Source organism: Lipophrys pholis (assembly GCF_963383615.2).
Source record: "Lipophrys pholis genome assembly, chromosome: 11".
Taxonomy (NCBI): domain Eukaryota; kingdom Metazoa; phylum Chordata; class Actinopteri; order Blenniiformes; family Blenniidae; genus Lipophrys; species Lipophrys pholis.
Genome location: NC_137631.1, coordinates 7,688,001 through 7,832,179, shown reverse-complemented (window position 1 = coordinate 7,832,179; position 144,179 = coordinate 7,688,001). Strand labels below are relative to the sequence as shown.

Sequence of the window (144,179 nt, the reverse complement as noted above, 5' to 3'; positions counted from 1 at the left end):
TTTCTTCACTCCTTCCTGAAAGGAAGAAGACATCCTTGGAGAGCTAAACTCAAACATCTTTATACTGACCACACCAGGGTAGACGTATAGGGAGGCTGGGAGCAGACTCTGTGTCTGCAGTCTGTTGGCTGGTTTTGCCCCCTCTCCTTCTGACTTACACAAGTTTCTCTGCCTGAGGCTCAGTCTGCCTCACTTCATGTTCTTCTTATTTCTCACTTCCTCTCGCTCACTCTCAGAATGTTTTGTGTCCCTCTAAACACCTCTCCAAGATAATTCTCCGAAGCATCTTTTGAGAAGACAATCTGCTGCTTTATTGGAATTGAAATGCAGATGCCTTGTTCCTAAATATCGGTCTGTTTCAATGTGTTCAAATGCCCATCTAGAATGGATTAGTTTTAATCCACACCTAGCCCAGGAGAACACAAGCTGTTTAATGTTAAAGACGCCTATTTTATAGGTATAGAAACGGGAAAGATGTACCCTCGCTTTTACCTCTCGCGTGGAAAAATAAGCTGCTGAGTCTACACCTGCACCTCGAGAATGAGGGCATGGGAGGGGTGAATGGCTATGTGCGTGTGTGTGTGTGTGTGTGTGTGCGTGTGTGCGTGCACAAAGAAGCAGGGGGTAGTTAGGAAAGTCTTCAAACTTGACCTTTTGAAAAGCAAGGAAAGAAAATAAGTCATGCAGTGAGTAAATAAAATAGAAAGGGTTGAAGTATTGTGTTTTACAAAATGGAATAATGCATGTAAATTTAAGTGAAATGGCAGAGGAACGAGACCAGGTTGTAATTTTAGTTGTTGATCGTCCTGAGTCGGTGTTAGTGGGTGACAAATGAGATGGAGCAGGTTAATGGAAGTCAGCCTTGGAAAGTTGCACGACGCTGTCAGTTTAAGTGAATATGTCTAAGCTGAGGGTCAGGCTGTATACAAAGTAAAGATAAAATGCTGCACAGTGGCTGAACAGAGATTCAGGATTGACTGAAACCTGGACTCAATGGAGGATGTTTCCGGTCACAGAGTGGATGGAAGTTACGGAACATCACTAAAGCCTCGGTCCCACTGCACTGAGCGTGCCAGATCAGGTCGGGCTGGAACGGTACGGTTTGGTAAGGAGAAGTGCACCCAGACCCAACTGTGTTGCGCTGTCCCACCACAGAGAGTACCGCGAAAATGTTGGCGGAGCTGTGAATGGCGTAGGTATGTGACATCATTACGCAACAGTAGTCGTGCAAACAACGCGGCCGCATGAGTAATGCCTTGGGCAAAACAACCAGTGTGCGCAAAGCGGTGTATGTAAGCCACAACAGGAGGGTTTACAGCCGATGAAATATTTAGATATTGTTGCTTGTCTACAGTGACGATCATCACTACCAATCAGCAGACGGCTGCGTTGTCGGTCCTCTTTATGAGACCCGTTCTTCAGTGCTCGGAACCTCATGAAAACCCGTCCCGCCCTATTCCATCCCGAATAGCGGTTGGACCGCGGCTTAAAAGACTGGGATTTAATGGCGAAATGATTTTTCTCATCATACTCGACTTAAGAATTCTCGCAGCGATTTACATGATTTGCCACAGATATCCATTCACTCACATGATGTATTACACACAAGGGACATTTAATTACATTTCGATGGCGAGATGGTCAATCGAACAACAAACCTTGGGATTGGAAGATGACAATTTATCCACAACTACACCAGGATTAAGTGGAGGTGACTTGAGAGGTGCATTGCCTGCAAGTAATAATGATTAATAATGAGGTGACATTAACATTCAGCCTCATGTTCAACCAAACAGAGCAGCGATGTACTTAAAACACATGCAATATCAGAATGTCAATATCAAAATGTATCATTTGTCATGATGTACATTAGAAAATACAATCTGCATTATGAAGGAAATACACAGATTGTAAACATCTAGGGAAACATGTCATGTAACTACAATATGAGAGAAATTTCAGAATGAGTTTCTAATTCTAATCTCTCCTCTTAATCAGAATCACACACAATTAATGGGTGTGGCTTCCCAATTAAATGAAAGATTAAATGAAAATATTATTTGTAAAGTCATGCAATAAAATACTGTGAGTCTGACCTACATATGTCTCATAAGTGCTTTCAGGGCATGTGCATTATTGGGAAAACCATGACAACCTCTTATTATTTCTTTTTTTCCAAAGGCACCTGGCATTGTGAAGGAAAGCTGAAAGGTTTTTTAGTCTATCAGTATACAATCTTTGGTTGCCAGCTGTTAGCCATGTCATCATCTACACACACATTTTCAAAAATAGAACATTGTAGATAACTTACACATGAAAATTCATATGGACTTTGCGCTACACACTACTTTCTCCAGTGGTGTGCAGTAAGGGCTTTCAAATACATGTATTTATGCAGTTTATACAATTGTCTTATATGTCCAAAGAAGGAAACATTGATTGTTCATTTTACTTCCTCGACATGCTAGAAAGGACTGAAGCATAGTTTGTGTCAGATCTCTAACAGTTTAGTAAGTGTGCTGGATTTGTAGACCATTATTGTCACCTACTGCACTATAAAGAGCACTTACCCACACCCAGATAAGCCTTTGAAAAAGATAAAAGCAGTATCAAAGAGAAAAGGCCAGAATGCAACATGCATAAAACAAATATAGAAAAAATAAGGTATTTTGAAAAATATATAGAAAATAGCATGCAAGTCTATAACAAATGGTTCGCAACGCAATTTTTCTGAAACACTGCTACTGTACATGCGCACCACAGCTGTGGTAAATAGTTCTTCTGCACACGTGCGAGTAGATTGACATCAACAACAATGGCGACCTCCAGCGTGTCAGGACTGACAGTCCATATCCTCCTGGGACTTGGTAGTGTTATGGTTGAGCGTCACCGTAATAACAATCCAGCTTTGTCGTCTGTCCGAAGGTCTGAAGACAGCACAGGACATACTGTGGAACCAGTGTATTCATGCCAATTCTCAGTGCGCTAAATCTTCAGTTGAGATCGGAGGATTGGATTTCTGTTCATATCGAGCAATGAGACAATGACAAGGCCGGATGTGATGGGGTTTTAGCAGTCGTCAAAAGCATTGAGTCAACCACAAAATTGTAGAAGTATGATAGATAGGATTTAAAATCTGGAGACTAATGAATATAGATTTCACAGCATTTTTAAGTATGGATGTTGACCATGCTCGTCCCTCCATTGTTACTGTTTAATAAAAAAGAATTCTCTATTAACCACGTTAAATTGTAAAAAGTCGTTATAAATGGTATCAATGAGTGCTGAGCAAGTCCTCCTCCGCAAACTGCAGCAGAGCACCTGAAGGATAGGAGACTCATTTCCAAAAGTTTGCATGTTCTCCCTGTGTATGTGTGTGGGTTTTCTGTGGGTTTCTGCCCAAAGTCCAAAAACATCCTTCATCCCATTTTATATTCTACTCTCAAGCACAACAAGACCTAGGAAACTGTTTCAATCTGATAATGCAAACGGTTGAATAACGTCCAGTGAATCTGTTTGCTCTCCACTGGCCGAGTGACGAGTTTCCCTACCTTATGTCCACTGACAGCTATAGGATCAACTCCGGGGGGAAAAGAAGATGGATGGATGGATTTGCATCACTGATATGAAGCAGACAACCCTGCAGAATTTAAACATTGTACACAGATCAGCCATGACATAACCTCTGGTTAAATACCCTATTGAGGCGTGGACTCCGCTGACCTCTAATGGTGTGCTGTGAGGTCTGGCAACCAGTGCACACATGTCAGCAATTTGCAGATGCTTTCCATGTCGCTCGGTTCACCACTTTTACTTCTTTAAACCACTTTTGATCGATGCTGACCATTGCAAACCAGGAACATCCCAGAAGAACTCCCGGTTTTCAGAGACACTCTAACCCAGTTTTTGATTTTCCATGTTTTAAACATGTCAATTTGGAGGACAAGTTGTCCACTTGCTGCCCATTATGTCCCACTCACTAGCAGGCCCTATAATGAAGAGATAATCAGATTCACTTCCCCTGTCCCGCGGTCATATTGTTATGGCTGAGTCGTGCATGATGTAACAATGTTCCAAAAATGGGAAATTTTTGCCATCATGAACTGAGGCTGCCATCCTCTTATGGGCAGAATTGACATGGAGGAGCATGCCATCTGGTTTAGAACATCCAGCTTGTTGCTGCTTGGCCTTCTCGTGACCCCCATGTGAGTTTCCCATATTAGATGAACTGACTTTGAAAAGGCTTCTCTTGTCTGGTTTAGTTTTTATATATATATATATATATCTCCTCGCATATATATATGCGAGGAGAGAGGAGAAAGTTAGACTACAGTTCAGACAGAGGGTCTCAGTCTTACTTCTGTCGGCTGCTGTTGATTCGTAATAAAATATGATCAAGCATTTTTTGGCAGAGCTGGTCTGGCGGTTGGAGAAGCAATTTTGAAAATGGCCATTTGCTGGTTTGAATCCCACTGCCAACAGGCCACCGCTGTGTGTCCCTGAGCAAGGCCCTGAAACCCCCCAAAATGCTCAATTTGCTTTTGGAAGGGTATCCAGCATAGGATGGGTGCCAAATCAAACATGCAGATGTTCATGTGTGATACAGTCTGTAGCAGTGAGCAGCCGAAAAATTTGTTTTCTTCATGATAACTTAGAAAATTAGAAGTAAATCTCAAACAAAGCTGAGACGTCGTGGCATGTCTTGTAAAGACACTGTTAATTCAGTTATATTTTGATGGCAGGTCATGTTTCAATATAGTCTTTCTAATTCTCTGTCAGGAGTTTATGTTCTGATTGTGTCCGGTTATATATACTGTTCTAACACTATAGCATGGTTTAAACTTTTTGACAACACTCGGGCTCCTTTTCATGATGGAAATGTTTCTATTGTTCATGTGCACCACGGCCATAGTACATACATCTTCTGCACATGCGTGAGTAGAAGGACAATAACAACAATGTCTGCCTCCAGAGTGTCATGACTCCCAGTCCACATTGTCCTGGGACTTGGTAGTTTTATAGTTGACAGTCACCGTAAATAACCGTCCAACTTGGTTTTCTGTCCATACCAATGTCTGTGTACTCACTATTGTCAATGTTTATAGTGAATTACTCGCTGCAAGCATGTGTGTGTGGTTTCATTACAAAAACAACCAATAGCACCTACTTGCGAACATAAAAACTACAATGCTTTCTGCTTTTCTGCCGCTGCCGTGTATACAGACATGATTTTCAAAACGCTGCCGTGGAAACGTGAAAATCCTCTGAAAAGAAATCGCAAAAACGACGCATTTTCACTTGAAACATCGTCGTGTACGTGGGGTCTATTTGTGGCGGTTGTGTCAGGATTTACTGTAGGTCTCGCTCATGTTGTTGCTGTGGTGAGTATCTCATTCTCATCACCTCACAGGTGTGGAGTCGCCGCGCCCTTCTGTGTCTGCATGCTGGCGTTCATGATTGTGTGCAGCTGTGCGTCATTAACCTCCCCCCGTCCTTGGTGTATGGATGTGCTCTCTGCTGTGTTGTTTGCTGCCAGTTCATCGTGTGGCGTCTACTTCGTCCTTCATCAAGTAAGGACTCCAACTGACTTGACAGATGTGACGACCGCTATGACATACTTCAATATACAAGAATAAGGTTATCTTGCACATCATCGACATACACTACCAATGAGCTGAGTGACTTCATAAATAAATGAAGCAAACCAAGAATGAACCTCACATTCTGTCTTAGTTTTGGATCATTCCCTCTATTATCAGGGTTGGGGAGTAACGGACTACATGTAGCGCCGTTACGTAATTAGGATTCAAAAATGCGTTAACTGTAATCCGTTACAGTACATAAAAAAATGTGTAATCTCGTTACAGGTATATTAGATAAAAGATGGGATTACTTAGCGGGATTACAATAGAAAATCAGATCGAATAAACTAGAAATGCAGCTGACACATGCGCCGTCCACTGGCACTGCGACACTTCCCGACGCTTTCAGGCAGACTGCAACAACACACCCACGTCTGAAACGACGCGTTGCCATGGATATTGCCGGCAGCTGCTCTGGTCATGGCTGCTCCCGGGGAAAGAAGCGCATTTTCTGGCTTGAAACTCCGACATCATTTTGTTTTGAAGTCGGAGAAAGCTCTCAACCTCTCTGCACAATGCAAATTGTGCCTCCCAGCTGACAAAGTGTCAATGTCTAACCTGAAGAAACATCTCCAGGTAGGAAACAAACCGCTCACTTTTACTGACACACACCTGGACTCTGTCAACTAGTTTTATTAGCTCGCTAACCTGTCAGTAACCTGCCAATACCATTACTTGTATGGATGGTAGTAAGCCATTCTCAATACGTTTACAGGATCTCATGTTTTAGGTATTAATTGGGGCTAAACGCGCCATAACTTCTTTCTTTTAAGCCTGCTCATTGACTCAGTAGCGGGTCCAGCGGGTTGTTCAGTTATGATCAATCAGTGATCTATGCTGCCAGATACAGCCTCTCAAACCCATCAAACATTTCTGTTTAGTCCGGAAAAACAACAACAACAACATTAAAAGCAAAGAGAGATAGAGCGAGAGAGAGAGAGAGAGAGGGAGAGAGAGAGAGAGAGGGAGAGAGAGAGAGAGAGAGCAATCTTACACACAGCAATTTGTGTATGCTGTGTATAAGATTTGTCAATACACTGAGCAGATGACACATTCTATTCTTTCTTGTCTGTATTTTTTATGTTTGCTGGTGAAGTAATCCAAAAGTAACTAAAAGTACTCTGGGACGTTACTTTTTTATTTTAGTACTTAGAGTAAGTTACTGATTCCTTTTTTTGACAGGTAATTTGTAATTGTAACGGGTTACAGTTTTCAAGTAACCTTCTACAACCCTGTCTACTATATATCGCCTCAGATCGAACTGTATGGTACATTTGCTTTTTTTTGGACTGCTCATCTGTGTACTTGACCTATTCTTTGCCAATGTAATTAACTGAGCCTATCGCACCTAGAGTTTATTCCTGTCGATTTCACAGCTCATGATCATATGTGTGGCTGCAATCTTGTTTCATTGTTTCCATTTGAGTAATTTGTGTATTTGTGGTACGCTGTTTTTTGTCCAGTTCTGATCAGGTCTGTTCTTCCTCTGTGTGTCATCTTTCCAGGCTTTTCCAGGTACTCCAGTAAGGTCACAGCTGTTTGGTTTATGAAGGCTTTGAGGCTTGTCTGGTTTTTGCTTTTTGTCTAATTCTCCTGTGCATTTGCCTTTTGGCTTGATCAATGGTGTATTGACCCTTGCCAGAATAAATGTGAATAAAATATCCAAACCTCAGCATGAACTGTAAGTGATGTTGGAAACAGAAGAATCAGTCCCAGAGTATATTTGTCTGTATTTGTAACATTTCCCTTCTTCACTATAAGTACTATGTTTCACTGTTTGTTTCACAGATTTAAGCTGATTTCTGGTTCAATCTGTCATGACGGCGTTTCTCCAAAAATATTGCAACATGAGAGCAAAGTCCAAGTGGCTCCTTCCTTGCCTGCGCACTGCTATTTGTGACTTGCTGATCGATTTCCATGGATCAGGGAAAAAAAACAAAAGCATCTTTTTCAGCAAAGAACAAAAGTGTAAAATTTCAAAGAAAACTATTAATAAACAGATTTTGAGGACAGATTAATTTCACTGAGAGCATTTAAGAGGAGTGAGGAGATAGCAGCCGAGTAAAAAGCCCTGAATAATTTTATAACTATCTTTGTTTTCATTCCTCTGTCGGATATGCTGACATTCAAATGCTGAAATAAAGTCTATGGACTGTTCCCATTCTTCTCTGAATGGCATACCACCACGCAGACACACACAACACCCATACCTGGAGTTTTTATTTTTTTTAATCTCCATCTGCTGTGGAGGGATAAAGTCAATATAGTGGCACTTAAGGAAAAATGAAGCAGTCAATACTATTTTGCGGTTGTTAGAAAGTAAAATAACTTCTCTGCGGTAGCTCACAGCCTGTGGATAAATACTGAAACACTGGACCTTTGCAGGACGGCTGGATGTTTGACGTGGTTACAGTGGATACAAATGCCTGGTAAATCACATTCCGAATAAAAGAAAACCACAAAGCAGCCGTGGTGAGCAATTTTGTTTGTCTGTTCGAGAGACAAATAACGATCCACCTTTTTCCCCTCTCCGTCTCCTCGTAAACATCTTTCAAGTCCTTCTTTCGAGATCTCAAAGCAAGAGAGAGGATTAACAGAGGAATTATTGACTCGTTTTGCTTTGAGTAGAAGCCACGGAGGCTGGCCATTTGTATCTGGCTTAGTATGTTTCTCCCTTCTTCTTCTTTTTTTTTTTTTTTTTACCATCAAGTGCAAAAGTCCAGCAATTACTTTTCAACTGACCTTAGGGAGATCAGGAAAGCGGGCTTCTGTAATCCTCTGCCATTGTTCGATGGAAGTGGTGTCTTGTTACATTTGGACCAGCTTACATTAGAATTCATTGCTCGTGTTGATGGAGGCCAGTAAGATCAATCCATTCCAAAAGCCTCGGCATGGAAAATCTCGGGCACTGTGTTGCTGTTATTTAGCCTTCAAGGGCTACATTTAATTAACTGGCACTGTGTCAATTCCCCAGAGTCTGAAGGATTTAGCGTCTGTCCACATCAGTGGTGCTGTTGAACTTGTGTTTCACTCCAACTTTGTTATCAACGTTCATTTACTCATTCTTCCTCCATATTGAATGTCACTTCTTTGTATTAACTCGCCGAAATGTTGGCTTCAGTTGACTGTTCACAACTGTGCTCCAAAACGCAGATCATTTCGCCGCCCCTTTATTGGGAGGCCAGGAGGCCAGCATGATGATGAGGGGGCAATTGCTGTTTGAGGCACTTGGCAAACTGTCAAGTCTGATGGAGTTTCACAAGTCACATTCCATTAACGCGAAGGCATTAATGGTATCCAACTTCTATAAAGAGCTAATGCTGGACAGTCTTGTTGCGGCTGATTTGCATAGAGAAGGCTGCGGCGTCAAAAACACCACAGAGAGCCATCTGGAACTGCAGCCCAATGGCAGTTGCCTGGATATGCCATTAGCAATGACTATTGCTACTGTACCTAAGCCAATCAACATCACACAAGCAGCCCACTGTGTGCAGGCAGCTGACAGGGACTTTGGCTCAGTCTCAGCTTTAGTTGCTCTATATTGTGCCCCGTGTCATATCTGTGTTTGTCTGTTACAGACTTCTGATTAAAATGCATGTCTTATTCTGCTGCATGCCGATCTGTTAGGCCAATCATATTTATTATACAACAGAATTGTGCACCGCTCTATAGTTAACAAAAGTTCGATTCATACTCAGCCTCCTGGTGCTCCTAAGAAAGCATCTGTGATTGTTGCTATACATGGTGAGCGTTTCTCGCCTATTACACCTGAGAAAAAATAAATGTACAAGCTTGATTTGAACGTTTCTGTTATATTCTTAGAGCTTTCACAATAGCACCACTGTCACCTGGCTCCCACTGTGCTTTGATTGGCTGTGTATCTCCCAGTTATCAATGGCATTGGTTCTCTCTGATTATGTCCCCCATTGTGTGTGACATGAAGCTGGTCGGGATTCTGTTCAATGGACCACTAATTGGTTAGAGGAATGAGATGTGGAAGAGAACAATGCAACCAAAGAGCCATGTCCAAGCTAATCATAATGTTGTTAGTGAAAAATGTTGAACTTTTATGCACTTTTCCAACAAAAGAAGATAAAGAAACGAACGTGCTGCAAGCTTGAGTCATTGAGATCCTGTATGAAGCTCGTTACGTTGCATACTCGTGTTTTTAAAAGTACAGTTTGTTGACATCACATGCATGTTTTTGGACTGTGGGAAGAAACACATGGGGAGAACATGTAAACGCCAAACACAAAAGCCCCTGGCAGTATTTAAACCCAAGACGTTCTCACAGTAAGGCAAGAGCGCCAACCACTGCTCCACCGTGTGGCCTGTCAACACATTATGTATGTATTGTTCATTTGTCTATTTTGCACAATCTTGTACACGTGTTGGATATTCCATATTCAAGTCAAGTCAGCTTAATTGGCAATCAATATGTATGGTGCATACAAAGAATATAAATTGCTCTCTTGCTTCAGACCCCTAGTGCAACAAGATAAAATAAGAAAATTTACATTTCCTTAGTATAAGCAACAAGCTACAAAAGAAAGAAACAATAAGGGAGACAAAATAAAAATGTATTGGTTTAGATCCAAAAGGTGAGCTTATGCTAGTGAAGCGTGGAGTGCAACACGTGTAGGAACATGAAGGAAAACATGCTAAATGGATAATGTGCCGACCAGCTTCCACAAGGGTTTTCACACAATATCAAGCTTTTATATCTCTTTCAGATCAGGTCCCACCTTAACAATTGAACCCCCCTCCCCACCCACCTCATTAGTCTGTGAAATAGTAAAATAAAAAGATATATTTTTGAGGCAAATTCAGACTGTGTAAAACGTTACAGACATGTTTCAGTGTAGTACAGCGTGAAAATAGCTTGTCATCGATAACACTAACACGAGGAAAAATTGGAATTGGGTATGAAATGTGCCAGACAGTTGCAGCAAACCATGGTAGACTGTCTGAAAGGCTGTCCATACATTTCGCATCTTTCAACTGGACCTGGAATCCTCTGGAAGTGTTGGAGAGTGACAGTCCCATCAGAAACCTCTACCCTAAGCTGACAGTGTAAACAACCAATCACAGCGTTAACAGAAGCAGAGTTCGCCGATGTGTACAGGTCCACGGTGCTCGCAGGATTGTGTCACGTTACAGTGTATGACATCTGAAGCCAACTAAAGTGGGTTTGGTAACAGTCGAAAACCAAATTAGCCAATGGTCCTCAACCATCAGCCCTGCAACCCACTTGTGCCAACACAAGGTTCAGAAAGCAACAAGGAAATCAAAGAAGCTCATGCACTTCTGTCCTCCAGAGATTCTCTCAGCTACTCCTGGGCAACAACAAGCCATTCAAATGTGTCCTAGTTGGCCATGAATCTGTACCATGCAAGAAAAATGTCTCATAACAGCATAACAATGCTACTTTGATCAATGTACTTGTCAAGCATTCTCATTTTGTTACGGGTCGAGTTCTGAGCCTCATGTGCAGAAAGCAAACCAGGAAACAGATGTTAAAGTTCAAGGGTGTTTATTAAACTTAACCAGCTGAAGTCTTCGAGTGGAGTGGAGCAGAGCCAAGTGGGGTGATTCTCAGGTTCAATCCAAATCTGAGTGATGAGTGATCCACGGAGCTGAGTGGGGGCGGAGCTGAGCAGGAACTGAGTCAGGTTGGCGGGGGTCCATGGAGCAGAGCTGGTGCCAGTGGGCCAACGGCTGAGGTGGTATCAAGACGCAAGGAGCGTATTAGCGGCTGACTGGTGGGAGATGAGGCTGAGCTGGTGACATGGCCGGAGCAGAGGTCTTTAATAAACTTAACCAGCTGAAGTCTTCAAGTGGTTTGGAGCAGAGCCAAGTGGAATGATTCTCAGATTGCTTCCAAAACTGAAATGAGTGATCCACGGAGCTGAGTGGGGGCGGAGCTGAGCAGGAGTTGTATCTGCAGTTGCACCAAATCTCCCTGATTAGAACCAGCCAGAATCTATGCTTCCTCATACACACCACCTGGCCACGCCCACCTGGAAGACAGCAGTAGAAAAGAAACAGCAGCGAGGCAACAGGGCCCTATGTGGACACTGCTGTGCAGCGTGTGACACATTTCTTTATTCAATTTCTCACCCATTTCTGGCTTTGTTCTTATTTCACAAACAAAAACATGTCCATTCCCTCCCACAAGGACCGATATACATCTTCTGCTAACAAACATCCATAAAAGGAAATAACTTTTTTTGTACCATTTACCAGCTATATTTGCTAAGTACCTGGTGCGTTAAGCTGAAATTGTCCCTCAATGTGCACACTGTGTGTTGCAGTCATTGTTCCTCAGTATGAAAGAAAACAAAATGTATGCCTGAAACTACAGCTATCAGCAGAAATGTCTGTCTCTGCTTGCTCAGCTGTCTGTCAAGACACTTCAGAAGCTGTTGGACCAAACCCTCAAAGGGTTTTTTGGGTTTAACTGTAATCACCCTTTCTTTTTGGTTCAAATCTCTTTCATGAAGAAAAGTATATTAAGAACAAGCAAAATGTTGAGTACTCTGATATAAATCCAAAATACTTATATTGAGCCTTAAAGCACAAATTCAATAAAGAATCTCTCTCTGTTAATATTCCATCCCGGCGGTCTTCTAAAGAGTATGGATATTGTTGCTCTTACTCTTCACTCCACTTGTTGTATCCAAATATCTGATGCCAATCAGGTGCAGAGCCTTCAACTATGAGGCTGCTGTTGTTGTGGTGTGGCACTTTTCATCACATAGTTTTGTTTGGAGACTTTATAACAGGGGTGTCCAGACATAAGACCCATATGGGCCAAAACCCGGCCTGCAAGAGGCTCCTATCAGGCCAAACCGCAAAGCAAATTGTGAAAATGTAAAAAAAGAACAATGATTAAAAAAAAATATTTATATAAAATATTCGTTAAGATAGAGGACACAACACAACACTGAGACCACGGCTGAAATATCGGTGATGCTGACATGAAAGCTAGCAAACTAGCATTCGCCTGAATGCCATGCTGTCAGGGTAAGTTTGTAAAAACACCCACAATGCAACAGCTTTTAGACATTTCACTGTACTTTGCACCAGAAGGTTTTGTTGAAATTACCTTGTGTTGAGAACTGTAGTTATTTTCAGTAATTACTGTTTGGTTTTTGCAAAAATATAGATATTTCGATCATATATACTCTGCGTCACAACAAAGATAAAACTTTAAAGTTTGAATTTAAAGGTTATTATAGCGCTGTTTTACTGGTCCAACCCACTCGATGAACGTGGGCCCTGAACTGAAATGTCTTTGATACCTCTGCTTTGTAATAACAAATTTTAAGGATCATCTCTCAATTGTGTTTTTCTGCCTTTTGTTTTTTGCCAAATTTACATGTATGTGCTGTAATGTTCATATGTGTTTGAGAACAACATTCCATCCAATCACTGAAGTGATACAACTCCCAGCAAATTACCAGGTCCATAGCATGCAAAACTCTTTTCTGAATATTCCTCTTTGAATGTGATATCACTCATTGAGTGATTCAAATCATCTGCAAAACAAATGCAAACTAAAAGCTCAGCTGAGCATACAATGCAGCATGATCTCTCATATATGCGTAGTAAGAACCCCATACATCAAACATTACCATCAGATACGTGTTTATCAGTGTGGCACAGTGTTTTGTTTGCATCATGTTGATGCTGTGAACTCTGCAGGTTTCATCAATTAGGCCGAGAACACCTACTGCGCCTCTCTGGTAGTAAAATGTAAATTTTACTTCTTGGAAACTTTCCCCTTCTGTCCCCACTTCCTGCCTCTCTCCCTCCACGCCGGCTATCTTTTTTGGCTTCGGAATTTGCTTCCCTTTTATTGCATCTGGCTTGCTTTTGGTTTCCGATCCGACCTATTGGCACTCGGCTGGGAGTGCTGAGTGAGTAATAAAGCAGCTCATGAAGACCGACGTGGGAAACATATGCATCTTTCCTGGAGCACTTTTCGCTGGCTGCAAAGCTGCCGCTGGCCTTTATGTACTGTATATAAAATATGTGGACATCATCGCGTTAATGAGCACTAGTGTCAGTATGTGGGAGGAAATCTTTGGAGCAATACACACAGTTTGCATCTGTTTACTTCAGGTGTTTTACCTGTGATAGGAAAACATAGTTCATGAATAAGACACATGCGAAATAGCCTGTCTCTACTGTAATGTGGAGCACGGTTATAGGCAGAAATTCATGTTTTGGGTGTCCACTTGTACCTGTACCTGCCTCACCTCACTCCAAACTTTACTACATGTACTTGTTTATGCCCCCTGTAGTTGACACATTACTTCTGTCTGCACCCCTAAACTGAGCACCTGTAGACTTTGAACTCTGAAATATGTTCTATTATTCTCTTATTAGTTTTTTAATTGAATATTGGATCTTATTTGTTATCTGCCGGCCACCTATAGTGAGGTCCCAAGGCCTTTGAATGTCACAGTCACACATAATCAAATTGGTAAGGGAACAAGCATGATTGTCAATACTTGTATCAAAATCAAAATGTTCATAACAAAAAATATAAAAAAAATTTATGAAAAACATGAATTATGTACAGATATCCAAACATTTTGGAAATGAACAATTAGATCATAGCTCCATAGAAATAGTCCCACCTGTGTGGATTCCGCAGATATAATTCCTCGGCATCTTGGAAAGAAAATTCCTGCCCTCTGCCCCAGCATTTGAACGCACCAGGGTGAGTCAGCGCATAGACATAATATACGGAGACGCCTCATTGACTGATGCTGCCTATCAGAGCTTACGTCACAGACGAAAAGTACTTGGGCTTTCATGCCCAAATAATGTATATTATGCTTCTTCACAAGGACTGACATATGATATAGCAAATTAGTAAATACTCTCTCTCTAAAACCATGATTTGTAGTTAAACTAATATTCAAGCTTTTTATTTTGCTATGTACAGGTTTGTGCAATAGTAATTGAGTTAATTAATATATTTTTTCCCAGGTTAAGTAAATACTTACTCTTGTTATTGGGGCAAGTTACATTTTGGACTTGCTAAAGTAGACCAGTCTTAACTTTGGCACAAACTGTCGCTCTGTTACTGTAGTGCTGCTGTGAAGCATTATGTGTAGTTCAGAAGGTTAGAAGTTAGAAAACGTTCTATTATCTAAGTGTGTGCATTTTGTTTTCAATAAGAAATGAATGAACTGATGACAATGTAAAGAAGCACAAACAGCAACAGACGGCAATGGTTAGATAACATTAACGCAAAGCTGCTAATGCATCACAAGTTTATTGATTTAGTTGAACTCCAGTAAGCATAATTTCAGGGAAATCCTACCAAAGCTGATCTTGGAACCTGGTAGTTGAGCTAGCCAGAGAGAGACAGCAGCTCTAAAACTGTTGGCAGGGATGATAAAACCAGCGACTAACTGTTTTTTCTAATGACATAACAAGAACACTTTGTTGGCAGCACTGATTATAAGATTTTTTTACATAGATATTAAACCTCTAATATAATTGCTGGTTATTGCAATACAGTACAAGGCCAAATAAGATCAAATGATGAGGGACAAAATGTGGCGATGCATAGCATCTACAGTAGAAGCAGTACTGAGCTTTACTGCAGTATTTTCTTTTGGCAGTGTGTGAGGCCTTATTATTGCAACAGAAGCCAGGATTCCTTAATCCACCGGGGTCTCAGTGGGAAGGAAAAGCTTCTTGAACAATCCCCGTTCTGGGAGCCTGTGGTGAAATCCAGCGATCAGTCAACCCTGAGCCTCTGAGCCTCCTGAGGGCCTGGGACCCAGGCCAGTGTTTTACAATGGCTCTGGTGCACCGAGGAGAAAGAGAGGAAGAGATGGGGAGAGGGAGTGAGGAGCGGGGAGGGGAGGGGAGATGCACCGGGAGAGAGAGAGAGAGCGAGAGAGCGAGAGAGCGGAGAGAGAGAGAGAGAGAGAGAGAGAGAGAGAGAGAGAGAGAGAGAGAGAGAGAGAGAGAGAGAGAGAGAGAGTCAAGGTCTGCTGGGGAAAGAAAACACCATAACTCACAAACATAAAAAAAAAAAAAAAATAGGCTCAGCATCGGTGTATTCATGGAGCTGAGTTACAGGGCTGGCAGGACACAGGAGTGGGCGTTCATTTCACATGAAGCCCACATACCTACACACATCTCCACAGTGTGTATACCTTCTTGTGTCACCACATTTGTGTCTTGATGGAGGTCTTTACACAGGGGACCCTTCTCTTCTTTATTTTTGTTTTGAACAAAACCGCCTTTGAAAATCCACCGGCGATAACACTCAATTCATCAGGGTCCGACAGGAGCCCACAGGAGGCCATCTTGTTCATTTTAAAACAGTGATTTAGAAGCCATTCATGCTGTATTGTGCATAATCTGAGCTGTGGTACTCACTAGAACCTCCTCTATCACTCCGGGATGTTGCATTGTCGAGATGTGAATGGACTGCCACATGTTTTTTCTTGCACAGCTCGCAGAATGAGTAAGGCGGCTCTTTGAAAATTGAGAAATCTTTTTGCAGATTGATAGTTAGCATGAACATATAATTTGCAGTTGGATGTCAGTGAAATTATGGGCTGTGGATAGATTTTATTAATAAAACTGAGCTGTATTTTATGGATGGAGGCATCCTGGGAAATCATGAGGGATTAAAATCTGCCAAAAACACTATTAATGGTGAGTTCCTGATTAACTGGGTGGCGGGAACAATCTGATGTGGGCAATCTGGGAGCTTCCAAGTGGGAAAATGGGGGGGTCTTGGACAATTCTCAGAAGCAGGTCTAGTTTGATTTTGGTGAAACTTAAGAAATGAACTGACTTCTCTGCCATATTGTTGATCTCCATTTCATAAATCACCACACTCCTATGAAACAGACCTACTATGGTCTATGATCAAATGGTGTATTTACCATCAGAAAACAAGCAAATGTGCGTAAATATAGTGTGAAAATAAAATGTTTTGCCTCGTTTGTGATAATGTTTCTCTCTGTTTGTGCTCTGACAACCTTAGTAAAGCATCCTTGTTGGAGGCGGCCATGTTTCTTGTTTGTTATGATCATATGAATGCTGTAAACTATCCCCAACTCGAGAGCCATGCCAGTTCCCAGCTGAATGAGCACAACATTACCAAACTTTAGCAGTCTCCTTGGACATGTGACACAAAAAACGCATTATTTGTTATGATGTTAACCTTTGACGGCAACTGACTGATGACATTAAACTAAAGCATGCTTGTTCCCAGAGATGGATCATGTGTTTCCAACCACCTCATCCCAGCCGGCCGGAAACAGGCAGTTTATTCGCCACTCTGTTTGTTTACACAGATGATTCATTCCACGAGTATTTGACGTCACCCCGACGACACCAAAGTACCCACACTGTGAATGTGAAGCATTTTATCGGAGGATTTTCCCATGGAAAGAAGGCTTATTCTGGAGATTAACGCATCCATCGTGTTCCCTCTGCGATCTGGTTGTCATAAAGGTCGCAATTTCACATTTGAGAGGGCGTACATGTGATGGCAAATGAGCCTGATGGGTGCTTATTAAAGCTCATTTGATCCTCCACCAGAGGGCAGTGCTAAGTGCTCTCTTGACCTCACAGCTCAGTTCATTGAGCATATGCAGCAGTTGCATCTCATCCCACCTACGGCTGCACCTCAGAGCTGTGCACGCATCATAATCTCCTGATTGCTCAGTCAGTAAATTAGGAGTATTCCTTGGATTCCTTCAGTTTGCCGCACTGTTTAGTAAGCAGCGTGTACCTCTCCAGCTGAGAGATGAAACATTTCCAACTCTCCACAAAGCGATGACGGGAGGTGCTTTGGATCTCACCCAGCACCTCTCAAAAAGCAATACAAGAAAAGAAGATGCACAGAAAATCACTGAGAGTACTGAAATTGAGCTTTTTTTTTTTTTTTTAATAATCGCCTTGTTGCACTGTGCTTAGCTCAGCATCTGAGCATATCTTTAGTGTCTGCACAAGCTCCGACCACAACTCGAAGAGACAGTCAAACATTTTCTCAGGCTCCCAGCGGGTTTCCTTAAATGTTTAAAAAAATGAAAGATGCTCCGACTCCACGTGGCATCCTCAGTCGGCGTTACAGAGGCGGAGGGAGTAAAGTCATTCCAGTCTCCAGTGTGCCACAGTCAAGTGTACTCCGCCGGAAAGAGTTACAGCATGCACCTGTGGCCTTCAGCCTCCACCATAAACACTTTGCATCACTGTAAAAAAAAACAAAAAAACCCCAGGTAATACAATTCAGCTGCATGTTGAGCCGAGGATGTTCCCTGACCTCTTTGGATGTGTCACCACCCACAGCCTGGCATGCACATTATATGATATAAATACACGTGCTTCCATTTCAGGAGTGGATATTGTGCACCTCTGAGGTGAGAACGACATCCTGGTCCATCAGAGTGACGTGACAGACATGCAATATGTTTAGTCTGGGTGAGTGACAGCACAGCCATGGATACATCATGGATACATCATGGATAAATAGCAGCAGGGCAATCTGTGTACTGCGGGGGAACAGATTTAAAAAATAAAAAAAAAAGAGACCATCTTTTAATAGACATTTGAGTGAATGCTCAAATCTTAGAGGATCAAAGATGTGTAGGACTGTCAGTCAGTGTACAATTTTCTCTTTTTTGTCTGACAAGCATGAATTCTGCTATCAGCACAAAACATTTTCATTTTTTTTATATCCTTTGTCAAATTTTGTTCATAACTTTAGGATTTTGTTTCTCTTCCCTTGTCAAATTCTTCCGCAGTGCTTGAATATAATTAATCTATTCCGTACAGTCGAAAGCATCTTGATTACTTTTCAAAATGATTATTTCATGCTGCTTGATCAACTTAAGGCCGGACTAACAGGGCCCGGCTTTGACTCTAATTGTTTGAACAACTCCAAAAAAAAGAATGTTTCTCTCAGAAAGAGATGCAAAGGCGCAAAGGTGTGAAACTCTGTTGACGGAATGTGTCACAGAATCGCTGCAAAGAGTCTCCTAATTACAACAATGTGACACTATGACTTGAATTAATTCAGAATGATCCATTTGAGACACAAAACAACTGCTAATGGCCAAAGGGAGCTCAAACACACGACTCAAAACTCACAGAGATGCAAAACAACCAAATTTAAGCCACAAAATAACCAGGAAAAGAAGTAGACTGGATACACTGAGTCATAGAATTATTTAAATAAGTCAGAAATCAGTATTACAAGTCAGAACATTGTGCAAAATGAGAAATAAAATAGACACACGCTGTCTTGTCATGTTGTGTGTTCTTCCATTGTGTCATTCATACATTGTTGTATTTAAGAGCAACATCAAGACCTCGTTCACACGACGTTTCACGTGAAAAACCAACATTTTAGTATTTTAGAAAAGTTGTTTATCAGGAAATCTTTTCGAAATGATGACTATTTCCATGGACATGATGTAGTTTTCCTGTAGGGCCACTAGTGGGGGTTGTCGTTATAGTTTTTTTTCTAAATAAAACCACACAAACACATGCACAGAAACCTCAAGAATGAGGAGTTCAGGGACATTCGTATGGACAAGCAACAAAGTTGGATCGTTATGATGGTGACTCTCAACTATAAAACTACCAAGTCCCAGGATAATATGGACTGGGAGTCATGACACACTCTGGAGTCCACCATTGTTGATCTTCTCACGCATGTGCAAAAGAAGTATTTACGACTGCTGTGGGGCGCGTGTGCAGTATCAGCGTTTCCGGAGACAGAGTCAGAGCATTTTCAAACAATTTCACCTTCTCAAAAATCTGTGCTCTCATTGTCTCTGTCAACTATTGCCTTGTAAAGACACCCAAGATGCAATGAAAGTTTTCTGTTTTCACTTGAAAACATTGTCGTGTGCACGGGGCCTAATGGACGAACGATACATTTTAATCCACCTTATAAGGTTGCAACAGAGCTATTCCCCCAAAGCGATTTAGCTCATTGATGTGGGTGCAATGTGGTGAGCAGAGATGAAAAACAGGAAGTGACGGAATAGATTGTAGTCCAGTCTGATCATTTAAAATACAATCCGCAGTCTCTTAGCTTTTGTTAGCATTGCTTGAATGAATGAATGAAAATGGACAGAGAACTGCTATCTTAGCTCATTCCAAATGTTTTGAGCCTTTTATGGTATCAACCTGAGCCTATTTTCTGCTAAACTCCAACAAAAAAGTAAAGAATTGGCATGTTTGAATTTAGTTTCATTAGATTGTTTAGCAGGAACAAGTAAGTACAACTGATATCATTTACTGAGAACAAAAAAAAACCAAACAAAATAAAATTATAAATGCAAGAGTAAAGCTTAAATTTAGAATAATTTTCTAATGTAATGGTGACACAAGTTGTTCTCAAAGAGCTTTCGCTGCAAGCATCAGGAAAATTCCTGAGGTGACTAGATGCCTTTTAAAATGACAATTTCCATGATTTAAAATCCAATTCAGTGATTTTTTTATTTTCCCTTTAGTTTTTAACAGGGAATGTTGTAGGGGAAAACAAAAAAAACGATATCAATTAAAGAACATATGCACCAACACGTTTGAGAAGAGTTTACTGATTAACAAAAGCTTGTTTTTTGTGCAGTCTCGTTACGCTCTCACAGGATGAATGGACGGGTGGATCGTTGGATATTAAGACCAAGCGTGTGTGTGTGTGCGTGCATGAGTGCGTGTGTGTAAGCTCCTTGCAAACTTATGGACTGCAAGACACTGTCTGGACACACTTTTCATTCCAGAGTCGACCATAACAAGAGTATCGCACTTTACTTTTGGTTTTTCTTCCCATGTGGAACATCGGCTCCCATTGAATACCACGTTGAGTCGCCATGGCGTCTTTCTGCCTTCATTGATCGTCTCGTCATCTGCAAAAATTTCTCAGAACTGTTAACTTATACTCCCACACTGTGGGGTATATTTTTTGAAATACTCCCAAAAATGTAAATTCAGTTTTCTATTACGGAGGATCTCCTGCAGAGCGTCCAGTCCGCTCGTGTTTCAGCGAGATGGCGCGGTGCATTACTTATTGATTTAAGGTGTGAAATCAAAGGATGCTTTCTTTAACATCAAATAAAATCAAAAAAGGAATCCTCCATTTCTCTTCTTATTTTCCTGAGTTGGCTGACTCCACGCAGAAAAAAAACGCGCGGCTTCTTACAGTCACTTCTGTCTACTTGGGGATGCATATTTGCAGCTTGAAAGCACCGTGACGCTCAGAGTATCACCGTGTTCACAGCAGGGGGGACTCAGTGTTACAGAAACACTGCTTTGCCACCCGCCCAGCTTCTTCTCCCGCTTAGCAAGTTCATTTGTGAGCAGCACCAACAGCCGACGCTCTCCCCTCTTCATCGAGTCAAACGCGGCGTGAAATGCCGAATTTAGCGGCCTGTGCATGTGCTGACTCCGCCACACGATTGATTGTTTGAGAGATTTCTGTGCCACTCTGTCACACTGATGATCTGTTGGCTTTGATGGAGGGTAAATCCAGTCTGAGACAATCACCAGGGTTTTTTTACGCTTCACAGCGCCGGGCGTGTGCGGAAAAATATCATTGTATAGGTTGTTTGGTTTATTTTGCTCTTGCAACAAATGGAGAATGCTTTATTCTCACAAATATTTCAATTGAAATTTTTTGCAATTATACAAAGGATGGGTGAGACATTGCTTTAACTTCTTGTATCTCTTCCATATTTGTATGCACGGGGTGAAAGGATGTGTCAACTAATCAAAGCTTTAAGTAAAAAAAAGAACGTAATTATTCTTATGATTAAAATTACAAAAAAAATACAATACCTACAATAGCTTTTATTTTAACTAGCACTCGTCGACAAACAGCTACTGCCTATCACTCTACAGCTGATAACAATGGTTCTGATTGATCAAGATCCTGTATAAAGGGAGCTAAATTGCATGCTGTCAGGAATAGATTGTGTTTTTAGTTTGCATGTGTTTTGAGCGTAATCAGAATTAACACCATGGGTAGCGTCACACCTACACAGCAGCATTCAAATGGACAAGAGGGCCCATTCACATGTGCAACAAATGTAGGGAGTTTGATGAGATATAGTACATATAAATCTCTTTCTATATGTGGAGATGACCTGTCACAAAGTCAAAACTGTGGGAAAAACAATAATCTGAGATTTGAGAATGACTGCAGGCTTAAGTTAAGGTGCATCCATCCATCCCTTGGGGGAGGGGGGTGCTGGAGCCACTCCCAGCTCACTATGGGCAGGACACAGCTGGACAAGTCACCAGTCCATCGCAGGACAAACACAAAGGGACAGACAAGCACACACACACACTCACATTCACACCCCGGGGCGATTTAGGGTCACCAATTAACCTCACATCCCATTTTTGGGACCTTAGGAGAAAACTAGATACCCGGAGGAAACACAGCTACACATGGCGAGAACTCTAAAAACCACCTCACTTTGAATCAAATGTTTTCAGACAGTTGCATTTTATATATGATATATATATATCTGTTAGTATAAACGCCTCACAGTAATAATGACATACCTGCCAATATAATATAAAAGACAAATAGCGTGATAATTCTGTCCATTATAATAATAATAGAGCCAATCATTTAATAACTTGGTAATAATTTACTAAAACAGGAATGGTTTACCCATAATTGAGAGAGAAAGCTGCATATTATAGAGCCTCAGTGAACAAATACGACACCTATCCCATCCACTATATCTATTTTTGATCAGGAAACGCCACAAAACTGCAAAAAATTAAGAAATAATTCCTTTTTCACATGTTATTCAGTTATTAAATTTGGAAACAATATTTTAGCGCTACCATAAAAATGAAATAACCATTAAATAATATAATAACTTGTGAAATTATTGTCCAAATGTTTTTACACTGTTGGCAAGTTATGACATTATTAGCTTTATTACTTACTTATTAAGTGTCAAATGGCCCAAAAACATAAAAAATACAATCTTTTGCAAATATTACATTATTGGCCATTATTATATTATCAGTTGCTACACAATATTTAATATAAAAGACAAATGCAATAAATCAATTGTGTGTGTGTGTGTGTGTGTGTGTGTGTGTGTGTGTGTGTGTGTGTGTGTGTGTGTGTGTGTGTGTGTGTGTGTGTGTGTGTGTGTGTGTGTGTGTGTGTGTGTGTGTGCGTGTGTGCGTGTGTGCGTGTGTGTGTGTGTGTCCTGTTGGTCGATCAGCTTCCATTTGAGTGATATCATGTTTTGCAAACCCTTTGTGGCTCAGGAAACAAATCTTTGTGTTGGCGTAAATGAATGTTGTGCATTGAACAGCCGATCGCAGCGGTTTAGCTCAGTGTGTGAGGCGATGGCTTTGATTTACTTCGATTTTAATATATCAGATGTGGGCCGGTCCGATCTGCTGGTTAAGTAGCTTTAATAACTCAGTGTAAAAATAATGAACCAGAAGGGGTATGATGCATAGATCAGAGAGCTATATCCCCGCCACCCCCCCTCCTACAGATATGTATACCTGAGAATCCCCCCCATCTGTCTCCTGACAGTGCATCCCAAGCGTCGCATTAGGGACGATCACAAAGCTGTCAGGGAGGAGATAAACAAACTGGATGCACTGAGTGCTTAGCCTGGGAGCCCTGCACTGAAAAAAATAAAGAAATAAATAAAAAAAAAGCTACACACTAATGGAGATTAAAACCCTGAAACTAAGTTTTACTGTAAATTCCCGAGCACGGCTGAGGCTGCAGCCGCTTTACGATCAAGTGACATCGCTTGATTGGCGCGTTTAATCCTCGCCGCTCCTTTACCGAACATCTCAGAGCTCGTGGAAAAACTAGACAAAAAAAAAAAAAAACCTGAAGGTGACACAAAAATGATCATAGGCATTACCATCTTTAATAAACGCGGCAGAGAAAATTACATGCGCATCGGCCTGAGTGAGCCAGCCGCCTCTTTTCCGGCGGTGTCGTGCGTTCGCTGAGGTGAGGAAGCCAAATTAAGTTGACACTGTCGAAGGATTGTCAAAAGAGGGAGAGTAATAGGCTTACAGTGGGAAGAAAGTAACTCTGACAACGAGCGGCTGCTAATGTCGCAGAACAAAATAGGAGCCTGAAAAATTGTATTTGGCATGCTTTTTTTTTTCTCTCTTTTTTTTTTTTATGTTATCTACAAATGTTGGCCGTTGGTCATTGAGAATCCTTTGAAAGTTGAAAATCTGTCCTGTGAGTGAACTGACGTTATCAGCGGCTGCCAGTCAGGGGAGAAAACCACGGCGAGTGCCGACTGTGCAGCTCGGATCTCTTATTGATTAACCCCCCCCCCAGGAATTCTCCGAGCTTCACTCGCCCGGCTTTTCACAGAAACATCAGCCTTCAATCTCCAAATCCGGGATCAATCAGCACCTCTCCGACGGCGTGAGGTGCGTTAATCACGCCCTAACGCCTCAGCCTTTGAGCTTTGGGTGGACATGGATTCAGCCTGCTTAAAATAAACATATCTAATTTGATATTCGCTTAGAATCCATCCATATAAGCCCCTGCTCCATCTTCCAGTGCAGGACATATTTAGCAATTTGGCACTGGGCCCATGTTACACAATGATACGCAGACTCTGGCATGCTAATCTTATCTTAATACTCGATGTGACGAATTCCTCCCTCGGCTTCAGAGTTTGTCGCGCCACAGAGAAGCTTTAAAATTCGGAAATTCTCGTACGCGCATCTTACTACAAGTTGCAGGGTAGAAGGTTCTTGCGCAGGTGCATGTATGGAGTATTAAAGTACACACCGTTGATCGGAAATGTTGATGATGTTTGAGAGTGCTTACACCAAAGAGCAGTGGCGCCGAGTCGTGTAAGAAAGAAGTGTCTCAAACTCCATGTCAACATTTAAGCCTCAAAAGTGTGTGAGAACTGGAAACCAAAGAAAATACGCACACGCACAAGCTGAACATGCAAACTCTACACCCACAGTTATGAAAATTGTGGGTTCAAATACGGGGGCCTTTCTGCGTGGAGTTTGAATGTTCTCCTTGTGTGCGTGTGGGTTTCCCCCCCCCGGGTACTCCAGTTTCACTTTAAAAATCACAATGTGGTTCTCCTGGCTAATTATAAATAAATCAAGCATTTATTATCCAACCTTGTAAACAAATACAAGCAGATGCTTAATTAGATCATTTTAGAAAATGAATGTGTTTTGGGTTCTGGTTTACTTGAAATGAGAGTCTCAGTTTAGGAAAAACAAAAGGTATATCAGGTATATTTTCAGACAACACATCAAATTCATCTTTCAAAGCATTTTAGAATGCTTTGCAAGAAACCTTAAAAAAAAAAAAAGAAGTGCAAAATAAACTCTTAGATTTTCAGTTATTAATAGATACGAGCATATCTAAACATTTATATACATTAACAAACCTGTAGACATTTGCAAAATTGTGAATGCATTTCTGTTTTTGTGCATTTCAAAATAAATCTAATGGAGAAAGTTGAACCTGACCTGCAGCTTTTCAGCCAAATGTCTCCTTTCAAACCGGTAAATTAGAGGACACGTGACAGAGTTAATCATAATCGGAGACTCACGCTTGTTGTCTTCATCTCAGCATCTTGTAGAAACACGTGAGAACAAAGCAGAGCTGACTTGAAGCCAATCATTACTAAGCCCCGCCTCCCCGGGGCGGCTTTCTGCAGTGCCCCAGGCAGCTCACACACACGCACACACACACCCACACACACACACACACACACAAGAGAGAGAAATCACAAAATCCTCAGGGCCAATTGTTACTTTGTTGGCATAAGCATATTTCGACAGAATTACAGTATATTAATATATTTTATTAAAAAATAAATAAATAAATCCTTCTCGATCGCAGGGAGGGTGGCGCCCTCTACTGGCCAGCCGCCACTGATCGTTACTGTGGATACAGTCAAATGGTGAAGATAATTATGGTAAGACAAATTCCGTGTTACTGTCAGAGGATATTCAGTGACAGAGCTCCTCTTTACTAATTACTCCTAATTACTTTTACTCTGCAGACCGAAAGCTGTCGACAAAGTAATAATCTCTCGGGAATTCCATGGGACGTATTACTTTCCGAAATGCACTATTCATAACACCGCTGACGGTTGACATTAATTTCCATAATTACAACAGCAACACGGTGCAGTGGTAAGCGAGTAAACTTGAACTAAACCAAAATATTTATGAAACAATCCAGATTAATCAGACAGATTGACTGGAAATTGTATCCAATCACACCAGATTGTGTAACAGTATGGAGAAAAGTCTGCTGCAAGTTTGTTTCCTCTTCAAAAAAAAAAAAAAAAAAAAAAAAAAAAGCTCCAAATTACATCACAATTACATCGCTTCTTCTTTTTTTTTCCTGCTTTAATGGCAAAATAAACAAATGGGCCAAACATCTCGTGAGGGCTGCGTAATGTGATGTTGCAGTGTTGGCCTAATTGAAATAAGTGGCTGTGCTCACCTCTTCCTGGTCGTCTCCTCAGCAGGGCGTGGGGGCAGCAGAGTGAGACCAGACAAATTGCTTGCTTAAGAAATCCCAGACCAAACAGCTGTAATGAGCAGGGGAAGCACAGGCGGAGGATTGCTCACTGTCGAGATTATATAGGGAAGGAAAGTATTATTGAGGGTTGTAGTGTGAACTCATATTCTTTTTTTTTTTTTTTTTTTTTTTTTTTTTTTTTTTTTTTTTTTTTTTTTTTTTTTTTTTTTTTTTTTTTTTTTTTTTTTTTTGCCCTTGTCCTGTTCGGCAGCTTGGGCCAACAATATGATGTGATTGAGAGCCTTCGGAGTCAGAACAGTTTTTGGTCTTGCAACAGGGAGAGACCTGGAGTCTCCTCCTGTTGCCTTCTCCGTCAGAAGCTGGCATGGCTGCCGTACACGACCGGGGGGGAACGCACAAAGAGAGAGAGAAGAGAAGAGAGAGAAGAAAGTCGAGGGGGGAGGGGGGAGGGGGGTGGGGGGAAGGGGATAACATACAATGTCCTTGTTGTGCTACATATATTATTTGCAATAATCACACTCATCCAAATACTTTCCAACTGTTATTAGATTGAACCAGCCTGAGCAGCTCTATCTAGACAGTAAGATGATTTCCTAGATTTAACCAGCCTGAGCAGCTCTATCTAGACAGTAACGTGAAGCAGGAACATGAAATAACAAAGAGGCAACAACAAAAGAGGAACATGATTTTTAAAGTTTGAGCAAATGATGACAGACAACAAGCAACTTCAGAAGCACCTTTCGTGAGGAGTGAAAGTGTGTGTGTGTGTGTGTGCGTGTATGTGAGTGTGTGTGGCTTGTCCACTGGGTGTGGCCGGAACTGTTGTGGGGGGACCCGTGGTGACACCCCGGGGTCCGAGGCCACCGCGCCCGGACACCGCCACCCCGGCAGACAGAAGCCCCCCAGGCCCGGGGAGACCCCAGCGAACCACCCCAGAGAGCCCCGCCCCCGCCCAAAAAGCACCCGACGGAGAATGCAGAGAGGAATCCCCCCCAGGCAAGAGGGGCCCACAAGAGAAGGACAAAGGGCACAGGGCCCCAGGCCCCGACCCAAGCCGCCAAGCCGAGAAAAGGCCGGAGCAGGGCCCCCGGGCCGAGCGGGCCGAGAGCCCCCCCAACCCCGGCGGCGAGTCCCACCGCACCCCCGGGAACAGGCCCACCCACCGCCCCCCCCAACCCGGTAAGGCAGAGACGGCCCCAGCCGCCGCGCCCCGGACCAGCCCCGCCCCCAGACCCAGGAAAGCGAAGCCCGGCGCAGGCCCCGGTCGGAGAACAGTCAACTCTACACCCCCAGGAGCCTCATAATCCACCCGCCCCATAACCCCTCCCCCCGGGTCTTGATTGGGAAACTTGTGTGAACTCATATTCATGTAAATATTTATTCATTGTGTTGTTGTTGTTTTTGTTTAATCGGTCGGTGGTGTTAATCATATGCACATAAATAGGCCTTTAAATGGTTTTCCTCCCAGTGGAGGAGCCTCTTCTAGCTAAAGACTCTACATGTTTAAACACCGCGTGCAATCTGGATGCAAGAAGGCGCATCTCGATAATCAGCAGGTCGTGTATGAGGCTTCAGTTTGATTCTGCTCATGTCTATCGTATCAGGAACCGTCAATTTAACTGTTAATATCTAATAAAATCTGCTTTTTATACACATTTATGGGGGTAAAATGATTAAATCAGTAAGCTTTTGAGGCTTTGTCACTTTGTGTGTGTGTGTGTGTGTGTGTGTGTGTGTGTGTGTGTGTGTGTGTGTGTGTGTGTGTGTGTGTGTGTGTGTGTGTGTGTGTGTGTGTGTGTGTGTGTGTGTGTGTGTGTGTGTGTGTGTGTGCAACAAAAGTTCAGATTAATACCCATCACCATGGTAATGGCAGGAGGACCACAAGTTGCCACTGTCGTTATAAAATCACACACACAGAGAAAACAATACGCTATAAACATAAACAACTTTGAGTATAAGGACATTCGTATGGACAGAAAACAACGTTGGATTGCCATTACAGGTGACCCTCACCTATAAAACTATCAAGTCCCAAGAGAACATAAACTGGGAATCATGATACTGGTGGCAAACAATGTAGTTATTGTCCATCTACTCACGCATTTGATAAACAACTGTTCACTATGGCTGTGGTGCACATGCACAGTGGCAGCGCTTCAGGAAAGTTGCGCTCTCTCCCGTTTCCACAGGGACAAATTTGGAGTGTTTTTGAAAAGTTCAACCTTTTTTATTGTCTTTGAGCAAAGTTGTCGTGTAAACGGACACTCAAAACACGTCGAAAGCACATTTCCAGATGAAATCATCACGTAAAAGGGGCCTTATTCAACCGTATGTTTGATAGGTAAAGAGAAAATAACAAACAAGTAAAAAAATTCACCCAAAAAAATCGCAAATTGCGAGAAAAAGGTAAAACAGCTTCAATCGTTAAAGAGATCATTAAAGTACAATTCACTTTGTTGGTCACTTAGTTACACAGATACTTAGTTTTGTTACAGCTAACAACAGCTTGAAAAGGTGAAAGGACCTGAATCGAAGTGGCTGACGTTCTAAAACTCCATAAATGCAGCAAAAGATGCATTTTCTATCTCGCCAGCTTGTTCCCAGAGCATGACTTCACAGGACATTAAATCTCAGCACTGCAGATTTTACAACAATTACAGTTCTTGATCAAATGATCTCAGTTGTGATGCAGCAAATCAGCAAATAAACATTTTTTGGGGGGGCTGTTTAATTTGGCTTTTCTGCTGCATACAACAAAACATAAGGAACCATCTTTGCTGAGGTGCATAAATATCGCTGCGCTCCAAGAGAAAAGTGACAGTAATTACAGAAACGTATGAGGATGCTGCTTTCTCTCACAGCTTCACATCAAAGTTTTGACCCCGTGCCATTCTGGGTCAGGGTTTGCAACCTACAACCTTCCTCAGGAGAAAAACTTTTCCACTCAGAAATCCCTGCACAGACTCAGGACGCGCACCCCCGCGGCGGCCCGTGATGCTACGCAGATGGTTACGGTTTAGTCTCAATTCCAAGCGACCACAGAGAGAGGGGGGGGGGGGGGGGGTGTAGTACAGAAGTAATACTGCACGCCTACTTTGAGGATGACTTTTTTTTTCATGCGCTTCCACTTTGACTGGTGCCTCAAAGCACCGGCGGGACAAAGACAAACGAGAGGAAACGTGAACATTAGTCACACAATTAGGCTAATGAAAAGTGAGCGATTACACTGTGGAGGCAGGCAGTGAAAGGGCTCATATCTGCCAAAAACGGCAGAGAGAAGTTTAATCTCACACAAAGTTATGAATCTCTTAAGGAAACCGACTGTCCCGGCTTTTCGACCGCTCCGGCCAGTGAAACCTCAGTAGTCACTTGATTATTACACAGTGTTTTAAAAGCAGCAAATCATAGTGATCCAAACAGACCACTGTCATTATCTGACATTTGGCAGCAGTTTCTATCCCGACAGTGGAAAAAAAAAATAAAAAAAAGGTTTCCAATAACACTGACATGCTTTCTTTGGTTTAATCAAGTCTGGAGGGTGTGTTTTTTTTTTTTTGGTTTTGTTTTTTCAGAGTGTGGTGACAGTTCTGACCAGACGGCTGCTGCGACGCACCGAGGTGATATTTGAAACTCGGTGGTGAAAGCCGAGCTTCTTCTCTGGGCCTAAAATGGTTTGGGAGATGATATTTCAGCACAATGTCCCCGGTCGCCCCGCCTGAAGATTACATCAACACGGGGAGAGAAATGAGATCAGATAAAAGCTGCTGAACCGACTCCAACCTCGGGAAAGTTAGTGAGATATACCCGTCGTATAATGTGCCGAGATGAGAATCTAATATGTTATATTGTTGCGGGAGGTACGAGAATGTTTCTATTTAAAGGGCAGTTTCAGAATTTGTTTCACAAAGCGATGCTGTACGAGCAAAGAGGACCAAGCCCGTGATCCACATTCAGGTGAAAAATGGATTTCAAAACTTGTTCAAACATAATAATGAGGCTTTATCTGGGCGATGTCACTGATTTACTGTGGACACCTTCGGATGTGTAGTGGCTGTGTTTATAAGGCTCCCTAGAATCCACTTGGAGAACATGTTTACACGTGCGAAGTACAAGCAGACCGTTTGGAACAAAATAGTTTGTAATTGATAGAGAAAAGACATTTTTTGCCGGCAGTGTTGGAACTGGTGTGTTGTAAAAGTCATCATGCAGTGATTGCCAACATGTGAGGTGAATTACAAGGAGTTTATAAGAAAAGTTTACAATATTCTTGTTTGTAACTGAGAAATAGTGTGAAATGTGTAAAAATACACATTTTGATTAAAAAGTTATCCCCTCCCAAAAATGATCATAGTTTATTTAACTGATTTTTCTTGAAGTTGCTTTCCCATTGAAATGTGTTCCACCCAGTGACCTTAAACTACACCATGTGCATGAGTGGGAAAGAGACTTCAACAATAAAGTGGAACATAGATTCTGTTTCTTTTGAAGTTTTACGACCCACTTTAATTAACTGTAATAACAAGGTAATGATTTCTTGAAACATATTAGTTTTGTTCCCCTATTTTCTATTAATACTTATTTAAAGCCATTCGCTCCTATTGAATTATTCTGTTTTTGTATCAAATGTTTGAGGGAAATTCCTCTCCGTCTCATACTTTAATCATATTGTGGACACTAGGGTTGGCTGGGCCGCAGAAGATTTGATCATTTTCAAGCAGATCGGGATATTTTGGAGTCTAAAAATGAGAGACACAATGTAATTCTGCCACTTTTGGAAAGTGTGCTGATATGTTATGATCATAAAAGAGTAGCACAGTGATTGAAGTTTCCGTGTGTTTGTTATCCTGCAGATTGTACCAATTTTTCAGCATATTCATAGTGTTACTATTCCACTGAACTCCTTGTCAGGACGTTACTTTCAGCAACACAATTACTCGTGATCCGTTAACAATAACTTCAGTTTGCCGGTTTAATAGGTCTGCTCTTGTTTGTATCTTATCTTTGTTTATTTGTGGCTGCTGACATGATCGAGCATCTTCCTCCGACTAAATGATGCAACTTCAGCTGAATTTGATGAGTGAATTTCGACCCACACAGGACAAGAATACAACTGCGTGCTCATTATTGAGACAGGCCTGTAACACCGCATTATGTATGTGTCGCATTATATAAGAACTCGAGGCTCGCGGCTCTCGCTTAATATCCTTTTTTTTGTTTTTAAAAAGGCACGATTGATTGGAGACTTTCCCATGTCTGCACACGTGTGTGGAGCTGAGAGCGCTATCTGTTCACGCTGACGTTGGTAATACCTATCAAAATGAGCATATTTCATTTTATTTTCATCACAAGAAGAGAGAGGACTGTGGAACAAGAGTGAACACCAAGGTAATATGAATCATTTTTGGATTTGAAAAAAACAAAACAAAAGCCCACTTATCTAATATAGAATAAAAAGTATAGATATATATATCTGTTATATTGTAAAAACCTGCCTGTTGACTGCCATGCTGATTTCACTTCTGATTCCATCGCTCCGTATTTTGTGGCGAACTGAGAGCAGTGGAAAATACTCTCCATCCTCTCACATCGACTGACACATACAGTAGATCTCAGACAGACAGTATGGCAGCTCCAGCCTGTTAGCAGGGGCAAGTAGGCATCATCTCAAGTGTGAAACTTAACATGATGCAGCCGTCGCACAGCCTGTGTTCATGGACTAAATGTGCAAAAACACGATTCGGGAAACAGCTGAGGATTTTCTGCAGGAATCCAGTAGCACGAAGACAACCGGCGCACAAACTTTTTTCTGCTTCCTCTCTTGAATTAACATTCAAAATCCCCCGGCCTGGATTGCATAGAAAATGTGGTTGAAGTGTATTATTAGAAACAAGGAGCCGTGTGTCTTTGCTCGCATGCACTCTTCTGTTTCTTTCCTTTTTTTGCTGGTAATCGATAAATGTCTTGCTGCACCGCTGCCACTTTATCCATTAGGGCTATGATGTGAAACATATTGTCCGTGAGTTCATTCTTCTTGTGGGCAGAAAAATGACTCCAAATGAATGCTAATGCTGCTCCATATCTGTTTGATGTGTTAATAGACAAATGATTGCTCGCAGGCCCGCCTCAAGATCCTGCACCCTGGTGGCCAAGAATAAAGCTTTTCTTTTTTTTTTTTTTAAACAATGAATCCCATTTTTCAAACTCACTTTATGATGTTTAGAACCGGTGCTTCTCCTTTAGCATTTTTATATGTTTCACCATAATGAAGATTCACTGGCATGCCATGCGTGCAGGGTCCAGAACACATAAATTTCTCTATAAAATGCAGCGGTTCTGCTTTAAAAATAGACATGAAAAACACACAGTGATGTAAACAAAAGATTAAAAAATAGTTAGCAGATGCTTGACGAGGTGGGAAATACGATCAGGATGTCTTTGACTAAACAAAGAATCCATTTTGGGTGTTGCTGGATGTAAACAAAAAGCCTGTTTGTTTGCAAGTTTCCACAGGACACCTTTAATCAAAGCGTGTCTGTGCGACATTAAGAGAAAGGAAATCTCATGAATAGCGTCAAGTTCTTTTGAAAAAAAAAAGGCGGGGGGGGGGGGGGGGGGGGGGGGCTTCACGCATATCTACTTGCGTCATCTGGTGTGCCTATGCTAAAGGAGGGCCGCCGGTGTTGCGGATTACATCAGCTTGGCCTCACATACCGTAGGAGCCCACTCATATCAGTGGGTGTCATCCCTCCAGGGAAAGTTATGCATCCCCGGGGAGGCGAGAGCATGTCACCGGCGCAAATGCGCTGGCTGAGGCTCAGAAGGAGCATTTTAATTGTGACTCGTGTCATGCTGGAATAATCAGACAGGCTGCCGTGTCAGGAAAGGTTGCCGGCAATAAATAGTGTCGCGTTACAGGTGCCATGTGTTATTTTACAGGTCTGCTTACAGCCAGGGTCGCTCACACTCCGCAGTGGTGGGGAGAGATGAGAGGTCTGTTTCATCTTCAGCGTGTCTGCTGTTGTTTTCCAGCAAATGAAAACCACCTGAGTGGGGTGGAGGGGTGTTGTTTGCCATAGGAGGGACTGTTGAACCAATGAGGAGACATGCTTGAAGGGGAGCTTGTTAGTTGCCGCACAGATGTGAGAAAAGCCTGATGAAAGCTTACAAAAGAACAAAAGTTTGTTCGGAAAGTGTCGAAGTCAGTCTGTTTGAAGAAGCACAACTTTGGGAAGAAGAAATGATGCCGTTTGTATCTGATGAGAGATGCTGCACAGCAGCTATTAGCCTACCTGCACCCGCACACCCGCACAACCTGACCCAATCAAATGAATTAAAAGCTCAAATCATTGGTAATAAAGCAGTAATAAATCTGTGTTCTCTGTTTGTCACATAACCGATAATTGTGCTTTTAATTACCCACCAAAGGTTGAGTGAATAAAAGAATTGACAGAGGTGTAAAATCTCTAAATCCTGAAGGAGTGAACCATATGGACTGATCTCAGACGCTCCAGGCGTTTCAACAAACAATGCTAAAAGTCGGCAGTGCAAAAGTGTAACATCTCAAATGTCAACAACTAACCGCGGAGAAATTTGAATCAAAGCAGTAAAGCGTCCCGGAGCAGGTATACCTGCTGTGGATGTCAAAACTCATAGGACCTGATTTACTAAGATCCTAGGCTAAATTGGATGGTCTTGCACTTTTGGTTTTCTGTACATCTTGCTGGAGATCAGAGAAGAACGACACGTTGAGTGCCGTAACGTGGAAAACAAAACAGGTAGGACTCAGTTGGGACAGCGGAGTGTCTTTCAATTGGAAGGTTGCAGGTTTCAATCTGTCCACATTGCGGAGTGGCCTTGCGCAAGAGACTGAAGCCCAATTTGCTCCCAACTGAAGGACTGAGCGCCTCACATGTGAGCCTCCTTCACTAGTGGGAGTGTGACTGACATAGTAAAGTGCTTTGGAACCTGTGAAATCAGTGGAAAGGTCCCGATTACACGACAACAAACACGAGTCTATCCGCAAAACTTTCTTCACTTTTGGGGGTCCGTTTACCGGTATGAGGATCCACTGTGTCCACAAAGTTTTAATACCGGCTCCCAAGGTGGAAAGATTCTTTTATGGTTGCTATTCCCTCATGATCACTCCCGGTCGGGTCGCCTGGGTGAGGGTATCTGAAGTCGAAAGCCCCGAAACACCCGATGACCCCAGGTACTATCACTGATGATGTGCATCGAGCGATGTATCCCACTATCATGTAAACGGGGCCTAAGTGAACTCCACTGCACGTATTAAGATTAGTTCTTCCTTAGACCCTATTTAGATCTTCTTTTTTATGCTGGAAATGGTTTCATTGAGGTCATGGAGCGATTGGATGGACCACGGAGCCCCCCAACTCTAAAGTGAAGGGTTACACTAGAGTAGGACACGTTGATGGAGAAAGTTGTCAGAACACATCGGGGCAAGACAGCGATTAAATCTTTGACTTTGACAAAAACATTAACCCAATTTAGCAGAATATCTGTCATTGATTCAAAGAGGATTAACAAACGAACAAATTCAGATATGATTAACATAACAATGATTAACATATCTATGATAATGATTTTATCATGACGTCTGCAAATAAAAGTTGTTCGGCGCCAGCTGAGGAAATGCCTTAATAACTGCAGCATTTCTGTTCCAGACTGAGCTGGTTTGCATCAAAGGCAATAAAAACATCATAAATGTTTGGAGGCGTTTTAACGGTAACAAACACATTGAGTGTTGTACTTTATTCAGTTAGCATTAGTTCCTGTCAGTATTTTGCATGATCTGGTCCAATGTTTCATATTCATGAAGGCAAAGGCAGTGACCTGAGTGTGTACTGTTTGTGCCTCACTGCATGTTGCTGATTGTTACATTTTTACACGTGTATTTGCATAATGTCAGGTATACACACTTTTTTTCTTATGATGAAAGTTTGAGGAGTTCAGTCTCTTGGCCTTCATATATGTTTTGAAATCCAACCCGCATGATTCTTGATGTGTCCGCAATCTGGTGGACACGCTTGACATTTCATATTTATGACAGCAAATGTCCTAAATGCATTGTTATTTGGACTATTTGACACACGTGCGTGAGAAATGTAAAGTTTGCAGAATTGTATACGTCGAGCATATCAGACCCATATGAACTCTCGTCTATTGTCATTTGTGTTAGAACAAAGAAGCACACAATAACTCACAGTAAATGATGGCGTCCTACTTCCAAGCGCAATAACAGATGTCTCGGTGGGTGAAAGTGGACAAGTGAGCAGTTTTGTGATTTCCTGTACTCTCTAATGAAAGATAGTAAAACCAGCTGAAGTAATGTCTGCAGAGGCAGACGTAACTTTTTATCTGCAGCTCTCCGTCATTGTGGCTCTCTCAAAACTTTTGCGCTGATTTATCTCAACAGCTACAGGAAATGTTCGCGAGCAGGAAGCTGATTGAACGGATCCATAAATCCCAGGCATCCATGGCTGATCTGATCCAGGCAGTGTTGTTACATGTCAGAGTGTTCAACGCAATGAGAGCGGAAATGAGGCTAAAACACCTTTAGTGGCTACTAGTTTGACCATAAATGTTTAAAAGGGTGGCGTGATTTTTCACTTTGATTTGCAATTTCTTGTAATGATAATAGATCAATCATTATGTGCGAAAGCACTTAAACCAGTAAGTTGTAATTCTAAAAGCCGTCTACAAGGACCTTAAGCTGCCAAGTTATGTCATTGTGCCTTTCACTAGTTTCTCATATTCTACATTTGTCAGGTACGCAAATGAGGTGTCACAACATTTTCCAAAGAACCACAGATTGTGACACAGCTTAGTTCAACACTTCAGCAATGTACAGTAACGTTGTTTCACTTCACATTTTACAGTGAATGCATTTGGTAACTTCTTCATTTCTTCCCATTGCTTCCAAATTAACAATGATGACTTCAGCATGACCGCAGGATATATGTTAAATTGTGGTGTGACACATTAAATCTGTGCTGTTTGATTTGTCGCATTTCTATGGATAATAGCAAAACGTGAAAATTCTGCTTTCTGCTGCTCGTATGTTCATATGTTTTTGCCTCTGACTCACAATGCAAAGTGCACCTGATTAATGTTTTTATTGTTGTAAACATTTGTTGTGAGTAACTCATCACATTGTCGGAATGACTATATAATATAATGTGTCATACATGGGCTCGACGGACAACATCTGACCTTCAAGTGTAAGACATCACAAAATAAAATTAGTTTTTCAAAATTAGGGGTAGTTGTTCCTAATGTGTCCACAGGGGGGAGCAGAGTTTAAGCAAGGCCCCCTTTATGTGACAATATTTCAAGTTCCATTTCAAAAAGGTTTTGCATTGAGAAGTCAACATTTTGGAAAATTATGTCTGTTTAAACAGTAGAAACACTGAAAATGATGTAGTTGGCATGCCAGGCCAGGAGTTGGCGCTGTTGGTTGTTTTAGTAATGAAGCCACACACACGTGCACAGAGAACAATACACTACAAACATTAACAATAGGAGCCCACAGACTTTCATATGGATGACCAAGTTGGATTGTTATTACGATGACTGTCAACTATAAAACTATCACGTCCCAGGAGAATATGGAGTGGGAGTCATGAAAAAGAAAACAGTTTCTCACTATCCGTCTACTGAGCATGTGCAGAAGGTCTGTTTACTATGGCTGTGGTGCTCATGTGCAGAAGCAGTGTTTCAGAAATATTGTGTTTTCAAAGCGTTTTCAAAAAGTTGCGTTTTCCGACATTTGCACTTGGACGGAGTTGGAGCGTTTTCAAAAAGTTCCACCTTGGAAGCCGTTTTTAAAACCTTGCATTTTTGCCGTTGTCATGCAAATGGAGCCTAAGTGTGGAGGCCATAATGCATGAGGTTTTAAAAGTGTGTTAAACCCGGAAAGTGTGTGTTGTGAAAGGTGATGGTGACACACACATTAATCAAATCAGGAAGAACTATTCCTGAATACATTAAATTGTTTTCTTAATTAAATTGCTATAGTCGGATCGTGCTTCTGTTTTTTTTGCACTGAACTGAAAAGAAATGGTAGTTGTAGCTGTCGATTCACCTACCTGATCCAACTGAGATCTAACTGTTCAGTATTTGTCCCTCTAACTAATTGGTGTTTGACACTTCTGATCTATGCGGAGGAAAATACAGATATTCCAAAACCCACAATCATGTGAAGTGTTTTTTCATTGTCACCTGCCAATTGCGAATGGTTTATCATATCGCGCCTGCTGCCTAATTTGAACACCATTCCCAAGGGATTGTTTATTCAGTTGAAAAGAAAAGAAAGACTAATTGAACTGCACGGGCTGCAGTCAGCAGCGAGTTAGTGTTGCACAGCTATTCCACACCTGAGAGGAAGTGTTAAGAAAAATTTAATTGTATTCCCATTTCAGCTGTCAGTATAAAGGAGGAATAATTTGCCAGCCAGCTGACTGTGAGACAGGTGAAATTGAATGTTCAGGCTTTGAGAGTGAACTTGAGGTATAATCTTAGCATCCAACCAGAAAATACTAATCCTCATGAGGAGCGCCTGAGCATGTTCGTCACCAAAATCCAAAGCATGCGCCAAATGGGGAACAATCGGTGACAGCATTCACCTCGATTAAAGGCTTTCTCCGAACTGCTTTAGATAGCAAGAGCTGTGAAACTTTTTCCCATTGTCCTCTGCCTATCAACACAGAGGCTGGTGCAAATGCAAATCCAACACAAACAACCACTCAAAGCTCAAGTGTGAGCTTAATTAGCTTCAGGGTGCAGGTTTGTTGTACAAAAACATAAAGAGCGAGACATTGATCAAGGGAAGGGCTGGCAAAAGATAAAGCGCCAAGAGAGTTAGGCAACCTGATTTGTGCTTAATTAAAAGTAAAAGGTTTATCCTTGCAGACGTCTGCTGCCGGTCTCCAAAGGCCACTCCAATTACAGAGTGAGACAAAAGGAGCGAGTCCTGCATATCCAGATTGGTCAGAAGTGAGACACAGAGCGACAGCCAGGCCACGTTTAATTTCGGAGGTTGTTCAATGTGTGTAGATAACATATGGGAATGTGCTCGTTTGGATGTGTGTGGTTTCACATGCGACTCGGTCTCAACAAGTCTTCCATCTGTGAGTAAGTGCATGGTCAGCAGGGAGAGGCAGGATATGATTTTCCAGTCTATGAAGATGTGTGTGTGTGTGTGTGTGTGTGTGTGTGTGTGTGTGTGTGTGTGTGTGTGTGTGTGTGTGTGTGTGTGTGTGTGTGTGTGTGTGTGTGTGTGTGTGTGTGTGTGTGTGTGTGTGTGCGTGTGTTTGAGAGCGAGTGTGCCGGTGGAGAAGGAAAGACAGGGGGGAGGTTGAAGGAGGGCGTCCCTCTGATGGTCCCTCCCCAGCCCTGCCCCTTCACATCGAGGAGTATCCTGTAGCAGGTCCCAAAACTGGAAACTCATTCAGTCCCTTCTGAATGGAGTGTGTTTGACGTGGAGAGTGGAGGACTTTAACTTTGAGCGAAGAAAAGATGAGAGCCCTGCATTCGGTCCTTGCCGGCGCCTTCCTGACCCTGTTCTGCTGCCTCCCCAGCCCCGGTCATGGAGGTAAGTGCTACAGCAGATCACACTGTTAGTGTCCTGGATTACACCACCACCACCACCCCTTTCCACCCACCACCACTCCCTTCTGCTCCCCTTCTGTCAGAGATGCACGAGAGGAGATCAGATTCACTGGCTTCCCTTGTGCGTAAATCAAAAGCAGGACAGGCTGATGTGTTAATGCCTCCAAACTCCAGCTCAACTAACTTCATGCTACTCTAAGAAAGTTTATTAGTAACTCCCCTTTAGACTTTCTTTCTCCATGTTTTATTTTCCTATTTGCTCCTGCAGAGCACATGCCATTCATTCTGGAGAAACATTCCCTTTCTCAGATGAAACTCAATCCACTGGGGAAATAGAGATGTGCCACAAGCTGACCTCAGTCCAGAGTCTGAGACAACATCTGTCAGTCTCACATCTCATGCTTCTTTTTTTTTTCTTTTTTCTTTTAACTTTCATGTCCGTGCCCCAGCTGAATGTGTGAGCGCATTTACCTTGAGAATGTTTGCACTGAGAAACTTGTTGCCAAAAGGCAGGAGGCAGTGAAGTCGAAGCCCTCGGAGCTCAGGTCCCTCTGCCGGCAGCAATGAATGGCTCTTTCACAGAGAGGTGCATGGTGGCAGTCAGAGCTGCTCCTCACCCGCCCAGGGAGGAGAGATGAAAGTGAGGAGGAAAGAGAGAGAGAGCGAGTGAGGAGCTACTAAAAGCATGAGAGAGGCAGTGTGAGGTTGCTGCCGGGATGGTCGAGGCCCATACAATGGTCCCATAGACTATCAAGGCAGAGCTGCAGATAAACGCTCCGTGAGATGATATGACGCAACGGTGCTTCGTCTTTTCATTTGCACAAGTACAGTTTGTGTGGGAAGTACAGTGTTCTGCATGTGGATGGGAAAATACAGTCTCTCCGAGCAGCAGCTCCACCAGCTCACCTCAGCATGAAATTGTACATATGGCAAGTTGGCAGATTCAGCCTTGGATTCAGAGCAGCTGTTGATACCCCCGCCCCACCTCCTTTTCAGATCTTCAGACTCTCACAAATTCCATTCCAATTAAGTCTGGGCAAAACCTCTCCATGAGTGTCTCTTTGGCAGCTAAAGTGAAAAACTGTCTCTTGATGTGAACACAGGACTACCTACTGCTGTTGTTTTAATGGCAGTGAATCAAAGCTGAACCGGGGAGCAGGTTGGTGCTGCTTCACTGTGATCAATTCACCGCCGAGCATTAAAAAAAAAAAAAGAAGTCCTTTTTACTGCTAACTTGCCAAAAGATTAGCAGTACCCTCAGCAAACAAGGAATTCATGGTGGTTGCATATGGAGTGTCTTTATCAACATACACAATTAGCACTGAGTGGTTAAACGATGCATTCGATGCAATTTCCCACGTATCTAAGATCAAATGTTCCCTCAATCAACATGATGGCAGGGAAAGCTGTACCGTGGAACAATCCCTCCTCATTTAATTATCTGCTGGCACGGTCGCCACCGCCTCGGTGTGAACAATATTCACCCACTGACCCATGAGAGCTAAATGCTAATGTTGACCAGATGTAGCAAGTCGCTGATTAGATTTTGGCCTCCGCAAAGCGCCTGCCACAAGCTGTTGGGGGACTCTTCCACAGGCTACAGAGAAAGCTCACAGAGGGTTCTTATTTCTTCCTCTTGTTTACATCTTCAAATGCCACGGGCCAAAGCGCCCCAGGCGCCCAGGTCTTCTGGTTGAAGGGACAAATTCTATCCCATATGTACCATTTCAAAGACACCCAAATACAGTTAAAAGCTATTTGTCTTGAATGTTAGTGTTGATATAGTTGTAGAAAACAACTTACTGAGATATATCAAAGATGTTTCAACCTAAAAGTAACCTTCACAGGTTGTAATATCTTGAACACCTTGGATATTTATTATTAAAAACTCAATGACCGTTTGATTTTGTTGACATTGATCAACCATCATTGTGAATTTGATCACTCAAGCTGTAATAATGGTAATATTGGAATCATCGGCATTTCATGTTCAGTGTTGGCACCACGAGCAGAGCTGTGGTGAGCCGTCTTTCACATTTTTCTGCAATATATTTAGCCCTGAGTCACTGTAACCAACACAACCCTGTTACTCACACTCTCATAAGAAGACTTAAGTTTTTGTTCCTCATTCATTTGACCAGATTTTCAATGTTGCATGACTCAGCTGGCATGTATTAATGGGCTTAGTTAATTTTAACTTTTTTTTTTTTTTTTACGGTTGATTGCAGGATTAACAGATATTTTTTCAAACCATATATTGCTTAATCGCTTAATGGACTTGATGAGCCTTTCTAATGAACTCTCATGTTCTTCTGTGTAGGTTTTCTCCAAGTATTCTACTTTGTTCCTTCAGTCCAAAAACATATCTAATGCGAAATGGTGACGAGATTGCTCTTAAGTGTGAATATGTTATTGTTTGTCGAATGATGTGTCATGATGTCCATTTCAATCTAAATCTTCCTTGAATTGTGGCATTGCTTTATTGTACCTCCTTCCATATGCAAAACGTCTCCGCTTAGGAGCGTCTTGCACAGTATAGTGATTACACCTAGTACACGGAAGCTGCATGGGTTTTCTTTGGTGGTGCAACCTTCCAATTTCCCATCAATCACCACTGTGTTTTATCTACCCACATAGCACAGAAGCCTAACTACTATCTTCAATCCTTTAATTTTGCTTGTAAATCCCGAGAATTCACAGAAAGCTCAGATTTGTATTTTTGACATCCAGGGCACATATTCTGGTATTCATGCTCATAGACCAGTCTTCTGGTGGTGTTTTACAAACCCTGATTTTCCACTGCACCTATAAACAACATTATTAGCTTTCACCTATTTCAGATCATGTTCATAAGTGGCTGTAATGTCACGTCTGGCGTCTCTTTTGGGGTTGAAAACTGACGACCAGCTTCTGCACCCAGGAGTCATGTGAGAGCTCTTTTATAAAAGCGAAGGATGTTCACTTTATCACGGCTTGATCTGAAATTGGACATGACACGTCCCTGCGCAGAGGCTTTCATCCGCCCTGTATCTCTCCAGCGGGAGACAAGGCCGCCTCCTAACCACTGCTTTACCAAAGTTTGGGAAAATTGGGAGAAGCAGTAGTTATTTCCAAACCGTAAATTGCTCTCGGGTGCATGCATGTTGTTTGCTTGGCCTGGTACCCTGGTAATGCACACACAAAAGTTTGATGTTGGTAGATAAATCTGACTTGTTGCTATGTTTTCCTAAGGAAGACACATCTACTGCCACGCCCAGTGTGACATGTTAGTCACTTTACTTTCTTACCCCGTGATGAACCTTCCCACTGTCTCCTTTTCGAATGCTGTCTTTGTTTTGTTCTGATGTTTTGGTGTTTCTACAATACAAATACACGCAGAGAGATGAAGAAAAGTAGGGCAAGGAAAAAAATAAACCTCTACTGGCAGAACCAATGCTGTGTGAAAAACACCACCAATATGTCTAATCTGAAATTAGATGAATGCGCTTTGATTAAATTACCATATACCTAATTGTGGATGCTTGTCCTAAATTGCTCAAATAACAAATAATATGACAAAGCAGCCACTACAAACAATATGAAATGTTTTATGCACATTTGTGTGTTTTGGAGATCCCCTGCACTTGAATGTGTTTGCATTTTTAATTGTGAGGCTTAACGGAGGGATTTGCATCCGGAGACTGCACGCAGGCCCGCCATCGACCCTCGAGTGCACCGTCACCATGGTAACAAGGAAGGAAGGAAAAAAAAAACATGGGATTTGTGTTCACTTTGTGAAGTGTCCGTGTACAAGGCCTCAACGTGTTGCTGGAGAGCTGGCAGTAAAGGATACCGTGAATCCGAGTGTCTGCGTGGAAGATTAATAAATCCAATATTTACATTGGGAAATTGATGAGATTAGTGTTGTGCTGGTCGCATCGAGGGTCCCGCAGACACACTGCGTAACCCTCCCCTCACCTTTCAGTCTAAACACAAATGCAGTGTTAGGACAGAACAGAAACGTGGCTTTTGGAGGAAATCCAAACAAGAAAAATCTGAGTGTTTATAAATGCAGTGCAGAATTCGCTGCTGCTCGTCTGCTTTCGCTCTACAGGAATCCCCCCCCCCACATGTCACAGGTCCAAAAACTAAGTGGTGTTCACTTTAGCTTCCTGGCTCTTCTATTATCCTCATTTACACAGAATCTGACAGATATCTTCTTTACACTTGAGGCAACATTAGAGGGCTCAACATTGGCAGTGTCTTTTATGCCATCTTCCTCTTACTTTACAAAGAAATCTGTATAAAGTAAAAGAAATTTCAATATCATACATATTTTTGGAGCTGAATGTCATTTTGTAGCAAAAACTAATGTAATGACAGCCAATAACATGACGCTTTTGTTCATTTTAAACGTGATGAAGCCAATAATGTAAAGACTTTGCAGTAACGTGGGACACAGTAGGTGTTGAGATAAGTGCTCCGTTATTCAAAGGCAGGGACACCCAAGGAACACAGAAAAACAACTGAATCCCAGAGAACACAGGCAATATATCCCAGAGATCTGGTGAAAGAACAAAGTTAACACAGGGACAAAAGCACAGGCAGCAAGACAGAGAACTGAAGCCTGACTAGTGCAGCCACCAGGTGCAGACAATCACACACTCAGCCACAGGTGAAAGACATCTGGGAAGGGAACAGCAATCAGACACCTGGAGGGGAAGTCAAGGAGCCTGAAATAAGAGACAGCGGGAGACTTAAAACTAAACTAGAAAACAGACAAGACAGAAAATGTGCGCCGTTACAGAATGAATGGCGACAGTGGGAAAACATCACAGTCATAAGCGCTGCATAATATGCATCCTCTATGAATGATTATAATTATGCCATCCACTGTAGCTTTACACTATTGGCTGCAGTTATTACATTCAAATATAGTTTGACAGTATTATACAGTACGGACAGTATGCTTTCCCGAGTGCATTACGAAGCAGTGTTGCAATTCCCTCTGTTTCACACCCTCATACAGAGACAGAGACTAAATATTAATTTTAAATAAAATGGGCAGTCAATACTTTTAATTGTCTATAAATCTCTAAAGCAGCCACACATTATATACTGTAGTGAAATATGTTTGCAAAGGTAGTAGGAACATTTTTTTGGACAACTCACCCCAACCTCCCCCATAGATTTGCTGCTCACTTGTACTCCGATTAATCCCTTAATTGAACAGAAATTATTACTTCTCATCCAAACAGTATGTCTGGAAGTAGACTCTTGAGGTTGTCTTTTCTGCAGAACAAGTGCCGTTCATACTTTGAAGACACTCCGCTCACTGACAAGTGAGCTGCTTTCCAAAATGGAAATGAGACCCTTCTAACATCTCTGAGCATGGGATACAATCAATATTGATAATGTTGCTCATATGATATAACCTCCCTCACTCCTGCCTGCCTGATGTTTCATCCTTCCACTTTCAGAGAGAAAGTTTCAGTGAGTCATGTTTTATTAGGCGTTTCTTCTTCTTCTTCTTCTTCTTCTTCTTCTTCTTCTTCTTCTTCTTCTTCTTCTTCTTCTTCTTCTTCTTCTTCTTCTTCTATTTTGGTGAGCGTATTATGACCCCAGGCAAACATTATTGCAAGAATCCAAAGTTAGCTGCATTGGCAACCTGCCCTGTCCAGCTTATTCTCTTTCTGTAACTTCTTGTTACTACAGACAAGAAATCAGATTTGACCTGAAGTTACAAAGTGGAGTACAGCGTGTCTACCCTGTCATTACAGTGTCGAGCCCATAATGGTCTTGTTAGAGGTTTGATTCCTCTGACAGCAATAGGTCCAGTCAAGGTGTCCTTGAGCAAGTCTAAATCCAGCAGTTCATTCATAGATGAACTGCCACGGTCGGACAAGCAAGTCAGCTCCAGCCTGGAATTATAAAATGCACGAAAAGCCCCTCAGAAAAAAAGATGTTCTGTCCATTTTAACCACTCCTTTACTCAACTTCATCTCACGGAGTCAGCCAAAGCTGTTTTTAGAGTTCTGGAGACCTGGAGAGAGAAAAAAAAATGCTGGGGAACAAACCAAGATTTGTCAAAACACAAAGGTGAATTGAGTTTTTCGTTAATGACCTTGAATGCATCATGAGTGCTGAATATCATCCGTACATTCATTATTTGCAGTGTTAATCGCAAAGTCTTTCTTGAATCAACAAATACTCAACTTGATTTCTTCTTTTTGTGTGAACTTTAGGTAACAGCAAGATTAAGTGACTAAGTGATTAAGGGAAAATTCAGAAGTCTTGCTCTTTTTTAACCCAATCCTTAGAACCGATACGTTCAGATTTCAACAGGTCTACACAGAGTTAAAGTATTTACCAAGTCTGCAACAGTCTTCTGGAAAAAATACTGTAAACTTGTTTTACTTTCCACAATAACTTGGGCCATCCTCACGGCAAGGCTCACATCTGCCTGGGGCTTACAAACCCTTAGCAATCCGACCACCTCAAGGCCATGGTTAATTCAATAAGGCATGGTGTAGTACGGCTGAATCTAACACAGTATAGCCAGAGCATTATGACAACTTCAGTCTTTGCTTTGGAGTAAAAGTAGAAGTAGATTCAGGTCATTTTAATTTAATTTACTTAAATTACAAAATGGATGTCTTCTTAATGTTCAAGCTCTGATCAGCAAAAACAAATATGGACACAAACTAATGTGTATGCAGCTCAAAGAGATGTGACAGGATGCCGATAGCACATTTCCTGCCCAAAGGAGGCAGAGTCTGTTAATTGCACGCTGCCTTACGGGTATCTTTAACCCCGGTCTGATCATCTGACTGCCCATGGTTTTTTGTTCTGTCGTATTTCTTTCACAATGAGATGTCATCTGTTCTGCACATTTGAAACAAATGTTGAGTGCAAAGACCTAATTGCTGGTATGGTGGGTATGAAGGCTGTATCCAAATCAGAATCATCTTTTAAAAAGGCACAATGAACCTATCAAGCTGTCCTTCACAGGGTTTTAGCAGATGTGCTGGATCAAGAGTAAGAGAGAAGCGTTGCCTTCATTCTGAATGCGTCGCTGACAGTGAGCACTCAGAGGCTTCAAAAGCACATATCATAGCTCAGTTTATTCTCATTGTGATGCAAGAACACAGAAAAAAAAACCAAAAGCAGTCCCTCGCCTTAAGGACTTCAGACTCCCGTGGCAGATGATCTTTCCCACATTGCTCTCTTTGAGGTTGCTGGCTGTCAATGGCAGGCTGCTCGGATTATATTCTGGGGCTATGATCTGCTTAGAGCGGGCAGACAGCCCACACACAGGCCTCATTTAGCTCTGCGTATGTACACAAAGGGGTTTCTGTACACAAACACTGAACCAGATTCTGTTCCTAGGTGGAAGGTCAGAGGCCATCTCATGGTGGCCTCTTGTGTTGTTTTAACCCCTTTCACGTCAATCAGATAGATTTGTGGAAGGGGATTTTTTATTTTTTTTTCCCCCTTGTTGTTTCTTGCATCAGTTTAGGGACGGATGGTTTACTCCCAGATTCCGAGTCTGTAAGTGGCAATTTGGGATCTGAAATTGTTGTGATTACCTTGTTGCCTTGCAATTTTAGGCAATTGCTTGGACACAGTCTTACCTACAGCAGGGGGTTATACAGTCTCTGCATGGGTGAACAAGGAAAACACTCCAAGTTTACCTCAAAGCACTTTTTGCAATGCTACACAGATTATTCTGGACTATTTTGGAACACGGTAGGCAAAATTGATGTGACCAGATGCTACTGGGAATATTGCGAAGGCATGAAGTCCTACAACACAGTAAAACCAACAACTCATGATTAATAAGCACCTCTTAAAATGTATTGCTGATATATTCCTTTCTGTTGTTGACTCCACAATTCTTTAACAGTGATGGTAATGATGCTTTATTGTCACATGTGGCGTAATAAAATGTGTTATATTCTACATCCGGTGGCTGTAATCGTTTGTTTGCTCTATGTATTGAAAAGGTTCTGTCCTTTATATGGGAACGAGTCCATGTGCAAAATGAGGTCACGTCCATAAACACTGAGAGTTGGAATTCCAGCAGCACAACTGAATAATATATTAACATATCCACTGCTATAATAAACCATAAAGAACATAAATATACCAGTGAGATTACATAGTAAATGGACGAGACTTTTTCTTTTCCAAAATGCCACAGCAGTTCCAAATCACATTTGGGTTTTTTTTTTGTTTAGTTTTTTATTATGCCATGTAAAATGCAGCAAAGAGAATGGTGTGGCCAAAGAATTTCTCCTCGTACACTTGCACAAAGTTTGTGGAGGTGTACTTTGCAGGCAGGTGTGTTGTTCCAGTCATCTTAGAGATGTTGCCACAGTTCCTCTGAGGACTCCTCGGTATCTTCTGTCTCTTCGGGGAAACACATACGGACTCTGAGACATTGAGGTCAGATCATCAAAAGCAGGACTTTGAAAAAACAAGTTATTTCTTTCATGCTGATTTTGGCGATGAAGACCTGATGTACACAAAAGCCAGTTTGAGATGACAGACAGGGCCTGAGTGAGAGTAGTGGCAAGTAAAAATGCAAAATGATGGGCATGCCAAAGTAAAATAGACCTGTTGGTAGCAGGTCACAGAAACAGCTAAAAGTAATGGACAAATAGCATTTTTTACAATAAGTGACAGCTTACAAGATATAAATAGTGAATTCATGCTCGTGTAGATTTTACTTCCTCTCTTATAGCCATTGTGATATTTCAGGCAGGACAGAAGTGGTGGGTAAACCAGCATTGCCAGCTGTAGACAAATCCAACAGTAAATGCTGGGAAAGTGTCGGGGATGATGTATGTCCTTGGCAGAAAGCTTACAACCCAAGTGGTGTAGATTAGATTTGACTCATGTTTTGTTTTTTGTTTTTTAGTATCTTGGGAGTTGAAGCAGCAGGATATATGTAGACAGGAAAAAAGATGAATGCTGATTATTAAACGTTATGAATGCCTAACTATTCATATCGTAAATAAGGGTTTTTAAAAAAGAAAGTGCAAAATGAAGCCCCTCAAAAACACCACAGTGACAGCACGATGTGCATTAGCATGAGGGTACCTGTAGGCTGAGACCTGAAGTGGCACATTTGTAGTCAAAGTGTGTTATGACCCTGAGAGAAGCAGGCTTATATCCTCACCCCAGTGCAGTGACTGAACTGTGTGTTTATTTTTGATAAGAGCTGTTGGGGAGTTTAGTGCCCAAAAAATGAAAACTCCAGAGAAAATTCTCATCACCACAGAACTGCCAAGTTTTCAATAAGCAGGAATTATGCATGACCAGATGTCTCGATACGAGCAGCCTCTGTGGGGTTTTTTCCTTTTTTTTTAAATGTTTTTATTTTAAAGAGAATAGTCTGTTTTATCATTTGACAGAAGAGAAATCCATTCTGTTCTGGCTGCCATTGTTTCTCTTATCCAATGAAAATAAATTATAAGGAAAATGAATAACAAAAAGTCTTCTTACCCTAAAGGGCTTTAATGGAATTAGTCAGTCTGACTCCCGATTTCTCATCTGCAAATCGTTTCCTTCCTGTTTATCATCTCCTGATATCAACTGATATCTTACATCGCCATGTGATGTAAATTAATGTCCATATTTGATTTAGGGAACAATGCTTGCCTTGTTGAACATGCTCGACAGCGTGTGGCTCACATGTCCCGTTCAGACGCAGACTGTGGTGTAACAAAAAGGACTGGAAAAGCAGCGTGAATCATGAGAAAAGTTTCCACAGTTTGGGCTGAATCATCGGAGACGTGTTGGGAAAAGCCGTTGGTCTCCACTCCAACATCTGGAGCTGGCTCAGTCAGTTGCAAGCGACCGGGGAGCCGTGGGCTTTCATCAGATTGTGTCCCCCTGCTTCTCTTTCCTAATATAGACAAAAAACAACTCCCCAGAAAGAATGTCAGTGTGTCGCAATTAGTCTGAAAGAATTCTCCATGTTCTTTCTTGCTATTCACTGTTAAAGCAGACAGAAAGACTGCATTGTGCAAAGATATGAGCATTTCCCTTTGGTAAATCTACAACTCTTGGAAATTCAAATCGCTCATTCCATAGTCACCCCAGATTTAGTATATTAAAATATTCCAACACTTAAAAACAACTGTGTCAAACATACAACCCACAACTAGCTCACCAGGTGGTCCAATCTGCTCCAACGGACTATAACGGCACAAATACCGGGGACCAAACAGCATGACTCATGCACGAGGCGTTCAGTAAAAGAAGAGTGTTTATTGTCCACAATAACCAGAGGTTCAAAACACAGGCAAGCCAATAACAACGTATAAGAGGGCGAGAAAAGAGTGAAAAGAAGTAACAAGAAAAGATCCAAAACCATGAAGGTAAAGGTGCACTCGGGAACGTTGGGTCAAGATGAAGTGGCGCGCATTAACTCACAATGAGTAATATATACAAGGGTGGTTCACACAGGTGAATCACAGGGGCGGGGCTGAGGAAGGCTCAAGGGCAGGAAGTCATAACAACCGAGTCCAAGAGGCGACAAGGATAGACATCCATCCAACAACTCATCGTCTATACTGCTTTATCCAGCTCTGGGTAAAGGGCGCTGGTCAATATATATGGTATGGTCAATGGCAGGTTACACCTGGACGGATCACCATTCAATAGCTCAACCAACAGACTACCACACACTCACATCCACATCTACAGACGATGTAGGGTAACCTTTTAAGTGAGAGTTGCACTATGTTTGTGAAAATACTTGACATAATACAGCACTGAAACCTAAACCAGAACAGCAGATGGTAACATTGGCAAAGCTATGTTAGCTATCTCACTGGTAGCAAAAGTTGAATTAGCACAAATCCATACTGTGTTGGTGAGTTCGTGAAAATATGCGGTAGCCTGCAGAAATTGTGCAGCCAAGTTACCAACAGTCTAGAAGAAAAGAAAAGGAAAATGTAAGTAAATGTGTACATTTTCAGAATTGTTTCAAATTGTTATCATTCATACGTTGATACTGAGCTGCAGAATGTACCTGCCTAAAAAAAAGGAGTTTGCTTTAAACCGTCTTTAAGCTTCATGTGTGAGGTTTTCATTGAGTCCGGGATTGTTTGGTTCGCACAATCCCCCGGAGGCCTAAGGATGTTGATTTTTACTAGTCCGGCAGTGGTAACTTGCACATGAAAATGACTCACTATCTTAAATATAGAGCGCTTCAGTGCGGGTGAGGGGACTCCCTCCAGCCCAGAGGATGTATGACTCACAAGCACAAGGCCACAGTGGTTCATCATGAGACTTCAGACTCCAGACTAATAGGTTTTGTTCTTCTAATTAGTTTTACACTTGGAGTTGGTATTAACCTTTGCTCCCAAACAACAACATTGAGCTTTAGTTACAATGTGCTGCGATACGAGGGCGTCGGGGGAGAAATAAGATATTTCCATTTGGTGTATTTTGGTTGCAGGCAAAAAAGATTCTGGCAAACACACCTGGCACCTGATGGATGACTTTGGTAAAATACAGCGTAATCTTGCTTTATTTTCCACACCGATGACTTCCAGTGAAGTAAAATAGATGACTACTCATTTTACATCACTATGGTGAATCTTGTGCTCGATCACAACACAGCTGCAGAAAGCAGTGTTTGCGAGGGCTGCTTTTTCTAAACACTTGTCGTTAGGACTCGTCGAATCCAGCTCCCGTACGACTGAAAACCTTCATCAACACCACCGAGGGACCATGAAGCACTCTGAGTAGTTTCAAGCCAGACATCCTCATTACAGGCTGGGTTCAGACAGAAATAATGGAGCTGGGGATAGCACCGGGCCCGGGATCTGGCAGATGACTTTTCTGGAATAGCATACTCCAGATAAATATAGCCAGACGGTAGAACTAACAAAAGAGCGCGTTGCTTCACATGAGGTTGACGAAAGAAGGGAAGGGAGGAGGAAAGGGTATCCAGGGTGGGGATCGGGTGCATGTGTGTGTTTGTGGCTGAGTTTATGTGTGCGTGTGCATGTGAGGGCGTGCAGCCTTCACGCACTGCGGTTCACACAGATCCCTGTGTTAGAGGACCAGGGCGAATGTCGTCATCCTGCCAGTTACGAAGGCTTAAAATAACCGGAGGAAATAATGTGTCCCATGAAGTTTGGTTTGAGCGGCTGTGCGGCCGCCTGCAGTAGCATGAAGCAGAGAACAGCTGCACAGTGGAGCTAAAACACACGTCATCACGTTGCCAAGTCACACAACCGACCTCCTTGTGCAGTCATGAGTTGAAGCTTTCACACAGCCACACCAAAACAGGGGCTGAAATCCTCGACATGGTTTCAGAGAATATCGTGTGACAACGGGAAGAAACTCTGTTGCAAAGTGAATTTCATTGTATATCGTCTGTGGGATTTGAAAACTCTTGGACATTTGTATTGTATCTAGAAAATTCTCATTTGTGTCCATATACTAGTCATAGTCAGGACTTTTCATTATAGAACCACGGGCTAAATTCACCAGTCTGTCACACATTTTATGAGAATCCAACCAATCTAGCAGTTTAAGGTTTGAAACCATGTTTAGTCTGACAGTAACATTTGAAAAGCTGCCCCTTTACTCATACTTTGGCGATGTTCCAATATGTTCAGGTACATAGAAATAAGATGTAAATCTTCAGCTTTACATCATCTCATTAGACTATATAGATTGTATAGCTATAGGCCTGGCCATCCCTGCATTATGTTTATTACAGCAAGGTTAGTCTTTGTTTTGTGTTATGCCAACTACACCCTGTGTGACTTTAGCAATCTTAAAAAGTTCACAGCGAGCTACACCGGCGACATGAATCTAATAAACTTTGGGCTCGACATGAAGTTGGCAGTGTGCAGATTGCATGAGGAATGATGTATGTGAGTCAACGTAATTGTGTAAGAATAAAATGTCATAAGCATGCGCCATCCATTCACAAAAAAGAAACTGCGAAGCATGAACTGACACCTTACCCTTGTGGAATTTATGCATTTGAAGAGAAATCTCCCAAAAGTTTTTAATTATTTTATCCCACATACATTGTTTTGAAGAGTTTTTCCATTGTAGCCATAAAGCATCTATTTGGGTTTAGCACCAGTGTAATGCCGGTCAGAACTTCTTTTCATACGGCATTTCTATTGGTTAGTTATTTAATGTAGGTCGCAGCAGCACGATCACCCCAACTTTTTGACAGCCAGAATTTTATCACAGGTTGTCTTTGGTTGCAAGACAATGACAACAGCCGATTTAGAGCCAAGACCAAAAGATATCACCATGATTTTCTCACGAATGTAATCTTTCATCTGGGATGGCCGAAAATCGCAGTGTGACTTTCAAACCAGTCCACAAAACCACTGCTGTAACATCAATACCAGGACTGTAACAGAATGGTGACAGAGAGAGAGAGAGAAAGACTCAAAAAAACAAGTTTACTTGATTCTTCTGTTCTGGATACGCATATACTGTGATAGAGGGGGAGATTCTGTTGTGCAAACCTATGACAAGCTCAGTCACGTCTGTAGCACGAACACAACCTGTTAATCCACAGGTTTTGTGTTGTTACTTTACTTTTTCTCATGTTCATGGTTGCCATAACGATGATGCCACTGTTGTTACTCTGCGACACTTTAATTAAGAGACACTAAATATTTCTCAGCCTGTATACAAATTGTCTTCTGGCTCTAACAAACAAAGGCTTGAAAATGTTCCTGAGTACAGGTGTTGTATGTACTGCCACTAGAGGACACCTAAACTTTAACCATCTCCCTACAAGAAGCAGTGGATCCCTATTACTCTATATCTTATAGAAACTGATGAACAACCATCCAGTCAGCATGGTATCATTCAAATCTGACAACCTTCAGTTTCTTTGTTGATGATGTGTTATTGTGATACAGCATCACATTTTCAACAGTTCATGACATTTAACTCAACAATTAACTAACACTTATATTTCAACATGACTAATTTTCACTTGTTAACCCTTTATATAACCGTTACCTGCTAAATCACATGCATCCTCAGTTTCACAACTCACACATGGGAGATTTGGTTTACATTTCATGATATTTAGAGAGGCCAAACTTGAAAATGATTACATGCATGAATAAGGAAAGAAAGAAAGTAAATATTTCATTTCCTCTGCCATTGGGATAGAAAGAATAAATACTTGAGGGGAAAAAAAAAACTATTCTGACTGACGACAGCAGCTGAAAGCACAGAAGTCAACACATGATCAGCCAAACCAAGGGAAAAAAAAGAAGAAGATGACAGGAGGGATCATGATGCATACAGAGCAACCAGCGACTTTGTGTCCAAGTATGCAATCTGATGCACCATATTGTGTCAGACTGAGCCATGGGAATAGGTCTCTGGGGAATGTGAGGACACACAACAGGGAAGCTGGCCATGTGTGACCTCCTGAACATCCTGTCCCTTTACAGCCAAAAAGCCCATTCCCAAGTTTCTTCTCAGCTCAAATCTCTAAACTTGGTTCAGTTCAGTTTATTCATCTTAATTGCGACGCGTTCACGGTGGTTTTTAGTGTCCGCTTGAGGGTGAAGCATACAGTTAGTTTGAACATAACAGAGACGAAACTACAACAAGAAACCCTCCATTTTATGTCTTATAGAGAACCAATGACACAAATGACCCATCCAACAGCACTGTGGTCCAATTCTTGTTTAATAACCCTCAAAGGCTATAAAGCCAATCTGCAGTGAGAAAGAGCACTTTGTCACACATGACGGTACCAATAGCCATTGGATCACAATTAGCCTAAGGCCAGACTAGGGGGGGTAAACTGAATGGGCTTTTTCTGGTCGCCTCATTCTTTAATTCACATATATTTATCAGAACGTAGCTCCTGGTGGTTCTTTTATTCACTTTCAGGTAAACTTATGAACCAGAACCAACTCTGGGTGCAGTTTTGAGATTAGAAGCAAACAACTGATGGTGGAGGTTCTCTGGGTATTTAACGGCCTCACACACCACTGCCTCAGATCGAGCCTCCTTCTCAGTTTCAACATTAGGGCTACCTCCTCCTGTCACCATTGTAATTATTGTTGGCTTCCTCCTTCCCTCTATAAAACAACTCTACTCTCAATCTTGAAGTATAAAAGCAGGGGCGTTTACACCATTTGAAGCACACATATCAGTTTTCATGTGTCTGCACAACACAAAAGGGTTTAATTGTAAAGTGCAGTATGTTTAGTTCCTCTCAAAGTCTTCATTTAGTTTATGGACAGTACTACTTTAGGCCACTGCTTGTCTCAGTCTCAAGTCCCAAAAATATACTGTTTGTTGAGTATTGGTTAAAAAAAAGACCAAATTCATCATGTTTTCTATCCAGTTCTTTTTCAGTAGGTATCAAAACAGATAGTAAAGTCCTGACCGGCTATAGCTAAGTGCTTGCTTATATTAGCTTAGTGCTAGTAGCGCTTATCTAAGCTGTTTAAAATAGTGTTTAAGCTATTGTGGAAATGAGGTCAATTTAACAGTTTTACACAACACCAAACCCACTTTTGCAAACATTATTAAGTACTAGACATCATAAACTATATAGCAGTTATTGTTAAGAATCAGGTTTCAAAAGCTTGTTATTTTGTAAAAAATATAATAAATAAATGAAAAATTATCAAAATTCATTTTTTTGATAAATTTTCTCCGGTTACAACAGTTTCATCATCTTTGCTTTATCACAGAAGAAGATTGAGAGGTCACTTTAGGTCACTGTCTGTATAGAAAGTCCCCAAAATGTCTACAACATTGCATTTTTACACAATGGTAACTCAACAATAATCTTTTTAAGGGTTGATTTTAATAAACGTGTGATCATTGGTGAGGAATAAAATACACTTTTAATCCCTTTTATGTTGCAGTTTGAGTAAAACTGAGTGGCCGGCGGAGGGGAAACATGTCGAAGAGGGCATATGAGGTTTTACGTGCACAGGCTTTCACACTATGCCGGCAGAGAGTGAAAGAGAAGCCAGTGGTTCAAAATAGAAAGATATCCGAGAAAGTGTGGTCCTACTGTAAAACAGGAACACCTTCCTATTAATAGATTTCATTCCTATCTGAAAACCAAGAGAACTTCCACTGAGTGAAATTAATGTTTTCCACTCACTGAGCTCACATTATCAAACCAGACAGCACATGGGTTTGTTAAAGCTTGGATGGGTCCAGGCACAGAGTGTGATACAATCAATCAGAGCTAGAAAAATATGACAAAATCCCAAATATATATATGTATCTCCTGACATTTCCCACCAAAAAACTCAATATAACAAATCACCAAAGCTAGGAAGTCTCAGCAGCTGTTGCTGCAGTAAGAGAAGAATGTCATCCAACATGCAGCTACTTGCGAGGACAAATATTTTCCTGGCAAGTTCAAGTGGAATCAAACGGGCTCGCTGCTTTGCCAAATCGTGGATTTCACTTTGGGATGTAATTGAACACGGTTGTCGATGCTCGAGACAACTGCCTTTTATGTTCAAAAAGCTGTATGTTTTTCTCAAGCGTTCCTAAAACAAGTAAATAGAACTTATTGCGGTTATGTAGGACATATATGGACATATAAGGCCATTTATGAAATTCATTAGTGCGTGGCAAGTCTAACCAGAAGCAGGCCCACCTCAGCACATCGCTTCTGCTTTCAGCCTCAGCGAAATTATAGTATGTGCTTGTTAAACACATGTTGGCATTGCCGTTACCTTCCCTTTTCCTCAAATGAGACGCCTTCAGTCTCTCGTTACCAGCCGGCTTCTCTGCCGAGAAGCCAGCGCTTCCTCTCCAATAATGTCCTCCCAGTGTTTCAGTGGGAACGTTCGGGAACAGCAGAGCAGTTCGACGCCACACCTACAGAACTGAGCTGGAAAGGTGAACTTTAATGAAAACATGATTCAGTCGACGCTCTCTGGATAGTTCAGTTATTGCCAGGGAATGTTCAGCCATTACCTGACATCTGTCTCTGGGCATGCAGGTCAGCCTCCCTCCGCCTGTCAATGGGCCACATGGATACAGTGTGGGAGCTGATGTGGGGAATTAGCTTTGCAGTGCGGACCCGTAGGAATGAAAATGCAAAACAGATGCAATGACGGGTCAGTGGAGTTAAGTGAGCTTTTCCTGTTCTCTTCTAGACATATAGTCATAATAAAGTATGTATTTGGTATAAAAGTCTAAAAGGGTACCAGTTTATTTAAGACCCACTCGTCACATTTAAAGATGCTGATAGATTTTTTTTTAACATTGAGAACATTATTTATGTCTCTGGCCCTTTTGAGCTGGTAACAATCTGAACTGTGAGGTGATGATGTTACATATGTGCTAGAGATACAAGAGATTGCATTAATGTTTTGACTGATCTATTCCAGTACCGTACATGTTTCGAGGCAGAAATCCTTTAAAGTTAAATAATTATCGGGTTTTATAGGCACGCTACTCATGAGAGGACAAACTTACATGTTTCGAAAGGCGCTCACAAACTGAAAAAGCTGAAAAATCCTGGGAGAGGAAAACCTTTATGATGAACTTTCTGAGATATTGATCACAGTGAAACAAGTTAAAGAACACAATGCAATGCAATTTCATACATGTTCTGAGTTCAGCCAAAGAATCATGATATATGAGAACTGGAGGTACTGATTTAACACAAACGACGGCTACAGTTTGAGTGTGTTATAATCCTAAAGCAAAGTTTTTGATGATTGGCATCTTAATTTGACTAATTGAACGCAAAATTCCAATTGATAATGCTGTTGACTGGCATTCCTCATTGTAAGAATTATTATTGTGGGATGCAATGACGGCAGATAGGGGCCAAATGTGACTCATGCCTGGCCTATAAATTATGGGATCAAGATTGTAAACTAGAAGTTTTAATCCCATTGATGGCAGATTAATGTTGTTGGTCCCAGAGTGGCTGGGTTGGGGTTCACAGGGACAAACTTGCGCTAAATTAAAAACAGTAGGGAAACAATCTTAAAAACCAATAATTGGTATAGTGGTCTATGGTATAATTGCTTGTACATAGCAACAGTGCACAAACAAGATGTGCGTATTCTAAGTTTATATTTGCGCAAAACTACAAAGGAAGATTTCTTTCAGCTGAAAAAAGATTTGCAAAAAATGCATGCACATGTTAGCACTGTGCAACTCGGCTCCTCCCAGCAGTCATCGGAGGTTTGCTGGCCACTTCCAAGAGCTCCACGCGGTTTCTTAGTTTGATCAATCTCAGAAACCTCAGGCATCACCAACCTCTGGTTTTGTGAATCACTTCCTTTCCTTCATCTTCATTTTGAACAGCAAAAGTGGTGTGACTGCAGCGAAAATGTTGTTCTTAATGAAAGTGACTCCTTTTTCTAGGACCGCTCGCAGAGCAAATGTCAAACATTTAACCCCATCACTGGTGAGATTGTAAACTTCACCGAAAGTTCTTCTTTTTTTTTTTTTTTTTTTTTTTTGTTTACCTGTTGTTGTTTTTTCCCAATTACCTCCATGCTGTGGCTTCTAATGAACATTGCAGTCAATGGGGGGCTTCTAGCAGCACATCATCAGTGTTTTAGTCTTTTGACTGTCGTTGCAAAAGTTACCTGAAAGGAGTTACTGCAGTGTACGTAGGTACATGTTTCATCTAAAGCCCTTCCTGCCAATCCAATACACCCTCATTATCTGTGGCTGCTTTCCAAAGCAGCTGCATGGACGACAGAGGTTTTACCTTGACCGGAACGGGCCCCTTTTAAATGCAAGTCATAAACTATTGATGGTGGTCTACATCTGAACTCAATGCTGACTCTTGATTCGCTCCAGAATGAGGTCATTAGAAAAGAAAGTTAGTGCCCCCCTAAATAGTGTGTCTGCATGGAGGGGGAAGAGGAGTTGCTGCAACAGGCTGTTGTAGTGGATTTATGAATGAGGCTTTAACTGAGAGCAGGTGTTCGGTGTTACCCATGTAATACACTTTCTTCCTGTGAGACTCAAGGTGCAAAACAACAGTGTTTAGGGGAGAAGAAAAAAAAGAGCTCTTCTGCGCTGTTGGGAGAAATACAGATAAATAACTTTATCTGAGCCTCAGGGGAGCTGCAGTTCTCAAGTGGGCATGTGGTTCGACTTTCGTGAGTCGGTGTGAAGACATGAAGCACGCATTGTGCGAGGAGGATGCTGTGGTGGCGTGGAGGTTTTAGGACTGAGGCTGTGCCGTCCGCGGCTCCACCCTGCCTCACCCTTCTGAATCTGCTCTCCGCCGAGGGAGAGAGAGAGAAAGAAGCTTTTCAATACACGAGACGAAAAAAAAAAAAAAAAGCATTGACGTCCATTTTTTCCTTTTATATTAACAACCACAGCAGTCATGATTTTGGATCAGATAACAAAGACAGTTTGACTACTGCTCTGTGGCTAGAAAGCAGTTTCTCAATTAAAAGAGGCAGAGAGAGGGAACTTCATAAAACTAGCAGCCCCCGCATTCAGTTGTTGGCTTTTTTTTTCCCCCTCCACATTTCAACATGTTTTACAGAGCCAATCCCTAAAGGTTTCGTGGTCTCGTCCAATGACATTCCACTCAGCTCACTGATTTCTGCCTGTGTCCCAGAAGCACAAATAGCATCTAAAGCTTATTTATGAATGCATGTATGTGTGTGTGTGTGCGTGTGTGTAAAGCTGCATGGTTGCAGCGGCTTTACAGAACGTGTGTGTATTTGCTATCTTTTTTAGGAAAAACCACACTGGCGATCCGACATATTCTTCAACAAAATACGGACGGTCACCTCATTTGACACGAGAGTGTGGCGTGAGATTCACACACTCGACAACAAACGGACCATTGTGTCTCTGCGGCGTTGCTCATATCCACACGGTCGGTCTGGAAGCCCCGCAGTTAAGTGTGCTTATGAAAAAGCATCGCTCACACATTTCTGCAGTTCAGAGTTCTGCGTGAGTTTATTTCCACGGGTGCATCTGTAGAACATCTGAATGCCAGCTGGATGGTATCGAATGCCTTTGGCAGGATTATGGAGAATCAGTGCATTTCGGAGCAGTGTTCATTAGCAGTCACAAATATATGGGGCTGCTTTCGTTTGGCCTGTGGAATTCAATTCCTCAACCTCATTTAAATTCCAATAAACAACCATAAATATATTCATAACTAAAGGCCAGAACTCATTTACATTGGATTCACAGGACTGACGTTATGAATTTTGAAAAGCTGCAACATATGCTGTGTTACATGTGTGTGTTTGAGACCCATTATAATATCTAGGATGCAAACACTGGCGACACAGCTAATGGCTCAACCCAGAAAACTTTTGATTTCATAATAGCGTATAGAAGAAATGCGAGACCTTTGGATGAACTGCCTGCTCAGTGAGCAATCATTATTTTTATATGGAGGTATATTTTGTGTAATTTAGCCGATTTGCATGTGTCCAGCGCTGTACAATCTCTTACTTTGCATTGGCCATCACAAAGAAGGATTTCAACAGCCACAGAGCACCACAGGCATGAAGTTTCACATATATAATTTCCTCGTAGTTGGCTGGAATGATTGAAACGGGTTTTTTGTTGCAACATCCAGAAGCATCACGGTCCATTAGCTTTGGTTGACATCTGCAGCAGGAGAAAGAGTGAAAAGAAACAGTCCATCCTCCATCTGCTGCGTTGTCTGTCAGGACGAATCCGCCCTCCGTAGTTTAGTGCACGCCCCACGGCAGCTTCTCATTGAGCACGACTCTCGCCGTCAGCACCAACCACATCAGATCCGCCAGGCGGTTAAAAATAAAACACATTATTAAGGTCTCATGAAACGGTCGTCGCGCAGAAAGTGATGTTGTTGGAAATCAGACCAACACCCTGACGCTATGCCAAGGCGCTTCTGGTCAAACTGCAGATTAGAAGCAATCCAGAAGGAGCTCTTCCCCCCCCAAAAAAATAAATGTTTCTTGCCGCTCACCAGAAGAAGAAAAAAAACCCTCCTCCCACTGGGTACATTGCGTACTTTCTCTTTTGAGTCTTTCTTTCCATTTTGTCCTTTTCCTTTGCTGCACTTATTCAAGTGTTGGTTGGAGGAGGATTTTTTTTTTTTAAGGACACAAAGGCTCCTTTTACAGTAGCCTTCTGAAAATAAGTTTCTGTGCCATTTGTTTGGTTTGCTTTCTTTTGGAGTAGGGGGTAGACAGTTCCCTCCCCCCCCCCCCCCCCACACACTTTTTTTTGCATCAGTCACCCTTAAGTTTATATATGTTTTTTTTGTTTTTTTTTGAGTATTTCTACTCAATTCAAAACCACCTCAAAGCCTCGGCAAACGCAGTAAAACGAAGCATTCCATGTCATCAGCTACACAAAACAGTTGAGTTTCTTTTCTTCTTTTTTTTTTTTTCTAAACGTAATCCGCAATTTACTTTTCCAAAAGTTCCCACTACTCGCAACGGGACTCGGTTTACGACCGATCCAAAGCTCTGAAGTCATTTGCTGTCATTCTACACTGAGGCGGTGTGATGATTTTGGAAAACGCGTAGGTTCACGCGCTCTGAGTTGTCAAGAGTTGGCTTTTTGTGCGGCAGAGCCATGAAGGTTGATATATTCCAGGAATGGCAGGTGTGCGGAGGGGGTGAGGAGCCCTTCAAAGAGCTGGATTTTTTTCAACACTTAACCACACTCCGCTTCACATTCATGTCATTAGGCACATTCACGCTGGGGAGCCACTGCTGTTAAACTGCAGCTTACGTGTCTTGCTCAAGGGCACCTCCTTGGACCTCTTTTAGTGGGAGGAAATGGCATTAGCGCTCAAACCCCCCCCCCACAACCTCATATGGGGATTCAAACTGACGTCCCTGCAGTCATAAAACCCTCCTCTGTAACCTTCATGCCACAAGCACATGCATATGCTTAATCTGGAGGTCCTTTATCTGCATCAAAAGCTGTGCGTTTGTGTCTGTTTTTCGCCAGAGTGGATTGAATTGAGCGTATCTGTGGCTCATCGGGAGGATTCTCTTCTCTTCGGGAGATGGGAAATAGGGGATCCTTGTGTGTTTCTGCGTGAATGTGTGAGGTTTTTTTGTTCTTGTTGTTTTTATGTGTGTGGCCATCTGAAGCATGAAAACACAAGGATGAGTCACGCATTTTAAGTTTCTCACTTTCCCTGCTGCCAATACATTTGGTTTTGTTGTTATATTTTTATCCATATCTGCGTTCTTTGTGAGAAAACTTCTGAACTTAACTGCTTGCCAAGAAATATGAGTCAAATTTGAATATGATATAGACTTTAGTCATGTTCAAAAGTAAGTGCAGCTCCGGGAAATGTTTTTTTTAACATATGGTCAGACTCATAGCACTGACTTTTTCTAGTTACTCTCAAAACTTTGATTAAGAAAACACATTATTCTCACATCGTTAAACCTAAGAACAGCTGGTAAGTTAGAGAGTGGCGGTTTCCTAATTAAGCCCGTTTTTAATTTTTCTCTTCAATTGTGGACTGCAACTCTCACCATGATATCATTTATTATTCTGCTCGACAGATGCACATCTTTTCTCCTGTGCTCCGGTTTCCTTCCGCAGGCCAGTTGAGTTGAATGGTCTTTAAATTTCCCATTGACTTGAATCAAAGAGTGTTTGTCTTTGTCTTGTGATGGACGAGTAACCTGCTCGTCGTTTACCAAAACCGTCGCCCAGTCATGCGAAGCTGTGATCGTCCCCAGCTCGATAGACGATCCTTTAATAGTGTAGTAGTGATACAAAACATTTCCCCCAAATTTTGCAGTCTTTAATTGTTATTGACTGTTAAACTTTTTTTCCTGGTCGGTTTTCCTGACAGAGGCACTTTAAAATCAGCGATCAGAAGATTGTTTGGTGAAGGTATTTGTTAATGGTGTCAGAAGACACCCATGTGCAAACGTTTAAAAGATTTTTAAAAATTCTGTTGTTTGATGGACAAAAAAAGTCTAAACCAATCGAAATAATTGCGAAAAACAAGAAATAAGCACGGGTGACAGGATGGTAATTGACAGGCAAACAAAAAGACACAGCTGTAGTTACATGGACCAAAAGCAATGCGCTAAAATACCGACCCAGTAAGAAAGGCTTCATGTAAACACCTCTATCTGATCAGATGGGCCCAATCTGATTGAAATGAGTGCATCACATTGCTTTTGTTGTAGTTGTTTCCTTTCTCAATCATACACTGAACAAGAGGAGAATGTTGCTGTTTCAAAAGAGACACAAAAGGAAGTGCAAAAGATTCATTAGTTGAGCTAAGGAATTGATCTTTAATGCTGGTGTTCTTTTATGGATAGATGTGGGATCATGCACGCTCAAGGCCAAAATGGCATTATGGGGTTGATCTACTGAATCAATTGAATCACACTTATGGAGCCAATAAAACCTGTAAAATCTATTTACGTTAATCAGTGAACAGGACAATCTCATCTTTCAATTACAGAGAAGAATCCAATAATTGTTTATCAATGAGACATTGATAGAAAAATGATCACGTAAATGTACTGAAGTGAACTGCTTTAGATCCATACATAAGAAGAAGTCAACAAGACACTTGCAACAATCACAGGCACAGGGAGGAAAATCAGCAGAACCAGACTCATGTGTGACACGAGGAGATCAGACAGACAACCGAATGGAAGTACTGAGAGAAAGAGATGTAAACAGAAAAAAAAGGAGAAAACAGAAGTGCTTAGAATAAACCAGGAAACACAAGGGAAGTGACAAGACATGACACAATAACACCAGGATACTAACAAGGAACACATGGAAAACTGAAAATTGGACACCAGGGAGACACCAAATGGAACATAAACCATTAAAATGCAAAAACAAGGCCAAACAGCACACTAAACACCGAAGGGCCAAGACGATTTCAGGCGGAGCTTTCTCCAGTTCTCCAGAATCATTTTGCTCACAATCCAGCAATTTATATCAGAGCATTTGACAGGGTTTTCCAATCAGTTGCTTGACTCCTAAACATAACAAAGCAACTTCAGATATTGGCAATATGACACTTAAATAACAAACAAAGCAGCTGAGCCTCAACCTGAGATTTAAATCTGACAGGAGCAATATGTCACTCCTGAACCGGAGTCTATCCAATCATCAATGATCCATTCATATTCTATAAGAGGTGGACGCATTGATGTCTTTGGATTATCAGAGGAAACCGGACTGCACAGAAAAAAATACAACACAACAAGAACCTGCACACAGAAAGTTCCAGAACCATGAATCAACCCAGTGCTTCTTGCTGTGAGAAGAATCTCCTAACCACCACACTAAATTCCGGTTTCAAAACCTGTCCACCGGGATCCTCTGACTTTGAGGTATTGAGATTCTTTTAGCTGTGTACACGCCACAAAAACCACTACAGTAACAAACCAGGTGATGTTGAGACAAAAGTATTCTGTAGTTGATATTAAAGCTATAAAATAACACCTGTGCTCACTGGGCATTAACCAAACACAGGGAAAATGTCCTAAAGAGTCTCTTAGATTTATCTGCGTTGAGTCTAGCACCACACCCTTCACCAGTGACTCAAAGAGAGGAAATAAAATGTCATGCTGCCTTTATAAAACTGCTGACCCGACTGCACTAAGTGTGCCTAAAATAAAAAGGCCCATTTGTCTGAGAAAGACAACCAACCATTTGTTGCAGCGCCTTGTTAACCATTAATTAAGCTGCCATTGCTGAGCGCTTGCACATTATTCAATTAACTTGAACGTAAACCACCGCTGCGGGTGGGCTGCCGATATTCAGGAAAATGTTGCTCTTTGTTTTTGCCAGCTTTATGTAAAAGAAAGTCCAGGTTACCTGCAGTAACCTCACTGGAAATGTGAGGACATGCCGTTGTTTTTGTTGCTGTCAAAGATTGGTGCAATCTTGCAAGTTTTGTGAGACTACTGAAGGCGCTGCGCTGGATTTTCCAACCTTTGCACGCTTTCAGTGTTTGACATTCACGACTTGTGTTGCCTTCAAGCCACAGCTCAAAAATCCCAAGCTGATGATTTTTAATTTGACTGAAAATGAAACCCTCAAAGTCATTTAAATCTGAGCTTTTTGATCCTTTGCAACATCAAGCTGGCCGAGAGATGCTTTTACCCTTTTTGTCTCGAGTCGAGGGCAAATTTAGACGCTGGCTTTTACAAATTGCTTCAAAGGGATTGAGCCACTGCAAATCAAGGACAATCCTGCACACACTGGAAGAGATATAAAAAAAAAAAAATCATATAACCCACACACACGATGAGAAAAACCGCTAATGAGTCTTTATGAATGTCTGACCCTAATAAGAGTATAATCGCATTGGGAGCTGTGAAATCATGTGTTCGCCCATTAGCGGAAGGAACACACTTCCCGCTCTCTTCGATTAGTCCAAGAAGTTCCCAAAAGACCCGTTAGCATGCGCACTCCAGAATGTATTTAAATCCAGAGGAATTCTAATTACACTCGGATATCTTTCGACTGGGTTAGCTCATGTTGTTTGGATGGCAAATGAGTGGTTTTGTAAGCTGTTTTCCTTTAATCTGCAAGTCAAACAGGAGTAAACAACTAACAACATCGCAGGTGATGTAAATGACTCCCTGTTTCTGTGAAAGGCTGAAAATATACATCTGGCCTCTTCCAAACAGGGGGACTTGGGTCTGATTCTGATTCTCTTTGTCTCAGGTGGATTGAGGGTGTCACTGTGTTTTTATTTTCTATTTTAAAGCCATTCCTCGTGAAAATAAGTTTTAGAAAAACAGCATGAATACATCGGATGTTGGCGACAGAGGCTTTCAGAAGAGCTGAGACAAGAAGCACGTTGCCAGTCTGACAGATCACCCAGATCTGTGAAATACTCAAACAGCTAATCCTCAGATTTATGATTATCACATCTGCCGGGGTGGAATAAATGTGCGAGATGCAAAATGTGCGACTGCGTGGCGTCTCATTCTCACTAGAATCGACACTCTGTGGGGTTTGCTTACTTAGCGGCTCAGCATCAGTGAACACATCTGCAGATAGTTTAGAGTACGGGTTTTGTAGCGCAGGAGGCTTCCTGCCTCGCCCACCCACCCCCCACCCCTCCCTACCCCGCCCCCACCCACCCTGTGTTTTACAGGTGAGCGTATTTCATCTCCACTTTGATGAGCCAAAGAGGGAACGGAAAAGTTCCATCTTTGCTAACTCCTGCTTGTCCCGGACGAGTCAGACGGCGCCCCGGTGCATGTTAATTTACTCCACTTCAAATGCTTTGCATACAGCCAACGTTCAAGTAACAGCTGATGAATCGCAATGAACTTCCAAAATTGCAGGTGTGCAATGGGGATTTCTACAGAAGGTCAAAAGAAGGGTGAGTGTGAGAGAGTTAGTCTGGCCTTGGGAAAGAAAAAAAAAAAAAAAAAGATTGAAACCTCTAAGGGGATTATCAACATTTTTTCAGACAGACACAAAGTTTGTCTCCGTGATTGGGATCAAGCTTTGTTATAGACATTGACATGCTGCTCTGGATCTAGTGGGAACGGTAATCAAGTGCACATTGTGATCATGATGAAGTTCAGAGTCCATCCATCAGCTGACGCGGATGAAAGAGCAGAACTGTGAAGCGATTATTGTTGAAAGAGTTTTACAGTTTTAGAGTTTCATCTGTGGTTTTGATATCCACATGAAGACGTCTCTGTGGTTTTCAGGTGGAAAAAAGCACCTTTGAATAGTTGGACAAAATCTCGTTTAGGCAGTTTTCCCAATTGAGGCACGATTCCTCAAAGTCTGCGTGAGAGTGGAGTTTGCTTTGTTCTCACATTTGACCAAAATAATTATTGTGCAATGGAACTTTCACAAAAAATCAACACTATGCAATTTTGCATTTATTAGAAGGATGTTTACCATCAGCTTATGGAAACGATGAAGGATGCAGGAACACAGTGAAGAGTTGTATTTACTCCTCTTAATGACATCACAGTCCTAATGGAGTTTAATCAAACTGGAATTCTTAATCAGACTCAGGGCGCGTTTATACAACAACAATTTCAAGTGAAAACGAGAAACGTTCATTGAGTTTTGGTCCGTTTACACGACAACACTGCTCATAGCCACTTCCAACGCAGTTTTTTGAGAATGGATCCCTTCTATTTCTACACGTATAATGTCAGATTGTCTTCCTATTTATGTCATTTTTCCTTAATGCATCTTTACATTTTTTCCATTTCATATTTATTTCATTTATTGGGATATTATGGCGTATTTATCTATAGTATGTAAATTTTCCTGGCAAAAAGAAAAATTACTTTTTAGCATTTGCAATAAAAAAGATTCAATCATTCACTCTTTTGTTTCTGGAAAAAATATGTAAAAAACAAACAACTAACTAACTGACTAACTTCTTTGGTTGTTAATCTTTCTAAACGTAGCCATTATTTGAGGCCAAACATCCATAATGATCTGTACATTATTGAACCATCTGTCAGATCTGACATTGTGATTGACAACACAATGCATGATACTTAAATAACAACTTGTGCAGTCAGGCTTTGAATGTGGTTCTCGAATTGAGTCCACTTCTGAAAAGGTGCTGCGCCTTTAAAGATGAATTTAACAACACACAATCTTGGATAGGAGGCTAAGCCTCACCTCGATGGGTAAAGACGAGATGAATACTGTGAGCAGCTCACTGATTTCTGGATTTCAAAGTGTATATCCTGAGGTATACGCACCTCTCGCTACAGTTTTATGGCTGCTGGTCAACACTCCACGTCTACATAGCTTTAAAAGTAGAAAGTTGTCATCAAAAAGTGAAAGTCTAGTCTACTTTTTCCCACCAAAGGTGATCCAGTGCATATGCAGGCCTCTATAATTTATCTGTAGGACCATTAAACATGTAAGATACGTGGTCAGGGAGCTGCTGTCTGCCAAACGACAGCATGTTCTGCACATGTTCATAAAACATTAGAAGGGAAGTGTAGAAGAAAGAAGGTGAAGGACGGAGCATTAGCTCCATGAGGAGCTATTATCTGCAAGAGCACAATCATGACATACTTTCATTCATCCTCAGGGAGCAGGAGCGAGTAGACTCTTTAATGAAAACCATTTACATATTTCAGAAATGCCACACAATATGATCTGGATGTGCTGCATTGTGTGAATGTAGCAAGCAAACAAAATGACTGCACAGCTTCCACACGGCTGCAGTTTCGTACGGTGGCTCAGAAGGGATGAAACAAATAGAGATGTGATGACGCTTTTCTCTTAAAATATTCTGTTTGTTGCAGCTTTGGCATGTATTTTGGTCTTTTGAGTTCGTATTGTAGACTCTTGCGCTTGTGACTTTAGTGGCTTTTGCATTTGTATTGTGGCTTTTGTATTCACGTTGGAAGAGTTTGCTTTTGCATTGTATACAGTATTTGTGTATTTGGGGGGACTTTTACACCTTTGTGATGCCTGTTTTATAATTATAAAACAGTCAACCTGTATGAATATAATATCTCCAAGCATGTGCACATGCGTATAAAAGTGGAGTCCTGTTGCAGCCCAGGCTGGATTACAAGCCAAAACATATATTTGTATTAAGAAGCAGTGCCAGACAGAATTGAGTCGAACTTAACAAGGAAAACCTTTGCTACAGTCAATACTTGGAATCACCAAGCGTTCTGAATAGATTTTTAAATCCCCTCGGGGGGCTGTGTTTATTCTCCACCACATCAAATATAACAACAGTTGCCTCTATCAGGTTCTACTCAGTTTTTTGGGCTGGGGAGCCTTGCGGAGGCGAGCATTGATTTTAGTTGTGGGCTTTGTTTTAGTCTTCAGTCAAGACAGTGACTCGGTCTCAATGGAGCTCTTGCCTCCAGCGGTGAATAAAAAAAAAAAAAACACGCTCTCTCATTTTTTGTTTTTTGTTTTTGTTTTTTGCACATGCTCACTCACTTGGTGTTGTTGATGATCCCTGTCTCCTCGCCACTGTGTTTCAAACCAAAAGCTCATCCAACCCTCAGATTCATCAGAGTCTGACAGCCTTGTCAATATTCACCACCCAAGCGGAAAAAAAAAGGAGGGGAAAAAAAGCCTTTCAGCGCCTCGATGAGATGAACAAATGTGCTCATAAATCTAAATATAGTGGAGGAGCTGTCAGTACTGTATGTAAAACTATGTGTGGCATTGGGGGTACTGGAAACAGAATCTGTGCAAGCCATCTGTGCCCAGGTATGTCAAATAACATCAAATTACTCACCCGTGTGTGGCACTTTCATTAGTACATGTAATTATGCTCTGGCAAGATTAAAGCTATGAACATCCGATGATGGATGAGAGGCTCGCAAGATGCACGAGTCATACCAACAACACAGTACACACACAAGCGTGAACACGTGCTCCGGTACAAGTTGGTTCTACATTTTGATGGCCGTTTCAAATTTCTACACTTGAAATGCCGGACAAATCAGAATGGTATTGTAATGGGATGGGACGTAGTCCACCTACGCCGTTTTTTGATAATTCACCAGTGGTCAGAGTGTTTGTGTCTGTCACGGCCCTGCATTAGGCATTGGAGCTGGTCCAGTGTGCCCAAACTGGACGAACCAGATCTACACAACAGGCAGGTCAGCTTAGCACCAAGACTGTATGAGAAAGTCATGCTTGTTGAAACATGCAGAATGAATAGTTCAGATGGCGGAATAAGTTGCACAGAAGTCTATGCACATCTTGTTTGTTATTGATTGCATTAATCACACCCTCACACCATCCCCGATACCTGATCTGAGCACTAATAACAAGCTGATGCGCCAACTGACCCTAACCATGTTTAGCCCAGAGGACACTGTGTCCATGATTAACTGGATCACAGGACAGAAAATAAAACAACCTGTCTACATATTGGTTTTTTTTTATCAGTTAATGGTTTGCATGTTTTTCAGGAGTGTTTCTGGCACAGATTAGCTTTTCCTTGAATCTGATCATTTTATTTTATTTTATTTCTTTTTTATTTTATAGCACTGTATTAATCCCTGAGGGGAAATTCAGACTGAATTGACTAATCGGTAGTAGCCGCACAGAGCAGCGCTCAAGGGGAGGGCCGAGGGTCTCTCTCAGGTACCCCCCAGTGAATGTTTTGGGAAATGATTTGGATAATATTTTGCACTGGCCACGATTACATTCTATTTACAGAAATGCTTTCTTAAATATTGGAATTACCCACAAGGGTGTGAACCTCAAAACGGGAGATTCTAATTGTGTTCCTGTGTTTTCATCGTTACAGGAGGTGAACAACATAAACCCACCTGTTGAATTTAGTCTCCAGTGGTTAGCCAGTGACTAATGGGACTAGTATAAATGTGTGATTTACAAATGACCCCTGTATTTCATTTTAAATCTCCAGAGAACGTTCCACAGTAATTGTTTTTTAATGTGAGCAAAGGACTGCTATAGCTATTGTTGTCAATGACTGACAGTTCCTGTGGCCAATCAATGCGTGCTTCACATCCGTCCCAGTCAAAATCTCACATGTACTCTGGCGAGAGGAAGTTGCGGTAAGATAAAGGATCAGAATGAGCTGTATATTTGATTTTTTTTCTCTCATGAATGACAAGTATTGATTTAAAGATTGTATATGTGAGAATACCACGTGATACTCTATAAATAACTGTAGGCTTTAAATTCTTAGCATTTAATTGAATTCTTTTATTATTGGTATTCTACACATACAGTTAAACTTTGCTATCGGTTTTGTACATTTAGTTGCAAAAGCCTTAAAACATTTGAGACCTGACCAAACACAGTCCAGCTCAGACGGCACCAAGTTGTAATTATACAGGCAGCTGGTAAAACCTTTTAAACAGCGGCTTTTGAAAGGCACTTTGAGATCTCTTTATATAAATGTCGTATGGTATGAATACACCTGAGGCAACGTTTAGCTGTCAAAGACTGAAAGTCTTTGTCTCCTGCGCCTGCAATAGTTTCACTTTCACAACACACACCTCTACAGATCTGTTCTTGGAGTTAATAAGCCATCAGCTTCCAACAATTGCCCTGATCAGTTGTCACTCTAGAAGTGGGTGACACAATATGGGAGGGTGTTTGATTTCTTCTGCAGTGCCTATGGTCGTCTGGCACGATGATGAGTGTTCAGCTTCAATCAGCCCCGTAAGTTCATGGGTGGGAGGGATGTTACACAAAGGAAGATTATGAGCAACTTCTCTCAGATGAAATGGAGAAAATACACTGCAATCAGTCAGAGGCAATGAGGTGGATTACTTGTAATTACATCTGTCAAATCCACTGAGAAGTTGTTGGAACAACAGCCTATTCGAAGTCCCTGTTCATGTTATCATCTAAATGCAAATTGTATGTAATAAGGACCTCTGTCGTTCCACTTAAGTTCCATGCTGACTTGCAGGAACAGCGACAAGAAAGAAAAAACAAAGCTTTCTGATGCATCTGAGATGTATTTTTCAAGATAATCTTTTTTTCTTTTTCATCATATTCTCTCTCTGAACAGTTTGTCTGAAATCATCAAAAGTGTTTTTTTCTGCTTTCTGTCTTCGAGGCATGCCTCAGGTTCAACGAGCCGTGCTGCGCATGAACTCGTGGCGCTGTGGCGTCAATTCTGGCTCATGACCCTTGTCACAAGTTAGGACTTCCAACACACGCAAACAGGAAGAAGGCCCTGATGAGAAAAACGGTAGAATTGGTTGTTTGTTAAAAAAAGGAGAAAAAAAAAAAAGCAAAAACCTTGGCTGACCTGTGGTCGTGTTTTCCCGACGAGCAAAGAAGCTTCTGTCTGTGATAATGACCGTCCTCTCTCAGTAATGGTGGAAGTAGAGTAACTTTGTCACAATAGTGGGTGGCAGGAGTGCAATGAGGAGCACCAAAACCCAAACAAGTCGAGCCAGGCAGGCATGAGCAAGGGAATAAAAAAAAAAACTGGGGAAAAGTAGGAAGTGAACACAGGATATGTAGTGAGGATCGAACAGAGAAGAGAATCCCGCTGAAGAGATTTTTTTTTTAGGTTTTGTGCAGATGTGGGTGTGGTGTGTCTGCGCACACAGATATATATTCAAAACTGCTTATTATTACAGCGGCACGTTTTGTAGGAGCATGCAGTGTGTAGTAGACCAAAATATAGAACAACATGCAGAAGCCCGAAAATGTCTCAGATGTTATTGTTTTTAAAAAAGTAATCCCTGTATGCATCAGAGTCTGAGCAGAGTACTGCATTGTTCTTGTTCTTCCTTTTTTAAGATAAAATTAACTTCAAAGGTAAATATACATAGATCAGATAGTGCGTGAAAGACAAACATAGTTGAAAGAAACATTGAAAATATTTAATTAAAATGGTTATGACACTACGCATTTACTCTGTGTGTGAGAGTTATATTTGTACTACTGTTCCCTCTCACAGTCTAAAAACATGCATCTGAGGGTAATTGGTGAGTCAGGCTTAACATCCAAAGCAACTGACATACTTGGAAAAGGATTTGTCGTAATGTCATAAAAAGCCACAAAGTCAGGTCGGGTTTTATAACCATTTACACATTATACTTGACTTGTATTATTACATGTATGATGTAATATAGCTGGCTAACACTGAGGGCCGATGAGTATGACCCTGGTCACATGGGACATGTATTTAAAGTTAGGATGGGTTAAATGTAAATGAACGAGTTCCCAGAGGTGATCAATAACGTACTCTTTCTAAAACTTTGGATTTGAATGACGCTAAAGTGGGCTGCTGACGAAATGACTGGCGGCCATGTTTTGAGTGTAAGGATGCCGTTCACGTCAGTGGGTATGGCACATGGTTTTTCATGTGGAACAAACATCTGGTGAGTTTGTTAATGGAAACTGCAAATGCGCTGTTGTGAAAGGCAAATGGCTGCGAGAATTGAGCTCCATTTTTTTGTTGTTGTTGTTGTTGTTGTTGTTGTTGTTGTTGCGGCCATCACGGATTACAGTGCTTGGACTTTCGCTGCTGCTGCATCTGCACCCGTCGCCGGCAGCCGAGGGGCATTAGTTGCGTTACAGTAAACAGAGGCTTGTGTTAAGTGACGCATGCTGCCACGACGTCGCCCCCCCCCCCCCCCCCAGGCCCCACTGCAGCATGTAGAGCGGCCGCTGTCATTGAATGAATTGGCAGGGAAGCAGGCAAATTTCCCCCCGGGGGCAATTTTGCCGCCACATGTTTAAACCGTTAGCCCAGATGTGGCATGAGAGTTTACCTCCAATAAAACAGCATTTACTTTAAGTACATACCGAACACTGAAGCTGTATGTGTCTTCTGTATGCAGATTTGACTCGAATGGACAGATGGCGCGATTCTTTTTTGGATTGAGGGGGAAAATAAACATTGTTGCTTTGATCCACAGAGCAGCTGAACAAATGCGGGCAAGAACGGTGTGCGAATCTTTGTATTTACCACCACTAATGAGCATTTTTTCACTTCCAGGTGTGTATATGTAACCATGGTGTTCCTCGAAAACAGTATTCATAGGCTGAAAAGGTTAAAACAACAAAGGACACATTTTCACGAGCGCCACTTGAGAACTTGTACAAATAATCATTACCGTGTTGACTTTATTGATTTGAGTCACATGGGACACGTCCTTGAAACCTAACTTGAAATAGCACAAACGTTTAAGAGCATAAACAACAAAAAAACAACTTGTATTAGCAAAGAAATACATGAGATAATGATGATTCTTCTCTGTCATCTAACTCTGACCAAGATTTTCCACTAAAACTACTTCTATGAATCTTCACCTCCTGTAATGAACCCAAACTGCACAGAACTGTGGAAAAATGAACTGGTCATGTAAGGCGGGGCTGGAACACAAGACTACTGTTTCAGCCATTGCACAAGGTTCCCGGGCTTTCTGTGTTAAACGCTGTTTATTTTGGGCAGAAAGAGGCGTATAGAGAACGACAACCTTTCCCAAATGGGAGCTGGGGAAAAGTGGCTGGACGGGCAGGGTGGAGCAGGGCGGGCCTCCTCAACGGTAGCCTGGTGGAAAACTGGTTGTGTGAATGGCGGGAGGCGGTGGGGCTGACTCAGCCGGCGGGGGGAACGACTGTCAAGCTGCAATGTTTGACTCATGGTGGAAGGAGAAAATAAGATAGAGTGTCCGTGTCCGTGTGCGTGCGTGTATTTCTGTGCGTTTTCGAGGCCACTCACAAGTCCACGGGTGATTGCGGGTGCTCATGTTTGCACCACGCTGTCGTGTCTCTGGGTGTCTGCGATGGAACAGTTTGGAGTGAGTGGTTGATGGAAGGGTTTGAGAGGAGGCATCTGGATAATGCGTTTATCTGGGGTGAGGTGGTGACATGGTGGGGAAAGGGGGAGGAAGTTTGGAGTGGGGAGAGAGTGGGGGGGTGGGGGGGGTGAGTCTGAGCTGGAGAGGGTCAGTCTGGCAGTGTGTGCATTCAGCTGGTTCTCATTACAGGGCTGATGTGATGCTCTGATCTCAAACACTCACGGACTTTGCAGGGCCAGGTTAAAGCCGGATATGGGTTTTGAGAGGCCCCCTTCACTGCAGCTTCTGTATCACAGTTTCCCTTCCCAGAGCAGGGTGGGTTGAGGGGGGTGCACGTTTATAGAAAGGCCACACTATCAGATTCACTCATGGAAAATTGTGGAGCTCTCTGTCGGCTTAGATCAACACAGACAGACGAGATCTGCAACTTTATGATGTGTGCCATGCATATGTTTTGCCGCTTTGTTCATTTGAAATCACTATTTGAAGTAATGAAACTCTGCACACCAGATTAAACTGTTTGTCCAAGATTGTTCACATCTTTTTAAAGTATTCTTTAATCTAAAATTTGCAAAATGAATTTATTTTTGGGAACGCTCCACAAATATAGCTTCTTTTGGGGAAAAACTGCTATTTTACTGTTTTATTATAACTTTTCCAGCTACTGAAGCTGAATGAGAATCCAGAACAACCAAGTCTCGTGTGCTAAACTGGTCATGATCACATAAGTCAGAAAAATGTTCTTTACTTCGCCCTGGTGATGCAAAACCTTGATGATTTTACAATTGTGCAAAATTGTAATTTACTACTGGCAAGGCAGCAAATCTTGGATTATTTTTTACTTCTTTGCTTAAGCACTGGTGTCAGAATGTTTAGGAACTACCCGCCCATCCATAAATCTTGAATATACTGGAGCTGAACCCGGCAGACAACAGATAAAGACACTCAGATCGCCCGTGTATAACAGAGAAACAGACAATCACATGCACTCACATTCAAAACTATAGAATTTGGAGTCACCAACTAACCTCAAATGTACACCTTTGTTTCCGTGTGAGGGAACTGGAATACCCACACAGGCAGGGAGAACAAACAAACACAGCACAAAAAGGCCCTCAATCCTGAACTTCAACAAGGGTTTTTTTGCTCTGGGTCAAGAGCAATAATTACTACCCCAGCATGTGATCCGAGCTATACCCAGATCTGCTCTGTATCTACAAAATACACAAAATTTTATTGGATTCAAGTGAGGCCCAACTGAGGGAAGAAGACGGAAGAAGAAAAAGTAGGAAAATTTGTTCATTCTTGAGATCTGTCTGGGAATATTTACATAGGCTACAGCAGCCAAAACCAACCTGAAGCTAATCTCTGTGGAGCCCCCCCCCCCCTCCTACCGCCCCACGCTGGACCCTAACTTTGTGAGTTTTCTCAGGGTTCAGGTCCTAAATCTCATCCTCCTCTGCTATATGTTAAAAAGAAGTGATTCATGACAGCGAGCTGCTACTCAGCAGAGCGGGTTCCAGCCCTCCGCAAAGTCGACGCCGAGCCAATAATTAGCGGTGGAGTGACTGATGTGCGCGCTCGTACTGGTAACTGCTGTCATAAGGGCACTCCGGCTGAAAGCTGAATGGAGCCATTGATGTTATGTCAGAAACGACTGTTAGCAACGGGTGAGGCAGATCCAGACGGGATCGGGACGAAAGTGAATGTGCAGACCTACGTTTTTCAATCCCGCCAAAAAGAAAAAAAAGAAAAAAGCGTGAAGTACAAGAGTTGAACCATGGTGCTGTCAAGTGCTCTCGCTTCAATCATACTTGAACTACGACAGCTCCAGTAGTGTTCAACAGGGAAGCACTCACACGTATGATGGAAACATTCAATCGCACAGTGTAAATGAGGACGAAAAATCCCAAAGTGCACAGTTACTAGCGTGAGGTGAAGCAGTAGAAATTACAGATGAGTCAGAACATGAGACCACAGGCTCCGATATAGCTGTTGAGCTGCTTATTCCAAAAGTAGTAATATTTGGACGGTAAAAAGCTAACCGAAAATCTGTCATTTCAACATAATATTTTCTTCACTGTACGAAAAGGCATTACATTTTGGGCAGCGTGCCTATTTGAACTCTTGCCATAAATCTGACGTCATCTCACTGTGCTAAGTTGGGATCTAAATATGGGAGTCTCTAAGTAATTCAATCCATTGTTTCTGACTTGTTTTTGCATGACAGACCAATATAAGTGGAGGTTTGTGGCGATGAAGAAGGTGTTATACAACACCTCATAACATACCGGTACAGTGTTTCAGTGCATTGCTTTCCTTATGGACTTCTGTTTCCGTTGGTGGAACTGAGACCAGAGACCGCCGTTCAAGGCCACGTTTACACATACCTGGGTATTTGAAGAAAAAAAAACAGTGCTATTTCTCTGCTTTTTTTAGCTGCATTTACACACTCACCACAAACAATGATTCCTGAAAATTCTGGCCACAGTGGAGATCTGGATAAACTCTGTGTCTCCGGTTGCATCTAAAGTGGGGGGGTAGGCGGATACTTACGTCCCAATTCGTGATATCATGTTTTTTTTCCAGGTTTCTGATTAGCTATCACGGCTTCATGCTTCTCATTACACTGCCCCCTACATGTTTGGCATCCTCATAGCAGCTCCAAACCTGATGTATATGAGGGTCCCTGTCAATGAAGATTTATTTTTTTTTTGAAACGTAGAGAGGGAAACATCCAATTTTGTAAAAACCTGGGTATGTGCAAACATGGCCTCAGTTACAGGAGCTTGCTTTATTAGAAGCATTGGGGACAGGGGAGGTGAAGCAATTAGCCAACAAAGCCATGCCATCAAGGCAAAAATCGAAAAATCCAAACACAGAGAAATACCTGGAGCATAATGATCACGGAAATCACAAGAACACCACCAATGCTGAAGCACAGGTAGACACCCACACACGCACGAGACACATGATGATGTTCAGACAGTTTGTTATCAAAACTGGAGACAAGCAGAGCTGCTGACACATTCATTCATAACCATGAAGAAACATGCAAATTAAAGATATTGCACATGAAGCTAGCAACATTATAGTCAGATTATATTGCCTGATCAGAAAGTGGGCTTATATATTCTTCAGAAGTGGATCAAGAAAATGAACTTTGAGAGAACTAATCTGCCCTTGTGGGATAAATAAAGTTTAGAAATGAACTGAGAACTTTCTTTCCAACATTAAAGTACTTCATTTCTCATTACAGGCCAGACAATGGAATATTTTTATTCGATTTTTCTTTTACAATTGTAAGTCGTCCTTGTTGATAAGAAACTGAATTTAGAAGTGATGGGTCACAGGATAATTGTCATCAAACCCAAGTGTGTCTGCTGTCGTCAGGAAAGATGAGTCACTCCAGTTTATCAGAGAAAGGATGCCACTGCTTGATTGAAAACCATGCAGATGTTAATAAAATATGTCTGCAGAATCCTGTTTGTTGACATTAAACATATTAGTTTTTTTAATAAACTACTGCTTTATTTCATTGTGTGGTTGTGTAGTGATTCAGAGGTCTTTCCTGTAGTTTCCTTATGTATCTTTCTTCTCATGGTCTAAGAATATGCATTTCAGAGGTATTACTGACTGTAAATTGCTATGGATGGATGGATGGATGGATGGATGGATGGATGGATGGATGGATGGATGGATGGATGGATGGATGGATGGATGGATGGATGGATGGATGGATGTTTTAGAATCTAGTGTTGCCCAAACTGACAGAAAGGACAAATCCCCCAAAGTAACCTGCATCATTGGAAAATGATGGTTCAATGATGTCCTTTAGTTAAAGTCAGAGATTTACTTTATGTGATGTGGTATAACAATTCCCGCTGGTGCCCTATAATAACCAACATTAGAATAATTTGGTTAAATCACCCATACAAATCAGGATGTAGCAACAGGACACAGAACTTCTGCGCTCTCTCGTTTTGTGTTGACATTGTGAATGTTAGAAACTTAAGTGCTTGTACTTAACTGCTACCTAATTCCCTGCCACTATTACTCTTTGGACCATCAATGCTGCTAACAAAGCCAGAGTGGCCTGGCCATCCGTGCACTATATGCTGTTCTCTCAGTTTGTTCTTTTACCTTTAAGCTTTTTTTCCCCCTGATCAGCTGCGGTGGCATAATGAAAATCCTTTATTGACCTTTAATTAGAATTGAAAGAATGAGTCAGGTGCAGAGGAGCAGAAGGACAGCACACTCTCCCTTCTGCAGGATGAGAAATAGAGCACTGTAAAAGCCTTAAACCTAATAGTCTGTACGTGATTTCCATTGATATTTGGGCTCTACTTTCTTCCCTTCTGCCTTGTTCCCCTATACTGTGCTTTAACCACTTTTTTTTTCATATGGCGAGATTTCACACTGGAATTCATGATACTGGTGTGTAAAAATGTCCTTTAGCAACAGTCTATAAACAGCTTCACTCTCGCTGAGGTAAAACAGAGAAAGTCACAATATAAACAATCGCTTGTAGGAACATTTCAGGCCGCACAGGAGTATTTGGCACAAGAGTGGGGGTTTGTGCACAGGGGACAGGGTCAGGTGGTATGAGGAGGGATGTAGGTTGAAACAGTTTAAGGAGGAGGGGTTCTCTGCTCTGATGTCACAGGGGGTGGTGGGATTATTTTTACAGGACCCACCCACAGAGACCCTGGCAGTTGACGGCTTCCGCAGATCGGGTCGGACTGACAGAGGCCCGCTTTGTGTTGGCGAGCTGTAAAACTACGGCAGAGCCTGGAGTCACTACAATGCTCCCGTTCACGGCTGTGTTTGTGTTACACTGTTGTGAAGTGAGTGAGATCATCGGTCCGAAGTCATTACGACCGATGAGAGTTTTCATCGGAGCTGATGAGCCAACAATCCATCAATTTACCAAACGCCTCACTGAAATATCCTCGTCCGGTGGAAAGATGTTTTTACCTAGTGCTTGAAAACTTGTGAATGTCCCATTGTATGCATCATTGTGCACCTTCGAACGAGCACAATAGTTCTCTGTGGGCATTCGCCTACAAGGTACAGCATGTAACATGGAAGGGAAATGAATCCAATACTGCTTGGAAATATTTTCCCTGGCAGCTGCTCAGAAGTGCACAGATCATAAAGAAGAGTTCGTGGCAACAATTTGCAGTGTAAAACAAGACTATTTCTCCTTTTTCCACTGATTTGATTGGATGTCGGAAGAAACTCCTCCGTACCCTCTGTTCCCTCCTGATTATTTTTTCCCTTCTCAATATCATATCAACTCGCTTATGAAGAGAGCAAATGGCTGCAGATACAAACACATCTGTCAGGTTCCTTTTTTTTTTTTTTTTACTAAGTCATTAGGCCTCAACAAAGCAAGTCTATCATAGAAAAAAATACCGGCTTTTTTGTAATATCCCTCCAAAGTGAGCCTGCTTTTGTATAGAGCCCGCCTCACATTAACAGCCTGAACTCAGACAACACTGAGTCTTTCACCTTTTTTTCCATGCTTTCCCTCCCTTTTCTCGCAAGTCTATTTTCCTAGACTGAAATTACATTACACTGCCATTCTTCTTTCACAGAGAAAAAGGTCATAATTTTTCGTTGCTGCCGCCACCCCTTGTCTGTTGTGTAACTGCGAGTTTTACAGAGAGGAAAAGAGACCGAAAACTTGTCGTTATTGCCAGCAAGGAGGCGTCCTGCTGCGGCTCCACATGCCTGCATTTTCCTTTTTTATTTTTCAGCCCTTTTTTGAACATTGTACCTCTTCGCCAGCATTGGAGTGTCTCAGAGGGATGCCGAAGTAGATGGGGATTTGAAAAGGAGGCTAAAATTATGCAGCCTGCTTTCACACCCGCGTAGTCAGGTCTGAGAAATGGCCCTATAAAGCCTGTAAAAGTGTGTCCCTGGTGACTTCTGAAAAGTCTGCGGGGAAGGAAGGGGGTCCTAATAAAGCAGCTCTGTCAAGGTATGCAGAGTTGTGGCTCTGCTCTCTGCTGTTTAACAGTGTTGGGCTAGTAGTATTTTCTTCTTTGGACCGCTACAAAATCAGGTCTGTAAACATGCTGCCAACATGGAAGCCTCCTTTGAAGAGGGGTGATTAGTACGGGGATATAATTGGTGGAAAAAGTGTGTGCACCGTTGATGTCATGGCTGTGTTTCATAAGATCCTTGGTGAATGGATGAAGCTTTGTCTCTGATAAATCCTTGACCTATATTCGTGAATGTATGGCAATCAACCATCAAAACTATCTTCACTGATGACCATGGGAATCTTTGAAAGCCCGGCTATGCAGGAAAATGGCTTTACACAGGTAAATGCATTTTGCTTCTCCCATTACGGCTTCATTGATTGTGCTCAGTGGAAGCTTACTGGATTTCTTTATGAAACAACAACTGTTATTGAAAGGAGGTGGTTGGGGCAGACGATGGGAACACAAAGCCCATATTCTACCCATTCGTTTTATCACCCGAGCCCGCAGCACAGTCTACCCTGTCTGTTTATTCTCACCTGAATGGCTTGTCACTAAGCTATGCTTAGCCTGATGATTCATACCTTGATATCTACTGTTGGACCGCTGTAACATCTAAAACATGCAGATCATGGCTCCCCGGGATAAGGTTGCCACGGTTAACCATGGGGAACAAATGTGTTGACTTTCATCCCAAGTTAATGTTTTCTGTTGCAGAAATTAAACATAAATCAGAAACAAAAGTAGTTCACATTGTTTCTGCAATTGGAAAAAATGTGGCTTCCTACATTGATAAACAAAAATGTATTCTGACATAGCGCTCTGAAAACTTACTTGCTGGAGCAGATGATTTGTTTACAGACGTCATTCATAAAATCAATTGAGCCTGTGTTAACCACAAGCTTCATTCAGCTGATCTAACTAAAAACCAATTCAAAGAGTCCCATTCACTTCATATGAAGGAGACAACCATATTAAAATGCTAATTTGTTTCCAAGTTTTAAGGCTTATTCCTATGGTAGCTGTCATTTTGAAATAATCACACTCTACTTGTTGTGTGCTGTTGTGGATAAATCACTTTTTTAATATTTGCTTGAACCAATTTAATGCTTTGCCTGTCAAAAAAGTTGAACAGAAAGCTCTACTATTGCTGCAAATGCCTCAAATGGTCAAAACAGATCTCCATTGGTTTAATGTGTTCCTCTCTGTTAATAACAAATACTTTGATGTGTGGATTACTATTATAATTAATTGTTTGAATGATGAAACAAGTCTTTGTGATAGAAAAAATGTATAGGATTTATTAATGGTGTGCATCAACTCCAATATTGTAATCCAAGTTGTAACAGTCCGTGGAGTCCATCTCCATAGGCATAATTGAAAAACTAATGTTTATCACAAACACAAATGCCATTGACCCTCGTGAGAGATCTGACTGCCCATCGCGGTATCGATCTTGCTGCCATATGGTGAATGCCGTTCCACACTTAAACGTTCTCTCATTCTCTCTCTGGTTTACAACACCCTATGCTTCATATAATTATATCCTGGAGCCATTATGTCCTGTTGTAGTAGGCACAGCCCAGCAAAGGAAAGAAATGGCCAACATAACCTCTATTTTTAGTCAACCTCAGTGAGGTTTAACCATGGGTTACGCAGTTAGAGGTTTGTTTGGATTCCAGAGTTGCCATGGCAGAGTTACTGTTGAGAAACAAATGGTTGGCATCCTCCTGCTAAAATAAAGCATTTATGACATATTGTGCATGTGACTCAAAAGTTTCAAGTGGCCAACACAAGCACGGATGCAAAAATGGGCGTTTTCAGGTTACAGTCGAGTTTATTTGAGACATCTTCACACTCCCTTAAAACATCACCGAAGTGACGCTGAGTCATCGGCACAGGAAAGTCACAGGACCCGATTCCGACTTAATGTCTCCCATCTTCTTGGGCTTGTGGTCAGCGAGCCTTCTCTCTTCCCCAAAGCTTTTCCGGATATGTGTTGCTACATCAAGACCCAAAAGAAGATGGAGGAGGAGGAGGAGGAGGAGGAAGGAAAGACAGGGACAGAGACAACAGGCTAATTCATTGAGTCCTCCAGTGAAAGAGAGGAAGACTCCGTTTCCTCCGAGCATTATAAATACAAGTGCAGTCAGTCATCAAATTATAGCCATCTGCATTGGCCTCAGACCAAGACTGATGCACAATAAAAGTAGTGTGAGGAAGAGGAGGGGGGTGTGGTAGCCTGAAGGGGGTCAGAGATGGTCCTGTTAGGTGGGTAAACCTCCACACACAGACTGACAGCGTGTGTGGCAGCAGCCTCACAGCTTCAGCTCACACATTTCAGAAGCAAGGATGATCCTCGACAGATAATGAAGCCCATGCCCAGTCTAGCACAGTCACCTCAGCTGGATCCCACCTCCACCTACACCCATGTCTCTGGAAGATGAATAGAGCTGGTTGTTACATTACTGGAAGTGCAACCGCATTCTCGAAATCCCTTCATGATTATGCTTTCTTTTTTTTTTTTTTACATCCAGTTGCATATGGTTTCCTCTTTGCGCGCCGAATCGAAAATCTGAAGACAGAAAAAGCAAGAGCGCAGAAACAGAAGGAATGTCACAGAGTGGGACATTTGGACAGATACCATGTTCAAAAAGGGCTTTTCCCACATGTAGCCTATTCTATAGCAGGCTTTACACAGCTTAGCTGACGAACTAATGAATTCCAGGTCCAGGTACACTGCAGAGAGTACAGCGTTTGTGTGTATCATTAGAAAATGTGCTGCCTTTCCTGAAGGCAACTGCAGCAAGCCGATTCCGAACCAGAAAATCCCCAGGCAGAATTGTCTTGGCATCACTCTCTCCTTCAGCTTTTTATCCCCATGCTCAACGAACAATCCAACAAAAGCTTGGTTTTAAGAACCATGGAGCTCATTGCGATTTTCTTTGTTAATGCAATTGCCTGTAAGAAAAGATTCTGTTCACCCCCATTTTTCAGTTTCAGCCTGGAGGCTCCTGTGCAATTAGTCTTTCATTTAGAGTACCTTTGCCTTACCAGAAACTCTCTCAACGGCGCTGTAATAGCCAAAGGCAAAGGCGGTAACAGCTAACGATAATAGCCTCCGAAAAGTGACATTTTGAAAATGAATGATGTGTAACTGTGATAATTTCATTCGATTCAGCAATACAAATGATATTTTCATGATCTTGTTTTGAGTTATGTATTCACTGTCGGGTTTTTTTTTTTTTTTTTTTTTTTTATCTGTTGGTATTTTCACATTCTATTTGTGAAGTTCGACAACGCCAGACAGCATGCAGAAATATTTATTTTCCCGCACACCAAACTAGTGTTTGTCTGACTGGAGAGGAGCCGTGCTCTTCAGCGGGATATAGTGGGAAGCCTCTGTGTGTGTTTGGCCATGTACTCATACCATTCATCACTGACTTTCTTCATGACAGAGCAGCCTTGGAATCAAAGGAAAACGCTTAGTGAAATCACCAAAGCATGGGCTTGATGATAAAAGCTTTGCCTCTGTCCTTGCTGACATCAAAATGATTGTCTTTGCTCACATGTCCAGTGTCTGTTGCAGATCTCATTTGCAGGATGAGAAAACCAAAGGACAAATGAACCCTTCAGTGTTTTCATGCTGGCAGTCTGGCGTTAACGCGGATGCAACACAGACACAGGCTGCCCTTTAAAGGCCCCACACACATTTGATTGAGTCTTGAGAAAATACTTTGGCCATTTATAGCAATGAATGTGGATGTTTAGTGCCTTATTTTCCTCCCACTGTTTTCTGACTCACTCGTGTTTGAGTCTTGTGTGAGATTTTCGCCTCAGGGCCTCGGACCCACCTTTCTGTGAGGCAACTGGATGCTACTGTTGATTTTGAGGGAATATTTTGGCCTTGGTGATCTTGTAGGAATGTTCCCGTCGTGACACGGCACTGAGACCTCTGATCACGTAATTCTTCCAAATATTTCAGATAGAGATGCAGAGAGAAGAAGTGTTCCAGTGAGTTTCTGTGTCTTGAACTATCACCTCTGTGAGGCCGAGTGGGCGAGTGATGGGAAGCCCCTCTTATACGTCTTCTGGCTGAAGCCACGGAAAACCCATGTTAGGGAAACAGGGTCTTGGAGGAGGTCCAGCTTAATTTCAGAGCATGTGCACTGGGAAATAATTGACTTCCTCCCTGGTTTACATTTAGTCAGAGGCTCTAGAGAGCAAAGTCTGAGGCAGGTGGCTGCATTTGCATATCATTGAAAATGAGACAGCTCAAGCCTGGGAAATCCTGCGCCCCAAGACTCTATATGCCTGGAGAAACCTCCGCAGGGGTAATGACTGATGTCTCAGTGAGAGAATCCCTTTGAGGCCGGAGGAGCTCCTCTTCAGCCAGGAGCAGCTGGAGGACAACTGATATTATAGAAATCACGAGAAAGCTGCAGAGTAAAGTGAGATGCTGAGAAAATGCTCATCTAATTGGTTCCCGCAAACTTTACTTTGAAGCATCTTAGAGTTCAGTATCATACCACAACTGTCAGAAAAACAACAATTAAAGACTAATCATAACACGATGGTTGGGTTTAGACCTTAAAACTACTTAGTTTATTAGAGGAATATACTATATTTTTCTTCTGGTTTGTAACATACATAAATCAAATGTATTGGATTTTATGTTGTTCGCTGAAAAAACTGACAATGTTGATTTGCTCCACATGGTGGAGTTGTGTCCAGGGTGACTCCTATTTCTTCATTGAAATTCCCAGGTGTTGTAAATCCTCAAAATGTTAATTTATACTTCCCTCGTGTGTATTGCTGTGGTATGACATGTTTTTCAGGGGTGGCCAAGATGTTAGCATTACCCATAGTCTATTTACAAAGGGCAGTTTTATGACAAAAGGAAATGCTGTGAATGTGTTTTCTGGTTTTATAAGGAAGAAAAACATTTGTGTCATTTGACATCTGAATACAATCCCCCGAGGACTAAACTGGTGATGATCTTGGGAAAAAAAGTTATGTCAGATTTGGGTCAAGACTTCAACATAAATACACATAAGAATCAAAATAATTATCCACAGTTGCAGTTTTTGACTGAGTAGTTTGCAAGAGCCTAAATATTCAGATAGATGAAGGTGTTAAGGTATACTAATACATGCTCTGAAAGATGATGCAACTCATTTATAAGAAACATTGTGAACAACATGCATTATTTCAGACATCCAACCAAAATCCAGTTCAAAAATACCCATCTTGTTCATGTGAGAGAATTAAAAGTGCTGAAATGCTGATATTTGTCTGGGATTTAGGACTGTGGCATCCTGTTGCCAGTCTCCTTTTTTTGTTTTCACCATTGAAAATTGTTGCCATTAGGCAATTATGTTCATCAACAAAGTGGTTTACCTTCATACTGTATACACATCAATTTTTCAAATGAAGACAAGACCATTTGTGACGCTGGTTCTGTAGCATGTCTTTATCCTCCAGGCTAACATGATGCATCATCCTGATCTTCACATGCAATATCCTTTATTTCTTTTTTAACAGAATCCTACTTTGGGGACAGCTTCTGCAGTTTACAAGCCTTCCAAGATGTCTCCACCTTCCACCTGTCACTACAGATCAAGACAAGTCGGCGTAGTGGACTGCTGCTCCTGGCTGCAGGGATGGAGGACTACCTGTTCCTTGAGCTCCAGAACGGGAAAGTACAGGTGAGGGATTAACCATGTCAAACTTTGTAACACTTCATTTCACCTAACAGAAAACACATATGGTGGCTTACAGTTAATGTGCTCTTTGGGTGATGTCTGAGTTACGGTGTTGGGCGATGAAACCAACATGATTCATCAACAGTAGAGGCACATATGAGCAAAAATGAAAAGCTTGCACATGCTGTATTGGCTCTCTTATAAATGTCGCCTCACACGTAAACATTTGTAAAGAGTCGTAATTTAAATTCAATAACAATGTCAAACATTTGCATCACAATTCATTAATGACACTAAAAGGTGCAAAGCATTGTAATATGTGTTGCTTTGGTGCAGCAATTAACTCCTTTACCAAGCAAGTTTCTATATTTCAACCATTTCAAAATAGATACGTTAATTGTCATGGTGCTGGACATTGAGATAGCAATAAATTGTGTAGGATCTTTAGACATTGTGAAAATGATGACTGTCATGCTTTAAGATTCACGAAAAAAATGGTATTTTTCCAATTTACACCATATTTTTATATGTACCGTGCATATAAAGATAGTACAATTTATAGTGAGTAATTTTGAGACAAATGTGTTGTTTTTTACATTCACTTATATATATATGATAACATGACAACTTACCTTGACAAAATGGACAAAAAAAAGATCTATATCCGAGTATACACCTACCGGTACTTATATTATTAACCGGTGATTCCGGTAATGTGTTAATCAGTAGCGCGTTACTCTCATATGACCACTTTTTTCAGTAACGAGTAATCTAATGCCTTACTATTTCCAAACCAGTAATAAGATTAAACTTACTTATCCAAGTCACTGTGCGTTACTATTGTAACGTCCCGCAGGAGTTTCTTGTCTGCAAAGCCGCTTTATTATTAAACAGAGCCTGGGGCTTCTTCGTTCTCCTCCAAAGGAAACAGGATCAGGCAGTGCATGTAGTCTAAGCATGCTCACCTGACCCGCCCCCTTCTCCACTCTCAGCCAATCACAGGCCAACTCGCTCTAACGGTAACACCAAAAAACCAGAACCAAGAAACATCAACAATAAACCTCATAATTGCATCATTGCATCATTGCTTTAAAGACAAGTAATCAGTAAAGTAACTAAGTTACTTTTTAAAGGAGTAACTAGTAAACAGGAATCAGATCATTTTTTCAAGGTAACTGTGGCAACACTGCATATAACACATATAGCTCAGCATGTCTGAAAAGGTGTAGGAGGATCTAAATAGTTGGTGTCAAGTCTATAAATCCTGTGCATTCATTGACATCCCTGCGGAGTTCAGTGAATTCCACTCAAATGAAGAAACAAATTCCTCCTTTATTCAGGACTTTTAATTTAGGATGCAGCTGTCAACAACTCTTGCACGCAACCCAAAGTTAGTTGCAGGTCGTAACCCTCGGTGAAAAAACCTGCTGCCTCGCGGCCCTCAACAACAGTCAGGTTGCACAAGGTAACTTTTGCGGAAGCAGCAATTGCCTTCCACTGGGACAGCATCTCACGCCAGCACTATCAAATCTGCACCAAGGGATGGGTGTTATTTTTTAAGGCACGGCTGCACACCCATAAAATGAAAAAGGTGTTCCTCATCAACCATACACTGCTGTCTCGGTGCAATTCATTTAAACAAGCAGCACCTTTCCCTCCTAGAGATTAGTTTGACCTGACAGTTCAGCATTTGATGGGGGAATAAAAACCGCATTCATCTTTTACAGGGATCTCAGATAAACCACACAAATACAGTCAATGCTGTATGAGAATTAATTTGCCTTTTCTGTCAAGCATGTTCAAGAAAGATGTCAATGTCAATGAAAGAAGCTTCAAATCTTTCAAAGAGTCAGTACAACTTCTACAGCAAGTTCATTTTAAGGATAAAGTTGTTCCAACAATGATGCAGTGACTTTAGTTGTCTGTTGTTGAACATACAGCGTTTGGATCTTGATTGCTATACTTTGTGATGAAAAGTGACTTCTAGTTTTAGTGTTTTATAAATGTACAAATGAACATTTCATAATTGTTAAGTGAAAGTTCCCTGAAGATTCCTAAGATGGCTGATAAGGTGTCAGTCCATTTCCAAGTTTTTGTATCTGGGTGAGATTTATTCAGTGTGCGGCCAATATTAGATTTTCTTTTTACAGTAAAATATTGCACATACAAATGAAAATCATCTAAATCAGCTTTTGCATTTACATAAATTACTCATTTTGGTTTTGCACTAAACAAAATTCTTCTGTTTTTCTACAGGCACGAATGAACATGGGAGCTGGTGAGATAACCCTGACCTCATCACAAGGAGTGCAGCTCAACAATCTACTTTTTCACAAAGTATCACTCACCCTGCAAGATGGCAAACTCACCATGATTATTGATGAGCTCTTTCCAACGTATGTCCCTGTCAGTGATGACGGGGAGGAGCTCAACATCGATCTCGGGCTTTGGATTGGTGGAACAGGAGAACTGGATACTGCCTACCTCAGCACTGCCATCCCTCCATTTCGCGGCTGCATCACCGAGGTCAAATTTGAGTCACACCAGTTTGACATTCTGAGCTCAGCATTTAAACAATGCCATGACTCAAAGGAATCCTGCAGCAGCGAGTTTGAGGCTGGGGATGGGGAGGCAACTAGTTTCAGCACACCTGACTCCTTTGTTTCCTTCCCCACCTGGAGTGGAATGACCGGCGCTCCTAGAGCCTTGGAGTTCCTGATGAAGACCACCATCGAGGACGCTTTGCTTGTCTTCCACCCTGGACGGGAGTCCGATTTCATTGCTATTGGAGTTGTGAAAGGCCACCTCAAAGGTATTCTTGACCTTGGGAATGGTGTTGAGGTGCTGGAGAACACTCGGGTGCAGCTGGACGATGATCAGTGGCATAGAGTTAAGGTTCAAGTGGGCGAAGATGCGTTTGTTCTTAATATCGACAGCCAAGCCACTTCCCTTCCTCTTGACTCCTCACAGAACTTGGAATTGGTTGGGAATCTGTATTTAGGAGGTATCCAGGCCAAAATGAAGGAAGTGTTTCGTGAAAGTGGTCCATTAAATCGTTTTGATGAGGAGGACATGACATCAGAATCCTTCATCGGTTGCTTGGGAGAAATCAAAGTCAATCAAAAGGACAGAAGCTTGCAGGATGCTTTGGTGACTAAAGATGTTCATGTTAAATGTGAAGGAGAGGACTATGACTACTCAAGTTATTATGATGCAGACACAACCACAACATCCCCACCTGTCCTCATCCGATATGTAGATACAGACCTGACTGAACAGCATTGTTTCCCAACAGATGACACGGAAGAAATATTCAAAAATGTAACAAAACTTCTCGATGTCAGCCCACTGCTTGTGCCAGAAGGTGGAGAGGTTCTTCTTGATATCAACAATTTGAGTCCTACATTTGACCTTGGTGCTGCAGGAATGCGTCAGTCTCAGATTATCTTTACTCTGACTGATGATCCCTTTTATGGCATCGTTGATATGAACATCAACACAAAACGCACACAAAAGTTCACCCTTCTGGATGTGATCAATAAAAAAATTAAGTATATGCACGATGGCAACGAAAGGCACCAGGATCAAATCCAGCTCGAGGTGATTGCTCATGGCAATGAAGACGTTCCGGAATGCTTGAAAACGCCTCGTGAGTACATCCTCCCTGTTGAAATTCTCCCTGTTAATGATATACCGCAACTCACTGGGGGAGAAATCACCATCACAGAAAATGGCAGGACCCGTCTGAGTCCGAATCTTATCAAAATAATGGACTCTGATACTCAATGTGATGAACTATTTGTAACTGTGACTTCAGATCTTTCTATGGAGTTTGGTTACTTAGAAAATGGCCAGCAACCAGGAAGAAGTATTTCCGAGTTCACTTGCAGAGACTTGAAAGATGGAAATATCTATTTTGTACACAGAGGAGGGAATCAAGCTGAACTTACCGTGAAAGTGTCAGATGGACATTCAGTAAGTCATTCGACAAGCTTTGCAGTGTCTGTGACACAGCCTCATATGACTATTGTCACCAACACTGGACTTATTTTGCCACAAGGAAGCAATGCCTCTATTGGCATCCAAAATCTGGCTGTTCTCGCTCTCCCCCGCAACGGGGACATTATGTACAACATTACACAACCTTTGATGTTTGGAGAACTTCAGCTTATGACAAGTGATGGGAGGTACAAGCAAGTTTCAACATTCCATCAGACTGATTTGGATCAGGAGCGCCTCAGATACTTCAGCACTGACTCAAGCGACCAGGAGGATGTTGTGGTGGAGCGGATTCAGTTCAATGCCTATCTGGGGCAGTTCTCCCTCTGGGAAAAAACCTTTTTGGTCAAGATTATTCCCGCTCAAGTGAGAGTTTCTAACATAGTCCCATTGGAAATGGAGGCTGGTGAAGAGCAAACCATTGGATTCACACAGCTTCAGGCAGAAGTAAAAGATAAAAATCCTGATCCAGCAACTGTTAAGTATGTCCTTGTCAAGCCTCCAACACTTGGTAGTCTTCTGTTGTCAGAAAAAGAGTTGGGTGAGGGGGACATGTTTACCCAGAAGGACATTTTGGACAACACTGTTAGCTATCATGTCCGGGTACGTAGAGCTGTAGACAGTGTAGATCAGTTTCAGTTTAGGGTTTTTGCTGAGGATCAGTACTCTCCACTGTACACCTTCCCCATTAAAATCCTTGCCAATGCAGATGCTCCAGTTCTGACCAATGAGAGGCTGGTTATCTTGCAGGGTGGTGAGCAGACTCTGAACAAAAACTATCTTTGGATGCAGTCCCCAACCTCTTCAGATTTTGTGTACCGGGTCACTCAGGAACCAAAGTATGGACGACTGATAAGGGACTCCCCACCTGGAATGCCAAGATTTGAGGGAGCAATCAGAGTTTTCAGTAATGAAGACCTCCAGCTTGACAGGCTGATTTATCAGCACGATGGCTCAAAGACAAGCAGTGATGAGTTCCAGTTTGTAGCAAGTGATCAATCGGAGAATGCAGTTAATCCAGAAAGCATGAATGGTATTTTCAGAATAGCGATCCATTCCAAGAATGAGCACGCTCCTGTGAGGGTTGTGGATGAAGTCTTCAATGTGGTCCGCAATGGTCAACGGTTGCTAACCACCGATGTCATCCAGTTTCGGGATGATGACTCTGGTTTCAATGACACGCAAATCGTCTACGCCCGTGAAGGAATCCTCTCAGGAAATATTGTCTCAACATCTAATCCATCAATGCCTCTTTTCCGATTCACACAAGCAGACTTGCGAGACAAGAATGTTCTATTCATTCACCATGGAGCAGATCGGGAACGCTTCTCACTCCAGGTGTCTGATGGTTACCATAAAACCACCACATTGCTGCAGATCCAGGCAGGTGAGGCCTACCTGCGACTGGTGAACAACACAATCATTGTCATTGATCACGGAAGCACCAAAACCCTTAACACAACGCTGTTGAGCGCTGAAACCAACATGGACATCAGAGATGACAGTGAGATTACGTTCCAGATTACGTCACCACCCAGCGATGGCAGGATTATCGTAAGTGGAATTGAGGCTTCAACATTCACACAGGAGGACTTGAAAAAGGGAGTCGTGTCATACGAGCACAATTACGAGAGTTTGAGGTCCAAGGACTCCTTCGGCTTTACCGTGCAGTCGAGAAGGCACTCTGAGGAGGGCACGTTCAGGATTAAAATATTCAAGCAAGGTTACTTCTCTGAGCCTGAGGTGATAACCAACGAGGTCATCATTTCTTATGAGGGAGAGCACACCATAATCAGTCAAGATCATCTCAAGGTAAACTCACTGATTCTCTTCATGCAATTTACTGAGAAAAACTGTGATACTTTTGCATGTTATCTGAGGCTACGCTTAAAAAACCTGCATGTTAAATTATTTTACTTTCTGAACATTGAATCAAGATGAACTTTTTTTTAAATTTGGAACAATATCACAATAATTGTTTAACAACACTGGTATTGACTGTCTTTGCCAGTTTGTTTTCCCTCCGTGAAAAAGATCACATGACTCGTGTGAAAACTTCACTGTTTTGGAGTCTTGTCTGTAATTTGCATTAGAACCACATGAAAGCCAAGCTAAATATGACTGCAGAGTTGCTGCTTTTAATTTGGTTTATGTACTAAATTACACTCTATTAAGTGTGGAAAACAGAGCACTAAGTATCCCCCAAGGAGCTTCCTGAAGCCCACTGTAACTCATAAGATGAGCCAGTCTGCGCTTCATCTTGACAGCAATTAAAGAGGTTTAAATTACTGGTCCATTCTACACTCTTTATATATATATATATATGTATATATATATATACAATCATTATTATTATGTTTTGACTTCCATTTAAATTGAAGAACAATTATGAAGGTTAAATATCAGTTCTTTTAATCTTTGTCTATGTAGATTTCTGTTAACTCCGGAGGCATTTCAAAGCAATTGAAACAGGTCATTGGAGAACTGACCACTTCCAGTTGACCTTTTGAATTTCATAAGAGTATTGTAAATTTACAGTATTGATGACTCATAACACATACTCCTAAAAAAAAAAAAGATTGAACACAGACCTTGACAAAGTGGCTTTTACAGTAAGAAAAATATTGATGTAGCTGGTGAGCGCTTTACCACTGTGTCCTTGCTATGAAACCAAATCCAGAATAACTGTGTATAATATATTGCCAAATGTGAGTATCAGTGCTAAACACTCAAAGTCTCCAGGCACCACGGAGCTGATTAAAACCCGGGGTGACTATAAACTTGCCTGGGCATAAGCTTGCATTATGGCTTTAAATGTTGCCACATGTCATGATGTTGCTGTGTCTCCACTTCCTTTCGTTCACTACAGAAGATCTTTCACTTGTGAACTCTATACAGAGTTAACGTTGCACGCATTCAGAATGAAACTCACTACCAACCTCAAGACTTACGGCGGCCTCTCAGAAAACCCTGAACCAAAGTCAGAATAAAGGCAACCGTGCAGCTGAGATCCACATAAAGCATATTGGTCTCAGTTTCCATACATTTTCAGTGTGTCAGCACAGTCATAAAAATGTCTGACAGTCATGTTCTTCAATTTCAAGCAATTACTCAGTTTCATAGCGTTTAATCTTCTGTCTTGTTACAAGTTAAAAATAGTATTTAAATGAGTTGCAACATTTTTTAAGAATTGTGCTGCATATTTAAACATTACATGTTAAATATTAATGTGTTAAATGTTTGTTTTTTTTTCTTCCCTTTGCTTTTAGGTGGAGCAGGCAGATATTCTGCCAACAGAGATGGTGTTTACTATTAAAAAACCGCCGTCTGTCGGACACGTGGTCAAGCTGACAAACAGCTCGGACAGCACGGCCTCGCCCGTCCTCGACCACATTCACTCTTTCACTCAGGACGACATTGATCAGGGACACATTCTCTACGTGTCTGCATCCATCCAGGTGTCTTATCTATTAATTTATTCAGCTGTAATAAATCAGATGAGGCAGCTTGGTCCCTTGTCATAGTCACAATGATAATGAAATCAGACAAAAGGCCACAACAGATTGACAGGTCTAAAGTACAAGGCTTATTTTCCGCCGTGTCAATAATGTACTTCAACATCCATTTCTTTCAGGGCAGGGACACTTTCGAAGTTGACGTCAGCAATGGTTTCACCACAGTGGAGGACCTGCATGTCGCTGTGAACATCGTTCCACGGCTGATCCCCCTCCACACGTTCAACTTCACTGTGAAGGAGGGCCTGAGCAGAGTGATCAACACCGGAATCATCAACATCTCACATCCCTTCTACACTTCTGCAAATATTGAGTTTGTCGTGGAGGAGCCACCGGAGCACGGGGAGATCCGCTACGTGGATGGAGATGAACTTTCTTACTTTTCATGGGAAGAGGTATGTAGAGACAACCTGGCTATGAGTTCACTCACCTCACATCAAGAGACATTATACAAAACTGCTGTGTGGTCGCCTCTCACTGTCATTTCTTATACCACTTTTTTTTTTTTTACTTTTGACTCAGTCCAAATAAGTTTGAAGTGGCATAAATGCTAATTGTCAAATATACTCTTGAAAGCGATATCATTTTTGTACAATCTGAAAAAATGTTACCATCTTGTGAAGCCTTGTTCTTTTTACCATTTGGCTTCCCTTGCTGCTTTTTGAAGTTCCATTTTATAGTCTAACATTTGTTTTTTGCCTGCTTATTGCCAAAAACACTGTTTGTTTATCAAATGGCTGCTTGCTCAAAGGCTCAGCGTATGTGTACCACATGTTCTTCTAAAATATGTAACGCTCAGTCTAAAATGGAAGGGAGTTCATTTATCCAATCGTTTCTTTTTACTTTCAAAGAAAAGAGCCTACACCTGAGTTCTGTTAAGGCAACGATTCATGTGTGCCACTTTGAGTCTGAACACACACACACACACACACACACCCAAACATACACACACACAAAAAAACCTTTATCCTCACACCCTATCCAAAGTTTTATTGCATTTATCTTCAAAATTGTAATTTATATCTAGGAAACAGATGCTACTTTTTTGTGCATACAAAAAAATTTAATTTCATTGCATTCATTAACAAGAACGCCATATTTACTCACCTACGTGCAACACTTGTGACAGACCTGCATGTATGAATCATTCAAATGGTCCCAAAACACATACATTCTAAAGACAATAAAGAAAACATTGGAAAAAAAACTGTTTATGGCCACATGTCAAACTGCGCACAGACATTGAACTCCAAAGTCCTCAAAGCTCTTTGAGCTCAGACCTTAAGGTAGTTTGTCTTTTGCAACTTTGACTCCAAAATTTGTGAATAACCCACAAGTTCTGAGGGCAACTAAAAGATAAACCTAATGTACATGTCTAACAATAAGTGTAAACCTAAAATTAAATTAATAACTGATGGAGAATTCTTGTCCTTGTGAGTCCACGTGTAGAGATGTGCAATCAGGCTTCTGTCCCCACAAGTGTGGAAGAATAAGAACACAGAAACACACTATTTTGAGGCGCTGTCTTTGTGGGGCCTGTATATTAATGGAAAGCATTTCCATGACCTTTCCCCTGACCTTAAACTAATTATTTGTTCTAAAACCATCTCAAACGTTAAATACAACAAAATTTGTAGGAGGCCTTACATTTAGTTTTTATAGACCATAAAAACTGAAATAGATGACTACACACACACACACACACACACACACACACACACACACACACACACACACACACACACACACACACACGCACGCACTCGAACTATAATCCATGCTTCATCCCTTCCTCATAACTCCCACAACAATAATATCTTCCTCTCATGACTACCACAGCCAGGCTTCATCGTGTCTTTCCTCGGTCACTACCGTTTTAGTTTGTTGTGTCTTACATGATGGAGAGGGCTGGGAGAGCTCTGGTAGCCACTGCTGCAGTTATCTGCGCTCCCTCCCTATGGTTCAAACACCCCTGCTTTAGGAAAATATGAAAGATGCATGAGTAGTAACCAGTGGAAAAATCTCATGCATTCTGAAAAGACCAACATAGTTTTAGCGGAGATGGTCAGACGCATATCTTATAGCTCCTACTTCTAGCCTTGGCCTGCGCCGCTCCGCTTTGCTGAACCATTGTGGAAAAACTGACGGTGCCTTTGGAGCGCCTCAAGCCAAAATAAACTGGCCCGGTATACTCCTATAATAATGTGCGAGTACACACAAGCCGCCTGCTTTTCCCCTCATACTGCCTCTTAAAGGCTCGACTCAGTCTAGTGCGTAGCAGCGATCACATCGGTTGTGTGAAGGTAAAAGTGTACATAGAAAAACATCGTCTGGTGCATCATTAGGAAAGCCAAACAATAAAAACAAGGCCATTCTTCATGCTACTTTATCGCAGTAAGTGTGTGAAAAAAAATTTTTTTCTGTGATTGAATCACAGTGAGCTCTCTCAAACACAAACCAGAGACTCGTGTTCACCGACCACAAGTATGTAAAGAAAATATCTGTTCCATGCAGCCCACATGTGTCACATCAGCAGAGAAGCTGGGCCAAGCACCAAAGACACAAACAATACAGCAACATAAGCCACTTTATTCTGGTACACCATTATATGAATCATTTTCAGCTCTCTATTGGGTCCCCCATATATGGAAACCTACCAAAGTCCATTGTCCGCTTAACTTCTCTCCTTAAACCATTTTTCTGAACAAAGTAAGAAAGCTCCTGCAGTAGTCACACCGAGCATGAGAGTTTGCATCGATCAAAAAAAAAATGAAAGTGAAATAAATTATACTGCGTGTGTTAAATGCACGCATCAGTCTTGGCCGCATGTCCAACAACCCACCCACTGTTTATTGTCCCAGCAAGCAGACTGATTGTCCCGCAGACTTTCCCCGATCGGTAATGATGATGGGGGTTGTTATTCCAGTCATATGGGATCCATTTGGTTCTTCCTGCTCCTAAGAAATCGGGTCCCCTCAATCCCAGCAGTTTACTGGCATTTGTCTAGACAAGTGTTCTTTGCAGAAAAGCATTCTTGAATCTCTGTTAATTTCTCACAACGTATCAGAAGAAACAATTATGTAGTTAGACTATTTGATCCGAGTCAAATATCCCCCAGCTTAAACACAGAAACAAGAGGAGCTGGGTGCTGAGATTTCTCTTCTGTATGCAGGAAGTCAGGAGAGCCGGCCTGGCCCGGCCGCAGGTGCTGTTTTCCATCTGACTTGCTTTGACAATGGATGACTGATTCCTTTGTGCATCTGGTTCCTCTCAAAGTTTCGTCCCACAAATGAGCTTCTCCTTGTTCTTGTGCTGCTGTCGGACTTTAAAAGCCTAATTATAGCTTTTGTCTCCAAACTTTTAGAAGCTCCCTGAGATAATTTGCTCACAACACGATCCAAAGATACAGTCGGGCCCCAGTGTTGCATTTTGTGTCCTCTTCAACAAACATGGACCCTTAAAGAGGGAAAATACTTGTATCTGCATTCATGCCTGAGTTATTACTCTCGTGTCTGTTCATTGCATATTATGAAGGGGCCAGAAGATAGTTAGTTTAGCTTGATATTAAAGACTGTAAAAAAAAGAAGGAAGGAAGGAAAAAGATGCACTCATCAGCAAGCCTGAACTAATTTGATCTTGTTTGTGTAATTTATGCAAAAGAGTGGCCTTCATCCTAAGCCAGTCGAGGTGTCTCTTTCTGTCTTTATCTCTAATGTGACACCTTTAACAAAGAGACCTGAAAAGAGTATTGATCTTCCCATCTAACTCACGACAAGAAGGAGAGAGAGCATATTTATAGACTGCTTTTCAAATCTGAAATTGGCACCGAACTGCAGTTGTAAGGTATTTTCTGCATTTTCAGATAAGTTGAAATGTTTTGTTAAATGTTAAAGGAAAACAAAAAGCAAAACATACATGGCATATCTAGAGAACACAAATGCCTGAACTATAGGAATTCTATGCATAATGTCAAATGCTGGACACAGAAAGCTGAATAGAAGTTACTCATCAAGTTGGTCTGAAGTTACATTAATTAATTAGAGGAAGGTCCTTATATAAAATCTGGATGTTAGAGTAACATATGAAGGAGCAGAATGAAAATAAATGACAGACATGCTGGCAGAAGTAGAACTGAAGCTAATGTTTCTGTCGATGCTTCACAGAGTCCAGTGTGTATATACAGGCTGATGTTACTTACAGTCGGACAGCTTTCATGTAGTTGTCATAAGGACTGAACAACCTCTGGACTAAACAATTTTCCAGTGAAACAGCGACATGATTGCTCTTTGCTTAAGTAAACTATTTTGGATCAATCTAAAGCTAACAAAGGGCTCACTCAGCAGAACAGAGGACGGGGAGGCAGCTCGCTTGTGGATAATATTACAGCAACAATTCAATTCTAAGTGCTTTACATTGCCAATGAGGAAGGGGTATAAAGATAAGGAAAGGTGATAACAAAATAAAAGGCACGAATATGCAATGAAGCACACGTTCCCCTCTTCCATCCCTTTTGACATATATTGATGACATCATATTCAAAATGGGAATTTCTCAAATTATATAATTGCAGCCCAACATGTCTTTCTGCATGACATCTTTATTTTACACAGCACACCTCATTGACTTTTCCTGAACCCAGCTCGCCACAATCAGACAAGTTAAGAGAGTTTTTCTGCGTGGAATAAAGAGAGCCATGAAGGCTCTCCAGTTCAATTCAACCAATCTCTTCCAAGAAGTCGTGAGTCTCGCAAGAAACTAAGTGTCACAGAATGAAAGCAACAGTGGTAAAGTAAATCAGATTTTAGTTTCAGGGGTTTAGATTTAGATGAAAATGTGGAGACAAAATTAGGATTAAGTTCGTTCATCCAGGACAACAGAAGATTTTGTGTTTACAAACAATCAACAAAGAATTAGTTAGTAGTGATTTCCAAAGGAAAATGGGCTTTTTTTTTAGTTTATGTTGATACATAGAAGTTTATTTAGGTAATTTAGAAATGAATCCTTTGATTTTCCCAAAATTATTATAAGAAACCCCCAGTTTCACGCCATCCTTCCTGTTCAGCCATCTTTACCCTCTCTTCTGGATGTTTCCCACCTCTCTGGTAGGGTTCAGAGTCGAGTGACGCCTGGTGTGTTTTTTGTTTTCGTCTCCTGCAGATAAAATCTGGACACATCTACTACGTGCACGACAGCACCGAGAGCACAGAGGACAGTTTTACGCTCTCTGCCTCGGCCTACGAGATCGAGCGCCGCAGCCTCCCCGTCACCATCTCCGTTACTGTCATCCCGCTCAACGACGAGCCGCCGAGACTGACGCGCAACACAGGACTGGAGGTATTGCCTTGTTTCACGCGGGGCGCATTAAGCGTTACTCTTTTGCCTTCCTCCAGTGCACTCAAGGCCACGCGAGCTGGAAATGTTGCTGCGGTAAACTCTTTCATACCTATAAACTGTAAATGTTAGCTAGCCGGCTACTTTTTTCCATGAAACTAACCACACTCTTTATTCTGTGCGAGGGGGGAAAAAAAATGTTTTTTATTGGAGCACTTTAAAACACTCAAATGAGTGTTTCGTCCTAAAACGAGAAAACTGGAAAAAACAAACCTGCCTCTCTGTAGTTTATTTCAGGTCACTTTTGCCTGCTGCAATGCGCGGAAGTAAAGCTCTGAACTGACGTGCGTGTGTGCGTGTGTGTCTGTGATTGACAGACTGAAGGAAATTCCCACCTGCTCCGCGCTTTGCATGATTGGTGTGATGCACAAATCACACAAAATATAAAAGATGGGGAGATTAATGGCTTTACAACAGCAGATGAGAGTCTGACGAGTCAGAAAAGAGGTCAATTTATAACAATTTTTTAAATAAAACTACCCCCAAATGCCTTCTGCTTGAGTCCCAGTTTGATTTTCTAACCAAACAGAATCTGAATTTCCCACCAAAAAAGAAGACACAAAGGGATGAAGACACAAAGGTGCAATGATTGTATCAATCTGGGCTTTTAGAGAGTTGTCGATTTAAAAAAGCGGAGAACTCTGAGTGAACTCCGGAGGCCTCGCTGATCCTCCTCACATCTATAGGGTGACTGCTTTAGCTGCAGCTACAGCCATGAATCCTGTATGAACTGAAACCTCGCTTCACCAAAGTGCAGAGAATTTCTGCAAAGTTGGTGAAACAGAGTGTGTGACGTTTGTTTCCGTTTGTTTGGTTGGTTGATTGGTTTGCTAGTTGGTCAATCAGTTTGATTGGCGTATTCTCAAGCCTCTCCACGCATTAATGATGAGGCAATCAACTGAATCTGAAGGGTCATCGTGGAAACGTCTAGCATTTAGTTGTACCTGAACACGTTTCTTATCGAACCGATGTTCCAGCCACGCCAGCCGATGTTTTTGGAGAGCAAAGGCACAACATTTTGAAACGTCCAGAGTTGATATGTTTGAATCCGCCGGCTCAGCATCTGCATTTGTGCACAAAAGTTGATGTTTAGCCCCACCGCCCCCGTTAACCGGCACGTCATAACCAGCCAAAGATTGGCTGATTACAAGCTTGTTATGGATTTTACAACAGATTTTAAGATTCTCTTTTAATTTATTAGTTGTGTAAATTTTAAATATGGCCTATGCAGAAGTTCTACTTTGTTGTTGGTCCATACAAATGATTTTGTTTTCTTCTTTTTTTTTTTTACCAGTCATTGTATGAATGCCTCACATCTACTCAGTTTTTGGCATATTCTTGTCTTCCATTGGTGGTTTTGGAGCACCAATACAGGCCTGGTATAAACACTGCAGCGTTCTCACTTCGCTTTGGTGGTTTCATGCGGGCAGATTTCTTGATGTGGTTTTGTGTGTGGTTTCTTATCGACTCTAAAGTCTCCAGCACTGAGGCCACGGCTAAGAAACACTGAACTAAAAAAAAGCTGTTGTTTACTCTCAATCACCTGACCAGCATTTCCTCTTGGTGGCACATTGGTTTCAGTCTTGATCTGGAGTGGAGGGGAACAAGATTGGAGCAGCTATAATGATATACTATAGTGAGCCCTGCAGAAGGAAGAAAATCAAAAACCTTTTTTTTGCTATTTTTCAGTCATTTATCCCACAGCGTGTGATTCACATGTGCATCATCTGATGTAAACCAGTACAGTTTAAGCACTGTTACTTGGTAGAGATGCCACTTAACAGTTATCAAAAGGCCTTACGACCTTAGTCCCTGTTTACACAACAATGTTTTCAAGTGAAAACGCAATATTTTAGGAACTCCCAACTCCACGCCTGTGTTGATGGTAGAAAACACAACTTTTCTGAAATGCATGCTACTGCACATGCGCACGATGATTGCAGCAAATAGTTCTTCTGCACATGCCAGAGAAGATGGACAATAACAACAATGTTTGCCTCCAGAGGGTCATGACCCCATGAGTCCATGTTCTCCTGGGACTTGGTAGTTTTATAGTTGAGAGTCACCATGATAGCAATCCAACTCGTCATCTGTCCATACAAATGTCCGTGTTCTCGTCGATGTTAATGTTTAAAGAGCGTTGTTCTCTCAGTGCAAGTGTGTGTGGTTTCATTAGAAAAACAAACGTCTGAAAACAACAGCACCTCCTGGTGACCCAACATGAAAACTACATAGTTTCAGTGTTTCTGACATTTCCGTGTAAACAGACATGGTTTTCCCTAAAAGGGGCCATAATGAGGTGATCCTGCACTGTGATCTTAACACAGCAAAAGGTTGCTTTTAAAGGGCAACACAGTGCACCCCATCGCAGATTGTCTAAGATCTGCTACATCAGACAACAGCAGGATCGACAATTATGCCTCTAAAGAGGTGTCTGCATTCATGCAATAGGCACAACAGCAGTGACTTAATTCTCGACTTGGGATAGATTAGATCACAATCTACCAGTGGATAACGTTGTGCATTATTTCTTCACCCAGTCAGAATATTTTCGACACAGAAGCTATTGATCAGCTCCATCTCAGTTTTTGCTTTCAATCGGTAAAGGAGTAAATCTGTTTCCTCTGCAAAAGGGTTTTTTGTTGTTGTTGTTGTTGTTGTTGTTGTTGTTGTTGTTGTTGTTGTTGTTGTTGTTGTTGTTGTTGTTGTTGTTGTTGTTGTTGTTGTTGTTGCTGTTTTCCAGTATGTGAGTTCAACAGGTTGCCAAAGAGAATTGGAGAAGGCACTGTGCTCTTTTATTTCAGATCCAAAACACAATAAGAGGCCCATCGCTGAAATAACATTTCACACATTCATATACCTCGAATTGTTCAAGCTGAAATGAAACACTCACAAATGCAGTATCATATTAAAAGGTCAAGTTTGATTGAATGATTACTGCATAATGAATCTCAAATATGTGTTGTTTGAAAATATGCTAATATAGGTCTTTGTTGGCTGACACCTTCTTGCTTGTATTTATCTCCTTTGTGAGTGGACTCCAATTTGAGAATTTTATATCTCACAGTGCGATTCAGCAAAAAATATCATAATTGATTTCATCACCGTTCATGGCTAATTCATCTAATCGTGGAGAGAAGCACCACTGGATTTGAAAGTGAAATTATAGCTAGTGATAAACAAGTGTGACTCATTTCTCAGGTTATTCTGATAACTCACCTTGGGGTTTTTTATTAATTGCCAGTGGAGAATGTGACACCTGTATAGCCACACCGCAAAACCACGGTGGTAAAAAAGGTGTTTCTATTTGTTTTCGCCTTTATTTATATGAATCCGCACCAGGTTTCACGGCGTGTTTTTTTTTTGTTTTTTTGCGAGGTCTCAGGCTGATTTACAGGAGTCGTGAAAGAAAAGTTCTCTGAGGATCAATGAGAGGGATTCTAATGCTGGAGGAGCCCAGGCAGTTGGAAAAAGCCAGCAGTAATCAGTTCACAGAACTGGAAACCAACTGTGTCATTCAGCCCTCCCCGCTCTCTCTGCCTGTGGCTCCCCGTCTCCCTGGCAACCCGTATTTTTGGAAAACCAAGATGGTCGACGAGACCGCGGCTCTGGCGGAGCGAGGGCGGTATCCAATCCCACTGACTCCTCTGCTGCGGCTGCAGAGTGTAACACAATGATATGTGGATGCGTAACCCACGCGGAGCCGGGGCCGGCCCACAGTGGCACACGGGTCGAGTCGAGGCAGGAAGTGTGTGTGAGTGTCGTGACCTCTGCAGCGAATGATCAGACACGATGACTAACGTGGCCGAGATCGGGCTCTGCTCAAGCTCACTATTGATCCCATTTGGCCCACTCTATAGGGTGCAGATGGTTTTGATTGGAGCTTACAGCCACTTGGTGACTGCCAGTTTCCTCTTGGCTTTTTGCATTCCCATCTATCTATCTATCTATCTATCTAGCGATCTATCTATGTATCTATCTATCGATCTATCGATCTAGCAATCTAGCGATCTATCTATTGATCTATCTATTGATCTATCTATTGATCTATCTATCTATAGTACACTCTTCCACCAGAAATCTTAGTCTGTTTTATTCTCCATCAAGGCATATAACAGGAGATGTGCCATGATGTCCATCTGTGTCCCAGAGAGAAGCACCAGAGCAGCTGATGTGCAGCTCAAATCAAATCAGAATACTTCTCTACTCTGCTGTAGTTGCAGCGTGTCTTCATGAACCTCCTTCCGGCTTCAGACTAAACAGACTTGTGGACCTCAACTTTAAACCAGTCCTGGATTTGGGATCCAGCAGTCAGACATCCCTCCGAGTCTTAAACATTTAAGAGGCAGCGGTATCCTGTTGAGTCATCAGCAAACTAAGTCATTTGCCGGTGGTAGCTACTTCATTACCTCCTCCAAATGAAATATCAGTCATCGTGTTCAATCGAATTGAATTTGCAGCCCATCCTCTTTGGTGCAAAATGCATTGATTGTTATATAAACCATCAATTAGCAGGGCCATTTTCAGATTACCTGCCCCAGTTGCTGTGATGTCTGGAAGGGATGCACAGTGGGCTAATGGGGCCATCTAGTGGCATGAAGGGAAGACTGCAACGGAAGACTTCCTCAATTAGTTTGTATTACACTTATATAATATCAGTGTTTCCCTCTTATGTGTCACAGTCTGGCATGGATAATTTCACGTGGGGGAAAAAACTATTAAACCAGGTCAGTCCCACATGGGTTCAATTCTTTTTTTTATTATTATTTGAAATCAATGAGAAGTAACAAAAAAAAACATTTCACAGCTTTATTCTACAGCTTCTATTACAATTCTTCATACTTTCAAACTTCTCCAATCGACAGGTCACAGGTTCCTCTCAGAAATGCAGGATACTTCATTCATTTAACACAATTTTGTAGATTTGAATTCTGGCATTGTATCATTAATAAAATTATTTACATTCCAAACTATGAAAACCTGGAAGATTATCAACAAAAAAAAACTTATCTCTGTTTATTGAAAACTTACCATCACAATTTACATGTTGCTTGTTGGTCCCTGAAGTTTTCATGTAAATTCCCTGTCTTCAGGTTTTTCTTCTTCATACACTCTAAAACAAAAAGCAACCAGTCAATCTGAATGATAAAAACAAAACCAGCCCAGAAACTAAACATTTTCGAAGAATGAATAAGAATCCAAGCACATTTTCTTGTTATAGTTGATATTCAGTTACCAAACTATGTGGAAATAAGTCCGTTATTTGACACAAAGAGAGCCTTTTCTCTTCTTAGCCCTTCCCAATATTAGCACTGTAATGCCAGATGCTGAATGTGGGATGATACGAGCTCTATCAGTGGTGAAAAATGTCTTTGTGTCATTACAGCACTTAGGCCTGCTACAGTGCGTTGATGCTGAGAATATTGTCCAGGTGGGTGGTGCTATTATCAGCTGAGTCATCTCTGCATACTGCACCATGTCTGAAGCCGCCTGGAGGACTATCTCTCACATTTCTGTAGACTTTTATGAAGAGAAGGATAAAATAAAGGGGGTGGGCATGCATCAAGTAGTTGAGCTCGTCCGCAGTGCAGGGAGGATGGTGGGTGTTCTGCCCGAAGGCAAACAGCTCCTCTTCCACCCTCTCTAACAGAGTCCAGATTTGGGATCCAAATTGTTTGGGTTAGTCTCCACTCTCCCACCACGGGTGAGCCCCCAGAAAAAAAAAACTATGGAGCCGTTCTCACTGCAGGCCTGAGAAGAAAAGCGCCCAGAGGAGTCTGCAATCTCACAAGCCTGATATCATAGGATCTCTGCAAGCCTCAAAAACAGGCTGCAAAACAAGCTCTGCGTGTTGATGTAGGCTGACACAATACAGACGAGAGTCCGACTGAAAATATTTGTGCACACATTTTTGTTCTTTTAGGCGGGCTTTTCCTATCCTATGTTTGTGATGTACTCACAGTCACAAAGGTTTTATCTTTCATGGCTAATCACTTGATTTATAACGAAGATTAAAACATTAAAAACACAGAATAACAACCAAAATGTCTTGATGAATGAAAGCCTTACATTAGAAGGGAGTTATATGAAACAATGAACTGACTTTTCCAGTCTGGTATGAGTGCTGTGTTCCACCCTCAGTGAGACGTCACCCTTAAAAGAAAACTACCAGAGGATGCCAGGCATTTATAAGGAGTTAAATCTTCTTGTAAATACGGGAAAGCTTGATGATTTAAGGCATAAAAAACAAGACAACGTTGAAAATCATTATAAAACTCCAATGAATCCAGTTGAGGGCAGCAAATACCGCCGTGACGCGGTCAGCTCTTAAAAAATACACATTTTTGATGAGCTGTAATCTTTGAATATTCTACTTAGTGATACCAGAATAAAGGGAATTGCAGTAGCACAATCTGCAAATATGAATGGGCTTTTCCAAATGAGCATCCCTGAGAAAGGAACTGATCCTTTGTAAAAGCTTCACTTTAACGCACACTGGAACAACCTTCAACGACAATGTGAGCTTTTTCAAATACTAGCCACGGTCCACAAACTCTCCAAAACCTCGGTGTCACTCTTTTCCAAGCCTGATGGTCATTGGAAAAGTTTCGTCACGTGTTTACAGTGCATCTGAGTGAATGTGCTCACTGCAAAATAGGCCTAAATTGACATCAAAATAATCTTGTTTTGATGCAGTTCAAGCAATAGTTACACTCCAAAAAAACTTTAAATGGGTTGTTAAAATGTTTGTTTTACAATTTCTTGCTGAGTTGCTGCAAAAAATAATCTTTTTTTTTTGAAGGAACACAAAAACATAACTCTCAAACCAATTGTGCTGTAAAACAATCCCAGAAATGTGTTGCTTTACTTCATTTTCATCTGATCCACTTTTGCTTCTGAGTGATGCTGATCGTCGTTTGTTTTACATAATCTACCAACCCTATGAATTTCACTCCAAACCACCACAGCCACTTGTTATCGGCCGTGAATGGAACAAAGACACAAACTGGCTGGGAAAAAAGTGTGTTTTTGTTGATGGACGGCAGTTTGAAATATTGACGCTTTGTATGGTGGCGAGAGAGCCTTGATTGAATAAGATGTTATAAGCAGTGGTCTGTAAGGAAACTGAATTATACACTTCACAACACATTTGTTATATTGGATGATTCCAGAGCAGTGTGAAGTACCACAAGTGATACAGAGGAATATTTTCTGCGATGGTGAGCCCCAAAAACATTAAGATTTAGCTCACTTTGAAGGAGTAAACGATTTGTCCAGCCACTACAATCATGAATAAACTAAACCTGCTTGACTCGTTTACCAAAAACCTTATGAGAAGAGATCTCAATCATGATTTACATGTAGTTCTGACATTTCACTGTATTTTGCATAATTAAAATTGGCTTTATGTTGAGATTGCTTCTGTAATTTTGGTCATTAATTGTTCAGATTTGAAAAAAATATTACGTTTTTTTTTAATGTATCCTCTGCACCACAACAAAGGAAGAGTGTAAATTTAAAGGTTGTTTTGCCAATTTTTCACCTGCCCAACCTGATCAAGATGAAATTCAGCAGAACTAAAATGAGCTTGACAACCCTGACCTAGAGTATAAAGTAAGAAGAAGACAAGCCAAGGATTACATAAGCAAATATTGTTATAGATATAGCTATACAGTATTCAGTATTTAATTAATTCAACTGGCAGCCAATGGTACAATGTGTCTACAAACTCAACTGTTAATGATGTGCAAAATAATGTGCATATTTAATCTGAAATAAACTCTAATATCTGTGTGGCTTTTATAACCTAACCTAACCAAGGTTTACGTACACATCACATACAGATTGGTGCATATCTCAAGTGATCGCAAATATTAAATTTGACATTTTCCAGTAGTTCCCAGCATTCATGCATGTTGGCAATAAAGCCCTGCTTAGGAGACATTGTGGTAGAAATAGTGTTGTACCGGTAAGAATAAATAACAGAGAGACAGTGAGGCTGGTGCTATTTAAATCAGGGGAATGTCCCAAAGAGAGTTTAATTAAAGTATTTTGGCTACAGTCACAGTAGATTGCAAGTAAACTCCACCCTTAAGCACCTAACAGCTGACACTGCTAATGTAGCATGTCTCAGTTGTGTGATCTACTAGAGCTCCGTTCCCATGAACAACTTGGCACATGACACCATAGAAAGCAGCAATAGCTGCATTTTTGCCTTTGATTTAGACATCAATAATAGCCATTATTTGTTTTGGCTGAGATATTTTCTTCGCTGTGTCCTCATTAGACTACAGTTTTCACCTCAGACTGCTCAGATGTTTAGGTTTGAAGTCTGGACAGGCTGTTTTTCAACAGAAAGAGCCTTTCGCTCTCTGCCTGTGTGCCTTAATTTGCACACGCCACCGCCAATTTCATACCCATTCTTTAAGGGTCATTGAAAGTCGGCGTATTGAACTGGCGCGGAGATAAATAACGCAGGTTCAGAGAAAGTGGGCCCGGCACAAAAGGCGCTCATTACAGCCTGTCTAGCGCTTCTAGAAAATAACTCCTGCCACATGTCACACGCGAATATTATGTGCTGTGTTGCATATTCACCTCTAAATATAGCCGACTCTCACCGTGTGACACTCTGAGCATTAATATCTGGAGTCTTTCTCACTTTGTTATCTGGAGTCTTGGAGAAAGAAGGGAGTGGAGGAATTGGAGGGCGAGTGGCGCTCGAGATCGATACGCACCTCTTACCGCGGGGCACCCAGCGGCTCACTTTCCCCCCCAACTGAATCCTGCTATTTAAGAATGCCGTTCCCGGGATCTGGCCCATTTCTTTCACTTAATGCTCCTTTCAGCCAGCCGACCATTAGAAGTCCATTAAAGACCCTCTACCCAGGGAGAGTCATTCAGGCTGCACTGCTGTGCTCCATCTTCTGATAACAGGAGCGTCTAGCCCGCCACGGAGGAATAATTAACCTTTTAAATTGTTACGTCAGAGTTGGCTTGCTGATTTCTCCACTTTGTTTCTGTGCACACGTGCGCCATCTCCTCTTCACTCTGCTTGGATGTTTCTGCAGGTTCTCGCCGGCGAGGAGGCCGACATCACCTCCAGCATGCTGAGTACCGAGGACGCCGACACGTCTGCCGAGCACCTTGTCTACCACTTGGAGATGGAAACCAACGGGGTGGTGGCGCTGAAAGAGGCGCCCGAGGACCAAATCCTGAACTTCACGCAGGCGCACATCAACAAAGGAGAGGTCATCTTCATCCACGAGGGTGAGGCCGGGCTGCGGTGTAATGAGTTCACGATCTATGACACTATCTTGGGACAAATGCCTCAGTATCTCTGCAGAGGGATGCGATGTCACTGGTGGAGATCAATAAGCCAATTAAACCCTATGGATATACTGCGGCCATGCTGTGGACCAGACTCCTCTTAAACACGCCTTTTATTAAACACTATAACTGCCCCCTGCATCTATAATCACAGTCAGCAAAAATAATGCTCAGGAAACAAATAAAGACAGAATGGTAGATTGAACTGAGCGAGTGATCATTAGTCTTCCTCTCCTCCCCCTCCAGGTGAAGAGTCTGGCGGGTTCAGTTTCACCGTGACAGACGGCGAGCACACATCTCCCCTCTACCGATTTGTCGTCACAGCCCGGCCTCTCACCATCACCATGGTAACGCAGGAGGAGCTCATGGTGTTTCCAGGTAAGATGCCAGAAAAGACGGCAGTGATAGAGGGATGGACCTCGGAGATGAGTGGAGTCACTACAGAGAGATTTCTCTTCTGTTGTCTGTCCGTCTCACACAAACGAGCCTCTGTGACGGGGATTACTTTAAACTAACACAGTGCGTGTACTGAGGATAGTGGCGTGCAATACCACTGATCTCCTTTCTGATCTGAAACCAACCATAGCTGCTGTTTGTCGACACTGATACGATTCCGATACTTTGTAGAAAAGCCTAATGTGCGAGGGTATCCCTGAGTTTATCTGTTAATGTGAAATTAGTTCGCTATCACGCTCTGAACACACTTCAGCTTCTGACGTGACGATATGGAGCTCCGCTACCACAGTTGTACTATCAATACCAATCACACATAGAAGAAGGAATAGTCTTTAAACCTTAATGAAAGGACACACACGTATCTAGGAGCGGTGGCTATATAGACAATATGGATGTTTTGACAGGAGAATCGAGCCAGAAACAGACGCTTTATTGGAATCGATCATCAGAGGTCATGAAAGCTCCGATCTCACTGTGCTGCAACCACTCATATACATAGTATAGATACAAAAATGTGAGGGAATATTTTCAATTGAAATCCTGATAAACTTGCACATTGATTATGTCGTATGTGTGTTGCCTGAAGTCCAGTGGCCCAATTATTTTGTCATCAGACATGAAGCAAATTGGATCCTATTAGAGAGGTCAGAAGCAAAAAGGACTCCAGTCAGGATGAAGACCAAAGTGACATGGTGAAGGCTGGCCTGGCACTTCTCACTCTTTCTCAGCTATATTGAGAATGTTTTGACAGTTGTTTGAGACGTCCAGGATTGACTAGGAGACATATTTGCAGGGAGAAAATGTTCACAATTTCACATGTTTGCAATCCTGTTCAAATGCTTTGGAGATATCATAGAAACTTAGCAAATTGCATTTGCAATTTGTGTGAGAAATATGGCAAAAAGGAACTGAAAGATTTCCTTTTACTGTGGCTGTATCAGTTCCTTTGACCCCTGGAAAAAAAAAACTTTTTTTTTTCTCTTACATACCATGAGAAAATCATAATCATAAAACAAATACAAAAGTCACTTTGTACCAGGTGCAACTGGAACAGTTCCACCAGAAAGTCAACCTTTATGATCGCACAACTTTAAGGGGTGTTATGTCAGTTTTGTGTTTCTTTTTCGAGATCAAAGTTAGTTTAATTATTTTTGTTTGAATTATTTAAAAAACAAATACATTAGAAACACATTTCAATGTAATACAGTCTAGTCCAGCACCAGATGGGGATGTGAAAAGGATTGCATGTCATGTTTAATTTAAGTATGTACATGTGGAAGCAGTCAAACACTATTTTTATTGATTCAACCTATTTTACAACATATTTGGGGTTTATTTTCTTTCTTTTTCAGTTTAAACGTGCCAAACAGATGACTATTTTAATCACAGGAACTGGACTGGAACATCTGCTAAACAAGGACATCTAGTGGCCACAAGTAATAATTACAAGACAAAAACGGAGCTTTGCTTGAACTGACCTTAGTTCAGGGATGGCCAACTTTGATCATTATAAGGGACACAAAAATATATATCCTCATTTCTGTGGTGGTAAATTGTGACAAAGCTCGTCTACAACTTGTATGTATGACAATTATAACAGCCAATTCAGTTTTGTCAGAGTAAAGTTCATCAAGTTATAACAGTATTTTCTTAGTAAAAGCTTCAAATAATGCAGCAATTACAGAGTGATTATGTTATATCTGATTAACATCTGGTTGAAATGACCTGACTCTTCCAACTGTAAAATCAATCATTGTTTTTATGCTCAGAAATCGTTCCAAGAGAAACTGTAGCCACTTTTCATCTTTTTGCACTTTTAGAGTTTCTATTTATATACTTAAATCATAAGTACTTTTGTATTATGAGTGCTGCTTATGTCAGGTGAACCTTTGTGTTCTTTTTAATGATGCACAAGGGAGCAGCGTAATTTCATTTTAAGACACATATAATGACAAATAAAGCTATTCTGTTCTATTCGATTGTATTCTATTCTATTCTATTCTATTCACATATGGCCTCCAAATCTGGATTTCTGCTCTGTTTCATCTTGATTCTTGATGCTATTTTAAACCTCCACAGTGTTCAGGTGAAACTGTGCGAAAGGAGCATGAGCAGTAATAACTCCTAAAGGTTGTTAACCTTCTTGAGTGTGAAGTGAATATAAACATATTAGTCGCTATAGACTGCCTGTTCCTCCTGATGAAGTTAGGTTGTATCTGCAAGAAATACTGAATAGAGGGAATTTATCTGTGCTGCATCTCATAGCTAATAATTCGTGGCACTTTTTGCTTGAAGTTTTGTGACGTCACAGTTTCTCCAATGTGTTTAAAAGATGATGTTTGATCAGTTGCAGTGCGCCAAACACATAAGTGAAGTGGTACACATGGTTTTGACTTTAGGCTTGCTCCGGTACTTCAGTAATGAAGCATTTCTTCATATTTGGTGGCTAATAAAACATATTTGAAGCATGTGAGACTGCATCTGTCCCAGAACTCAGTGCAACACGTGTCTCTTTGTTTTTCACAGGAACAAGGCAGCGGATTACAAGTGCCAACCTGGGAGCTGTGACCAATGAGGACGGAAACGAGATCAGCTACTCACTCGTCCGCCCACCTCGTCTGGGGAGGCTCATCCTGGCCAATGACAGGAACCAGTATGAAGAGATCAACCAGTTCTCACAAACACAGGTAATAAATTTAAATTTTCTGGGTGTTATTGCTGAAATAGTTTCTGGTCTTAGTTGTCAAGACTGTCTACTTCAGCTATTGCAGTTTATTTTCATTTTGACAGGGATCTTTTGGAGTTTGAGTTCCAACGTTACTCTTAATAGCAAACTTGTATTAATAAACCATCACAGCTGTAAAAAAAAAATGCTCTGCTTTTCTGGTGCAGAGACCCATTAAAATACCTTTATACTGTGTGTGTGTCTTCAAAAGTACATTTGAGACTTTGTTTTAGTTTCAGAACTATTTAAACTCAGCTTTTAAACAAAAACCTAAAAAAAAAAAAAAACAGACCTTTGCATGTAATTTAATTAGAAGAAAAACTTTTGAAAAAAATGGGAAACTTAGTGAAATAATATTGTAATTTATGACCTATTGTTAAAAAATATTACATATCTGAATGGAATAGAATTCTCATTGGATGCCCTAAAAATGCCCTCACAATCCTACACACTAAATGTCCTGCAAAATAATACATCATGAATGCGTGTCAAAACTTTGCCTGAAAATGGTTAAACAGTCATAGTGCACATGATGCCTCATCACCGGTTAAAACACTGCTCATGCCTTCAGTACAAACTGGTGCTGTAGGATCAACCACGGCTGCTCGGTTGTTTTACTCTTCAGTAAATCATATTGATGGGATGAACTCGATGAGAACCCTCACATGGTTTTGGACTCCGGCAGGCGTAACTAAGTGTTTGTTGACATGGTAGAAAATAACTGTGGAGAATGTCGTCAGCGCCACCTCTTCTTTGTCTGAACGCTCGAGAGTGACCCGTCGTGTGGTTACATTCTCTTTAAACCCGTGCGCACCATTTTTACCTTGTGCTACCAAACACTGTTATTTGTTGTCTGTCTCCTAGTCACGGGCCGTGTTGGGAACAAACATGGTCTTTATTGTGACTAAACAACTCGGCCTCTTAAAGTCAAAGCAACCTGAGCCATGCTGGAGAGAGTTTAGTGAGCAGACGGATTCAAATATTGTGATGCTGTTGATAGCCTCCAATCACCTTATTAAACCACTGTTAATGATCATAATTTATTCTTGACCTGCTTTTGCATTAAACTGTATACATGTGCCTTCCTTATGCTGTCGGCCATTAACTCCACAAGCCGGAGACTCATGATTGACCTTATTTCTCACTTATTCATAAGTGTTAAGACTGTTTAATTAAAGCCGTATTGCCTCGTGTAATTTTCTTGCAGTGGATTTGATTCTCCAACTCACAGTATGAAGGAGTCTTGTTGAATGTGATGAAGTATATGCCTGTAGCTCGCATTTACTGTAGTGAAATATTGGTATTTCTCCATCAAAGCCAACACAGGGCGTGGTAAAAAAGAAACTCTGCAAACACAAAGGGATTTCAGTGATTGAGTGAAAAGAAATATGCAGTCCTGACTAGAACTGTGAAACTATGAGGGTTTTTTTTAAAGATTGAGACCTGAGTTGTTTAATCCTCTCATCGGGGGGGTGACTCTGAAGCCTTTGTTCAGAGAGACATTTATTGTATGTGAGTTGTAATTCTGTTTTCTGTTCGTTTCTTTCCCTGTAGCCTCCAGATTCCCTCTAAGAAAAAAAAGAAAAAAAAGGCTACCCACTTTCAAAATATGATTTTCCAAAATTATACAGCAAAAACCATAAACTGTCAGACACATCCACTCTCACCCACGTACAAAAGTTAAATTAAATCAATTCAAATATTCCCAGGTCTGCTCTAGTTTCCTGAAAGTGTCTTGTTTTGGTTTTTCTTTGACATGCAGCACAAGTCAAATTTTGACAAAGTCAATGCAGGAGAAGCGGGAGCCTGTCAAGAGGGTCCCAATCCCCACGTTACAATGTAAAGATTATAACAGTCTGGGGGCTTTACATTAGATTAAGTGTTTAGCAGTTTGGCTGAAGTTTAGTTAGTTTTGTTTAAGTTTTTCATGTTCTCCCCGAGTGTGCGTGGGTTTCCTCCGGGTACTCCAAAAACACTGGTACTGGTGACCTGTTTAGGGTGTATCCTGCCTGCGCCCCACATGGATTCAAAATTGTTGATAGTGAAAACTCCAAAGATTCCTCTTTTTTTTTACGTTTTCAATAAACTGATCATCAATAAATCGGCTGAATCACATCATGAGACAATTTCTAAGATTCTAAGGTTAGATGGATTTGTTGTGTTAAAGGCCACAGACTGAAGACATATTTCTGATAGCGAGGAGCCTTCAAGAGCTTGGTCTAAATAAAAGAACAGAAACAGCTTTCTCCACATAAACAGTAGCTTTTAAAACTTGTTGAAATATACTAAGGTGTAAATCACAGCAGTGCAACCATACAGTATAGCTGGCATGTTATATATGACAGTATAAATTAAATACAAAGATTGAATCGAACTGGTAGAAAACAGAGACAGACACGAAATGGATATTTTCTCAATAACTTTAGTTGTATAAATTAGTTTTGTAAACATACAACACAGTTTCTATTTTCATTTCAAACGAAATAGTTTTTTTCAATACTAGTTCTGATTTTTAATCGACCTCGGTTGTGGCCCACTGGTTTAAATTGCAAAAAACAAATATGGTCTTACTGTCTCTCATGGCGTTCGCCGTATTTAGAGGAATCAGTTTAGCATTACAGTGCACATTAGGGGACCGTCTCTCCACATACAGCTGCGATCAATTCGGAAGCGTCTCTTCATTTCCATCTCTGACATCTGACTTTGCTTGGAAGGCCATGAGAACAAATTCTTTTCCTGCTCAGTTTGACAGAAATACAACACCGGCGCTTTTGCCGAGTCGAAACCACTGTCTGATGATTTGTGTGTGTGTGTGTGTGTGTGCGTGCGTGCGTGCGTGCGTGCGTGCGTTCGCGTGTACATGAATTTACTCGTGAGACAGGGGGGAAGTTGAGTTCGGGACACAGAGACCTCACAGGAAATCACATTCCAGCTCCTGAACCCTGTATCCCAGCACATCCGAGCCAAATCGGCTCCCATTAATTGTCGGCGCTCACAAAAATTTGATGAAATAAAATGAATAACATCTCAGTGAAACTGAAATAAGTTATCAGTAAGTGGGTGTCTCAGTCAGTCCAGTTAACTTCTATTGTGCTGCACGGAGCATTTTAGCTTAGTCATTATGGAAGAAAGAACCTAACCAGCAACGCAAAACTAATAAAACACAAAGGTCAAAGCATGCTAAATATTGGAAATACCGTAACACCCCCTGATTCGGTCTCATCTGACCTCCAGCTGGAGTCCGGGGCCGTCTACTACGAGCACCAGATCCCCGAGGAGCCGTTCTGGGTGGTGAGGGACTCGGTGGAGCTCACGCTGTCGTCCCAGCCGGCTCCAGACGTCCGCCACATCCTGCCCATCACCGTCTCTTACTACGCTGCTCACAGAAACATCTCGTCCCAGCTGTGGAAGAACAAAGGTAAAAGAAACCCAACTTTTTTTTTTTACTCTAAGGAAGAATCAGTGTATACATAGACGTAAAAACAAAACAAATAAAAGGTGTGAAACAATGAAAAAAAATAATAAAAATGGCTACAATTAAAAACGGGAGCAGAGTCTCAAGCTGGGTCAAAATCTAAAATTGAGTTTTAAGATTAGTTTTACAAATGGACAGTGAAAGGAGTTGTCTAATGCAACTTAGGGGCAGCAACTGAAAAAGCTCGGTCTCCTCTGAGCTTCCGTTTCGCCCTCGGTGCCTCCAGGTCATTCACTTTAAATCCATCAAAAACTACAACTTTATATGCACTTTCTTCTTTATTTTGTGTTTTCTGGAAACAACACGGAGTTGGCATTACACCCACTCAGAATCTTAATGAATTCACCTGAAAAACAAACTGTCTTTTAACTCACAGTCTGTTGGCAGCTTATTTTTTGAGTGCCCGATAGACAAAGATGCAAGATAACTCGGAGGGTCACTCCAAATTGAATCATTTGCATGTTTTTCCTCTGACTTGGTTTTTGTGTTCGATTTTTATTATAGTTCATGTTAAATTAAAGGTGTAAGCATTGACACTTCAGGATAAAGAGTGTAATCTAGTGCTTTATGATCCACAAGCAGCACAGTTTTGGAAAATATCATTTTATGTTGCTTTCATAAAAGCGTGCAAGAGTATAAAATGTTTATTAATAATTTTTTAAAAAAGGCCTAAATCCATCCACAATTACAGTTACTTGTGACTAACAAGTGAGTTGGCGTCTGATCGTGATAAGTTTGGTTTCCATGAATGATTAATCTGACCTTTCACTGGGAAGTTGGAGCTCATTCTTTAATTGTGAATATTCTTCTAATTGACTGTATTTTCTTCACTGCTTAAACAATCCAGTTATTAAAAGATTTATCGCCCCTGCTTCTGTGGCTTCCATAACAACAAGCCCCCACTCCATCTGTCGATCCAAATGTACTGTTGTGCTGGATAGTTTAATGTCAACAGGAGAAAGCAAAGCTGAATGTTGAATATAATTTATTTTTCTGATGTTTTTGATAACAATTAAGAATACTGCTATCTTGTCTTGTTTCCCCTCAGGCCTGGATGTTGTGCAGGGTCAGAGGAAAACCATTGACAAATCAATTCTGGATGCCTCCAACCTTCTGGCGAGCCTGCCTGAAGAGAAGCGAGATGATGCGGACGTGGCCTTTGAGATAAAGCGATTTCCGGATCACGGTCGGATCACCCTGGGTGGTCAGGATCTGCCCCGAAATGCCCCTTCCTTCATGCAGGAAGATGTCGCTCAAGGAAAAGTGGAGTACCTGCAGGATGACTCGGGCGCTTCCTTCGACAGTTTTTCCTTCAGGGCCCGTCTGAAGACTGACGGCCGCGGTGCGACCTCACCTGCCGAGTCGGTGGTTCTGGAGGAGATCTTCAACATCTCCATCAAACAGCGGGGCTCCGACCCTCCTGAACTTGTCACGATCGATATGCTCCTGGAAGTTCTTCAAGGCTCCATGACCATCTTGACCCAGAAACATCTGAACACCCACGATGAAGACAGTCCACCAGACGAGGTGCACTTCAAAGTGACCAAACCACCAGGCAATGGTCGACTGGTGGACTCGGCCACAATGGCGCCGCTCTCCGAGTTCACACAAGAGATGGTGAATCGCGGGCAGGTGGGGTTCCACAGTGACGACAGTCTCACCGACGGCTTCGTAGAATTCGTCGTGTCAGATGGAGAACACCAAACGGAACCATACACGCTACATGTCGGCGTCCTGGCTCGTACACTCGTTCTGGATAAAGCCCCTGAGATCAAGGTGAAACAGGGCGACGATGAGACCCTGCTCACGGAAGAGATGTTAAAAGCCACCACAGGCGGGCCTGTTGAAGAGGACATCCTTTACAAAATCACAAGTGTCCCTAAGTATGCAGCCGTCATGGTGGACCGACTGCCTACGTCTGCTTTCACCCAGAAACTGATTAAAGAAGGCAGAGTCAGTGTCCGTTTCATCAAGTCCACTTCGCCTCGAGACAGTGTCGCATTTGTAGCCCGAAGCAGGGCGGCTAATGTCTCCTCTGTTCTCAACATCACCGTGCAGCCGCTGGCCGACATCGCCCAGAACCCTCTTTTACCTCAGGGCGCGCTCGTCCAACTGGACAGAAAGCTTCTGGATGCTACACCACTGGCCAACAAGACCAGAACCTCCCCCAGCTTCTCTGTCATCCAGCAGCCTCGAGGGGCTCGTTTTGTGAGGTCCGGCGGTCCTGGTGAAGGTCAGCCTGTGGACTCGTTCAGCCAGAAGGACCTGGATGAGGGCCGCGTAGCAATGGAAATCCTAGACAACTCCTCCGGATCACGTGGCGGCACCACACCTGATGAGGCCCGCTTCCTGCTCAAAGCCCACGGGGTCCCTCCTGCAGAGTGTGTGCTTTCATTCAAGACGGGTCCTTACAACGCATCAGGAGTTTACCCAGCAACTCTCCTGAGGCTTCCCTCAGACGTCACTAATGACATTCCCAGAGCAGCCACTCCCGCTGGCCCTCACTGGAGGGGCCGGCCTTATGGTGACGCCACCACCACAGCGTCCTCTGACCCGGGCTCCCACGGAAAAGCAGTTTCCAGGAACTCTAACTTCTGGTCCATTCTCATCCCCATTCTAGTAGTCCTCCTCCTCCTGCTGCTGGCTGCCATGTTGGCCTACTACCTGATCCGCAAGAACAAGACAGGCAAGCACAACGTCCAGACGGCAGGGTCCAAGCCACCTAAGAACGGAGAGGTGGCTGGCGCAGAAACCTTTCGCAAGACTGACCCGGCCAACAACATTCCCATGTCCAACATGGACTCCAAAGACGCAGACCCGGAGTTGTTGCAGCACTGTCGGACAACGAACCCGGCATTGAAAAAGAACCAGTACTGGGTCTGAAACACTTTGAGACAGAGGGAGGTTGATCCTCTAGTGTTTGGAAGAAGAAGAAGAAAAAGAAGAAGAAAATCATTCCTTTCAGTATTAAAGACCTCTTGCCACAGCAGTTTAAACGATCGAAAATTTTGGATGCAATTGTTTCACTTATCTCAGCATAACTGTGGACAACTTCTCAGGCAATGAAACACTGAATACTGATTGGCAAAGAAAGAGGCAGTTTCTTATCTTACCAGGTTTGTGCCACATCTATTTATTTTAGTTTTATCATTCCATTGTCAAAGGGCACAAATGAAGACATAAACATACCATATGTTTGCAAGAAAATAAAAGGATATTGGGTGCGCTCTGTTATTGTATTCCCATATGATATCATAGGCCAATATTATTCATTTGAGTGGATATGTAAGTTGAAATTATGGTTGTGGTTTGTTTTGGTTTTTGGAAAAGATGATAAGCGTGTACATAAGTGATGAAGTGAAGATATGTTATTAGCAAAAAGATGACAAACTGCCTCTTTGTGTTTTCTATTGATTTTTCACTTTTTAAAAGGTACCGTCACGTGTCGTTTCTCAGGGGTAAATTCAGTTTAAAGGTGAACGTTCCCATTCAGAAAACATGGACTTTCTTACTGAGGGATAGATAAGGATCGGTACTACTTTAATATCTGCTGATGCATCCGCTTGAGTAACATGGTTCTCTGTCCAATTCTACATGAAAGGGTTAACCTTGTTTTTAGCTTGTGAGCTGAACTAAGCTAATGGTTCTCTGGCTAAAGATTTCTGTTTGACCGACAGAACACTTGGCAAAAGAGCAAATAAGTAAATTTTCCAGAAACATTTTTTGAAATATGATCAATCAATATGTTTTTTTAAACTGTTATATTTACATTTCTGGGTTCCTCGACCTCATAATTACGTTTAGGTACGGCACCAAAGCTGCCTGGGAGTTTGGAGCAAAGACAATGAGCTGGGTTCAAATAATGATCTGGTTTCAAAATTCAGCAAATTAATCTGTCATCAATATGCACTGCCCTAAGAGATGTTTTGAAAACGGGTGGTAATGGCCTGCAGGAGTTGACAGTGTTTGCTTCTACAGTTTTGCTGAAGTTGTCAGGAAAAAGCATTTTCTCATGAAGTCTGGGTTGCATCAAATGTGACTTTCGTGTGCGAGGAGAGCAAAACAAAACAGGAAGCGTTCTAAATGAAAACCTTGTGTTTGACAATTTGCACAGGTTCAACTAAACTCCTCAACTCTTCTGTCGCCTCTCGTTATTTCAGTGTGCCTCCAGAGTGCCTGTAAATATCCACTGGACTGGCACAGCACTGACCACATAACTACACGACACACAGTTGTTAAACCGCAGGCAGGACGTTCTGTCGGGGTTTTTTTTTTTTATTATTTTTATTTTTCAAAGTGTTCCGTTTTCTTCAACACATCCGAATTGACTGACAAACAAGGGTGAGCTCACTGCAAACTGGGATGTTTCCAGTTTCCGTGTCTGCAATTAGAGTCTCGTTGGTTACTGAGGTGGGATTAAAGGACCATGTGTTCCACTAGGTTCGGTCATGGTGATTCATATTAATACTGACACAAGGCTGGTTTTGATTTTACTCATTCCATATGTAAGCTGAGTATAGAGACTTTAAAATGTACAAGAAGATTGTTTTTACAATTTCTTCTCTATTTTTTTGTGTCCACGTTAAGAGTGCTACTGTTCATCTGAAATACCATGCCTTTTGTTAGTCTGTGATGCTTCTCTGTTATTTTGAATGTTGACTGAAGTACAGTACTTAAAGCAAAGTTAAATGTGCACATTGACAAACTCAGATTACTATTTGATCCGCATAGGAATAACAAAGACTCAGACAAAGGATTTCCCCGAGTTTGTCTCTTTGCATTTCTTATCTCACATGGTATTCCAATGACACCTTATCCTTCACTAATCACTTACTGAATAAACATTATTTGCCTTTTGTTTTTGTAGCCTTAAATGTACATGTTACAACGCAGAGCTCAGGAAGTGATGTGTTTGAGGAGGCTACATATTGTCCTGTGACATTATTCCTCATCAGATAGCTGAAATCTAAATGTCAGATTCCCCGTCAGGATGTCAAATTCAAGTCATGTCTGTTTTATGTGTAAATTTTGTATTTTCTATAAGATGTTTGGCCCTGATTAACGTTTCAAAAATTACAAAATTACATCTTGCTTATATCTTGCTTCGTGTTGCAGATACATGTAACTGCATTTAGACTGATCAACTACGACGTTTGCTTGAGTTTGTCTTTGAGTGTGTTTGTGCGGATTCCATATCTGCTGACTGAAGCTTAGTGCAAACTTTCATCACCTCCTATCATTCATTATTTATTATTTATGTCACTCCCCTTTCATCAGTTCACATTTGAGCTATGCGTTCATTGTCAGAGATTGAAATGTAATCTGTAAACTGCAGGTGCCTTCAAAAAAAACAAAAAAAACAAAGCCAATGTTTAATATCCGTAAACGTGAAATGTCCCTTTAAAGCTGCAGTATGTCTCTGAGTTTGCTCTCGGCACTAATGGAAATAAAATGTTTGTGCAACGAAAACCAGTGTGGATTATTACGCCTGTGAAATTGCTGGTGTTATACTAGTCCAGGCTGTCACGCACAGTTACCCAGGGTAGTGTTTTCAATCTTTCAGCTGCTTCAATGAGCTTTGTACTCACATTGACCCATCGATGATCACGCTCACACAGCTGCCATGCTCCATGGAAAACAGCTCTACCAATAACACTTAACAATGTTTGTTATCCTATTTTATGCCTAAAGCCAATGAGCTTTGCCATTACATAAAAACCTTGGAATGTCCATCCGGAAAATCGTTTGATATATATCTGTATAAAAATGATATTCAGCATAGGGAAAAAGGTTTCACTTGCTTTGTTTGTTTTATTTATTAAAGTTGCTATTGGCGCTCTTGACCACCAGATGGCGATACAACCCCAACATCGTCTGCAGGTCTCTCTCTCTCTCTCTCTTGCTCTCTCTTTCTCTCGCTCTCTCTCTTTCTCCTCATTCTTTCCATTAAATGCCCTTTGGGGTCTGTTTCTCTTCCCTTTTCATTTTTTTCCCTCCTGTAACATTTCTCTGCTCTCCTGCCTCCTCGTGCTGCTGCTTGGAGTGGCTCATCCTGCAGGTTTCATAAGCTGCTTGGCACAGCTGTTCCTCCACATGTGTCTGCTTAGGTCATATGCTCATGGGCTCTGCTGTGAATATCAAGCCCGCGCTCCAGCTGAATGTAAGTGTCATCTCGCAAAACCTTAGCGGAGAATATGATTTATTTTGTTAATACACTACTGGAGAAATAAAACTTCCCACAATACTAACACTGAACAATCAACATATTGTTGCATATATATAACATGTACTGCAAGCATATCTGGAGTTTAAAACTCCAGCAAGATCATTTGATTATCTTTCGTTAGCTGCTCTCTCTGCTATCCATCCATCCATCCATCCATTGACTATGCAGCTGTATTTGATTTGGTGAAGGCAGGAATACACTCTGATCATTTCATCAGTCCATCACAGGTCAAGAGCCACATTTTTTTGATGTCCCACTATTATGCTGCAAAAAAAAAAAAGAGGTGTTATCCTTCTTTCTAATCTGTGCTTTGCTAAACTTTTACAGGGAATGCAAACATTAGTGGACACACACACCTTCAGCATAGCAAAGAAAGAGCTTATGTGTATCATATTTTGGTTTTCTCTAACTTACTGGTTTACTCTTACTTACCTAACTTTGGAGCAGGTTGAGTGATTACTTCCCCTTCCTGCCGATAATGGGTTCACAAACTTCATGCAGAAGGTATTAGTTTCTGAGGTGGCGAGTTTGTGAACCTCAGCTTTGCTGCTAACTGTGCCAATCTCGCACACTATTTGCGTTTAAACTCAATTTCTTCCAGTGAAGCTGAATGTGGGACACCTCCCACACAAATGGTTATGTACCAGAGCTGGATGTTTCTCTGTGACCGCATAATCCTCAATCCTTTGCCTCAGAGCCTTTATTTGAACAGAAACGTTTTCCTTTCTGTGGTACTTTTCCTTTTTATTTATTTTTTTTATTTTTTGTTGTTGTCTTGGCCTGGACAGAGAGTTTGAGTTGCTGATTGGCCGACCTTATCCAGACTCCTCCTTTCTCCCAGAGGGCCAAAAAGGAATGAAAACACAGGGCGGGAGGAGGAACCATTTCTGAGATACCAATAAGATAACGCTTGAACTCTTCAACTGTATTGAGAAAGTGTCACATCAGGTTTTTGTGCAGCTTCATGCAGATGCAAACCCACTCCTGTTGGACTTTGTCTGAAAGTTTTTACAGACAAAGCATGAGGTTAACCCCATCTCCTAAAACTATAAATTGAAAAACTTAATAACAAAACCACAAAGTCAGCAATGTTCCTAACTGCTTTGAACTTAAGGGTCAGAGCTGCTTGTTAAGCTTCAATATGAATCTGAGCTGGGTTGTGTTGACATTGGCTTTACCTCTTGTCGTCTGCCTTCTGAGTCAGCCTCAGCTGAAGAGGCTTGTCTGTTTGCTTTGGACTTCGGCTTGCGACATAATCTCCAATGGGCTCAATCTGCCCTCAGCATGCAGCAGGACAAACGTCCCAGCCCGCCATGTCTCTGTTGCTGTGCCCGTCACACCTCACGCTGATAGCTCCCGCCCCGGTTCAGAAAGTCACAACCTGAAAATCAATCCTCTCTGTCTGCAGCAAATTTACAATTATTCACATGCTCCCATCTGTGACTCTGCACCATTATGGTACTATTAGATCGCCGCTGGATGCATGAATCAATGAATGCATGTTCCGGAAAACACATGGAACGGCCATTACCATCCATGAGGAAGCTTCTGCTGCTCCACAAAACCTGGTCACGTTTTCCGAAGCTTCGGGATGACAGATGTCTCAGATTTAAAGTTGGGTTGGTTGCAAAGATTTTACTCACACGTCCAATAATGAGGAATGAACCGGATTCTCCTAATGTGAATAAAGCCATTAAAGAGCACTGTAACTACCAATAATGTAATAACTGTGAGTAACGGAATGATTTTAGCCATTTCAAATGTAATTAAGAGAATAATGTAATAAAATAGTCAAATATTTTCCAACCATAATTGAGAGACAGTGCTGCATAGTATGTTTCCTCAATTAATGAATATGACACAATTACCTGTTTATGAAATTCCGTCTCATTTAGGTATTATTAGATTACTGCAACCTATTACACTATTGACACAATGAACTTTATCACATTGAAAAATTCCTAAATGATTACATTATTGGCTACTACAAGCACTTTAAACAAAGAATATAAGCTTGTAAGTATACAGGTTAAAAATAAAATCCTAAACCCTTTTTTCTTCTCATTTTTGCTGTATGACATGATGATCACTTCATGAGTTTAATGTCTCCCTGCTACAACCCATATCATTTATATAAACGTGTCACCATGAAGCTCTGCGGAAAGCCTGAAAACAACCTGTTTGTACAATCAGGTGTGTTGAAGAAGAAACGTGGAGAACACGGAGGACTGTGGCCAATCGGGACCAGGAGAGTGATTTTCACACTGCCTATTACCTGCTGCTCTGTGCAACATGGATTCAGTGAACTTGGTGACGACAGTAAATATGACTGCATTCATCAACGTCCACTGAATCGGAGGCGACGGCCACAACAACACACGCAAATACGTCTGAATAAAAATCTCATCCTACATATTAACCAGTTAGGCCGCTGGTGGATTTATGATGCAATTTACATTATAAATCCACCAGCGGCCTATGGGGAAAAAAAGATTGATATAGAAGTAGAGGATGTGCTTTTGTCACTTTCATTATTTTTGCTGCATTTCTCTTGATTGTGAACACTCATAGCGGCAGAAATATGTTAAATATAAGTCATAATATTCTGATGATTGCTCATTTTTCATCTAGAACAGGCCAAAATTGCACGGTATATAACAGCCTTAAGGCATCTGATCTGCTGCCTACTTTTGTTCCTGAGTGCTTGAGGTGTGGCTGGCAGATGTGATGCAACTGATTGAAGTTTGTTTTTTAGTTTTTTTTATTGCTTCTGATGTAAACGGATGTTTCATTCTTCTCTTTCTGTCCCTATGGTGTTGTTTGATTGTATTTTGGCTCATTTCCTCTGTCTCATTACTCTGAATAGGATTCCTTGCACACCCAGCTATCCTGATCATACTGATCAGCGGGTTTTAGTTCTTTTTTTTGATGAAATAAATATGTCTCCATTTGGTCCATTTTGTGATTTGTGTGCTCGGCCCTGATTCTGTTTGAGCTTTGATCCCTTTCAAGACATTATCTCCCAGAATCACTGGAATAAAATGCTCCAACTACAATCAAAGAGCTTCTGGAACTGGTGGAAAAATGACATGTTGTGTGTGTAAAGCTATCCTGTCAGATTCATAATGAAGAGCAGCCGCTCTGCATTCACACGCAGCTGTCAGAGAGAGAGGGTTGGAGGTGGATCCGCGGGGCCATATGTTGGGGTCAGGAGAGCGGCGCAGTGCGCAGGGCCGCGGCCAGACTGAAAGCCAAACACAAGCCTGCTGCTGCAGTTGGTCCTGAGAACAGAAAGGTCTCTCAGTCAGCGGGGCACAGCTGAAACAAACAGTTTCAGGTTAAGGACCTACTGCCCATTGTACTGTGTTTTTATGATGTGATATTGGTTAAGTGAATAGAAATTCACTCACTCTCAAAAAGTCAACAGTCAATGTCAAATCTGTGTGGAAGGTTATACTTGATCAATTGGTCAATATGTGTAATCGTCATTACTGACCAATCTAAAGAGATTGGTCAGTAATGACCTGAATAATTGTATTACAGTGTTTCGACATATTCGCCCCAGCAGGTAAATGAGCTTTTGGGGAAACGTTTCCTTTTTACAAGAATTTAACACAAAACAAAAAATCAAAGTAGGTAGAATGATGTTAAGTGTGTGTTTGAAGCACATCAAGCAAGCAGTGGATATAGACTGACAACAGGATCCTGAATGATGCATTTACTAATAACGTTAACACCAGGGATTAAAGACCAACTGCAGTTCTCCATATTGGGCTTTGTATCGTGACAATCTCAATTACTGTAGCTTTATGCCCACTGCATTCCATTCACAGTTGGGCACCTCATACCATGTAATTATGTTTAACTCTTTGGAGGAAGGCACCTATATACCAGCATAGCTGTTAGAACTAGTGCATGGAGCAGGAATTCAGCTTGCAGCAGATACACAGAAACATTAAAAGGTATTCAGGAGCATATTTTTTGATCATAGGTGTCTTTTTTAGCACAGTGTGCTTCCATTATCTCCTCACTTTTAGAAGAAGAGATGATGAGGGACTTCTTGAATCTCAGGAATATGTGACACTCTCCTAAACAAGCCATGCTGTGACCTTTTCATGTCTTGTAACTCATAATTCTGAGAAACTAATGTCATATTAATTCAGTTGGGCCTTGCTGATCTCTTTGCTAGATCACAGGTCATCATCAACAGACAAGTAAATATGAATATACAATATGACATAATTGCCTTTTTGTTACTTCATCCCATCATGAACTTTACTTTTTAAAATTCACTTTTAAAGGATTTTTCACATTTAAATATGTGACTTTGGCTGTGTAAAATGCTTCTGTTTCTTCTGTTATTAGATTACTGAGAGACTGGAATTAAGAGTAATTCATTACACATGTTGTGGTGGAATATGATAAGACTGAGCAAACTTAGCTTTGTAACTTCAATAGATTTCACAGAATGCACGAACACTTTTGAAATTACAGGTACAGCAAAAGAATAAAAACACAATGAGCGTGTTACATCTTTCCATAACTATTGTGAACAATGAAAGTTTGTTATGTTTTAGATTTATTACAAATAGACTGAAACATATTGTTTATTTATTTATTTATTTATTAATCATTTTGTACACATTGTCCCAACATTTCTTTTGTAAATTTCATAATAAAAGTGTTGGACGGACCTACTGGTGCGTCTCAAAGTATTACAAGGTAATTTCAAGGTTTATATTATTTCTATACAAATAAGATTTAGATAATTATAATTGGCTAAGATGCTTCAAGTGTTTTTATTGAATAACATCGTCATTGTGATAATTATATCCTTAAAATACTTCAAATATTTCCAAAATTTCAAGTTAAACCTGAAAATTACCATTTCTTAATTTTTTTTTTTTAAACATGTTCTGAAAAAAGTTACTGAAAAATTGGGACTACTTGTATGTCAAAGTAGTACAAAAATAATTGGTGTTTGCCTGTTACAACACATCTTGTTTTGATTACTGTTCCAACTAATTTGGTTTTGAAGACTATTTATACACCCGCTGATAATATCATGCAAAACATTATTTTGCATCATTCACAAACAGGTGTCTTATTGCAAATTAGAAAACCAAATATGAACGTGCATTTCTGATGATAGCTTCTTGTTTATTTCCAACTATAACAAAACAGTTACGAGAAGTTGTAGCTGAAATAGAGATGACCCCCACCAGCCAACACACACAAAAAATTCCAGCTTCTAAAAATGTTTTCCAGCTCGTTCTTTTTTTTTTTTTTTAAGTTCCTCTTATTGTTGGGGTTTTTTTCTTTTTAGAAAATGTATCTTTCAGACTTTTGCGATTCATATGAAGGCAGTCATATCACTAACTATAGTTAGTTAAAGAATAGGAGCGACGAAGGTTTTGTCACAGAGGTTCACTCATTTAAATTGTATAGATTTGGCCATAATAAAGTTAACTATCACACTATTCATTCCTCGGGTGGCCACAGGCATGTTTCTTCCCCTGAGAGCTGCAGAGATGTCAGCCTGCCTCTGAAGTCACTGCGAGGCTTTGTTGGTTTTGTGGCCTTTCCAGAGGAACAGATGATTCCTCGGCTCCCCCCGTCCTCCCCTGTGAGAAACGCACTGTGGTGACCAGGCCTTGTTACTCCCACTGGCTGGAACACTATTGTCATGGAAATCTCTGCTTTGTGTTGTGCGTGTGAGAGTGTGTGCATGTGTCTGTAATACCCAACCGCGGGGCGGGACGGACTCCGGAGAGCCAAGAACAACACAGAGCAGTGGTCCAACGTTGCCCACGACCCCCTCCTCACTTTCAATCCCTCCCTCCTTCACCACTCACCCTCCATCTTCATCATCCCCTCGTCCATCCCCAAACCCGCGAAGAAAGCCAGAGAGCTTGACCTGCACAGGAAATGACCAGGGTGGACCCTGAGAAGCCGGTGGGGGGCCAGTCTTCAGATCTGGGCTGGGCTGGGCTGAGCTGAGCTCCGGGGTTCATTGTGTGACTGACAATATGCAGCAGAAAAACAAACTGCAGAGAGCACACGAGTGGAAAACGCAAAACAGGTTTTTTGTTGTTTTGGGGTTTTTTTTCCTTCCTGGATGTTGCACATTTATTCCACACAGTGATGCTGTTCTTCCAGCTGTGAGGTTGTAGATTCAACAATCCACCAAACTTTTAGCCCCTTGTTATGTTTAGTAGGTGGATTTGTAATAAAAGAGAGAAGTTGTGAAAGCATCTTGTGTTGACTGGAAAGTGAAGGCACCATGTTGTAACATGACCGGGGGAAGTAAGTGTGGTGGCTCTGAAGGTGAGTGATCGGGGTGAGGTCGGGGTCCGGCACACACAGAGACGCGGTATGTCCGACCCAACCAGGAAGTTATTTTAAGGACTAGCCCTTCTGGAAATTCACTCAGTGCTGGCTGCCTCCACTGCCTTTCATCACTGATGTTGCAGTACATTTATATTGTGAAATATAAAGGTTAAAACCAATTAAGTTTGCAACAAAGACAAAATGCGAAACGAGAGATATATTTGAATATTTGTAGGACCGCCACTCACAATATATACAAGAGCAAAGGAGGACGGTAACAGAGGTGAAAAGTAACTAAAACGATCCATGTTTGATACCGCTTTCTTCAGTATCAGGTTTCAAGGGTTCAGGAGCTGATTCCAGCTGATTCCTGACAGGCTAGACTCTGGAGAGGTTGGCCGTCCATCACAGGGCAGACACACAGAGAGACCGAAAATCACACACACGTTTGCATTTTAGGCCCCGTTTACAGAACATTTCCAAGCGATAACAAAAAACTCTTATTGCGTTTTGGGTGTCCGTTTCAAGAGCCCCTGAAAACGCATATTTTTGGGGGAAAACAGCTCCGAAGAAAAGTGGGAAAACACAACTTTTCTGAAATGCTGCAGCCATAATAAACAGTTCTTCTGCACATGTGCGAGTAGATGCACAATAACAACAATGTTTGTCACTAGAGTGTCATGACTCTCAGTCCATATTCTCCTGGGACTTGGTGGTTTTCTAGCTGAGCGTCACCGCAATAACAATTCAACTTGGTCGTCTGTCCAAACAAATGTCTGTTGTTATTGTTTATATCACATTGTTCTCTGTGCTCGTGTGTGTGGTTTCATTACAAACACACACACAAACAGCAGCACCCAATAGTGACCCAACATGAAAACTACACCGTTTTCAGCATTTCCGCCGTTTCCATGTGAACAGACATCGTTGTTGCCATGTCAAGGCGAAAAGATTAAAGTTCACCTGAAACATTTCACTTGTAAACGGGGTTGGCCTCAAACAAATGAAACACAGAGAAAACCCATGCAGGTAGGGAAAACATGTCCACAATGTTCCGATCTCAGAGTCAAACTGGGGATTTCTTGCTGTGAGGCCAGAGTTCCAGACACTACACCACTGGCAGCTCTCGCTGGTAAATTGATGCGTTTTCAACATAAGTCATTGAGAATCTTTTGAGCTTGACATTCTAACCGGTCTTACTGGTAGCTTTTCTGTTTTTAACCAAACCAACCAACTTGAGATGTTTACTGCTTTATTGCTATCGATAATAATAATGATGGTCCAGTGAACCTGTTTCTCTCCTGTTTCTACTGTTCACACCCACAGAGGGTGTTGAAACATTAATCTTGCTCTAGAAATCAGTGGAAACAAACCCATTTTGCTTCTTTCTCATAGTGATCCCAGTTATCCCAGTTTCATTCATTCTGAATTTAATTTAAGTTACAATTCCAGTTAACTCTATCGACATACTTCTTTTGGTCACTCTTTACTCTTCTTGAATAAGAGTTTTATGCAACATCCACAAAACAAAAGGCTATGAAGCACACCGATGGTGAGAAGCTAAAGTAGCCACAGTTCAATTGCTGGCACGGAGGCCGTTCTGTGAGTTGGCGTGTTCAATTCAATGTATTTATATAGTGGTGATTTCAACAAAGCCAACTCATTGCACTTTTACAAAGAAAAAACTAACTTTTCAACATAAACGAGCAAAGGTGACTGTGGAAATGAAAAACTCCCTTTCAACAGGAGGAAACCTTCAATACCAGACTCAGAGGTGAAGGCTCTCTGCTGTTCATGTTGGAGTTATGGAATAGAAAATTTAAAAAGGGGGAATGTAACAGCGTTAGATAGAATATGGCTTCATTGAAGAAATGGTCAAAATTAGAGCTGAATGCATCTTTTGTGGTGAAAAACTGGTGAATTAAGGTTTGAAACTGCAAGCTGAAGCAACAACAGTCCACCGATCACTGCAAGATGGAGTGTAAACCCAACGAGTTCATCCTCAGAAAAAAGTAAGTCATTGTTGTGGTATATAATAAAGATAGATTCCATGAGGTACCACTCAGTACCACTGAAAAAAGTATAAATCTTGTCACTCAAGAAAATGGTTGGGAATCACTGGTTTAAGTCACAGGAGCTCATATTTATCCCACAATAGCAAAAACCAAAGATCCAAAAAAAAGTCAGCTAGAACACAGGGAAAACAAAGAAACACTGGAAAGTTCAAACGCAGGAACACCGAGTCACTGGAGCGCAATCCACACAGAAACACAGACGGACGACAACCAGAACACACAGAAGACACCCAATATAAACCACCAGGTGAAGACGATGACACACTCAGGAACAGGTGAAAGACATCAGGGGAAGGAACAGCAATCAGACATGAGGAGGAGAAGTCAAGGAGCCTGAAACAAGAGTGAGAATCTCAAAAAGAGAAACAAGAGACGACATGTGAACCATGACTGCTGTACAATATTCATAAAATTCCTTCTTTAGCCACAGCATTATTGTAAAATCTTTTAACTAAAAGTCCAGTGTCACTTTTTCATAATCCTGCAAAGTGAGAGGTAATTTCCCATTTGGTTTTGAATTTGTTCAATCGTCTGGTTTCCAACCAACTTCCACGCGAAGTAGTTAAATCCGACATGCAATAATGCGCTTTATGTTTAAGATAAACAGCAAAAGGCTTGTTAACAAAAACTGTGTATGTGTAGTTTACAAACGAAGTCTTTAACTAAAAAGGAAAAACATGAAAACATCCTGAATATGTGCATGTAACCCAAGTCTTCATATTATTATGTGTCCTATTGATTCTTGTACTTTCAACAATGATTAAGTCAATACATGAGGGAAAAGTCAGTGGATGTAATAAGTTGGGTGGATAACGTGATTCATGGATTTTTTCACTCCCTGGTGAGGATTATCTTGCATACAGTAATGTGCAACAAAGCCTGCACATTAGAGAATGTTCAATAAGCATGGTGAAAGAACTCCATTCGACCATGAAGTATTATTGGTTTGAACCACTTCACAGTTCTCAAGAAGCCCTTTCGACTGGACAAAACCCAAGAATGTGGCTTGTTTGCAAAGTGGGTGGACGGTGTCACGTCTGATGCCAAGAACTCACTGGGATTCGTCTAATTGCTGCTTATATCTGTTCGCATTTAAGTCTCCCACCATCCAGGAATGCTAACGACTACAGTCAGAGGAGGGGTAAGGGCGGGGGCGGGGGGGGGGGGGGGGGGGGGGGGGGGGTAGAATGCAGAAGAGAGGGGGGGGGGGGGGGGGGGGGGGGGGGGGGGCGGAAGTTTGGCAAACGTCCATCGCTGAGCACCCGGGGCTGAGCTTTTCTTTTTCTTATCTTTTGCTCTGTTTGAGCGCTGAAATTTGCTCAAGGCATTAGGTGAGCAGATGATTGTCCATGCAGACTTGTATTTTAGTTAGTTCAACACTGTTAGATAAGGCTGTCAGCGACTTGTGTTTTCCCACTTTAAATTTCACCTTTGAAGGCCACTCTATTAAACTCTGTTTCACTGGCCTGACAAACAAGTATTACAGTATGACTTTGTCTTTTTCTTTACTTTTTCCACAAAAACTCAAGTATAATCCTAAAATGTTAGCGTGTGTTCCATCAGTCAGGCCTGAAAGTGAAACCAGTAATTAGTCTTCATCCCTGCAATGAAAAAACATTGTTAACAATCACACTCTCAGTATTTTTGTTAGATATCAACGACGTTGGGATTAAACGAATAAAACGTAATGTAACTACTACTTTTGGTATTGATGCCACAATGAAATCACGAAGGATGTCTGACTGCCGGTAACATGATCATTTACCACAGTACCTGTAAATGTAATTAGCTTTCATTTCATCAGGTACATGCTGCTGTTAGTAGGTGGCTCATTTCTGTTTCTGTTTCTTTCCTTCATCAACGGTTCATGAATACGTGTTTTCTGAGAAAAGGTGTAATAACAACTTCTGCAGGAATGCTAAAAGTGGCCTCAGGGGAGTATTACAGTTGAAAACTGGGAGACTTTGAAAATAACTGAGTCAAATGATTGACCACATCAGTGTGGAAGGTTGGACTCCATCTCACAGAGCTCAAACTACCTAGTTTCCCCTCGCCCATGCTAGATTTCCATTTTTTTTTTTCCTATTGTAAAATACTAAAATCATTGGCTTTTAAAATCCAGAGGCAGGAAAGCATAACACATCTCCTGCTTGTTTCCATTTTTGAAGCATTTAAAAAAATATACTTGTTTTAATAATTTTCCATTAGACTTGTACTATAAATGTGTGTTTTCTTGCTGGAAAAAGTCATTCCCTTAACCCCCACATTTCTTTAGGGGGTCAGAGGATAGTTTTCTACTGCCCCCGTAAAGCCCCCCTGAAGCTCTCTGCCACCCCACTTTGAAAACAACTGTATTACACTAACCCACACAGACGAGTCAGTTAATGTGCTACTGCAATAATGTTGCTATGTGCACATCACCTTGACATTCTGAGTCCATTAAAAGTGATGCAGGAGTGTCTTTTTTCTTTTCAGTATTTAGTTAGTAACGACTGCTTCTCTTTCACGAACAAGTCCTTTTCAGTACTTTGCACAGCTCTGTTTATGCCACCAAATGATGGCCAAACTGCATGCAAAGACAGTTCTCTGGAAACATTAAGCAACACACAGTGTGGGAGAGGCGGCCATGAATCACGACGCATTGGTGGCTGTGTTATTGGAATAAAAACCCTTTAATCACGCTTGGCTGTGGGGTTTGTATTCTGATGTTAGTTTATCAATGTTGACATTGTCCATTTTCCATTTCACGGACCGATTACACAGCCACAGAGGGATACGGGTGAGGAGTGATCAGGTATGAGAAAGCCTGGCTGAGCTGTGTGTCTGGACGACCCACATCATGGCAGTCATCACTGAAGTGTGCCTTTTCTAAGACGACAACGCTCTTTTGATTGAAAGTGAAAGTAAGGGCTTATATTGGAGACTGAAAACAAAACACATCTGTAGGAGTTTGTTGATCAGTATCAATGACTGACTGGCTCCTTTTTTATTTTCAAGGGGCGGTTTGGAAACCCCTTTTTTTTGGCCTATATCCTCTGTTTGGAATCAAAACATACTTGAGGCGATTTGTAGAACACAGTGTTACAATGAAGAATCTCATTCCATTCCAGTGATGTGTGCTCAGATTTGTTAGTATTAACTCATTCGCGGTACATATGATGATGATTAAGGTTGATTCTAGAGTCACCTGACCCTGAATTATGGGAATGCTTCCTAGTGAAGGGAAGACACTGATCATATAATCTTTATTAGTGTTCCAGCTCAAACTGAGTTTCGCTGATATTCTTCCAAACCTGTCTCATGTCTTTCCCACCTCTGCAATAAAGTCACGGGGTGGAGTCGTCCCATCTGTCCACCCATTCTGCAAGCAGTCCTGTTTTCCATTCTCACGCATGGTGGGTAAGTATTGTCATACAGACTTGTGTCTGTGAAGTTACAAAATGACAAGATACAGTGTGGAAAAAACTGTGAAAATAGGGCAATGTGCTTGACAATAGAAACCAGATGAAGGACAAGATATAGGACACAAATGTGTCCTTTGAGCTACTTGACTTGTCATCATAACATGATTTTGAAAATCACTTTTTTTCAAATAACTACACATCACAATCACAGCTTCAGACAAATTAGAACCACAAATGCACAGGGAGAACATTCAACACAAAAAGGCTCCCTGTAGTCTCCTACTGAGACACAATGCCAGTTTAAAGCTTCAAATATTCTTCGAATTGTCACAAATCATATTGATGACATCAAAATAAGGCCCCATTTACATGATAACATGTAATGTTACAGAAAGGTTTTGCATCAAGTTTTCAAAACGATATCTGTTTACACCCAAATGGGAGAAATGCTGAAAACAACATAGTTGGCACGTCGGGCCACTTGTGTTTGTAATAAAACCACACACATATGCACACAGTAAATAATACTCCATAGCCATTAACAATGGGAGTACACGGTCATTCGTATGGACAGACAATCAACTTCCACCTTGGGAACCGTTTTCAAAAAAATTCATTTCAGTGGCTTTGAGGACCCAAAACACAACAAAATTTTTCTGTTTTCATTTGAAAACATTGTCATGTAAACGGGGCCATTGTATGCTGCTTTACTGGTGAAAAATAATGGATTTGCCCCGAGTAAATATCATGGGTTTTTGTTTTTCTCCCCTTTGACAATTTCTCCATTTATTTCCCTGTTAAGTTGCTGCTATTACTTGAAACGTCCTTAAATGGTCTGTTCTTGATTGAGTGGGACTGATGGGACTGATTAAAAGCCCACACGAGCCATTCATCCAGCACAGAAGACTGCTAACTCCACCACAAATAAATGGAAACGGAATATCTGCTCAAGGTTGAGTGGGCTCTTATTTTTCTCAAGAAATACATGTGACAGCCCTCAGTAGGATTGTTGGAAACTCCAGGTGAGCAGGTACAAGTGTCACTCCTCAGCGTAGGAGAGCAGTGAAGATGGTAGACAGCAGAGAAGAGGCTGTTCAGATACTCACTGTGATGATAAGGGCATTATTTTTGTGTTTTTTTTGTTAACCAAAGCAGGAATGTTGTTTACAAGGATCGGACGTAGTCTCAAGAATGCAGGCTGTGTTCGTCAGGAAGTGGTTGTTGTCTCCAGAGAGGGAACTTTGACTGGCTGGCTTTGAACCCGGAGGGGAAAAGGTGGAAAGGACTTAATCTGTCGCACAATTACAGTGTTGAAAAGTTTCTTTGAGGAGGAAAACAATGACGAGACACATCCACCAGAACTGATATAGCTGGGAGTCTTTTTTTTAACGTTTGATCCTGGACCACCTCAATCTTTTGCAGCAAACCCAGTAAACCCTGCAATCATCCACTCCCACAGATAAGAGAAATGGTGCTTAATGCTTTTGCTCCTTCGGGAAAGGAGAAAGGAATAAGCAGGAACTCACTGCCAATGAGCTGAGCTGACGTAACCCTTAGTAACTGACTGGATAGTAAGAAGTACCAGCAAAAACCAAAACTGCTAACTATTTAATGTTTCATGTCTTTTTTTGAGGTCAAATTTAATGTCTTCCAGACTCATTGTTTGGGTGGTTTAATTGTACTTTTCATGTCTCAGTTGCCAAGTAATCATACTTGTAAAGGCCCTGAGATGATATTTTCTCGCTCTGCGATTACCACGTCCTAACTTTTTTTATGCTCTTTGCCTACAGCCTCCAAACTCTTGTTTTCTTTCCCTCATGACAACCATGTTACCAGAAAAGAAAATTAAAAACAGCCTCAGCTTTTAACATGCAACAAATTCACTTCAGCAGCAGTTACATTTTCTTGCTGACAAACAGTTAAGACCCCTGGTAATATATTAGGTTGATATTGGTATGCAACATTAAAGGTAAATTATTTAGATTTTTCTGTGTATGCCAATAGTCTCCAAGCTTGCGACGACAAAGGAGGGAAGTGAATTCACAAATGTTATGTGTGTGATCATTTGGAGGCAAATTAGGTCAAATGAAGTTTGTGAGGTAAAGAAGTTAAAGATTGAACCTGGTTCAACACTCTTGATTCTTGCGTCTTAAAATAAATCACCTCATAGGCTACAAGTTGAAAAGGTCTACACAACACCAAGGACCGAGGGGACTTAAGACTATTAGATGTTATGTCTCCGGTCTCAGAGAACCTAGACATAGCTCCCCACTCTTCCCACTGCCAAGAAAGGCCAGTCACACAGTTTTCAAATAACAATGAAGTAAGCAGGTTATTTTGCTTCAGATAATGAGCAATGCCCAAAACAACAAACAAAAATATACTATGGGTATAGGAACCAATCAAAGGAATAAGAAACTTAGATCAACTCGTCTCTAATAACTTGTGAAAATCAGCCAAAACAACTATCTGAAATACCTTCAGCTTAGGTCAATAATGCTAGATAAGTTTAATCTAGAGCAGGTGGACATGAACTTACCTCAGACAGTTAAAAGAACCTCCTTAAAATAAAACCAAAGTTTTTTAAATTCTCTCAGTTCTGTCCTGTTCAAATGTCTCAATATCACTTCCAAACTCCAAATGGGAAGAAGATCTTAACATCAAGTCTGGCCCAACGTTTGTTCATAAATGTGTACAAACATATTCAGAATGACAGAAAGAGCATACAGCTCATACAATACAAGGTCCTTCACAGAGTTCATTACACAGGACAAAGGCAGTTCAAGATGGGTCTCACGTCAACAAATATATGTTCCAAACTGCACAGGTGATCTCCAAGATAATTACCTATGCACACTTTGGCTGTGTGCACCACTTTATACATTTTGGCAACTGACCTGAGAAGGCCTATTGTTATGTCTGGGTCATCATATACCGGTCTCACTGGAGAAAAGTGAATCCTGCATTATCAATGTGTCTTAAAGCGTCACGAAAAAGACTATCCTCACGAACTGGAAATCCAAAAGTAATCTAAATATAAACCTATATAAAAGAATGTTTCTGGAAAACATCACATTGGACAGAATGTCTGCTTGTAGCAAAAATAACCTGGCACAATTTGAGTCCTCATGGTCCCCAATATTTAAATACAACGTGTATAAACATGAAGATATATATTCATGTCGATATTGAGGTGTGTGGGGCTTTAAACATTATGTTGAAACGAACAATAAAGCTTAAATCTCCCACACAACAGTCGGACTTATATCTGTGTGAAGACAAAGGACACCCACTTGTCTATGGGTTAGACGTCCCTTACTTAATCACTATTGGCATTCTGTGTCTGGGTAAAGTATGCCAATTCAACCTATCTGATATAAACAGATATGCAGTGTGGTAACACCACACTAATATCCTTGAACTGTTAGTGTGCTTTGCAATGACTGGTGCTGAAGTGGAATATAGTCAAAAGGCTCCAGTTACACCTCAAAATCAAGAGAATGTAGTGAACTGCTTCAGCTTTGGGGCTTCAAGCTTTACAGAATTTAGTCTAAATAATATTGGGTCATCCTCTGGAACTCTAGAATTTAAAGTGATTTTCTCCTTGAGCGTGACTCAGAATCATTCTTGAGACCTTCAATGTGGCAGCAGTGTTTACTTAATGTGAGTGAAATATAGCATCAGTTTCATTCTGTTTCATATTACATGTCCAGGAAAATATAACTGATATGAAACCTTGTGGCAATGTAAAATGTTTAAAATTCCCATTTGTAATCCGGTTTGCTTTGATTCTTGACCGACAGTCGTATTTGATCCTGCTCCTCCTCGTCTTCTTAGCAGCTCATTAGATGAGTGACGTCTGGCAGCTCCACATAAGACTTGAAGTTTGCATGGGACGCTTTGAAATTTACACAAGATGTTTCTTTTGGCACTGACGAAAATCTTGGAACGACACTGCATTTTGTTTGTGACACTTGTGTTTGTATAGCCTCTTCACATGAGTCTGTATCTGAAGAAACAGAAGAAAGAAACAGAAAACGTCAAAACCTCTTCAGTAAACTTTAAAAAGGTCAGAGCGGTCTGAAGAAAACTGTTTACAATCCTTCATTTTCCTGTTTTCAGTTGTATTCTGTCCAATCTACATGTTTAATTCACGAAACTCTGGAGAAAGGGCAACTTTTGAAATGTAGCAAGAAAACGACACTGCTCTTACATGCTTTGTTCTTAACATATGATTTCAATCATCAAGAAATATTATTCATTCATTCATTTTCTTCTGCTTATCCATTTCCGGGTCGCAGGGGTGACAGTCTGAGCACCGTCACCCAGATCACAATGCACCTATTAAGAACCTTCCTGCAGGTGGTGAGCCCACGGGAAGGTGACACCCGGCGTGGGACACGAACCCACTACCCCTGAGATTGTGAGTCTCATGCTCTACCAACTGAGCTAGCCGGGGGACTTCAAGAAATATTAGTACATTAGAAATACAACAGAAAGGTTTTGTTATCACATGCCAGACTATGGAAAAGTGGCATACATTTAATTCACTAGCAATAGTTTTCAAAAATGAATCAATGTGTTTCTCTGTGAAGGAGGCTTTTCCTCCCGGCATTAGCATGTGTTGCTCGTGGGAATGTTTTTGCATGATGTGAGGCTCTGGCACTGGCAAGTATTTTAAAATGAACTTGATAAAGAGCAAATATTCTAAGAAAAATCAGTTTGAGAGGTCAAGCCTGAATCAAACTCCCTCAAGACAGTGAAGGTTTCAAGACTGGACTGAGCTACCTCACTATGACACAGATACTGAATAGTAGCTCTAATAACCTTTAGTTTTATTGTTCCCTGTTTGGGCTCCATAATCTCTGTACAGCTAAAAAAAAAAAGAAAAAAAAAAAAAAAGAAGCGTCTGCGACTGGATTAAATGCTGATGAAGGGTTCATACAGATACAGAAGTGCTCAGACTGGAACTACCATCGCTGCAGTTTCCAAGTGATTACGCAGCATCCCCCTGTCTATATTTTCTTTGAATTAGAGAGCGTGGTCTGGATGTAAAAGCGGCTCTTTGTATCCTGGCAGAATTGTTTACAGGACCTTGTATTTGTCTGCCCTTTATTTTCCCAGCAGCTCCTGCAAATTCCCGCCACCATGTCACGCTTAACTTATCTAAAGATCTTATAGAAGGACAAGTCTTTGCACACATGGAGAGAGGAAAACTATTTGCATGCAGCACTGCTTCACATGTCTGAACCTGAAGCTTGAAGCATTTTATGGCAAAGAGCACACACACACTCACAGGGTGATGTAGTTGAGTCTTCCAGGGATGTTACATTGCATTGTCTCTGTTAAAACAGCTTCTTCGGGAACCTAGCACTTAGTTTGACCATAAAACAAGTCTGAACCTAGAATATTTTGATTAGAGGCATATTGTTTTCTAGTCTGCAACATGATGAGTTTGCATTGGTTATATCCAATCAAGCTGATGTCCCTAACAGTACAGAAAAACAACAAGAACACATGCGCACACGCACACGCACACGCACACGCACACGTACACGCACACGCACACGCACACGCACACGCACACGCACACGCACACACACACACACGCACTGCCTGATAGGCTATTAGGTGGGCAAGAGCGTCACATTAAAAAGAGTAAGGCAAAGACTAGGCAAATTCCTTTATATAGAACCATTCAGACAAGCAACAACAATTATAATTAGAGAGATTGAAAACAGCATAAGACGGAGAATAAATAAATTTGAACCTTTATTAAGATAAAGGGAATGAAATAATTATTCGCATAGATCCTTTGGCTCGACTTTACTTTGTGTTTTTGCCATATTGGTATTTGGCGTCCCAAATCACCAACAAATATTAAGTCCTCTCGTCAGAGAAGGTCACACGTCACGCTGTTCCAGGTCCCTTCACAAACAACAGACTCACTTTACACATCCAACACAGAAATAATACATTTCTGCATAAGCAGAGGAAGTGCTTCACTGCATCGCTTCTAAAATTAGTCTGCAATTACTTTCCAACCCTTTTTTTTCTGGTCTTTTATTAAGTATATTGGAAGAAAAAAGAAATGAGATTACCTACAGATTATACATAGTGGCAGGCTTGCTGCCAGTAACAGTATGAGTGGTTGCTGTGGAGGTAGTTAAGGCAGTATTTAGCAGGTATATTGAAGCAGCAATAACAACAGCAGAATGTGCAGAGTGGTAATATCACACAGTGTAGAGTAAAAGTAACAATAACATCATAAAACATTGCTCAATTGTGATATTGCACATCAGACAATATTGCACAAAGCTTAAGGTTATTGTAACCCCTTAGAGTTCAGAAGAAGAATCGCAAAGGTTGCTCTCCTTCTCTGCGTCTTACAGGCCCGTCAGCAGAACCTGAGACCATGTCTTAAATGCAGGGGACAGAGTGTGTGTAGAGTCACAGAGATATTACATTGAATAATGGTGTGTTCACACTTGTTTTTGTTTAGTTGATTCAGTTCAACTTGATGAACGAGTCCGCACTCCGGTGCACAACAAAACCAGCCACAAAGGGTCCAGTCGGAAGAGTGTGTTGTCAAAGCAACCATTGCAGGGGATGCTCCAAGTACCTCACATACTCTACCTAATCCTGACACAAGTTAGAGCTGAAAACGGTCCCGTAGTCTAATATCAATGATCTTTGCATTGACGTTTGTTGGCATCGCGCACATGATCAAATATGGTGAAACCAATGCAGAATTCAATGTCCCTTAAAGACGCAACTATCAACGACTTATTGAAAGTGTTCCGTAAGTGCCCGACAAAGGGTTTCCATCACTCTGTGGAACAATATTGCATTAAAAAGTCTTTTTCCAGAATATACCAGAGTGTGCAATGAACCTCATTAAACAGGAAGCTGAGGGGCTCCTGTCGTAGCCATGTAAACATATCCCCACGCTCATGTTCAGTAGTAGCAGCACAAGCAGGTGTGATTGTAAAATATACCATCTATAATGTATTACATTTCCACTTTAGTCTCCACCATATTTACACACTAACAGCTATAGAATCATCATTATATCTGTTTCCTGCAGATCCACTTCAAACATAAGTTGTTTGTATATGTCTGGTTTAACTCTAACCTTAGTCTAATGTAACCAGACCTTCAGATGACATGTGGTCATAATGCAAGTGTGTAAGTACAGTCATTAATACACGTCAATACACATTCAGCAAGAGCAAACAAGTTCAGCAGTGTGTACAAAGTGTTTTCAGCACATCTATTGAAGCCTTATGATGCCGCTCCTGGCCATAAATATAATGAGCACTTTCCTGTACACAGACCTGTCAACAGCTGAAATCCAGGCGGATGAGTGTGTCGCTTAGTGTCTTCTCCTGTCACAGTACCCTGCATTATCAGGTCATTACTCCTGCATTTTGGTCGGCCATAAAATCCGCTTGCTTCCTTCAGAGTTGCTTCAGGCTGCACATCAGTTTGACATCCTGGAGTTTTATTTCTTTTCTTTTTTGTAATATTCACCAAAAAGCCTCACCTGTCTCATGATGTGTCTGACATTAAATGTTAGTTGTCCCATACACAGCTGCGAGAAAAGACATTAAACGTTTGAAGATATAACCAGTTCTTTGAGAAACATGCAAACACGACGTCAAACATTTTATTGGGACTCTCGGGGAGAATGTGGAAGATTTCCTGGTCCAGCCCACTGGAATGTGCTTTGTCATAGTGAGGCGAGGGGAAATAAAGAGCGGTCAGGCTCTGGTCTGGTATATCAGCTCTTCTACCAAGATTTGTAATTATCTCAAGTGCGCTCTACTACCAGCAGAGCAAACATTCAGCAAAACTAGCAGAGATGCAACCTTTAACCTTTGTTTGTTTTCCTCCTTTAATCTTGTGTGAGCACTGCATGTTGAATTATGAAATGACAAGCACATTTGAGGAGTTCTGGACCTCCATGATGAGGAATGTGTCGGACCTGACATTGTTATAGGTGGCACAGCAACAGGTCCGGTCTGTAATACCTACTGCACAGAAGAAAGCTGCTCCGCCATATGAAGAGTGTTTCTCTCATACGTCTGTCCAGTTGATGCATCTGGAATTAGTCATGCTGAAGTCTGGGCCTCCCCACCCCCTCATCAGGGCACAAGTGAAGGCCAAGGAGACACAAAGGTCAAAGAGGGCAGTGTAGAAACAGATAAAGTGACAGGTAAAGAGAGATTTAAAGGTACGGATTTAGTTGGATCTGTAAGCTGAAATGACAGTAAAATCATTGTGCCTTTATTGGGATTTAATCACAGAATTGTGGATTTCCTCTTCCACAATCAACCGACATCCATAGCAAATTTAACGACCATCAGGTTCACCTTTATGTACAGGCTCAGGGAAAAAATTTACCCATCGTACAGTTCTGTGAACCACAGATATACGTATTATAGGAGACGGTAGTTCCAGTATACTAATCAACAAACTGAATTGAGTATAAAAACACACAAGAAAACAGAGTATTTTGATGATCTGAGCACACTCACATAGTTTTGGTGGCTGAACATAACTAAACTGTGACCACGTCACAACATCAATGAGTTACCACGACAACAAAGGTCCAGCTCATTGGTTGCTATTTGAGATGAAAACAAACAAATATGTATTTTTGTGTTCAGAAACCGTGACATTACGCAGAAAGGTTTTGCAGAAACAAACTTGGCAAGTACTGTGTTGTAGTTCACACAACCACAGGCTGACAGTCTGGCAACAATGAAAAGTTTGAATTTCTTTTCAAAGTAATTTATCGATGGATCCTCATTAAAACTACAAGAAGTTGCAAAATGTTTAAAAAGATGTCTCTATTTGTCTTAAAATTCCTAATTGTTTCATAAATATTACATAAACTGACTTAATTCCTGGATGAATGCGCGTACCTTTGATATTAAATGTGTTTCTACTGCAGTAGATTTATATCCTGTACGTTTAATGTGCTGCTTAGGTAATCGCTGCCTGACGGTGGCCACATTTCCCTCCGTTTATACCTCTGCTTACTTCTTTCAGACACTCAGTTAAACTATTAGCTGAGTTTGAACAAGCCAAGCTCTCCCCACCACGTCTCTGTCTCGTTTATCCTCAGAGGCTTCATGATGAAGGAAAAAAAACATGAGTCATTGTTTGCTCTGAAACGTGGCTGCTGCACGCGTGTCAGAATATAATCATTTATAAATAAGATCTCCAGAGCCGTGTCGAACCAACTTAACAAAGTCCTTGGTTGCAAACGGGTGAAACGCACCGTCGCTGGACCAATTTCAGAAGCTCATTGATGTTTCCATTTCTTCTTGTTTGTGCCTGTTTGGGGCTTTAGAAATCAGTCAGCAGACACCAAGGCTGCGCATCTTATGTTTTGTGCATAATGCTGACTGTGAAGGGGTGTCTCCATGTCAGGACTTCCCTTCAGAACTAAATAAACGCTGATCCAAATCTGGCTCGCATGTTAGCATTCGGCACTGCTGTGGCGCTGACCCCAGCAGCAAGCAGGAGGAGAGGGAGGGATTAGCAGACCCACGGCGTGTGTGTGTGTGTGTGTGTGTGTGTGTGTGTGTGTGTGTGTGTGTGTGTGTGTGTGTGTGTGTGTGTGTGTGTGTGTGTGTGTGTGTGTGTGTGTGTGTGTGTGTGTGTGTGTGTGTGTGTGTGTGTGTGTGTACGTGCGTGTTGATTCCACCATCTGTTGCCTTTGTTTCTTTCAGATGCTCACAGAGGAGGACGCAGTAATCCTCAGCGAGGTGGAGGTCAAGTCCATGTCACTGCACTTGGCTCAGAAACACACACGATCCTCCCGTCAACATTTTTGCACTCAGAGTCCATATAATCATTGCTCACAATGTAAAGAAATGATACATGTTTGTATGAGAAGGTCTCCTCCGGGCTCCTCTGGGGCTCAGACTGAATTCTCATTACGGGAAGTGAACGAGCACTTCGGGTATGTCGTGTCCTCTGAGGCTGGACGAGCAGTTTTCCTCCAGCATGAAACCTTTCCTTCACTCAGCATCTTCAATTTTTCTTCTTTTATAGACATCTGCTGGCACTTTGGGCTGTAACGCTTTTACCATGTGCCCCTGCAGCAGCAGCAGCAGCAGCAGCAACACTGCGGACCTTAAAGAGATCCAAGCATTTCCCGTTTGACGAGTCAAGCAGCTTACTTTGGATGCCTGAAAAGCAGCTAAGAATGAGCTATGTAATGTAAATACAGCTTGCAATGCGACACCCGGGCACAAGGAAACCAGTAGCAACAGGTATGTTATTATGATGACTGTATCGGTGCTCTGCTTCCAGGCATTTTCTTTCTATTCTTTTTGAAGGAGATTCCATTTCTGCACCACGTTGGATGTGTTTCAACAACTGTTCCTTTCTGCTGGAAAAGAGGTGGTTAGCTCATCCAAGCTTCAGCTGCGTCTGATGGAAAAAGCCTCAAAGAAGGCAAAGTTGACTGGTTTCATACCCCCTGCTTCCTCGCTCACACAAACCGGGTAGCTGTGGAGAGGTGGAGAAGTGCAGTGTTAACATTAGACTGGCAGTAGCTCAAGATTTTTTTTTCTGAGTCCCCGGTAACGATCTGCACAGGGCATCTCATCCGACTGTGGAAGTTTCTCCTGAACTTGAAGCTGGTTCTTCCTCGGTTGAGGCTTTCGTACTGCTGTCCCTGTTGGGGTTCCGATTGAACCTGTTGACGTCTCAATCTGGCAGAGGCCGCCAAGGTGACGTCACGTCAATGCTCCCCTTGAACGTCAGAACGTGAGCCTGAAACATTACCGTCAGACCCAGGCATTAGGTTCAAACAGAAACATCTGGACCTCTTTTTTCTTTTCCAAGAAACTGTAACATATAGGCCCATGGTAATACGTTCTGCTGGACAGTCATCGAAGCAACCTAAACGTTTTAGCTCCACTCAGAAGAGACGGTAGCTTGAATGCCACAAACAGTATCATTAAGACACCTGTTACAGAGTTGCAACATCATTCAGATCAACGCCAACACTTCGTTCAACTCTCACGGCTTGTCTGTTGATCCGAGCTGTCGAAATGAAATGTTTGCTTCTGAAACATCTGGAGCACGTTAAACAGAAAAGACCAGGTCTCACTTCAACCTATCGCGGTAATCCTGCAGGCTATAGCTGGACGTTTATGAGCCGTCTCCAAAAGGATTGACGCAGCAGGGGGAGTTGAGGGAAACTTTCTATAAAATGTTTTTGGACCAAGACTGAATATCAGAAGGTGTGTAAAGTTAATCCAAACAGCTGTTGATGTAGCTACTGCTGCATGAATGAACGCTGTTTGGACTTTCTTCATGCGAATCTATCTCAAACAAATGGAAGTTTCCCCGATGTAATTAAAGATGGAAAATCAACTTTCAGCCTACAAAGCAACATCAAATTGTATGAGAATCTCCAAAAGGAAAACGTCATTGTAAACTAAAAGACTGACCCTTCCATGAAGCCACTGTGAAATGAGATTTGAAGTGTATCCAATAATAAGATAATAGAAAACCACAATTCAACCTGATCCTTTGAAAAACACCAGTTTTCAGACATTCTGGCAGAACGGGTGCATTTTTCTCTGGTTCACATTCATTTTGTTCTAACATCACTGTGTCAGGATGTTTACTCATGCACAGCTCCTGATTGGACTTGTTTTGGTTACACTGGACTCCAACTGTTTGCGTGTGTCATCATCACATCCTGTTGTCACGAAGACCCGAAATACAAAGTGTGGACAGACAGGAAAGATCCACATGGAGGCCTTTTCTAATCAGCGTGTCAACAACTGTCTCACAAGTTCATGGTCTAATGTAGTTAGAGTCTGAGAGTTTGTGTGTGAGAAAAAAAAAAACAAGAACATATTATATAACTATAATGGCTTACCAAATATTCAGTTACTTCATTGTCGTCTTTGACTTTTTTATTTTTATTGCTTTATGAGAAATGGCAAAGAAAGAAACTCAGTGGTGAAAGAGATCTTAGACCCAGTTAGTAATAAAAATAGAAGTATAATAAAGAAGATATGAAGTGGAAGAGCACGGCTATGTGTAATCAGCCTGAAATAATGATTAAAAAGAAGGACATCCACAGAGAACGATCACCATCATTATGTTTTATTGAGATTTGTGCGTCCCCTTCCCTTAAATCAAGTGACACATGACTTACTGAAGATCCGTTGGGAGACAGAAGCTAAAGCACAGAGCTCCTGCAACTCTCCAAGTCACATGTCCACGTTAAGAAGCAGTCACCTGTGTGAAATGCCTGGCATTCAACTCATCACGAGATGGGGGGAAAAAAAACAAACCCATTCAAGCGCCGAGTGGATTTTCACTCTTTCCTTTGCACCTTGAGAGCCTTTCTTATGCCCCCTCCCGCCCAGAAAAAAGTAAAAGTCTTTGCCTTTGGTGTCCGTGATAGTTTCTTTGTGGAATGTTTTTCTTTCTTTTGAGTCTCTCCAAATGCTCTCTTCACATTTTCCTCAGCGCCGAGAAAGATTCAA

General features: G+C 41.5%; 1 protein-coding gene across 1 annotated transcript; it reads left to right on the top strand.

Annotated features, from left to right (window-relative positions):
* Positions 1–38,650: 38,650 nt before the first annotated feature.
* Positions 38,651–119,073, top strand: cspg4 (chondroitin sulfate proteoglycan 4). The gene is made up of 11 exons (XM_080475975.1): positions 38,651–38,800; positions 84,566–84,729; positions 86,983–90,537; positions 91,995–92,183; positions 92,360–92,635; positions 97,398–97,574; positions 106,700–106,898; positions 107,205–107,336; positions 109,941–110,101; positions 113,374–113,557; positions 114,663–119,073. The coding sequence occupies exons 1-11, from the start codon at positions 38,725–38,727 to the stop codon at positions 116,495–116,497; spliced, it is 6,948 nt and encodes a 2,315-aa protein (XP_080332101.1). The 5' UTR covers positions 38,651–38,724; the 3' UTR covers positions 116,498–119,073.
* Positions 119,074–144,179: the final 25,106 nt, after the last annotated feature.

Bases quoted from the DNA above. Each gene is read 5' to 3' on its own strand.
- cspg4 (XM_080475975.1), top strand. From the start codon at position 38,725: ATGAGAGCCCTGCATTCGGTCCTTGCCGGCGCCTTCCTGACCCTGTTC. The intron at 107,337-109,940 runs GTAAGATGCCAG...TGTTTTTCACAG, and splicing joins GGAGCTCATGGTGTTTCCAG to GAACAAGGCAGCGGATTACA. The intron at 113,558-114,662 runs GTAAAAGAAACC...GTTTCCCCTCAG, and splicing joins CCAGCTGTGGAAGAACAAAG to GCCTGGATGTTGTGCAGGGT.